The following is a 102238-nucleotide window of genomic DNA, read 5'->3' on the forward strand; positions in this document are numbered from 1 at the left end:
CTGACCCCGCCCTGGGGCCTCAGAGCATCTGGGCCACCCTGTCCGGGAAGAGGTAGGTGGCAGGGTCTCCCCCTCTCTTCCCCTCTGTGGGCACTTTGGCCACAACACCTGCCTAGAAGTGAGGCTCTGGGTGGTGGCAGGGATCCCGGGGTGTGTGTGGGGGGGTGTCAGCTATGGCCCCTTGTTCAGTGGGAGAATGGGCCGGACCCTGGGACTACGTGGGTTTGATCTGACCCAACCTCCTGATTCGGGGAAGAGGGGCTGGGGTGTCACAGGCTGCCACCCAGGGACCCCTTCCCCTAGCTGTGCTGGTCAGAAGTCCAAGTGATGGGGGTGGAGGCTCCGCCTTGGGTAGGCTGGAGAGCTGTGCCATCTTTGCTGAGTAGTGGAAGGGGAGGGGGCGTTGCCTGTCTCCCGCCACCATGCCACGGATGCTCTTGTGGTTGTGGGGGAGCAGTTCACTCAGAGGCCTGAATGCCATTGGTGTGGGGACTGCTCCTTGCGGGGAGGGGCCTGAGGAGCCTCCTTCTAGCCCTTAGCTAGCCAGGCTGGGGTGAGGACCAAATGCAGAATGAGGCTGGGTGGCAGGGCATGGCCACAGGCCTGACCGCGATGCTCTCCTGGTGCCGGCTGTTGAAGTGCTTGCAGGGGCTGGGGGCCGAGCAGACACGCAGGTCTCCAAGGATCAAGGCGCCCCCTTGCTAGCTCTGCCCCTCCCTTGGCCTGGCAGGCCAGGTGCCCTTTCCCGGGCAGGCACACCTGGTGGTTCTTTCCCAGGGCACTGGGTTGCCGAGTTGCGAGTTGCCAGAGGCAGGGGAGCAGGGACAGGTGTAGGAGAAGGCAGGCCGTCTTGCTTTGGGAAGGGGTGGGGCCCGGGAAGCGCCCACGGGATGGGTAAGTGGGCGCTCTGTGCTGGGGACGGGGTGTCAGCACGTGGGGTGGGTGGCTGTGAGCGTGGAGGACCGGAGCCAAGGGGAGGATCGGTGGGTGGCGTGAGTGGGTGTCAAAGGCACCGCGTGTCAGCGTGGGGGGTGCCTCGCTGGGAGAGCGGAGGCGTGCATTCTGCAACCGTGTTTCGGCAGGGGCTGCCTGTGTGGGTGAAGTGCCTATCCCGCGGGGGAGGCTGGCCTCCACGCTGCTGGCCTCGCTACGGCCACATGTCCAACGCCGGGGCCAGCCTGTCCACCTGGGGGTGCAGGTCTGAGGAATTCCTCGTTCAGAGCTCACGCTTGTGTGTAACGACCAGAATAGGGACGCCCCCAGGATTCAGAAAGCTGAATTTGGGAGGCAATCTCCCTTGCATCTCCCCCAGCCCTATCAATCAACTTGTACAGGTGACACCACAACCCACCAACAGGACCAGCTATAAATAGAGACCAGAGCAGGAACAAGCTGAGGACCAAGCAAGCCTGAGGGGCTGGGAGGGGGGACACAGAAAGAGGGCCCTCTTCAGGGGGTGTGTAGAGAGAGGATACAGAAACCCAAGCGAGAGTGCTAAGAGAAACTGTGTGACGAGATGCATATTTGTGGCAGGGCGGGGGGGAAGGAAGGGGGCGCCCGGGCCCGCTCCTGCTGTCATCAGAAGCAAACGGGGAGCAGGGCCTTGAGCAGGTGGGTTCCCAGGCTGGGACCCTGATCTTGGGCCCACCTGCCCCTGCCTGATACTTCACCAGAGTGTGAGAGGGTGCTGTTCAGGGTTGGCATTAGAGGAACCCCAACCCTAGCCCTAGCCGATAGAGCAGGGCTTAAAAATGGGGGTGCGGGAGAAGGATAAAATGAGAGGAGGGGAGTGGGTGCTTCATCAGTCTTAGAAAAGGCGCAGGCACAGGCTTGGCAGGCTTGGTTAAGAGATGTTCTGATGAGCCACCAGCCCGGAGCAGGGCGATATTGGGGGCGACTGTGGGTGCCCCCTCCCCACGCACACACAGACACAGGCCCCACCCTCAGGGTATGCCGGGGGCCTCCCCTGTTGGGCTGGTCTGCTCCCACTCACCCTTCCCCTCTCCACCCTGGTATGCTGTTTTGGGAACTGGTGACCTAGCTGGATCCTGCCTTTATTTCTGGCATTGAGTTGTTGCCACAGTAACTGCGGGGGTGGGGCCGGGAGGGAGAGAGGGTGAAAGGGAAGCAGAGCCAAGGGAAGAAAGATGAAGAAAGGAAAGAAAAAGGGAATGGAAAGCAGAAAGAGCGAGATGGAACCCGGAGGCACAAGGCAGGCAGGCACACTATGAATGAAACTGGTGAAAAAGGAGAGAGGCAGAATGCTTGCCCACCTGACCCCAGCCCACGGGGCCAGCTCAGCCATTTCGCAACTCGTTTACTAGCTGCAAGGCCGCCCTCCAGCCTGGCTTGTCCCTGCCCCAGGGCACAGAGCCCGCGTCCCCCAGCCTCTCTGCTCCTTGTCCACAGGCCAGTCCAACGAAGCAGGATTCTGGTGGCTCCATGGTATAAGGTTAGCACACGGGACCCCAAATCCCAAGTTCAGATTAAAGTGAGATCTTTGGGGACCCATTGAAAAGAGCATTCATTGCCTTTGACCTGAGACAGACCTGGGTAGGAATTCCAGGTTGGCTTCAATGGGCCGAGGCATGGGGGGCATGGGGCGGGGGGGCAGGTCAATCTCTCAACCACATTTTAGTCTCCTAATTGGGAGACATGAGCTTTGGTGAAGCTAGAGAGGATGGGTGAAAGTCCCTGGCCCAGGGCAAGTGATGGTTGGTTTAGAACAGGGGGGGAAGCTGGACTAGAGGATACCAGGCTGCGGTTCTGCCAGTTGAGCCTTCATTTCCACAAGTCCAGGGAGCCAAGGCCGGCTCAGCCCCTACCTGTAGCGGGCGCCCATGGGAATGGGTGGGCGGGCCTTATCATCAGGGCCGAGCGGCTCTAGTTGCCATGGAGACGGGGCGGGCGGTGTGAGGTGGGGCCCGGCTGGGGGCTCAGATAAGGCGCGGCTGCACAGCTGGGGGAGGGTGGGTCCGAGATGGAAGAACTGGGCGCCGCCGGGGCAGCTGAGATGGCCCTTCCGCCACCTGGGCTGGCCTTCCTCCTCAGCTCTTTCCCTTTCCTCCCTTTGCGCCCTCCCTTCCTGCTGCAGTCTGCCCTCTCGGTCTGTCCTCGGGAGGCGGCCCGGGCCTGGGAGCGCACGTGCAGAAACGAGGGGCGTGCATGGGTGCGGACGCGCGAGGAAATTGGCTTTGGGGGAGGGGCTACGAGTGGGTGGAGTAAGCGTTTGCGGGGCGTGATGTGATTTGGCAGAAGGCAAGAACACTCTCTCCCTTTCTTTCCCCTCCCCCCTTTCCCCTCCCCCCTTTCCCCCTCCCCTCCCTCCCTCCCTGTCTCCCTGTCTCCCTCTCCCCCGACCCCACACTCCTACTCCACCCCAAAACATTTTCCCTGCTGGCTTAATATTTAACGAGTAAGACCTTCACTCCTTAAGGTTAGCCCCAAATTAAAATGCCATGTCCCTGGAAGGGTAAGACATTAACAATTTCCGCAGCGTGCTAACACACCAGGCGCTGGTGTGCAGGTTCCTGAAGGAATGTGGCTCAGGACAGAAGGCGAGGAGACCCAGCCCAGGGGATGAGCATGGGGCTGTGGACAGCTGTGGAGAAGAAAGGGCAGGGGACAGAGCAGGGACATCATTATTCTGAATCGTCTTTCCGAGTGGCTGCGTCTGTGGGACAGTGTTCGTGCACAGGCGAGTGGGGGTCTCAGTTCAAGACCTTGTAACCTGTGACCTGGCTCATCTTGGACCCCTCCTCTCCCTCCCTGGGCAGTGACCACTCTGAGAGGCAGTCATTACCCCACTCTGTACCCACCCGCAACTGGTGTTCCAGGGCAGGGTGCCTGGGCCACCTCCAGGTTCAGCCTGAGGCTCCAGGACACGTAGAAGCTCTCCATTCTCCCCCCATCCCCCGCTCCACACTGCCCCCCCGCACCCCTCCCCCGACTGTTCCAGTTCTTTCTCTCTTCAGCCTCTGCCTAACCCACCTGTAGGGTCTGTATATGACCTTATCTCTCACTTTTCCTGGGAAAATAGAAGCCTCCAATCGGCCGCTCCAAAAGCCCCTAGATTGCAGTTACCCAACTTTTCCTTTCCTCTCTTTTCAGGGAAGCTTGGGCTTTCTTTCCAAAAGTAGTCCTTCACATGGGCCTGGACCCAATCCCTCTCCCGTTCCCCTGCTGGGACCTCCCTCCCTCAAGTGCCCCCCTCTCCTGCAGCCACAATTTCTTCTTCTCTACTCCTCACTCTCCACTGCCTACAAATGTGTTCAGGTCTCCCTTTTCCTAAAAAACCTTCAGCCAGGGCTTCCCTGGTGGCGCAGTGGTTGAGAGTCCGCCTGCCGATGCAGGGGACACGGGTTCGTGCCCCGGTCCGGGAAGATCCCACATGCCGCGGAGCGGCTGGGCCCGTGAGCCGTGGCCGCTGAGCCTGCGCGTCCGGAGCCTGTGCTCCGCAACGGGAGAGGCCACAACAGTGAGAGGCCCGCGTACCGCAAAAAAAAAAAAAAAAAAAAAAACACCTTCAGCCAAGCTCACCTCCTGCAAAGTAACTCTCCTAACCCCCTCCTACCCTTCTGTCACACTTCTTGGAAGTGCCCCTCCCCCTGCCTGTACACCCTGGCCACCTCTCCCCACCCCCATCCCTAACAAGGAGGCCTCAGGATTCCTCTGCAGATGCTCTCAGAAGCCACCAGGGCTTGACATCCAAACTGGCGAGCTGTCACTCCTTTCTGCATGTCTTGCCTTCTCTGGGCGATGGACTCCTGGCTTCATGACATTCTTTCTCAACCCCCCTATCCCTCCCCGCAACTCTCTCTCAATGTTTATGGCACACTTACTTACTGTGTATTAGGTCATTTACTGAAAATACAAAGAATCACTGGATACACTCCCAGCCCCTCAGGGACCTGGCCATCTAGTCTTCCCCCTCCCTTTCATGCCATCTCCAGCTCCCTTTTTCTTCTAGTCCCCTAGCGTTTCCCAGGATGCTGGTTTTTGACCTTCTTTCTCCCTCGGCAACTTCATGGGGCAGACTACCACCTCTAGCTCAAATGGCTCCCAAATTTCTGTTGCCAGCTACTGCCCCCACCTCAACCTCAAGTGGCAAGAAGTGAACTCATTGCTTCCCCCTCTCCTGTCATTGCCCACTTTTCCTCCCCAGCGGTGAGGGGGGGCGGGGGGGGCTGTCTCCAGATCAAGTTCTGTTTTGCACATTCTGCCTCTAGGATTCCTCCCACTTGGCCCTTTCCATCTTCGGCCCCAGGCCCAAGTCTAGAGCCTCACAATCCCCTGCCTGAACTACTGCCTAACTTCCTGGCTGGTCTCTCTGTGGACCGCCTCTTCTTGTCTATTCCATCTCCCAGGCTGCAGCCTGATTCATTTTCCCAAAGCACTGCTTGGATCCGTCACTTCTTTGTTTTAAAAAATGTTTCTAAGCATTCCATAGCCCTAGTTGCCCACAGAATACATTCGGAATCCCCTAGTCTAAATGCAAGGCATCTACAAATCTGGCCCCCACCCTCCTGCCCCAAACCAGTCTCAACCTCATGAGCTCCACGGTTCAGTCATATTTGCTGTCCTCAGACAGACCCAGTGCTTCCCCGTGTCTCCAGTTTCCCTCATGCTGCTGTCTCTTTCAAGGATCCCTCTTTTAGTTTTTGCATTATCTCAAACCGGGCATCTTTCAAGGCCTGCCTTAAACACTTCCTCCTCTAAGAAAACCTTTTTATTTTCCCCTCTTGACACCCCAGCAGGAGTGATTCCTCTCTCCTGTGACCTCTCACAGCCCTTTATACTATCTTACCAGGCACACATAATTTTCTGCTTTGCCTGGGCGTTATCTTTACATATGGCCTCATTTCTGGAGGGGCGGCTTAGCTCCTTTGATTCATCTTTCTGTTCTCCATAACACCACAACGCTGTGTGGTCATTGCAGAACAGGTGCTCAGAAAGTAGTGAATGAATGGATAAAACAATACATGACTGGGTGGGCGGGTGGATGTATGTGGGTGGATGAATGAGCGTTTGCCTCTTGGCTAAGCCAGTTGTATAGCTAGTTTGACAATGTCTGTTAACAACGTAAAGACGAAATAGGAGTGAGAGGGAGCTAACAGCTCTTTGAGTATGTGTTAGAGTTTATTCCAGTCCTCACACATCTAGTTAGAAGCATTACAAAGTGAGTGTTAAGAAAGCAAGAGAAGGATGAAGCTCTGGAATGGAGCCCTTCCATGGGCACCTAGTCACCAGTGTGACTCTGATGGCCAGAGCCTTGTCTTGGAGAAGCCCTTGGCTCTAGAATTCCAAAAGAACTTGAGAACAGTGGCAAATGCTAGTCTATCCCCACAGTGAACCTGACACAGTACTACGGAGGCACTACAAAACATGCCAATGCTGAAGACACAGTCACTGTCACCTCCACGACTCTGGACAAGTTTTTAACCTCTCCGAGCCTCGGTTTTCTCATCTGTGAAATAGGTCTACCTTATAGGATTGTTGGGGGGATGAAACAAAATAATCCTTGTAAAGTGCTTATCAAAGTCCCCGGCATGAGCATTCAAAAAATGATAGCTATTCTTATTGTTGTAGAAATGAGCAGTCATTCTAGTTAGCGAGAAAACATGTCAGGCAACATAATCAAGGACTAAGTTTTATGATTCTCTTTTCAAGTCCCACTGGAATTCAGAGAAGAGTTTGTCAATGAGGACTAGAATAATAGGGGAGGCCTCCAAGAGGAGGAGGGTTTAGCATGGCCCTTTAAGGATGGGTGGGATCTGGGAGATGAGAATAGTGCGAGAGCATGCGCAAAAGCAGGGAAGTGGAAGTGAGGGCTGCTGGTGCAGCAAGTAAGTGGTGGAGAGACAGAGAGCAGAAAAACGGCCTGATACAAAGGAACAGGTGATAAAATTGGGAGCACCAATGACCTCAAGCCTTTCATGACCTTCTGTGGCAGAGTGACTACAGAAAGCCATCTAAGTTTATCAGTCCTCAGGGAGATAGAAATAATAATAAACACTCTAGGCGCTTCCCTGGTGGCGCAGTGGTTGAGAGCCTGCCTGCCGATGCAGGGGACACGGGTTCGTGCCCCGGTCCAGGAAGATCCCACATACCGCGGAGCGGCTGGGTCCGTGAGCCATGGCCGCTGGGCCTGCGCGTCCGGAGCCTGTGCTCCGCAACGGGAGAGGCCACGGCGGTGAGAGGCCTGCGTACCGCAAAATAATAATAATAATAATAATAAACACTCTACATAAAATCTATGTTTTAAACACTTCACATGTTGTAACTTACCTAATAATCAGAGCAACCCTATGACACAGATACTATTACCACCTTCCATTTTATGGATGAGAACTTGAGGCACAAAGAGGGTAAGTAACTTGCCCAAGGTCACACAGCTTCTGAGTAGCAGAGTCTCCTCTCCCCAGGCATTCCAGTCCAGAGTCCATGCTCGTAACCACTACATTATTGCTGCCTCTTCCCTGTATGTTCTGTAGTCATCAGCTCTCTTCATTCTATGGCTTACTGCCAGCAGTTAAAAGACAGTTCCACTGCCACCATCACGTCAGAAACTCAGCCAGGCGTTCATTGAATCGTTATTTTTATTTATTTATATAAATTTATTTATTTTATTTATTTATTTTTGGCTGCGTTAGGGCTTCATGGCTGCACATGGGCTTTCTCTAGTTGCGACGAGCGGGGGCTACTCTTTGTTGCAGTGCGCGGGCTTCTGATTGCAGTGGCTTCTTTTCTTGTGGAGCACGGGCTCTAGGGGCGCAGGCTTCAGTAGTTGTGGCTCACGGGCTTAGCTGCTCCGCGGCATGTGAAATCTTCCCGGACCAGGGCTCAAACCCGTGTCCCCTGCATTGGCAGATGGATTCTTAACCACTGCACCACCAGGGAAGTCCCACTGAATGGTTATTATGTGTCTGGTCCAGGGGTGTGTGGGGAGGATGGGAGGATTGCTAAGGATTGCTAAGTTACTGAGGAAGGAGACCTGGGCTGTGGCCCCAGGGAACTCCTACTCTACTGCTGCAGACAGGACTCAACTTCTTAGGAACCAAGAGAGGGCAGTGCCAGCCTGGAGGCCTTCCTGCTGAACTAGGGGCCCTGACTTGCAGCAAAGTAGCACTTCAGAGGGCAGCCTCAGCTCGAGGATTCCAAGATGGTGGGGGGCTGGGACGTGGCCTTGGCCCCAAAGGTGTTTTACCAAATGCCTGCAAGTGGGATTGCCTGCTGTACAGGGACAGGCACTTGGGGATGTGGCTCCCTCCAGCCGCCCCCTCCCTTCTCCACTGGGAGAGCGGCAGCCCCCAGCCAATGACCTGAGTGCTTCCCACCAAATCGCCTTCGCTTTGTCCTCCCCTCCCCCTACTGCCATCTCATAGTATTACTAAGTCCCTCTGTGTTCAACCTTTCTGGGCTATGAGAGAGGGGTGACACCGTGGACATAGATTGAGGGGAAGGAGGTCAAGGGCACCAACACAGCGCCAGGGAAAGGCCACGGCAGAGGCAGAGGCGAGTGAGAACCTGGGCCTGAAACTGACCCGCAGCCCCGGCAGGGCAGGTGTGAGGAAGCAGGGATGTGTAGGCTGCCCCGGGAACGGCTCACCCCTGCCGTCATTTCCTTTCCAGCCAAAGAACAATGGCTCAAAAACTAGTGCAGCCCGTCCACCTTCCCGTCTTGCCGCGGGCCACATGCGACCTCCGGTCCCCGCGGCTGAGCGAACGGAACGCCGGAGCCCCGCTCCCCGGAGACACGCGGGGCCAGAGGGGGCTGCCCTCGCCCCCGCCCTCTGAGATCGCGGGGCCCGACAGCCCCGGCTGGCACGTTCTCCCTCCCCTTCCAGGCCCTGCACTCGGCCAGCAGCCTGGAGAGTCACCGAGGGATGAGGACGCCACAGCCCGGGGGAGCACCCTTTCTGCTCTCGCGGCCCCGAGCGCGCAGCGCCCAGGAGCCGGATAGAGCCTGACGCCCTGTCGTCTCCCCTCGCGCACAGGGCTCTGCGAGTGATCCGGCCGGCCAGCTCCCTGCTGCATGGAACGGCTGCAGAAGGTGCGCGGGGCTATACCCACGCCGGGGCAGTGGGGTGCCGGGGGCACGCGGTGGGGGCCAGGCTCCCCGCGGAGGGTCAGGTCGGGAGTCGAGGATGCCACCTGGTGGTTGCCCGCGGCGCCGCACCCCGGGGCCCCAGAGGCCTAGAGAAACACCCCCCCCCCCGCCCCGCCCCAGCCCCCTCCCTCCGGCCCGGCCCTGGCACCCACGCACATTCCCACCCGCCCGCCTTCTCGCTCTCCCCAGCAACCACTTACCTCCCCTGGGAGCGTCAGCTCCTCCCGAGGCTCCAGTGTTCCCGGCTCTCCCTCCAGCATCGTGGTGAGTACATCTCCGCCACCAGCACCCTCAGGCTGGGAGGAGGGAGGGGCGGGGCGCACGCTGGCTGCGGGGCAGCTTCACACAAATGATGATGGTCCTGCCAGGGCTGGCAGGCAGAGAGAATCCCAGATCCAGAGAAGGTTCTGCACACCCCCTCCTGCTGGTCTGGTACTGTCTCGTTGTACCCAAAGGGCTAGGTGAAGGACTATCATTGTTTTAAGGTGACCCTCTAAACCCTTCAAGTGACAATAATAGAAATATTAACTTACAGGAGCTGACATCTAAAACGGCTGCCCATCTTCTTCCTAATAGATTGCAGGTCTGGCTCGTAAGGCCCGTATTCTAGGGGAGGCTTTTGACACCTCTGTTCCATGTGTACCATTTCCGTTCAGGCCAAGATGGACAATCAGGTGATGGGCTACAAGGACTTGGCTGCCATCCCCAAGGACAAGGCCATCCTGGACATCGAGAGGCCTGACCTCATGATCTACGAGCCCCACTTTACCTATTCTCTGCTGGAACACGTGGAGCTGCCCAGAAGCCGGGAGGTAAAGGGTGGGAGGTTCCTCTTGGACAGGACTTGGGGGAAGGGCTCCCCCAGCCACACTGGGTGGGAGGCAGAATCCCTCTCTCATGCTCTTTCCTGGAGGCCAGACTCCAAAGCAAGAAGGGCACCTGTGCACAGGAATCGCCAGTCAGTTGGTGAACTGGGTATTTGTGCAGAGCAGGCGGAGATGGGCTGGCGGCTGGAGGCTAGCTCCAGGTGGAGAGCAGGGGAGGCCATGTTTGAATGGTAGCAGCACAGAGCGGGGTCATGTAGGAATGGGGTGGGACCGGGCAGAAAGTGAGCAAATGTGTGGAAAGCACTCAGGAACACTGAGCTCGGAGGCCGGAAGTCCTAGCTGAGTGTGACCTGTGTGACGGTGTGGTCTCAGTTTCCCTTCCTATAAAATAGAGGTGATACCTTTACCCGTCCACCTCACCAGGTAGTCAAATGCACGAGATAACACAGGACAGGTACTTTGTACACTGTGTTGGAGAAAGGGGCAGTGTCATGGCTGAGCAGAGAGACGGGGCCAGGCTGTGGGGAGACTTAACTGCCTGACAAGGGGCCTGCACTCCATCCTGGATGCTGTGGGTCCTGTCCCTTCCCCTTGTTGCTCATTGGCTCTGAGGTCAGAGCCACAGCCCCTCCCGCTGGCCCTCAGAGCACACGCACACTGCTCCAAGATCCTCGGCTTCATCTGCTTCTTCGTGGCTCCTAGGGAAAGACTTAGGACCCTGTCTCGGGAGAGAGAGGATGGAGGGCCAGCCCTGGGAGCTGGCAAGGACTAAGAGAGAAGAGGTGGCCCGGAAATTGGCTGGGCAATTGCAGAGTTGAGTGTGGGGGGGTGAAGTGGCCCACCTGGGGTCCTAGGGACAAGGATTTAATCCCACCCTTGTGGCTCTGACCAGCCTCCTCTCCATTCACAGCGCTCGCTGTCACCCAAATCCACATCCCCCCCACCATCCCCAGAGGTGAGTCTGCCCCGCACCTGACACTTGCCCAGCCCTGCTCTGATCGGGCTCAACACCCTTCCCCACACACGTCCAGACTGGGCTTGGCAGAGCCTAGGGCGTGGTGGCATCAGGGGACCTTGTCCTGTCACTGGCCAGCTCTGGGTCCATCTACGTCTGACCCAGGATCTCTTTTCATCCTTCCTCCTGGGTCAGGCACCATCAGCAGGTCGAGTCCTTGGATAGCCTTCCTCTGCCCTGGGGTTGGGGGCGTGTGGGCTGCTAGGGTGGGAGGCTGGAGATGGTGGAGGGGGTGGGCTGGGGGACCTGGGAGCTGCAGTGAGGGTGCTCTGCTCTGCAGGTGTGGGCGGAGAGCCGGTCCCCTGGAACCCTCTCTCAGGCTTCAGCCCCAAGAACCACTGGGACGCCCCGGACCAGCCTGCCCCATTTCCACCATCCTGGTAGGTTTTAGTGTCAGCATGGCTGCATCCTTGCCCTAGGAACTCTTTTTTTCCTTCAGGAACCCAAGCCCCTTACTCTCAGTCCCCCACTCTCTGGAGTATATGCACACCACAGAACTGGCCGGACCCCCAGATGCCGGACCCCAGGCAGAGCTCCCAGAGATGGTGGGCCCTGCTGCATCCTCTCTCCCACCCAAACAGAGAAGTGCAAAAATCCCGACCCCTGAGGGGTAATTTCAGGATCTCCGGTTCTGTCTTGGCTCTAGGCAGGAGCCCCTGAATTTCCTACCTTCTCCCAGTCCATGTCTCCACTCCCTTCTCTGACCCAGCCTCCCCACCATCCTCATAGCCTCCTCTCATCCACTCTCGGTCCCTCTCCACAGAGACCACCCGCCCAGATTCCAACATCTACAAGAAGCCACCCATCTACAAGCAGAGAGGTGAGGGTTCCCCTGACCGACCAGAGCCTCCTTTTCGCCACGTGCCGGGAGGCGGTCCTGAGGGTGGGGGGGTGATGGGAAAACAGATGTTCATAACGGCGTGTAAACTGCCCTGTGCTCTTCCTTGTGCGTTGCTTTTGCACCCAGGAGCTCACAGGTGTGAAGAGGGAGAGATGAGGGAGTGGGGGGCTAAGGTGGGAGGTGGCCTCCGTGGGGGAGGGTGTGCCCAGGCTGACCTTGACCTCCCCCCGCAGAGTCCACAGGAGGCAGCCCTCAGAGCAAGCACCTCATTGAAGACCTCATCATCGAGTCGTCCAAGTTCCCTGCAGCGCAGCCTCCCGACCCCAACCAGCCAGCCAAGATCGAAACGGACTACTGGCCGTGCCCCCCGTCGCTGGCCGTTGTGGGTAGGCAAGACTGCTGGAGAGGGAGAGGGAGGCCCTGCCGAAGCCCCGGGAACCCCCCCCACCTGCATGAACCCTCCAGGCTCCTGCTCCCCCGTCCCCTGCAACCCCATCGCTCTTGGCGTAAGCGGCCCTGCCTGTTAGTCATTTAGCCGCTTTCTGTTCATTTCTTTGGCCGCTCAACAGACATTTGTCGAATTTCTACTGTGTCCCAGGCTCTGTGATGGGAGCTCTGGAAAGAGAAAGAGGAATGAGACGAGGTCTTGGCCCCCAATCGCTTTCAGTCCTGTGAGCATGTGTTGCCCACCCAGCTTCACCGCAAGGCTAGAAAACGTTGCTTTTATTTTATAATAATAATTTGCGGTGTTGCCTTCAAGGTGCAGCCCTGGGACGTGCACAAAGCAGCCCCTGACAGCCGCTCGTTGAGCGCGCGGTTGATTGACCGACGTGCCTGCTTTTGTCCGTATTTCCCAGAGACAGAATGGAGGAAGCGGAAGGCGTCGAGGAGGGGGGCAGAGGAGGAGGAGGAAGAAGAGGACGATGACTCCGGGGAGGAGATGAAGGCTCTCAGGGAGCGTCAGAGGGAGGAACTCAGTAAGGTAGCGTCTCGCTGCCCCACCCGCATCCCTGGGCCACCCTGGGGACAGAAGTTCCATTCTGATCTAAATGGGTACATGTCTGAAGAGCATCCTCTTTCTTTGCCAGGATGTCAGGCTGCTGCTTTTGGAGGGACACTAGGATTGCATGTTGCTTTAGGGGGACACCACTTACTGTGAGGGCCAAAAGCACAGGGAAGGGTGGTCCCACCGGTGCCAGGCGTCAGCAGGCGGAGTAGTTCACGGGACGAGGAGAAAGGAGAGAGTAGGCTGCTGGCCTCCAGGAGAGGAGAGAGGGTGTATGGAGTCACGGAAAGGCCACCGATGGTGGCATGGGCTTGTGCTCTGGGCCTTGTGACCTGGGATGCAGAAGCCCCTGGGGCAGAGTTACACTGAGCGGCTCTGACTCCTTGCTCTCGAGGGTGGCCAGACCCAATGTGGCAGAGCTTCTGACCAGGACAGGCTCCACGGGCTCCAGGCACCACACAGCCCCTCGGGAACTCTGTCCCCACTCCTGCCTGGGGTGCACCCAACCCTGAACCTTTTGGAGATGGGAAACAAGTGTCGACGCCTTGGATCCATCTTCCTTTCTCCTTGCCAGGTTACTTCTAACTTGGGAAAGATGATCTTGAAGGAAGAGATGGAAAAGTCATTGCCTATCCGGCGGAAAACCCGCTCTCTGCCTGACCGGACACCCTTCCATACCTGTGAGTGTCACCAAGGGGGCTCAGAATCACCTGGCCAGACCCTGAGGCCAGAATCAAATAGTCTGCTGAGTTTGTCTGTCACACGCCCAGCGCTGTGCTACTGTGGGTATAAGAGACATAGACGTTTCGGTTGCTGGCTCAAGGCTCTGGCGCTTTCTTTAGGGCAAGAGCACCAGTCATGGAACAAGACGAGATGACAAAAGATGGCATCAGCTAAAGCAGAATTAGCACATTTTGTTTAATTCAACAAACATTTATTGGGTGTCTACCATGTTCTTGGCCCTGAGGATATAAAGAGTAAAACACTATAGTGCTGCCTTCCAGTAGCTTCTGGTCACGGGGAAAGTGACGTGGAAACTGGGGTGTCAGTGCAGCATAGCAGGTGAGAGGTACACTTCAGGTGCTTTGAGAGGACGCTGATAGGGCCTGGGTCCCAGAGTTGGAGTCTTGAAGGACAAGACAAAGTGAGTGGGGGAGAAGGGCAGCACAGACCCCAGGGACAGTGTGGGAGCAAAAGCCAGGAGCAGCAAACATCCGGCCAGCAGAGAGGACCCCCAGGAGCCTGGAATTACAGCGCACAGAGCATGCTCTGCGGTGGCTGGGGCTTTGGTGCCACGCTGCTCATCACCCAGGCTAACCTGGGCTTCCTTCGAGCATGATGCCTGGAGAGGAGGGGGGCAGATCTGAGAAGCCCAAACTGGAAGCTACAAGGCCGCTAAGAGCCTGGCCTCAGAAGCCACAGGGCATCCTTCTACTGCCTTCTGATGGTCAGAGCAGCTCACAGGCCGCCCAGACACAAGGGAGAGGAAAGAGATTCTGCTTCCTGCTGAGAGGAACCACCCAAGGGCACACAGGCTGGGAGATAATGTTGCGGGCCATCTTCGGAGACAGTCTACCACACTTTCCAATCATCTGGGTAAGGGCTAAAAACATACACAGGTCCAGAGAAGAGGGAATGGGTTGGAGAACTATACAGGCACAGTCTGTAAAGACATAGCCCTGGAATTACAATTTTTCAGCTTCACGATGGTGCGAAAGCAATATGCATTCAATAGAAACTGTATGTCCAGTTTTGAATTTTGACCTCTTCCCAGGCTAGTGATGTGTGATACGATGCTCTCTTGGCTTTTTTTTTTTTCTTTCTTTCCCTTCTTTTTGGCCGCACTGTGCGGCATGCAGGATCTTAGTTCCCCGACCAGGGATTGAACACGCGCCCCCTGCAGTGGAAGCGCAGAGTCTTAACCACGGGACAGCCAGGGAAGTCCCACGATGCTCTCTTGAGATGCTGAGCAGTGGCGGCGAGCCTCAGCTCCCCGCCAGCCACACCGTCACGACGGGAAACAGCCCATACGCTCACAACCATTCTGTACCCAGACCCCCATGCTGTTTTCCACTTTCAGTACAGTATGCAATAAATTACATGAGAGGTTCAACACTTCATTGTAAAATAGGCTTTGCCCACCTGTGGGCTCATGTAAGTGTTCCGGGCACGTTTAAGGTAGGCTGGGCTGAGCTCTGATGTTCAGTAGGTTTGGTGTATTAAATGCATTTTTGACTTAACGATGGGTTTATCGGGGCGTGACCCCATCGTAGGTCGAGGAAGATCTGTAGAGGAGATGGAATCAACTGCACTTAGTGGCTGATTGGGTGTGGGTGGTGAAGGAGAGACGAGTTGGGGTTTTTGTCTTGGGTGCTGGATGATGACAGACCTGGGGCTGAGATCATGAAAGAGGCAGGTTTCGGGGGAAAGATGAAGAGACTGCTTTGGGACGTGTTGGGTTTTAAGTGCATGTAGGTGGGAGCTGAGTGTGACTGAGTTGGAAGCTTGAGGCGCAAGTCAGGGCTCGAGCAGAATCTTCAGCTTATACGTGGTAGTAGGACCATGAGAAAAAATCCAATTGTGTAGAAAAAGGGGAGGGAAGGGCAGGGTGCCGAAGGCTGTTCCTTGGAGAGCATTCACACTACAATCCCCTGGGAAGGTTGGCTGGGAGGAGGTCAGAAGTGAGACCCAGCCTCAGGGTGCGGGAGGCTGGCCTTGAAAGGGTCGGGGACTTGGCTTTGGGAGCAGGCCACATCAGAAGCTGAGGTTCGAGACTTCCCTGGCAGCCCAGTGGTTAAGAATCCAAGCTCCATGGGCTTCCCTGGTGGCGCAGTGGCTGGGGGGTCCGCCTGCCGATGCAGGGGACACGGGTTCGTGCCCCGGTCCGGGAGGATCCCGCGTGTCGCGGAGCGGCTGGGCCCGTGAGCCATGACCGCTGAGCCTGCGCGCCCGGGGCCTGTGCTCCGCAAAGGGAGAGGCCCGTGAGCCATGACCGCTGAGCCTGCGCGCCCGGAGCCTGTGCTCCGCAAAGGGAGAGGCCGCGGCAGTGAGAGGCCCGCGTACCGGGGGAAAAAAAAAAAAAAAAGAATCCAAGCTCCAACCTGAACACTCACAGGCATGTCATTCTGACGTAAGGGTAACATTGAAATTAATGGTCACCTTCAAACATAAAAAGGCAATCTCGAAATCATTAGGAGTGAAAATCTTATACACTTTAGGGACTTCCCTGATGGTCCAGTAGTTAAGACTCTGCGCTTCCAAGGCAGAGGGCACGGGTTCGATCCCTGGTCGGGGAGAACTAAGATCCTGCATGCTGCGTGGCTAGGCCAAAAAAAAAAAAAGAGAAGTTGAGGTCGTCTGCTGAGCATGTGGAGGGTGAGGCTTGGTGAGAGTGGTGAAGGTTCGGCACAGCTTCTGCCGGGAAAGGGAACTGATGAGAGGCTTTAGGGTCTGTAGTGATGCTACACGTTGTGGGCTTCATCTCCGTAGCCTGCGGGCAAAAGGGGAGCCCTGGGCTGATGCAGGGTTAGAGTTTGGGTGCTGCTGAGCATGGCTGAAAGTGGTTATGTACCCACCCATGGGTCAAAGATCAGGGGGACGTGGGGGATCAAGACACTGGAGGTTCCCCAAGATATTGACCAGCAGATGTGCCAGGAACGTGGCTGAGGGAAAGCTGCAAACAAAAAAGGGCGCTGTGGCCGCAAAGTGTGATACCCAGGCTTCAGTGTCAAAGCAAAGCGGTTGTGGACGACAAGATCCAGGGGCTGGCCACCGGAAGGGGTTGCATGCCGTGCAGTGGAGGTGACAGCCACTGGGCTGGGGGACTCAAGGAACCGTTAAGGCTCATATATGGCTGGGGCATCCATAGGGTCATCGAAATGATATTTCACCAGGATGATATTTCAGTGTGGGTGGGAAGAGCTTCTAACAGGCCTTTTTAGAAAATGTGGAATAAATAGTTAAGGCCTGAAGAATGAGGCAGAGAGAGAGATGCCCCGGAGGTTGCGTTCAGTCTTCATGCTCCACCAGGATTTGCTAGTTAGGCAAAATTAGCTCTTTAATGTGCATTTGGCCTTGCAGAGTTGAGCAGCGAAATGTCTGCCTCAGTGTCACCGTTGGCATCCTTGAACTTGTATGGGATCCACGGTCATGTGATTCCGTAGGTTACTTTCATAGCTGATCAACCTGAACAATTTCAGAATTACGGACAGGCGTGTCATTCTGACTTAAGGGTAACATTGAAATTAATGGTCACTTTCAAACGTAAATAAGCAGTCTAGAAGTAATTAGGAGTGAAAATCTTATACACTTTAGGGACTTCCCTCGCGGTCCAGTAGTTAAGACTCCGTGCTTCCAATGCAGGGGGCACGGGTTCAATTCCTGGTTGGGGAGGCCGTGCAGCATGGCCAAAAAATTTTCAAAAAAAAAACCTTATCAGTCAGTTGAGGGAGAAGTGTGTACTTGTCACAAAAGAGAAGTGCTTCAATAATGAGGGTTGTGAAAGCAGACAATTTTCTACACAAAAATAAGAAGCATTAAGGAAAAAAAAAACACGAGGGTCCCCAAAACACATTTTGTTTTCACCAAACTTCCAAATAACATATTTTATTAAAATGTTTGAAGAAAACAGTTCTTCCTTATACTTTTGAGTCTGTCCAGGCTAAACCTTCACACAAAAAATGCTGGTCAAAACAATTGCTATACCATGCCAGCAATTTCTAGTCATTGGAGATGAAGGAATTTTGAGATTAGTGCAAACTAAGAATCCTTCTAGGAAAACCTGTTACCGGACACCAGTTTTCTTGAATTATAATCCGCAGTGCTTGAAAGCTTAGTGATATTATTGGACGTCAAGCTGAAAGTGACATCTGGTCATGCGAATGTCAAGTCCAGTGACTGCGGTGCCATCTAGCAGCTGAAAGTGCTGGGAAAACTGCAGCTTCTGTTTTACAACATCAAGCATTTGAAATTTGATTACCAACATTGCTAAACATAAAATTGTAATAATTCGATTGTTTTGACTAAATTTTAGATTTATTTTCATATTCCAGAGGTGCATTTTATGATGGTAAGCCTCATCATCTGACTATCATTGGCTGACTATCAATTTCAACTCTCGGACATTTGGCCCAAATGTCTATCTTGTGCACGTCTGTTAGAGAGAGGGGAGGCATTAGGGATAGTTCGGAGCTGCCAGCACGATGTCACCTGCTGAAGGTTACGGGCAGGAGCTGGAAGCCAACAGAGGCCCACCGGGTTCCCCCAAGTCCCCCCTCCACTGCCCTGCCCCTGGCAGGGGAGGCCAGGGAATGACCCTCTGGAATGACTGTCAGGCCAAAGGGTCTGAGACAGGGCCTCCTGCTCTCTTCCAGCCTTGCACGTGGGAACGTCGAAGTCTTCTTCCCTCCCCGCCTATGGCAGGACCACCCTGAGCCGGGTAAGGTCCCAGGACGGAGGTCACAGGCCTCGTGGGAAGAGTGTGCGTGTGGGGCCCGTGAGGGACTGAGCTACGTGGGCACCCGGGGGGGCGGCCAGACCCTTACAGTGAAGGGGGACGATGTGGAACGCTCCAGCTTCCTCTGATTCCTTCGTGTCCTTTCCAGCTACAGTCCACAGACTTCAGCCCATCCGGGAGTGAGACCGAAAGCCCAGGTGAGAGGCAGGGCCGACCTGATGCTGGGAAAGGGGCTCAAGAGGCCCCTGGGGCAGCCCGTGTCTGCGATGTGGGCAGGGCTCTGTGGCTGGAGGTCGGGGAGGCTGAGCTGGCAGGTTTGGAAGCCTGCTGAGCTCAGAGCTGCCTCTGAACAATGGCTCTTCTCTCCCACAGGCCTGCGGGTGAGTGCCTTCTGGAGGGGAACACGTGGAGCACGGAAGCCACGGATGGCCGGGGGACCGGTGTTGGGGGAGGGGGCGGGGCTACGGAGTCTCCTGGTGAGGACCTAAGAAGCCTAGGGTAAGGCTGGGGAGGCCTCCCTGCCCCACTCTGGCTCACTGCGGCTTTGGTCTCCCCAGAACGGAGAGGGCCAGAGGGGGAGGATGGACCGGGGGAACTCCCTTCCCTGTGTGCTGGAGCAGAAGGTGAGGGGCAGGGGCAGAGGCAGGGGACGGTGGGCAGGGGACAGAACCGTCTCTATCGGGGGCGGGCCAGCCTGGGGAGAAGCCAGGGAAGTGAATGCACTGAGGGCTCCTCCTGGCTGATGATGGGAGGGGCGGCACGGAAGTTGGGGGAGTTGGATGGCAAGATGGCATGAGCCCCCATGGCCCCTGTAGGCTGATAAGGGGGCCTGGGGAATGGAGGGGGTTACGCTGACAGGGACCTCCAAGAGCCTGATACTTACTGCCCGCCTCCCCTCCCCGCCAGATCTATCCTTACGAAATGCTGGTGGTGACCAACAGGGGGCGAACCAAGTTGCCTCCAGGTGTGGATAGGATGAGGCTTGAGGTACGCAGGGATAATGTGCTGGGTGGGTGAGGGGCTACTGACGGGGCAACCTCCCCTGCCCGGTGTGGGGGAAGGTGGCCCGGCCCCACCCTGTGCCTCCTGTCCCTACACTGCCTCTGTGTGTCCCCCTTGCAGAGGCACCTGTCAGCAGAGGACTTCTCAAGGGTCTTTTCCATGTCTCCCGAAGAGTTTGGCAAGCTGGCTCTGTGGAAGCGAAACGAACTCAAGAAAAAGGCCTCTCTCTTCTGATGGCCCCCAACTGCTCTGTGACTGACCCTCACCCTTGCTGCTTCAGGGCTCTGGAGCTGGGGTCACTAGACCCCAAAGCATCATCTCTGGGGGGAGCAGGGGGGTGGGGCAGAGGTGGGATGGCTCCGTTGCCCAGGTCGAAGGAGAGCAAGGCCTCTGCAGTGCTGGGGTTTTGGGACGTGGACCTCCTTCCCCATGATGAGCTGGGGGCGTGGGGGCCCTTCTCTCATCCCTGGTCCTCGCTGCACAGGGCAAACCCAGCGTGCACTCCAGCACACGCAGAGTTAGTGTCTGCACCCTCTCCCTGCCCCCACCCCCATGTGAAGGTCCCCAGAAGAGAGTGATGAGACATGAATATGACACTTAGTGGTCAGGCCTGTCTGCTGTCCTGACCAATGGGTGAGAAGAACCCTCGGGCCTGGTAGGAGGCACGTGAGGGTGGAAAGCAGCCACGCAGGCAGAGAGCGCCCAGGACCCTGTGTGCACCCAAGCACTCCTCCGCAGCTCCCCTGGGACAGGTTCCCCTGCACCTGGGCCTCCCGCCTCTCAGCCTCCAGCAGGGAGGCCACCCAGCCCTCCAGCTCACCCTGTCCTCTCCTTGTGACCCCCAAGCTTCGAAGCCTCTTGCTCCAGCCCTGAGGCTTCCCTAGAAGCCTTGGCTTAGAGTGGAGATGTCGCCTATACAGACCCCCAGCCCAACATCAGCCTTCAGGCTGAGTCGGCTAGAATGCTACCTTCTAGCATCCTGGTCCTGGGCAGAGCCCAGGCCTTTGGGCTCCCCCGGATGGGATGAGGAGCCAGGCTGAGAGTCCTGGCTACCGGGTCCCACCCACACCCCTGCATCCCCCACCGTGCTCTCTAAAGAATGTAATTTATTGGGGCACCCCCCAGCTGCTTTCCTCACCTAACTCTCTGCCCTTAATCACGCTCCCAGCTTTTCTTCTCTCCAAATACACGTGTATATAATTATATATATATATTTTTGCCGGGGTCTGGGTTTTGTTCCTGCCCAGACCCCGACATCCCTTTCCACCGTGTGTGTGTGATAATGCTGGGGGAGGGGGACTCTGCTTGGAATTAAAAGGTTGCATCGGGGCCCCAAATCTATTTGTTCTTTATGAGCCACCAGATCCGAGTGAGAGGGACAGGTGATGCCAGGCTGAGAAAAGCCACGGAGCGAGGATTCCAATGGCGGGGCACACAGAGTTGGAGGAGGGAGAGCGATGGCACACATCTTACCCTCCCCCATCCCTGGGCCAGAAAAGCGGGGGCAGTCTAGCAGGTCCTGTCTGCCTCCTCTCCTTCAGGGGCTGTGCAGTGGTGACATGGATGAGGGGACAGAAACTCACACTCTGGAGCATGAATATAGAGCCAGCTGGGAGAAGAGGCTCTGCCCTTCACTGAGCCCCTAAACGCACCCCCTTGGCTGTCAAGCTCATCAACAGCTGACATGGTTGTACCCCTCCAGGTCTATGATACTCACAGTTCAATGGGGAGGCCAAACACCCAGTAAAGGTCAACTGTGTAGGAGTGGGCAGTGAGCTGATAGTCGAGGGTCAGGCGGGGAAAACTAAGGGGTGGAGAAATGATGGGGGAAATCTAGCAGGAGCAAGGGTCAAGTGGAGGCCGAGGGAGAAGGGGTAACTTGGTCCTGGATGACCTGGCAGGACCGGCCAGGGGAAGTAGACATGGAACGGGCCTGCTGAAGTGGGTGGAGGGGGTAAAGACTGGATTGGAAGATCAGGAGGACTTTGGCTGTGAGGACTGGCGGGGATGGGGCAGGCTCACCCTGGGGGGAACAGAACCTGAGTTTGGGCACCTGAAGAGGTATGCAGTCCAGAGGACCCGGTGAGTTGGAGGGGGCCCTGCGTGTGAACCCAAGACTGGACCTGGCACCTGAATCAACTCTCCTGCCCTTGGACAAGTTTCTAGCCCCTTTGGCTGAAACAAAAGCAAAGTGGGTAAGAACTGCTCAAGTGTGAATGATTAAACTGTAGGAGTTCTGCTACATGCACAACATTGATCGTCTTAACAAACTTGCGAGGTCAACGGCACAGGTTGTTTTCATCCTTCTCGGGAATGAGAAGATTGTGGAATAGAGACATTTCACAAGCCTGAAGCTACAAGCAAGTAATGATTGCAGACTGGAAACACACATCCCAGTTTCTTCACTGCTAACCTGGGTCATTCCCAGTATAGACACAGGAATGGTACCCACACACACGTACCCAGGATTAGGTGTTCAGCAAAAGTTTGGAAGGCTTATCCCGTTCTGGCACGAGGGAAACAGGGGTGACGAGGCCAGCACCCCCCTGTCCACGGAGCTCCCAGGCTCTTGAGCACCAAGGGGTGTGAGGAGTGTTTGATCACAGTGCACTGGAAAATGTTTGTGGTGCGAGCAGACTCTTCTCGAAGTCCTAAAGGATCTGAAGTTCCTGAGAATTTAGAGAGGCTCAAAGTGGAGGTCTGTCCTAAAATAAAACCTTGGTGATTATTTAGTCCATTGGTTTCCAAACCTTTTTAGTAGTCAATCTTTTTAAAAATTAGATCTTACTATTAGTAATTAGAATACATTTATAAGTTGATTTTATTTATTTATTTTTTTGGCCACGCCACGCGGCATGCGGGATCTTAGTTCCCTGACCAGGGATAGAACCTGTGGCCCTTGCAGTGGAGGCACGGAATCCTAACCACTGGACCGCCGGGGAATTCCCTGTAAGTTGAATTTTATAGTTAATTATTAATGAAATCAATCAATGAGAACAAGGAAGCTATTTGATGGATATAAAAATTTTAAGTTAAGGGTTGTACATGACAGCTGCCCTTTCACCAAGCACAGGATCTAATTTATTCTTGTATTTGGTTGCACGGTAGGAGAGAATTCTGATTCACACAGATAAGTAGTTACAAAGTTGCGGTGGTTTAAAAATGCATGCAGATGTGAACGGTCACACTCCTCACATTGCGGCAGCAGCTAAGTCCCACCTCTTTGAATCTGGGCTTAGTGCCTTGCTCTTTCAAACTGTTCATTCTGCAACAGCCTTCTACCTTCATTTATGCTGACAGGAGGGAAGGGTTTATTCAAACATCTTCTTCCCAATGAGCTAAACTGGCAGCAGAATTTAAATACATCGGTGGGCTCTATCATATATACAAGTATGTCCACTGACTTTTATTAGAGCTTTTGAAATAAAATTTTGAAAGTTAAACCAAATAATAGGTTATGAATTTCTTATACACTTCCCCTGCATTCTACAGTTCCTTGAAATATCTTGAAGGAAAACAAGTAGATTTAATCCATCCAGCCTGCTTCCTTTACCTATGAGGAAGAAGACCCAGAGAAGAACAGTGTTGGACTGACTCGACTGCTTTTTTTTTTAATTAAAAAAATTTTTTTTGGCCACGCCGTGCAGCATGCGGGATCTTAGTTCCCCGACCAGGGAAGGGATCGAACCACTGGACCGCAAGGGAAGTCCCCTAGATTGCTTCTTGATACACAAAATAGGCTTGTTTCTTCCCTTTGTTCTTATACTTTTTGGCCTAAAAGCCTCCTCTCATTTCCCATAGGCTCCTCACCTGGGACCAATTGTAGACGAGCTGTTTGAAACATCTATTTTCCCTCAGCAGCTGCCAGAGGACTGAGATCCAAATACTAGCTCAGCCGAACCCTGGCCTCCCCCGTGACTCGGTCTGGACTGCAGGCTCCACCGCACAGCACATGGCCAACTCTGGGCAGGCGTTGCCTCCTGGGCCTTAGTCCCCCTGGTGAAAGGGGCCCCAAAGGCAGGGCCAGTGCAGTGAAGCCCCAGTACCCCACAGCTCCAGGTCCTCAGATCTGTGAGAGGGGCTACCCACCTTCCCTCATGGGACCCCTGGTGCCTCACCCTCTCATCAGATGGTGTCAGGGGTCAGCAGGAACACATTTTGAACAGATGTCAGCCCTATCCTCAGGAAGAATCTCTTTCCATTCCCGGGGGGTAGAGGTGCAAGATGGGAGCAGGGAGATGGGGAATGGGCTTTGAACTGGCAGAGCTGGCTGCTAGAAAGCCCCCTCCCTAAGGTCCCAGCTTTCGACATTCGGGGAAACCCTGCTCTGGTTGAGGGTTCTGCCTGTTGAACTCTTGGGTGTAACCTTCCCAGTGTGTCCCCGACACTGGAGACCCACCTTTTCTGTTTCTCTCCTTGGTGCGTCTAGAAGGGCAAAACGAGGCCAGTGTGACTTCCTCTGCAGGACCTCTGGACCAGCACTGGATCCACTTAAAGTAACAAGCAACAGGTGAAATTAATTTTTATATTTGGTTAACTCAATTTATCTAATAGATTACGTTTCAACTTGTAATCAACACAAAACATCATTAGTGACTATTTTACATTCTTTCCTTTGTCTGACATGTTTTCAGCACATGTCAATTAGGACTAGCCCGTTTCAGCTTCATAGCCATAAATGGCCAGTGGCTACTGTGCTGGACAGGGGCGGGGGAAAGAAGTCACGCTGGCCCCGTGCCTTCTAGACGCATCAAGGAAAGAAACAGGTGTGTCTCGTGTGTGTGTGTGTGTGTGTGTGTGTGTGTGTGTGTGTGTGCGCGCGCGCGCGCTGGAGCGGACACACTGGGAAAATTATGGCCAAGAATTACACAGGCAGAACCCTCAACCAGAGCAGGGTTTTCCGGAATGTCAAAAGCTGGGACCTTGGGGAGGGGGCTTTCTAGCAGCCAGCTCTGCCAGTTCAAAGCCCATTCCCTATCCCCCCGCTCCACGCCCCCATTCCCCCAGGAATGGAAAGAAATTCTTCCTGAGCACATGGCCGTCAGCTGTTCAAAATGTATTTCTGCTGACCCGCGACGTCGTATGATGGGAGGCTAAGGCATTACGGGGTCCCACGAGGAAAGTCTAGAGACTTCCAGAACCCACAAACCTTCTCATCCCTCATGGGAAAAACCTGTCTGGTTCCACTCGCCCTTCTCTAAGGGTAGTTCGCTCGCTGCCTCCTGGTTCCCCAAGAGGCCCCGGCGGACTTGACCCTGCCCCTCCGCTGCCCCGGCTGCCGGCGTCCCCGACCCCGGGGCCCTTCCTCGCTGCCCGGCCCGGCCACATTGGCTGCCGGCCTCCTCTCCGACCCCGGGCTAGGCCGGGCGGGGGCTGCGGGGCGGGGCGGCCGGGGCCCCGCCTCCCTCGCCGCGCCTCCGGGTCGCCGCCTGCGCCCGGGAGCTCCACCGCCGCCGCTGCTGCCGCCGCCGCCGCCGCCGCCGCTGCCCGGGAACCGGGAGCCGGGAGCCTGGCCGCCGTCATGCTGAGCCGGCTCGGGGCGCTGCTGCAGGAGGCCGTGGGGGCGGTGAGGCCGGGGACGCTGGGGCGCGTGGGGCCTGGGCCGGAAGGGCGGGCGCGGGCCCGGGGGAGGAGCCGGCCGGCGCGCGGGCGGAGGTCGCGGGCCGCCTCCAGGAAGGGACCCCCCACCCGGGCCGTGGTGCCCCTTCCCGGGCCTCCTCGCTCCCCCGCCGCGCCCCTCCCGCGCAGCGCTCCCCCCTTCCAGTGGCTTCTTTCCGGATCGCGCGTGTTCCCAGCTCCTCTCCAGGTCGCTCCGGCCCCTAACCCTTCTCCCCGGATTGTTTCCTGTTTATTTCTCCTGCTCCCCGAGTCTCTCCCAATTCCCAAACTCCTCTGTGCCGAGTGATCCCTAGTCACCCAATAGTTTCTTCCCAAAATTCCCCCCAAGGCCCCTCCCTCAGCTTGGGGCCTTCCTCCTCCCCCACGCTCCTCCCTATCTGGTCACCCGGCCTTAAAAAATAGCTGCCTGCCCCTTACCCTGGTTCCGAGCCCTCGGCCGCTTCCAAGACCACACTCAGGCGTAGTCTGCCCTCTCACCTTGGACTTGGGAAGTGCAGGCCCCGGACTGGCCAAGTCCCCAGGAAGGGTACAGATACAGTCCGGGGGTGGCGGGGGGGGGCGGGAGTCGCCTAGCCCAGGAAACAGCCGTCTGCAGGGTACAAGCGCAGTTTCCAGAATGCTGTCTCAACACCAGGCCAGCCCGAGCCCCACTGACCTTGAGTCAGGAGAGGCCAGCTGCGGTGCGGCCTGGGGCAGCCAGCGGGGACGAGGAGTGTGTGTTTCTGCCATTTCCTGTTGGGGTTGAGGCTGGTGAGAGGCGCCCTTGGCGGCTGTTCTCTTCATTGATCGAGATAAAAATGCCGTTTAAAATAGGGTAGGCGGGATGCCCTCCAGTTAAAGCAACCCTGCCAAGATTCTGCCTGTAAAGTTAACAATTCTTTTGTCTCACAGTATAAACCCTCCCCCTAATTGATCAGTTGAGTGTATCACATGTTCTCAGGAGAAACACCCTTGGGTTCCATCCCCTTCCTCCCCAACACACACACCAAATCAGAGCTTGTTAATGAGTGAAAACAGTCTCAGCCTTAAGCAAACTTGTGAAGAAAGTGCAAAGCCTCTGCCTTCTCCTCTCCCACCTGCCCCAGCCCTGCCCTCGCTGATGTTCAGGAGCCCCCAGCCATCGCGCCTCAGGAGGGGGTTCCAAAATGATCTCTCCTCCCTGCCCCCAATCAAAATAGCTGTCATTTTAGAAAGTAATCTGACACTCCTTCATACCTCTCTGGGAAGGCTCCATACACAAGGTGGGTGGACTGGATAGACAGGACCCCAGCCCTGAGAAGTGAATTTCTAATGCTTCCTATGTGGAAATTTCAGTGTCAGTGGCTGCAGGAGTATTGCTGGTCAAGGGGGATATTTTTAGGCAGGTGATCTTAGGCCCCTCAGTATACAACATATAGATGATGCCCTGGAAATTTGGCTGGCCCTGTGCGACCATCAGAAGAGATGGGGACCCCTCTCCCTCCCACCCCCAAGCTTGAGCATAGGTCTTCCCAGGGCTGGGTCACCAGGTTAAAACCCCCAGCAAGTTGCTTGACTCCTAGTTAAGGAAGAAGAGTGCTCCTTCCTGCCCTCTTCTGACAAAATAGAATAGCAATCTTTAGCGTTATTTGTAAATATAATATTATCTTTTAAAATTAATCATTTCGTGCAGCTTCCTTGGGCTGGAGTTACAGTAGCTAATAACAGATTCAGGTAAAGATTACCCCCCTGCTTTCTTAGCTCTAACGGTCTGTTTTGGCTAACCTTTGTTCTCCTGTTTCTCCTTTTCTTGCTGGATTTTATTTATTTATTTTTTTTTTTATTTTTGGCTGCGTTGGGTCTTTGTTGTGGCGAGCGGGGGCTACTCTTCGTTGGCGGTGCACGTGCTTCTCATTGCGGTGTCTTCTCTTGTTGCGGAGCACCAGCTCTAGGTGCGTGGGCTTCAGTAGTTGTGGCACACGGGTTTCAGTAGTTGTGGCTCGCGGGCTCTAGAGCACAGGGTCAGTAGTTGTGGCACACGGGCTTAGTTGCTCTGCGGCACGTGGGATCTTCCACGACCAGGGCTCAAACTCGTGTCCCCTGCATTGGCAGACGGATTCTTAACCACTGTGCCACCAGGGAAGTCCCTGGATTGTGGTTTTTTGATTTAAGTCCAGCTTAAGGCTTTAGGAGACTGTAAATGAATTTTAAGGCTAGACGAGACCCCATCACAGGCTTCTGTGATGACTGTAGCGTGGTCAGAGGGGTTTCCCAGAGACAAGGAACTATGGAAGGGGCTGAAGGAGTTTGCTGAGATATTTAGTAAATATCAATGAGTAATCACTCTATGCAGAGCCCTTTAGGGGCAGGCAGAAACAGAACTCTGGCCCCCAGGGAGCTCACAGTCTCCTGGAGAGATGACTGCTCACCCAACAGTAATAGCATCACGTAGAACGTGATAAGATGCAGTCACTCCATATGGACAGTGTGTTTGGAACGACTGTGCGAGGTGCCACTCCTGTAAGAGTCGTGGTCCCCACAGCGAACTTTGAGAGAAGACAAGACTGCCTGGGCCGCCAAGGCCGGGGGAATACTTCAAGGCCTCTGATTCAGTGTGATTGCTTCCTCCTCTTGTCATAATGGTCTGCTAAGCATTCATCCTGTGTCCGTCTCCTACACACCCGCCAGATGACTCTTCCTCACACAGTTCCGATGTCACTGACCTGCACCCGGCTGCCTGCAAAACAAGAAAAAATTTAAACAATTAAAAATAAAATCGGACTTCTTGGTTTGGCCAAGAAGTTCAAGGCCCCACACATTCATCAATCCATCCTTGGCCTGGACATGCTTTGCAAAGTTCCTTCTGCAGGAAATGTCTCTCCTATTTCTCTAATTGTTGAAATCAGACCCAGTTCTTCAGGTTTTAGTTCCGGCATGACCTCAGTAAAGCCTCTTTGTTCCATTTGTTGGAAGTGACCCCTCTTTGCCCGAAGGTCATTCTCCACCTCTCCTGTGTTCTCACACTACTTCAGTAGTTGAGTTATTCAGCGTGGTTTATATTCTCTTCTCCTCCACGGCATGTTTCTGGAGGACTGGCTCTTAGACAGCCTTGTATGGCTTGTAACATCGGGCGTGGTGTCTTGTACATGGTAGGCACTCAACAGATACCTACTGAGTGAGTTATGGAAGGAGGAGACACCCCGTCCCGTGGTGCAGGAAAGCGTGAATTTAGAGATGCGTCTGGGGACCGCAGAGATGGCTTTGTGGGGGTGGTGGCCCTGAGCTGGACCTCACTGGGGACTGCTAGGACCTAGACAGGTATAGGGGGATACGGGGCCTCCTGGACAGAGGAGTGGCCGGAGCAAAGACCAAGAGGTAGGGATGTAGGTAGGGACTAGATGTTTTTCTCCTGCGAAAATTTACCCTGCAAGAAAAGAGAAGAAATGCGCTTTTTTGGAGAAGTTTTTAGGGGAACTGGTTGTTACCAGTTCAAGTTAGTTCCAGCTGGGGCATGGAAATGGAGAGAGCACTTTGGGAAAGGGGGGAGGTTCGGGGGTTGCTCACAGCAGATCCGAATTCCCCCTGGGGTGATCGAAGGAGTCAGAGGAGATGTGGACGGGAGCAGAGCGGAGTGGAGCTAGGGCTGCACAGCCTGCAGCCGTGGACAAAAGATGCAGCACATTATAAGTAAGGCACTTTCTTAATATTCTGCTAACGTTACCCATCTGGCTGAACTGAGCTGTCGTGGCCTTCAACCCGGATTTTCAGACTCTCAGACCAAGAGGGACCTGAAAGCTTTGTCTTTGCCACATTTTCCATCTGTATCATTTTGATTTTGTTGTTTTGGGGGTGCTCTCCTGTTTCCCTCTATGTACCTCTGTTGTAGCATAACCACGATATATAGAAATGATCTGTTTCTGTGTCTGTTTCCCCTACCATCAGTCTTAGCTGCTCTGGGACAGGGGATATAGAATCATGACATGTGCTCATGTCACAGCATTTCCAGGAGGGAGAGGGGGTCTGAGGAGAAGAACCAGGAGATTGTTGGCAGATATGGAGACAATGTGCAAATGTCCTGGAGAAAATGTGTAACTATTCAATTTGAGAACCCAGGATCACGGTGCCTCCTCCAGGGCCTAGCACCCATCCGACACGTAGCAGATGGTGGAATGTCCTTTCTGGTGAGTGCCGGTGGCGACCACTTAGGTTGTGTCTGCTCTCTCCACAGCGGGAGCCCAGCATTGACCTGCTGGAGGCCTTCGTGGAACACTGGAAGGGCATCACGAACTACTACATTGAAAGCACAGGTGGGGCCTGGTCTCCTCCCGCGCAGGGATCCCTGGAGGGAGCAGGGAGGAAGGTGTGGGTGGAGTCACCCTGCAGCTCAGAGATGCAGGCGTCCTGAGGAAGGTGACACCGCTGCTCACGAGTTCAGAGTGGGGGCTGCCCCACCCTGACCTTCTGGGAGGGGACCTGTGTGAGGTAGGAGTGGGGACAGGGAGGCTGAGGTCTCACTGGCCTGACTCTGCAACCCAGAGGTTGAATGCCACTTGCCCCCAGCTTCCAGTTGGGCAGAATGTCCAGGCCTTCATTCCCCAAGTGCCTGGGCCCTGTGCCTAGGGCTTACTGATTAAAGAAAAGAAATGGAATAAATTCTTCTTTTCCGTGAGCCAACTTACAGGGCATTTCTCTTGTAGAGACCTGGCAAGGCATGTAGCACACCTGGTCCTTCTCCCCAAGCTGACACTCTAAAAAGCCAAAGCCTTGGGTCATCTGGGCCCATCAGGATCACTCACTGAGGGGGCAGCGTCTCATTGGCTGCTTTGTAGTCAGTATGCTGGGATTGGTGGAGATGCAGTGGTTGCCAGGTAACCTTTCCTGCATCCCTAGCCTTCTGCCTCCTGGAGTTCAGACTGGGGTTTGATTCCAGCCTACACCTTTCCTAAAGGCTTTATTTCCAGCCTGAGCCAACCCAAGAAATTAAAAGTGGCCTTTGGACACTCTGAGGGACCCTCTGAGTGTTCTGTTAGACCAGGTTCCTCAGTCTTGGCACTGGTGACACCTGGACTGTATCATTCTTTGTTGTAGGGGGCTGGGGGGGGGGTAGACTGTATGTTTAGCAGCAACTCTGACCTCTACGCACTAAATGCCAGTAGCACCCCTTCCCCATTGTGATAACCATAAATGGCTCTCCAAACATTGCCAAATATCCTGGGGAGCAGGGGCAAAATCACCCCCAGTTAAGAACGATTGCTTTAGACTGAAGATCCCTTTTTTTTTTTTTTTTTAACTGAGATATAATGGACATATTAGGTTGGCCAAAAAAATATCCTGGGGAGCAGGGGCAAAATCACCCCCAGTTAAGAACGATTGCTTTAGACTGAAGATCCCTTTTTTTTTTTTTTTAACTGAGATATAATGGACATATTAGGTTGGCCAAAAAGTTCGTTTGGGTTTTTGTAGCATCTTATGGAAAACCCGAACGAACTTTTTGGCCAACCCAATATAATTGTTATAATCAATTGAATATATTGATTCAGTATATGGAAATACAGAGAAATGATCACCACAATAAGTCTAGTTAACATCTGTCACCACACGTAGCTACAGTTTTTTTCTTGTGATGAGAACTTTTAAGATCTTCTCTGTCAGCAACTTGTAAATATACAGTACAATATTATTAACTATAGTCACCATACTGTACAGTACATCCCCAGGACTTATTTTACATCTGGAAGTTTGCATCTTTTAGACTGAAGATCTCTTGACAGGGAGCCCCAAGCTACCAGAGACTAGGAAAAGCTCTAGAACTGCCTTGGGTCCACCTGGGGCTTCACCTGGGCCCAATCCGTTAATTTCCAGACTGGTCCCTGGACCGAAGATGCAGGGGTGAGCGAGGTGAGCTGCCCTGCTTAAAAGCCTATGCTTTCAAGAAAAGCTAGGGGGTGCTCCAAGGCCAGTCCCAAAGTACCAAAACTTTCTTTATAAAAATACTCTACCCTCTGTGACTGACTAAGAAAACCCCACTAATCAGCTTCTCCATCAGGACCTGGGCACTGTGCAGTGAGTTTGAGTCTGAACCCATGGTCATGCATGGATTTTTTTTTTCTTTGTAAAAAAAAAAAAATAGAGTATTGCCTTCCTTGAGTGTAAAAGAGACATAAACAGGCCTCAGGAGGTTATCTGTTAGGAAGCTGATCGAAGATGGCTTCTAAATAATATAACAGAGACTCCTGAGCCCATAGCTTCTCACTCAGGCCCAGAGCAGACCTGAAGCCCTAGCAGGTGTCCTTCTGTAGGCCCCAGGGTTCAGAGAAAAAATGCTGCTTTCCTCTCATAAAGTGCTGGGGCCTGCACACATGCTCCGTCAGAGGGCTGTATCCTGGGCTTCATCTAGGAGGTCTTTTGTCTTTTTAACTAGAGAGGCATCAACTGTAAACCTCCCTTTCCTCTGGTCTTTGAAGAAAAGTGTTAACCTGGCCTGCTCCAGTTTGGCCTCCACCACCCTCCACCCCCTAGGCCCTGTGGGATTGACCCCATCCAGCCAGAGTACCCCTCTTCACCCCATTCGCCTTGTTTCCTGAATCTTGATTAGATGAAAACACCCCGGCCAAGAAAACAGATATTCCCTGGCGGCTGAAGCAGATGCTGGACATCCTGGTGTACGAGGAGAAGCAGCAGGCTGCGGCCGGTGAGGCGGGGCCGTGTCTGGAGTACCTACTGCAGCACAAGATCCTGGAGACCCTGTGCACGCTGGGCAAGGCTGAGGTGGGCAGGACCCCGCGTGCCTCTGGAACTTTCCACCTGAGCCTGTGTCCGGGGGCGGGGCACTGAGGCTGTCTCAGAACACCCCGAGGCTTCGGGCCGTTGCTTATTTGCTTTGGTGGCGTGTCCTCGCTGTCGTCCGGGTTAAGGACATGTTTTCCTTTCGTTCAGTCCGCGTTCGTTCATCAAAGATGCACTGAGGACCAGCCGTGTGCGTCTGTGTCCTAGGCACTGAGGACCCGGGAGTGATTGAAACAGGCGAAAATTCTAGTGGGGAGAGGCAGGATAATCAAAGGAGCCTACGTACAGTATGTTCAATAAAGACAAGGTTAGGGACGAAAATAAAGCAGGAAGGGGGCGGGGCTTCCCTGGCGGTCCAGTGGTTAAGACTCCGCGCTCCTGATGCAGGGGGCACGGTTGGATCCCTGGTCGCAACTAAGATCCCGCATGTGCGGCCAAAAAGGAAAAAAGCAGGAAGCGGGCTTGGCAGCATAGAGGAGGCCAGTTTCCAAGAGTGAGGGAGGGAGGCTGGCGGAGAAAGCCCTTCTGCGCAGTGACGGGAGGAGCGGTCCGGGCGGGGGCGTGGCCTCGCCGCCTGACTGACAGGCACTCTGTCCCCCGACTCGCAGTACCCGCCAGGCATGCGGCAGCAGGTGCTCCAGTTCTTCAGCAAGGTTCTGGCCCAGGTGCAGCATCCCCTCCTGCATTACCTCAGCGTCCACAGGCCTGTGCAGGTGAGGGGCCCAGAAGCTAAGGGGTGTCTGGGGGTGAGGCCTATGCTTTCAAGAAAAGCTAGGGCGTGTCCTAGGCCAGTCTCAAAGCACCGGAACTTTCTCTACAAAAACACACCACCCTCTGAGACTCTAAGAAAGCCCCCAAATCCAGCTTCTCCATCAGGACCCGTGCCGCAAGTTTGAGTCTGAACCCATGGTCGTGCACAGGTTTTTTTTTCTGCCACCCCATTCTTCCTTCTCTTCCCTGCCACCCCATTCCCCTCTGTCTCTGTCCTGCTCCGCTTCCAGAAACTTCTCCGACTTGGTGGGACAGTTCCTGGATCCCTCACAGAGAAGGAGGAGGTGCAGTTCACCACTGTCCTCTGCTCCAAGATCCAGCAGGATCCAGCCCTGCTCACCTATATTCTAGAAGTGAGCGCCTCTGGGGAACAGGAGTGGGAGGGCCCAGACCCCAGGGCAATCCCCTGTGGCCCTTCTGAAGGAGCAGAAGGATGGAGTGGGTACCGGGAAGGCGCTCAGGCAGCTTCCCCTCCAGCTCCACGCTGAAGCCACCCACCCTGAATTCCCAAGGGGCCATCATGGGGCATGGTCTGCACCACAGCCTGGCCTCACGCAGCCTCCCTTGCAGGGTAAAAAGACCGTCGGTAGGAAGGAGGCATCCAAAGAAGCCACCGCCCTGCCGAGAGAGGCAGCCGGCGTCAAGGACAAGGAGCAGCCCCACAGCAAAGCTCCTGACAGGGGTGCCGGGGGGGCCCGGGCCTTGAGCACCCAGCTGCCTGCTGAGACCAAGGAGACAGAGGGAAGAACTGGGGAGAGCAACCTCATCACCTCGCTGATTGGCTTGTGCAAGAGCAAGGTGCCGGCTGCCGGGACGGACGCAGGGAGCAGGAATGGGGAGGGTGAGTTGCTGGGAGGGCACCTGGGGGATCAGCCGCAGTCACTGAAGTCGTACCCTTATCCCCTAGAAAGGTCGGGTGGCCCTGAAGGCCCAGGAGAACCTGCTGCTCCTGGTAAGCGTGGCTTCCCAGGCAGCTGCCACCTACCTGGTGCAGAGCAGCCCTTGTTGCCCTGCCATCGTCGAGCACCTCTGCCAGCTGTACCAGTCCCTGCCCAGCTTCCTGGACCCCGCAGACATTGCCGCTTTAGAGGGCATCAGCTGGAGGTAGGCGCTTGGCCAGGGAAGGCTGGGCTGCATCTTCAGTGGCTAGAAGCCCTGCCCGACATCTTCCCGGTAGCGGCTCTTCTTGCTTTCCAGGGGGGATGGGGACCCCTGCTGGCCACCCTCTTCCTGAGGTTACAGCCCATGCCCAAGGGCCTTCTCACCTTCCAGGAAAGCATCACTTTGGCTTCTGCCCTCAGAGCCCCCAGTAGAACTGACCTCCAGCAACAGAGGTTCTAGGGCAGAGGGCAAAAGGGCCCAGCTTCCTGGACGTACCTGAAGCAGGCCTCACAAACCTCCCTTGCTCTCCCTCAGGTTACCCAGTGCCCCATCTGATGAGGCTTCCTTCCCTGGCAAGGAGACCTTGGCTGCCTTTTTGGGCTGGTTTGATTACTGCGACCACCTCATCACAGAGGCACACACGGTGAGCCGGGTGGGCGATGGTAGGGCTCTCCTTGGGTGTCCCCCGCTTCATGGTGCTCTGTTCGTGGCTCTCTACCTCAAGGCCCCAGGGGGTCTCTTGGGAGCCGGGTGGGGCCCGGGGTCAGCAGAGACCCTCTACCTGTTGTTAGGCTCTGTGCAAGGACACAGCTGTTTCTCAGTGGAAAATTGTCGATCGGAGGTAAAATGTGTTTAAGACATGCTCTTTGGCGCCCAGGTGGTTTCGGATGCCTTGGCAAAGTCTGTGGCTGAGAAGTTATTTGTGGAGACTCTGCAGCCCCATCTCCTGCATGTGTAAGTTCTGTGCAGTTCCCTTGGGCGTAGCCATAGTCTGGGCAAACCGCCCACCCCACCTAGCCCCTTCCTGCGCCTGAGACCAGGGACCTCCTTGTCCAGAGTCATGGGAGTATGTGGGCTCCGTCCGTTGATGTTTGCCTGTTCCCCTGACACGCTCGTGGCTCAGAGCTACGTGGGCTGACAAAGGCCTCCCACCCTTGGACTCTAGGACCTCAGGAGGGGTGGGGTGTGAGCAGAGAAATACCCGCCGAAGGTGCAAGGGAACCAGGAAAGGGTGCTGCCCCCTACACCCCTTCCCTCCCTGCTCTTACTCTGGTCTCGCCTGCCCCGCCTGGCTCAGCGCGCCCTCCCCATAGGTCTGAACAGAGCGTCCTGACCTCCACCGCCCTGCTCACAGCCATGCTGCGCCAGCTCCGCTCCCCTGCGCTGCTGCGGGAGGCCGTGGCCTTCCTCCTGGGCACGGACCAGCAGCCTGCAGCCCCCGAGGACAGCCCTCACACCCTGGGCGGCCACCTCGTCAGGCACTGCGACCACCTCTCTGATGAGGTGAGGCGGGCGGGCCCTCCTCTCTAACCACTCCCTGGCCCCCAACCCCTGCCCAAGGGACTTCCTGAAGCTTCTTCCCATTTGCATTAGCTTTCCAGGTGGTTCTACCTTTGAGGCCATTGAAATCCAGCTCCCCACCCCCACCCCCAGCCAAACAAAAAAAAAAAAGCAGAAAAAGGCAGTGACCCAGTGACTGGTAGCCAAACTGCTTTTGTCATGCAGTTAATTTTCTGTGATCACATACTTGTGATGGCACTTTTTATCTTACAAAATGCTTTTATATTCATTTGGCTTGTTTGAAGCTGACAGCTCCAGGCCATTTTTTAGACATGGAAACTAAGGCTCCTCGGAACCAGTGGGCTTGCCTGATACCACACCTCAAATTAGTAATGGGACAGGGACCAGCCAGACTTCTGGTTCCTGGGCCAACACCCATCTGCTCCCCTTAAAACCTGCCACCTTAGTCCCCGGCTGGAGGAGGTGACCCCCTCCTAGGGGGACTCCTCTTATCTGGGTGAGCACTTCCCAGGCACCCCTAGAGGCCGGGGTGGGGAAGGGGTGTCCTGCTGACCGCTTCTTGTCCCAGATCAGCATTGCCACGCTGCGGCTGTTTGAGGAGCTGCTCCAGAAGCCCCACGAGCAGATCATCCACAGCCTGATCCTGTGCCACCTCGAGGGCCGCCCTTACGTGGCCCGGGGCTCACCTGAGCCCGAGAGCTACGAGGACACCCTGTAAGTGAAACTCAGCGCCTCGGGGAGGCCTCGGACCGTTCGGGACCCCCCACCCCCACCCCGCCGCCGGCCCCCAGCACCCCACACCAGTTCCTGCGTTCACTGGTGCCTCACTTGTCTACCCTGGCACAGAGATCTGGAGGAAGACCCCTACTTCACAGATGGCTTCCTTGACTCCGGCTTTCAACCCTCCATGAAGCCTCCCCCTGCCCCCGTCACCAACCCTGACGGCAAAACAGCGGTGACGGAGATTGTCAACAGGTAGGAGCAGGTCAGGAAGTCTGAGCCACCTGAGTTTTGTTCGGTCTTTGGCCACAGCCCTGATGGGGTGCAGCCGGGAGAGTGCTTCCTCGGGGATGGAGGTGGAGCGGGGAGAGCAGGGCAGCCCAGGCGGGGGCACCTCCACACCGAGGGTCCTGTCTCTCAGTTTCCTCTGCCTCGTTCCTGAGGAAGCCAAGACCTCAGCTTTCCTGGAGGAGACCGGATATGACACATACGTCCACGATGCTTACGGACTGGTGAGTGTCAAGGCCTCTGCCGGCGCCCCGTTCTCACCGCTCAGAGCGTGGGGTTAATACACTCTGCCTCTGCCTCTGCGATCTCCCGCCTGAGGTGCTCCCAGCTCTGGCCAAGTGCCCGAGCCCCACCTGCCTGCACGGCTCCCTCTGTCTGCTGGTGCCTCCTGACCACTGGGTCCACCTCTTTTAACTCTCCCCTCCTGTTTCAGTTCCAGGAGTGCAGCTCCCGAGTGGCACCCTGGGGATGGCCGCCGGCCCCCACACCCCTGGACCCCCATGAGCCCGAACGGCCTTTCTTTGAGGGTCACTTCCTCCGAATGCTGTTCGACCGCATGTCCCGGATTCTAGAACAGGTGCCCGACAGGGCTGGGCCCCTGCCACAGGGCGAGGGCCTCTGGAGTCCTTCAGGAGAGCAGGGCCCAGCTGTGGGGGTCCAGTCATCTTTTCGGGCTCCATGACCCCCCTCAAGCCCCACCTTTCCCCAGGCGGGAAGCCCGGTCTCGCCTCTGCTCCACACGCCCTGACGTGCCCTGGTCCTCAGCCCCAGGGAACCCATGACACACACATCACATGCATCTCCAACCCCCGCGCGTGTTCACACTGGCCAGGTGCCTTGCTGGGGGCTGGGGGGCACCGAAGTGCTCACCACCTGTGCCAACCCTCGCTTGTCCACCGTGCTCCCCACAGCCGTACAGCCTGAACCTGCAAGTGACCTCAGTCTTGTCCCGGCTCGCCCTCTTCCCCCACCCCCTTATCCACGAGTACCTCCTGGATCCCTACATCAACCTGGCCCCTGGCTGCCGGAGCCTGTTCTCTGTGCTCGTCAGGGTAAGGATGCCCAGGCCGGAGGGAGCATGCCAATGCTGAGGACAGGAAGGGGGGGGGGACAGGACAGGGGTGCTGGGGGCTGCAGGAGTGGGCACCCTTGCCAGTGCCAGGGGAAAGCACTGGTACCACCCCCCTCCTATGGTGCGACAGAGCCAGGGACCCTGCGGCAGTGTCACTGGTCTCCTCCTCAGTCCCCTCTTGTTCCCACCCTAGGTGATTGGGGACTTGATGCAGAGAATTCAGAGGGTGCCCCAGTTCCCAGGCAAACTGCTTCTGGTGCGCAGGCAGCTGATGGGCCAGGTCCCCGGGGAGCAGTAAGTAACAGAGGGAAGTGGGTGCCCAAGGAAGAGCCCTGGGGTGGGAAAGCTAGGGCTTCCGGGTGGGGGAGGCGCCAGGCCGGGGACAGAGGAGGGCCCGTTGCTGAGGCCTGTAGTCCCTCACAGACAGTCAGAGGTGGCTGCTGCCGGGTGATCCCCCACAAACACTGGGTTACCACGCTGGCACGCTCCCCACACCTCCCAGCCGTGACCCCCGCCGTGCTGTCTCCTTCAGGCTGGACCACCAGACCCTCCTCCAGGGCGTGGTAGTCCTTGAGGAATTCTGCAAAGAGCTGGCTGCCATCGCTTTCGTCAAGTTCCCCCCACATGGTCCTCACCTGCGCCTCTCCGAACCCCCGGAAGGGCACGTCTGAACGAGGAACGTGGCACCTCTGCCCAAGAGCTGCCTCCCGCCTGGCACTGCTGCCACCACTGTCCTCCCGGGGTGGGGGCTTGGCTCCGTCTCCTTCACATCCCAGGGACCTCTGCCTGGGTGGAGGTCTGAGCTTCCACTCTCGGGTTAACTCAAGACGACCTTGGCCTGTTGGCTCCACCAGACTGGGTTTCAAGGAGTGGGTCTCCGAGGTATCAGAAGCCAAGAAGCAAAAGAGGTGGCTTTCTGGGCAGCATGGTGTCCTCGGGGCCTTCTCTGGGGAGCTGGGTGACGGAGAGGTGAGCCCCCAGACCCAGAGCTTCATGTGTCCTGTGCCTGTCACCTGTCTCTGTGGGCCATCTGTGGCAAAGGCCAAGACCTGAGACTCATTCCAGGGGCACGAGGGGGAGTGAGCTGATAGCTCTGAGGCTGGTCAGGACCACAGGCCAGAGAGATGCAGGCACGACCCTGTCTCCGCCACACCAAGTACCATAGATGCTGCCTAGACTTGACGTTTTCTCTCCTGCCTTCTTGGCTTAACCCTTGGGGAAGCGGCAGTGGACAGCAGGGGAAGCCCCTCTTCCAGCTCAGCCCTCTTGGAGACTGTTCTACAATTCTCAACAGCCTCATGGCAAATGCCCAAAGCATGCTCCGTGCCCAGGTGGGGGCAGCCGCTTATGAGAAGCTTGATGCAACTGCAGCCAGGGTGGGAGAGGGCCTGGGGAGCCCAGGGGGCTAGATGCCAGGCTCCAGCTCCAGCTGGTTTCTCTCTGGCGCCTTCTGAACCTGTCTTGGCAGGTCCACGACACCTGGGCAGAGGGGCTCAGAGACCGGGGGAGGCCAGGCCTTGCCCTTACATCCTGCCAGGGTTCTCCATGGAATTCAATTCCAGCGGTGCTGGAAGCTCTGGGTCCGGGTGAGGCCAAGATGCCCACCGGACCGTGGGCCCCCCCAAGGCCTGGCCAGGGAGGGGGGCTGGGGCACAGGCAGCCAGCCGGTCACGGTGTGGTTCTCCCTGCATGACCTCCACGGCTGGGGCCGCCACCCCACCCGGCCCGAATCTGTCTCAACCTGCAGGAGCACCCAGGCGGCGCCAGGCATTACCTCACAGCAAACTGCAGTTGCTGGCTTCACTCCTGGGCAAGGAGGAGCAGGCCAGAGCCCCACTCGCTTCATTTTTCTGCCCATGCTGCTTCTAGAAGCCGTCCACAGGTTGCCAAGAGGTGACATGAAAGAGGAGGAAACTCAACAACCTCTACCTCTCCTGCATCCCTCCAAGCTGGGGAAGATTTAACTGCTGCTCCGGAGGACACTGTGCACGTGCCTGCACGCGTGTGTGCGCACGTGGGCGTTGGTGTGGGACGGGAGCAGAGCTCAGCGGGCGAATTGGGTCTGGACTCTTCGATTCAGAAAACGTTTGAGCGTCCGGGAGTCAGACACTCCGCTCCCCAATGCACTTGGGCATTCGCACGGTGTCCCGTGCTAGACAACACAGCAATAAATGGTGTGGTGGTGTGGACACAGCTGCTCTGTTCTTCTGCGTCCTTTTTGTCCTGCCCAGGGTTCCATTGCTGATTCAGGCCCATCTTCCTAAGGAAAGCGAATTAAATTCCTTTTCCAGCACAAGGGCGTAGGGGGGCAGTGTGTGTGTGGTGGGGGCCAGAGGGGGAGTGGTAAACAGAGACAGGCTCTGGCAGTGCAGATCTGATGTTCCCTGGCACCTACCAGGAACCAGCCTCTCTTGGCCAAGCAACACTATTTTTGCGCGGCTTGCCTACAGCTGAGAGCCAGCAGCCCTGGAGACACCACGAGGGAATGGGCCACCTGAGGCATCTGTATGCAAGTCTCCTTTTTAGTGTTTATGTTGTGAGCGGTATGACTGCTTTAGTGGTGAACAGTGGGCCTGATATTTTAAAAAATCTTGTCCCTAAGTGTATGCATGTGGTGACCCTCTGAGGGGGGGTCCCCAAGAGTTCTCCAAGGCAGGGAAGATGAAGATGCAGAGTGAGGCCTGATCCGTGGCTTTCACCTCATTGCTTTTTAAAAGCATCCCCTTGTGGGTTGCCTTTAAAAATATCAGTGCTCCAATCCCGCCATCCACCAGTTAATCACATCTCTGAGGGTGGGCCCACAGTTGTTTTTAAAGCTCTCCTGGGCTTCCCTGGTGGCACGGTGGTTGAGAGTCCGCCTGCCGATGCAGGGGACACAGGTTCGTGCCCCGGTCCGGGAAGATCCCACGTGCCGCGGAGCGGCTGGGCCCGTGAGCCATGGCCGCTGAGTCTGCGTGTCCGGAGCCTGTGCTCCGCAACGGGAGAGGCCACGACAGTGAGAGGCCCGCGTACCACAAAAAGAACACAAAAAAAAACAACAAAAAAAAATAAAGCTCTCCAGGTGATTCTAATGGGCACCCAGGGTTGAAAACTACTATACGCTAAATAATGGAAGATCACTGTCCTTCAATGTGGATATGGACCGGTGGGTCTCTCAGACGCTGAGAGAAGGGAAACCAGAATGAAAGGGTTTGTTTCCCTCATTTGGAAGATGTCCGTCTTTAGAGGGAACAAGAGTATTCCTACCACAGCCCCAGAGGCCAGAAAAACAAGATGGCAGCCCAGAGAGGCAGGGAAGGGGGTCTTTGAGGTTATCCTGGTCCTTCGGTGTCAGAGTGGAGTTACTTCAGAAGGGAAACCCAGTCAAGTATTTCCCTGCTCAGAACAAAACCTGTATGTTAGTGATGAGTGTATAGCAGTAAGTAGCGTGATATATTTTCCTCATTTCCTTTGGTTTTCCCTTAAACTTTAGTAAAATTCTTTGTAAAAATAATTCCTACCATGATTCAGCTGAGCGGAGGGGAAATGAAGAGGGTTTTGGTCTGGCTTTGGGCTGGAGTTGTACCAAGGCAGAGGCAGGAGCCTGGGGGACAGAGCAAGGTCGGGAGGGATATGTCGGAGAAGCTCAGGGAGAAAGAGACTGGGGGAGAGAGGCAGGGGCAGCTCTCACAGCTCCTCGCCCACCTGAAGCTTCTCCTGGCCTTCTCACTGCTCAAACCTTGGAGGGGATGTAGTCACAGCCCACCTGGCAGGCAGATGAAGGAGACCCAGCGGGCCCAAGACAGGCTGTGGTGGACAAAGAAAGCCTGCCAGCCGGTCACCTGCAGTGTCGCCTGCTGTCTGGGAAGGCCCGGGTGGTATCAGTGGGATGAGGGAAGGAGCTTCTCTTGATGGCAGCCCCCCCTTTCCTGCTCACTTCCAACCCACAGAGACATTTAGACAGGAAGGCAAAGTAAGCAACACCTATTTACTCAGCCAGGGACCCACTCCCTTGGAATGACCTCCCCCAGCACCCCTTCCACGTTCTAAGTGCTTGAGAGTCTGGATGAGGCCCTTACTGAGGCGGGCACAGAAAACGATGAGGAGGTGCCACCTCAGGTCCAGAAAGTCCTCACATCCCCTCAGGGAGTCCGGCCCTCATTGTGCCCTCAGGGCAACTGGGTCCTTGAACTCTGGACTCCTTGCTTGGTTGAAGGCACTGTCCCTTCTGATGCAGTGCAGGGACCTGCTCCATGGCAATAAGAGATGGAAGTCCCCCTGGAAACCAGGAGAACTGCCCTGCTCCCCATGCAACAAGATCTCTACCAACCCCCTGTGCCTCTCAGAGGCAAAGCCTCCTCTGAAGCACAGACGCCATCATACAGGGGGGTCAGACGGCCTGAGTGTAAGCACAGGTTGTACAACTACTGCCCATGGGAAGCCAGCTCCTGGCCCACTGACGGCAGCCTCCTATCGGTTGATTGGGACAACAGATGATTCCTGAAGCCTCTGTAAGAGCTGGCTTTGTAGGTCTTCCTCCACCACCTTCCACCAAAAGAAGTTCTCACCCCGAACCTTCGGGGGCTCATTTTGGATACCTGGATTCCGAAAAGCCACCGTCACCAGCACGTTCAGGCAGATGCCATCGGTTTGGTCTTTGCCCAGGTGCTGCAGTCCAAGCAACCCCTTGGTCTCCACTGCCAAGTGGTGCAGGGTCAGACACTCCTGTAGCAGACGCAGGACGGCCATCTTGATGCCACCCCGCTGCTCTACGGGAGCAAAGCCACAGGCGGTGACGGGCAAGTGAGGCATCCCCACTGTGCCCACCAACACCCACACTGTCTGGACACTGGTAAAGGTGGCTACAAGCCGCTGGCAGACGAGACTGCAGGGAAGCTCTTGGGGCAGAAGGAGAGGGTGCCTGGCTTGCTGGCGATACTGGGCGGCTAGCTCTATCAGATGCAGAATGTCGTGGGCTCGCAGCGGGGTGGGCAGCGAGGTTCGTGGGTACCAGCCAGCCTGCAGGGACTCCGCATCTGCCTCCTTGGGAGTCTTGAGAATTCCACCTGGGGGTGATGTAGGTGACAGGGTAGGGGAAAGGTATATGTTGAGGGAAGTGCTGGGCCTGGCAGAGTAAAGGGCCACCCAGGCATCTAGCCCTGACCCAGGGGAGGCCCCGAGTCAAGTCCTCAGGCTGGAATCTGGAGATGCCAGGTTTGTACCAGCCAGAACAGGGGCTCATCTCACCTGAGGACAAGCTGGGGAAACGGTGTCAACTGCCCTCTGCCCACACTGCCAACCACTGGGCCATACCTGTGGGGCGAGCGAGGAACACAAAGCGGATCCAGGAGGGGCCCCGCTCCTCCACAGACAGCAACGTCAAAGGCTCACACTGCAGCCCGGCCTCCTCCTTCACCTCCCGCTGCAGCGCCTCCACAATAGTCTCCCTGGGCTCCATCCTCCCCGCGGGAAGGTACCACGACCCACGGCACTCCTTCTTGGCCTCCTGGATCAGTAGCACCTCATCCTGAGGGGAGAGAAAGGATCCTCACCCACCAAAGCCGGGATGGGAGCTACTGGGGAGCAGCACAGCCAGCAGCCTTTGCTTGCCCTGGGTCCATAACAAACCTCAGATATAGCTGCTCAATACCCACATTCTGGAGGACACCCTGAAATTGCTGTGCTCTCCAGGCGACTGGCCCTTGTGTGTCTGGGGACTGCAGCTGCCTCTGCAATTCATCCCTCTTTGCACTCAAGTTTCCATTTCAGAAAGGGGCTAAGATTCCTGGGAGCTGCTTCAGGGGCTGGAGATTAGGCCTGCCAGCGAGGGCTGCCATGTGTCCTGCACTGATTCATGTCTGCATAAGTCACTGCATATCTCTCACCTCCCCTTGTGGTTTATAAACTGCTTGTGGCCAGTCCTCACACTGGAGTCTAGACTTTGAAACACACCCCAAACCCTCACCCCGTACAACTCCTACCTATGGCTCCGGCCCCTTCCAGCTGTTGTCACAGCAACTTGTACAGGGATCAGCAGCAAAAAGAGCACAGGGGGTCAGAAGGCCTGAGTGTAAGTGCAGGTTGTGCAGTTACTGCCCATGGGACCCACGGAAGGTCTCTGAAGCACTGGACAGGTCTTTAAGAGAGCCCACTCCGCGGCGGGCACTGTGCTAGATTATGGGGAAAGGAAGAGGCGTAAGATAGCCTCAAGGAACTAAGGCCTAGAGGGATGGGACAGGCAGGCTCCTGAGCCTCAGTTTCTTTCTTTGTACATCGGGACAATCGCAGGGTTGGGCTGCACAAGGCTCAGATGTAACTGTGAGAGTGCTTTGCAAAACTGGGAAGAGCCACACACCAGGAAGCGGTGGCTGTTGCCGGTATGTCCTCCGTCCCCACCGGGGTTGCCTGCGAGCCCGGGAGGCCTGGGCGGTGGGCCTGACGGGCGGACGCTCACCTGCTCGTTGAGGAACACGGCCAGCACCACGTAACAGACGTTCTTCCGCAGCCGCACCTGCGCCGGCGTCTCCCCGGCCGGTCCCGAGTCATAGCTCTGCACGCGCAGCCCCCGGCCCCCCAGAACGGCCGCCAGCGCCCCTGACAGGTCTTCCGAGGCCATCGGGTCCCCAGGGAGAAGGCGGGCCCCCCACAGACCGGCCAAGCCGGGTGGGATGAACGTGGGTGACCGTGGAACGCGTCGCCCTCTCACCCTCCCCTGCGAACTCCGGCCGGACGCGCTCGCAATGCGGAAGCGCCCGATGAGCCCTGGCCGCTGATAGGCTGCGCGTCACCGCAGCCGGCCCGGATTGGCTGGCTCGCGTCTGTCACGGTGGGGCGGGGCCAGTCCGTAAGGGGGCAGGGCCAGTCCGTAAGGGGGCTGGGCACCCCGCCCTGGCAGTGCAGACCCCGCCCCGCTTCTGCCTCTCTATTGGTTTCTCCTCTCTTTCCCGGCGCCGCCAACCGCCAGCCAAGCTAATTCCTCCCGCGCGCGCTTGTCTGCACCGGTTCCGACGATGACGTCATCCTGCCCGCAGGCTGCGGAGCGCCGCAGCGGCCAGCGACGGTGACGTTACAAGCCCGAAGACGTCCCAGGGCCCGAGGCTTGGACCCACTGTCCAGCTTTTGTTGTAAACAAACCATGGCCTTGCCCGAAATGACACTTCCCAAATAACCTTCTTTCTTCACTAAAAATGGACTTGGCTGTCACGTGGTAGGGAGGACACGAGCTCCTGCCTTGGAGATTTTGATCTAGTTGGAGACGTGGACATAGACATATAATGGAAAGTCAACTGATTTATAAGCCAAGGACTAAAAGATTGGTTTGGGCATGAGATGCTACAGGCGCTCAGAGGAGTGAGGGAGCAGAGCTGGGATGCTCAAGGTGTGCCTGGCGATGGAAGGCGGGATTTGGGGCAGAGATCAGCCTGCCCAGCCCTCAGTATTCTCCCGGCCCACTGCCTGCCGCACTTCCCACGCAGGGTCAGGGCCCTCTCCCCTGCAGGGGCCGGGTCCTGCTCTTTGTTGTCCCCCGCCCCCGCAGTTAACGGAGCCCTGGAATATTGAGAGATGGTGTGTGGGTTGATTTGGGGAGCTCCTGCTTCCCCCGCAGCCTGATCTTTCCTCCTTAGAGCTTCCTTTAACCTCCTCTCAGGACAGGAAGGCAGGGCCAGCTGGAATGAAGCTGAAATCAGCCAAGTCTGAGCTCTTCAGCCCCAGTGAGGGCTCCCCTTTCCCTCCTGCTGGCTTTGGGCATGTCCCTTTTGGGGGAACAGTAGCTTGGTGGAGCAGACAAAGTGCTGGACTTGGAGCTGGATGCCCAGCCACTGCTCCCTGGCTGGCTCTGTACCCTGAATAAGTTGTGGGCCTGTTTGCTCGTCCTGTATGCTCCTAACAGCTCTTCCTTCCCAGGGCTGTCTGGAAGGTGAGACATCATGAGAGGAGCTCTGTGGGCTGTCTGGCGAGGGTCACCACCACCAGGCAGCCCACCAACCCTCCAGGCTGGGCCCTCCTGGCCACAGCACTTGTTGCTACCACACAAAGGCTCATTTTCATGAAATGTGCCTACAGGGCCACCGTGAACTAGACCTTACTCTCGGGAATTCCAGCCACACCAGATCAGCCTCCTTAGGCCCTTGTCACATACTGAACTTACTGCAAGGTCCCTGGAGGCAGGGTGCTGGATTAGGCTGTGGAGTATCCCCGGGGGACCCGCAATCTTTTGAGGCACTTGGTGAACGCTGCTGCCCCTACCCCTATCCAAGACCTGTCACGTCCCAAACAACTGAACTCACAGGGCTGAAGTCAGGCCCCCAGGACTGCAGAGCAACTTGTCGATGTGTTTGCTGCACATACATGCGTGCGTGCGTGCGTGCGTGCGTGTGCGTGTGTGTGTTTAGACCTTGATTTTCCCATCTGGGAAGTGGGGACAGTTTTAGTCCCAGACTCCTTTCTGCCTCCCAGGGATGATTTGAGAGAGAGTGAGGTCATGTCTGGGCAGGGCTCTGAGAGTCTCAGAGGCAGCCTAAGATAAATACCAGACGTCCTAACTGACCAGAAGAGCAAAGGCTGCAGCAGACTGTGTCTCCACTCTCCCCATTATCACTGGGAAAAGCGCTCCTCTCCTGTTAAGTGGACCTAATCACCCCTGTGATGAAGAGCACATGAGAAACTTGAAAACCAGTTGTAAACTGTGAAGGGCCCCACGGGCAGAGGGCCCTTGAGGGGGTGTACCCAGGGTTTGGAAGATGCTGAGGGGGACAACAGAAAGTAGACTTTCTCAAGGTGTTGGGAGACAGAGCACACACCAGACTGAGTCAGGAGAGACCCCAAGGCAGAACTGGAAAAGCCGAGGGAGGGAGGGGGCTGAGATAGAAACTTCCAGAACCTGAAACAAAGGTAGGTCTCCACCAGGTTTGCTCTGCATCCTCCATTCCCACAGAGGGCAGAGCACTGGCGAGTGTGGGTGGCTGAGCAGCACAGTGGACAGAAGTGGCTGAACTGGTCGGCCCCGCGGTGCAGTGCTCCCAGCACCCACGGGAGCCAGGCCTGAGCCAGCCATTTGAGGGCCTGTGGACACACGTGCGTGTGAACAGGAAGGCAGTACAGACAACCCGGGAAACAGGTCGGGCAGGCAGGGTGGGGCAAGGGTGTCTGTGAGGCTAAAGTCATTTAGGGAGCAGCAGCCCTGGCCCTGGACAAAGCAGGAAGGGTGAGGAGGACAGTAGCCCAGAGTACAGGGAGGAGGAGGTCTGGCTTCAGCCTGTGCCCTGCCACTAGCTTGCTGGGTGACCTTGCGGAAGCCACATCTACCCTCTAGGCCATCTGTAAGGTGGATGGGTGGATCCTAAAACAGAAAACTGGTCTGTTGTTTAGCTAATGGTAGTGTTAATAACAATTTCTTACGTTTCGATCACTGTGCCACAGCTCTGTAAGATGTCACGGATGAAGGGTAACCGGGAACTCTCTGTAGTATCTTTGTGACTCAACTGGAAACCTCAAATCATTTCAAAATTAAAAGTCTAAAAAAAAAAAAATAGGACTTCCCTAGCGATCCAGTGATTAAGACCCGGTGCTCTCACTGGCTAGGGCCCGGATTCAATCCCTGGTCAGGGAACTAAGATCCTGCAAGCCATGTGGCACGGCCAAAAATAAAAAAGTCTAAAAAATGTACTTGATAAGAAAAAAATAAGGCAGTGTTGGATATACACACGCTGAGGTCACTTCCAGCTCTGAGGCCGTGCCTCTGTGATATCTGGGCCGGTGCACGGGGCTGGCCCAGGTGGACGGTGGGATACAGGGCGAAGCAGAGGCCCAAAGTGCAGGGCTGGACTGAGGGGTGGCCTGCAGAACCCCCTTGAGGAAGAGGGCCACCAAGTGCCCCAAGCTGTCTCAGGGTCAGTCCCCACCTGGACTGGTTTCATTCCCAGGTCGAGTTCTGAAACATTTGGTCCACCTGCTGTTTGCTAGGAGCCAGACCCAATATGCCTTCAAGGGTGCTATGACCTGCAATGAAAGGGGAGGCCTCAAAGAGGTCTGGAGGGGAGAGAGGGCCTGTCCCGGGCCATCGCCATCTTCCCACAGGAAGGACCCCGTGTTTGGGGTTCTGGGGTGACCTCAGGACACGGCTATACAATGTGAAGTGTAGGTAAGGATGGGTCACTCCGTGCCACTTGGAACGTGATCAGCTCTGAAGTGCATGTACCGGAAGGAGGAGGACAGAGGGGACAGCAAGCCCATCTGCAAAATCCATTAAACACGAAGACTGTAATGTAAATGAGGCAGCTTAAGTCAGGAAACTTGGTTCAAGTCCCAATTCTGCCACTAAAATTGCTGTGTGACCTTAACCCCGGCCTGCCTGTTTCCTCTTCTGTAAAATGGAAATAAGGAATATCGACCCCAAAGTTGTGATAAGGGATTCAATGAGATCCCTGGCACAGAAAGTGCAGTAGTTCCTTAATTTTTTCTTTTTGCTTTTTTTCCTATCCCGTGGAAAAAATGAAAATAACCTAGCTTTGCAAACAATGAAGAAACCTAACTTTTTAAAAAATGAGAGATGATTATGGAAATCACTGCCAAGCCACTTAAGGGAATATATGCAGCCATTTAAAATAAAGGTTAGATAGCAACCCAGGAAATGATCACAATACATTTTTACAGAAGGAAACCCAGCATGGCTTCCCTGGTGGCGCAGTGGTTAAGAATCCGCCTGCCAGTGCAGGAGACATGGGTTCGAGCCCTGTTCTGGGAAGATCCCACATACCGCGGAGCAACTAAGCCCGTGCTCCACAACTACTGAAGCTCGTGCGCCTAGAGCCCACGCTCCGCAACAAGAGAAGCCACCGCGATGAAAAGCCCGCACACCGCAACAAAGAGTAGCCCCCGCTCTCCGCAACTAGAGAAAGCCCACGTGCAGCAACCAAGACCCAACACAGCCAAAAATAAATAAATAAAATAAAGAAATTTTTTTTAAAAAGGAAACCCAGTACAAAGCACCCCAATCCAACCATGTGTAAAACAGATCCCTGGAGAAAAGACTAAAAGAAATACACCAAAAGACTAATAGGGGTTGGATTGGAGGTGAGTGGAGGTGGGTCTACAGGTTTCTTTTTCTTATTTTCTAAATGTTCTTAAAGTATATTAAATTATAATAAAAATAATTTATTTCATAAAAAAAATTCCCTGAACCACTGCAGGAACAACTGTAACATGAGTTGGAGGATGTTGTGGTGAGATGTACAAGGGCAGGGGAGTGGGTGGAGCCACACCAGAGGGTCCCGGGGGGGAGGGAGGGGCTGTCAGCTGTCTCAGGCAACCGGCCAGTGGGCATGGGGCTGGCCATGGGCACCGAGGGCAGAAGGCTGGGCAGGGGCTCTCCCGGGCCAGACTCCCGGAGCTCCAGGTCAGGTCAGACAGGAGAGATGGGGTAGCCTGGAGTTCGTGGGGAGAGTGAGGGTTCCAGAATCTCTGGTGCCACACAGGGAGATGGCCTTGCTGCTGTGGCCCAGACCTCTGCCTTGCCCGCTGTCGCTGTCAGGAGTATCCTCAAGGGCAGCCCCCTTGGACGGCTCCACCTGCTCCTATGTGGGAGGAAGGGACCCTGCCCCCCACCCTAAGAAGAACAGGCAGGGGTATTTGAGGTCCCCGTCACCACAGCCTCAGCCCCCTCCCACCCTGCTCCATTTCCATGTGGCCCCTCCCTCCCCAGTCCATGTGGCCTGCAGGAGCAGGGCCAACCACACTGCAGCATTCACAAAACAACAGCCTTTAATGGAAATCAAGAAGGAAGGAGGCGAGAGGAGGGTGCAGGGATGGGGCCTCGCCCGTAGCCACCCCTCCAGCCAAGCCTGGGTAGTGGCCTGATGCTGCCCCCTCCCCACACTTCACAGCTCTCTGGCAAGAGGGCAGGATGTCGGTGGCCCTTGTCCAGCACGCCTGCAGTGCAAAAGGCCTCCCGGGAGCCCGGGAGGATGTGGGTGGTAAAAGCAGAGCTCGGGCACAGGTGAGACAGCAGGAGATGAAGCAGCAGCAGCAGGTGTTGCTTAAGCCAGAATGATTTCCGAGGTCCCCCAAGGAAGGGCTCTTCGTCTCCTGGGTTGGCGGGCAGGGGTTGGAGGGAGACGGTCACACCCCCAGTGAGACCATGGTACCCTCTGGTACCATGGAGGGGAGCTCGGGGCGGAGCAAGTGCCAGCCTGCAAAGGGCAGGTGCGAGCTTCAGTGGCACTGTGGTTGTCGGCCTTAGGGCCCAGGTCAGGGGCAGGGAACGGGGTGCCCTGCTTGTGTCCAGAGTGCTGCTTGCGGGATTGAGCGGAAGTCCCCAAGTTCCCCGGTGCCATTCTCTGCTGAAGCTGTGCCTGGGCTGAGCACTGGTCTGCCTGCCCCCAACCCCTACCCCAGACACCCGGGATCCCCCTATTTAGCCTCTTGCAATGTTCCCACAGCCAACTTCACTGCTTGGAACACAGCCCAGTCCATCTAGGAGAAAAGGAGAGGACAAGGAGTTTACAGTCACGCCCCGGGCTCTCCCTGCCGAGAACACCCTCCCTGGGCGCAGCTGTGCTGTGGGGGGAATTGGGCAGCACACCCAGGCCCCCGGCCAGCGTCACACTCACCTGGGCATAAAGCAGGCGGCAGTCAGCGGGCAGGCTGGGCCCCTGGTGGCAGAGCTGAGCAGAGAGGGCAGAGGTCTCGGGGGACAGGAAGTGCTGAGTGACACTCACTGTGCTGACCAGCCCCTGCACCTGTGGCAGGGAGGGGGCGGGCAGGAGGCTCAGTGGGGACCCAGGATGACGCACCCTGCCCCACTGGTTCCTGAAGTCAGCTTCCCCAAATGACCCCCACCCAGCCCTCAGAGAGCAGAGGCCCTGGATCTAGCCCTAGCCACACCCAAAGGGCGTGGCCAAAACCCGGCCAAGGGGATGCCAGACACGGCACAAACAGAGCGGACACCCAAGGACAAAAAGCCCGGTTGGCTTGATGACTTCAAGACCACTAGGCTTCTCCTCTTCCCTGCGGTGGAGGCGTGACTTCCCGCCCTGCCTAGCTCCACAGGGGAACTGATTGGGACGAGGGTAGAACAGGCTGGGGAATGCTTCCGATACTCTGAGCTCTCTGCAGGGCCCCTGCCTGCACGCGCCAGGGAAGCACCTGGTGGGGAGCCCCCGCGGGCACCAGCACAGCCTCTCCGGGGGCCTGCAGCAGAGTCCAGCAGCTCACACCCCACTCCTCCCGCAGGCGCCGCCGCAGCCCTGCGTCCAGGTAGCAGCTGCCGGGGGTGCCGGGCTCCAAGTTTCCCGCCCCGGCCGGGCACACCTCAAAGAAAAGGAGGAATGAGCAAGGCGGGAGGCTAGGGCGGGGCTGCAGGAAGATGGGGCATGGGTTGCCCTAAGGCCAGAGGCACAGGAAAGAGCTGCAGGTGTCAAGTCTTGAAGGGCAGGGGAAGGACATAGGGGTGGGAGAGAAAGGAGCAGGATGGTGAAGGGCTGGGGTCGCTCAGGTTGGCAGAATAGAGGTTTGGCTGGAAGCAGCTGAGAGGAAAGGATTAAGGGCTCTGAGGCTGGGGGTCTAAATCCCCGCTTTTTCCAGGGCTAGATGCCTTGAGTAGCCTCTAGAGTGGCCCTGGCCCTGGGCCCTCTGCTCCCTCCTTCAAAGGTACCCCTTTCTCCAAAACCCAGGAAGACGTCCTGCATAACCTCAACTCATAAACTGTCACCACCAGGAGCTCTTAATTGTGGAGTCCTGTGAAGATCCTGAACTGTGTGCTAAACTGTAGCTGAGCAGGTAGCTGTATGTCCCTGAGGAGACAATCCAAAGCATTCGTCAGATTCTTCTAAGATCCCAGATCCAGAAAAGGCACAGCCACACGGAAGTTCTGACTCCCCAGTGGATGGACCGACCGGCTTGCCTGTCCAGGCTGAGGCCTCTGAAGCAGGCACAGCTTTGGGGGCCTTCACCAGCCCAACCAGAGAGGGGAGCTCCTTGGGTAGATGGGAACACGTGGAGGCCAGGGCCCGAGGAGCACCCGCAGAGGTGAGCCCAGCATCGTGCTTCAGCTGCCCACCAGCTCCAACCAGCCCTTCAGCTAGAACTTCAGCAGTTACTCCTGGGCTTAGGGCTCAGGCCTCCGAGACCAGGCCATGGGAAGAGGGGAGGATGGTGAGTCAGGTTGGACCCTAGGGTAACCCCAAGCAGGTGCCAAGGAAGTCCAACCTGGAACTAGAGCAGTGTTTCCCAGGCCACCCAGTGAGAACATGCCCCTCAGACCTTCCCGGTGAATTATGGGGTCTGGCTATGCGGGACGGCCCACAGCCGGCCACACCCAGATCAGACAAGGCAATCTATGTATGAAGGCGTACTGCTGTCTGCTCCCCTCTGCGTGTTCTAGCACCTGCGTGAGTCCATCCGTGTGTGTGTGCATCTCCGGTGGGCAGGAAGGTGGCAGTGGACGGCCACGTTGACACCTGCACGTCCGTGTGTGTGCACGTGCCTGAGCAGGGGTGACACTTGGTGGGCGTCCTTTCCCCAGGACTGTCAGGGCTCAGCTGGACTTTGGAACCACGGGGCCTCGCCCACCTCCTGCTCACCCCCTCCTCTTCTCCTTCGCTGCCCCCTCTCCTGGCCCCGTGTCTCTCTCCACCTACCACGCTGCCCCCCCCTTAGCCCTTCCTTGCTTAGCACCTCAAAGGGCACCTCCTCATAAGGTGCAGATTTCTGAGAGGGGAGCAGTGGGACGGATTCTCAGGTGAGCTTCCTGTTGCCCCTCGGCCAGCCCCACCTGGAGCCTGCAGCGGGGAGGCTGCCTGCCCCCAGGGGGAGCACAGTGTAGCGACCCGGGCTGGGAACAGCCACTAGCTCGGGTCCCAGCTTTACCACTCAGCCTCAGTGTTCTCACCTGCAAAATGGGAAAGCAGCAGTACCTACCGCACGGGGTGGTCGCGGCAATTAACAGAGATAGTGTACCCAAGGCCCTGAGCACAGGGCCCAGCCTGTGGCAGCTCTTGCTTCATTTCATCACCAGGTCCCCCACTTTCTGTGCGCCCCACCGCACACCTCTCGGGAGGGCCCAGTCTGCCTTCTCTGCACCAGTGGAGTCCAGCTCACCTGAGGCAAGGGAGCGAGCACACAGGGCACACACACAGAGGGGGAGCTTCTGGGGCTGGAAGGGGAAGGGGAGAGCTCCCGGCTCCCTCCTCACCATCTGGAGAAAGCGGCGGATGCGCTGGGCGTCCTGTGCCCGGAACACGTGCCACACGGCGCTGACCTGGCTGCCCGGAGACCAGAGGCCCTCCCCGTCCAGGGCTGAGAGGAAATCTGGGGGAGAAAGACGGCTCAGGAGGGCCCAGGGCCAGCAGAGACAGCACCTCGCATCTGCAGCTTGCGCCGACCCTTGCTTCCGGCCAAGGACGCACCTTTCTGTGTCCGGTGCCAGGCAGGCAGTGGGGCTTCAGCGCGTACCAGGACACTGACCAGGTCGGTCACCTCCACACAGAGGTTCTTGGTCCCCAGGTGCCCACACTGTGGGCTCACACCTGTATGGAGGTAGAGAAAGGACACTTGGGAATGGGCCCCAGGACCTCGGCACCGACGCACGTGTTCTCGGAGATGACAGGAAGTGGGTAGGGACTGGGCAGGAATGGAGGGCACACTCACCATAGGCCGCCCACAGCTGGGGCTCCAGTGGACGCAGGACAGAGCCCCAAGGGAGGTAGGAGGCCAGGTTGAGTTTCCCACGGCGGGCACAGTACTCCGGGAGCGGCAGGCTGGCAGCCAGGCTCTCTACCCTGTGTGTGTGTGGGGGGGGGTGTCAAGCCCAGCAGGCTCAATCCAGGCACCGGACACCCCGTCAAAGCCCCCAAAGCTAGAGTAAGTTCCCGAGGCAGGCACAGAGCACTGAACATCACAGGGCCAAGGAGGAGAGGCAGGGAGGCCCGGCCAGCCAGCCCTATGGCACCACACACCTGCTGGTGTCCTCGTCCCCCAGAGCTCTGTGCAACAGGAAGACCGAGCCCTCATCTGACTTTGGGCGAACTAGGGGAAGAGACAGAAAGGCCATTGGCCCAGGGAGGAACCTCCTTGGCCCAGAGGCCCTGCTCCCATGGCAGCAACAGAGTCCAGTTTCTGCACTGGGCTCTGCTTCCAGCTGCCCCCAGGGTCACTCTGGGACTTCGATGCCCCCCCAGCATCATAGGGGCTCCCAGCTCCTCTACCCCACATCAGGGATACTCACTCTCAGGCTGGGAGAATCCCTCCCAGAACGTTGTGCTGCCAAGGCTTGCGGGCTGGGGAGGTCTGAGGGGGGTCAGTTCCTGCACCTGGCCTCCAAGCGCCCCTAGAGCTTCTGTCCCCCACAGGTGGCCTTGCAATGTCCCCTGAATCCCTGACACCAACACGGGCTGTAGTGGGGAAAGAAAGGGGGACACGGGGAGAATGGATGGGGTACCCAACATGGTCAGGCCAGGGCATGTTGTAGGGGCACCAGAACGGCGTGGGGACAGGCCCTGTTGTCCCCTCCGAGTGACGGACCAGGTCTGCCTGGGCCTCGGAATCAAGGCTCTGAGGGTAGGTGAGGCTGTGAGAGCTGGGAGCCTCACCTGGCCCTGCCTCCAGTGCTCCTGGAAGAGGTGGAAGCCTCGCGGAGGCCTGGGCTCCTGCAGCCACAGCAAAGCCCCAGGGGGAGGCAGCCGGGGCCGCACCGGTGAGAGGGGCAGGCCCAGGCCTTTGCACAGGCCCGGCCCGGCCCGCAGCCCCGGCCCCAGGGCTCTCTCCTGAATCTTCCGTTCCACTACCTGCGCGATGATGCTGTCCAGGATGTTGGTGATGCGGTCGTCCTGCGGGGAGGGAGGGGCGGAGAGGCAGCCGTGCTCAGGACCCGCCTGACCCTGCAGGGAAGGCCAGTCCAGTTTCGGCCCCAGGCTCCCAGCCCTCCCTTCGTGCCCTCGCTCACGCTGGGCAGGGCTGGAGTGACAGGGGCGAAGGCCATGTGTATCCGTTCGTGCCCCAAGCAGAGTTTGACAGCAGTGGAGGCCAGTAGTTCACAGAGAGAGGGACAAGGCAGGGGCCCTTGGCCAGCACGGTCCTCTGCCGGTGTCTCTCTGGAGTCTGGGGTCTCTGTTAGGAAGGAGAGCGGTGAGGGCCTTCACCTTTCTCTAGAGGCTCCATTGCCCATGTGCTCTTCCGTCCTCTCCCGGTGGAGTCTGCTCCGTCCTCACTGGCACTGCCTATCTCAACTCTGGTCTGGATGCACTTGCCTCCCACCAGCTTTCCTGCCAGCGTGTCTAGGACCTCTCCAAAGGAGGGGCTCAGAACAGGGGTCTGGCTGGAGAGGGGTCAGGAGGCTTGTCCTAGATTTTATTTAGATTTATTTTCTTTGGAATGACTTGAGAAGAGAGATGGTGACGGGGGGTCTGGGGGACTGGCCAAAACCATTCCAATCTCTCCTGGGGTTCCAGCCTGGCTCAGCCTCCCCCGCACAGTCTGAGCAAGGCACAGGGGGCTGCTCACCCTCTTTAATGTCCTTGGTCCTGTTGGTATCCCTGTTGCAGGAAGGTTGTGGAGTTGGGGGAGTTTTCTCCGTCGGCTCCTTCTGTTAAACCCAGCCGCCACCGCCCCCCCCCCATCCAACCAGAGATTTAAAAATGGCAAATGCATCTCATTCCAATTCAACCCACAAGTATTAACAGCGGACTCAATGTTAAGTCCTAAAATCGTGTTTACAAGGAGCGAAATGTCATACGATACAACGTCAGGCGGAAAAAAGTTGCCCATGGACTTATGCATACGGCACGATCTAAAGTATACTCAAAAGAGGCTGGAATAAATATATAGGCAAATGACTGGAAAGAAATATGTCAAAATGGTAACGGTGGTATTGTAAGCCACTGCTGTTTTCTTCCTTATTCTTGTCTGTATTTTCCAAATTTTCCACAGTGGGAATGTGTACGGTGCCTGGCACACAAAAGGTATTTGATAAACCCTCTCTTGAATAAATGACTTTTATAATAACAACATGAACTTCATAAAAACTTTGTGAACACACACACCTGCTCTGTGTCAGGTGCGGGGCATACTGAGAAGGTGGGCCGACACTCCGCCTGTAGGAGCCGGAGCCTGGGGAGTGGAAAGACGGGACCCCAGCAGGTCTAGCAAGATGCTGGATCGAGCACAAAGAGGGTGGGACCTCCAGGCAGACAGAGAGTGAGGACTGCTGCTGAGTGGGGCGGGGGGGCAGGGGGAGGTGGGGCAGAGGCTAGAGCTCACTCCATGGATCCTCATCCCCAGGGGAAGAAGAGAAGCAGCCTGATTTCACCCAGCTTCCATGTCCCTCTTCATTCCCCTCAAAAGAAAAGGACCAAACCCTGCCAAAGTCAGGAGTTTGCAGACACACCACCTAATCCTGGGGCGCACCAGCCAGTGCCCTGTCCCGTGCCCTGCTTCTTACCTGCTGGCCCCCATCCCCAGGGGTCCACACCCGGGCATCAGCTTGGCAGGGGCAGTGCCCCCGGATGTCAAACTTGACCCAGACCTGGTGCATTGCAGTGCTCAATTCTGCCAAAGCTGTGAGGGGGAGAGGGGAGATGGAATTTGCCAGTGACTGCAGACAGAGGGCCGCTTCCATGCTGCTTGGCCTCATCAACCAGGAGAGCGTGGGATCGGGCTGAGGGACATCCAAACAGGAAGCTGGTCTCCTCCAGGACCTGCCCTCGGTTCGCCCCACCCCTCCAAGAGGGCTCACCCTGGCTGGAGACAAACTGGGTGAGCATCAGGGAACAGGCACTGTGCCCAGCCTCCTGGGTACACTTCTCCATGGACTGTTCCTGACAGCCTGTTGGGGGTAGGAAAGGAGAAGCTGCAGGTCAGGAAATCAAGATAAACCCAGGTTAAGGTCAGGGAAGAAGAGCAAGAGCATGGTATCTAAATCGGGGGCCTTGAGAATCTACAAAACATGGGCTTTCTGGGAAACCTGAGTTCCCTAGTGACATAGGATCCTTTGCTTGCAGAACGCAGAGCCGTTAATATGCTGAATGCGTTGCAAGATGCAAGACGATCATGTAGAATATGGTGTTCCGAAAGGTTTCTGACCCTGGAACTCTTTTTGGCCGTGTCTACTGGAACACTGGGAAATTTCAAGTGTTGAGGTGGCGGAATTGAGCCAAGGGAGAGAAAGCTGAGAACCATGAAGAGAGCAGTACTTGGAATCAGAAGACCTGCCTTTAAATCCTGGGCCCAACGCTTACGAGCTGTGTGACCTTGCACAAGTCACTTAACCTCTCTGAGTTTTTCTCATCTGGAAAACGGAGGCAATAATACCTACTTCACAGTGTTGTAAGGTTTAAAAAGGTGCAAGCTGAACAAAGTGAGAGATGGAGAGTAGGCGCTCGACTTCCTTTAAGGATATGGGCATGGCCCTCTGATCTGGGGAGAGGAAGAGGTCTGCTCTAAAGGGCATTGAGCAATGGTAGCTGAGGCTGCGGAAGGAGACTTTCTCAGGGAGCCAGAGCCAAGAAATGAACAGTCACTTCTGTGATTACTTGAGCCACAAATCCCCCGTCGGGGGGATTACATTTTTCTTTTTGCCACGTCACGTGGCATGCGGGATCTTAGTTCCCCAACCAGGTATCGAACCCGTGCCCCCTGCAGTGGAAGTGCAGTCTTAACCACTGGACCGCCAGGGAAGACCCTGGCCGTGAACTCTAGAGCAACCCTTCCGAAGCCCCCAGCTCCTTTCCTACCTTCTTTCTCCCTGGTCCTCCAAGCGCCCGCCATGCGACCACAGGCCACGCACAGCCGGTGGCTGCAGGAGGGGCATCGCCAGTGGGTGTTGAAGAGTCCATGGTGGCAGCGGCTACAGCAACGTGGAATGCCTGGGTTGTCCTCTGTCCCGGCTGGTCCCTGGCCTGCTGACCACAGGAGAGAACAGGGTCAGAGGGGCCTCAAGTCAGTGGCCCCTTTGAGGAGCTCATGTGGGAGGCCTCCAGGAAGGGATGGACACACAGGAGCGGCCTCCACTGAGGGGCTGCCCCAGAAGGGAGACGGGCTCCCTTACAGTCACCCTTGGTTACTCAACAGCCCCTGTAAAGAACCTACTCGCCCCACCGTCCGTCTGCAGCCCACCCTCCCAGGCCAGTGCAGGCTGCACCTCCCCGGCGCCTGCCCCAGGGCTCCCTGAGCCACAGGACTCCCAAAACAGTCCTTTATCCCCCCAGCCCACAACACAGTGGTGTTTCCACAGGGGATTCCTCTGTATCTCAGAAGAGGAAAACTTGGGAGGCTGCTCCTTCCCTCACCCAGAGTTTCAGACCAAGCCCTTGTTGGTAGGTGGGAAGTTGCCAGTGGGCACACGTTCATATACTCATTGACACACACTCGTCCGATCCAGGGCTGGGTGCTGGGGGTTCAGGGCTGGTCAGGACCTGGCACTTGCACTCCCAGCACTCCCATCACAAGGGGGGAGATGGGCCCATAAACGTGGTAATGCTCGTGGCATCATGGGGTGGGTGCTAGAGTATGAGTGGGATGGAAGGAGGAGGGTGGGGACAGCTGCACAAACGGCCCTGAGCGATGAGTAACTTTTCATTCTCCAGGTAGCAATGGAAGGGAAGTGCGTTCCAGACAGAGGGAACAAAGGGGGCCGAGGCCCGAGGGGGCAGACAAGCTCAGGTGAGCCAAGAGGGCCCGGCAGACCGTGATGCGGTGTGGAGTGTCTTGTCATTCCCCGTGGAAGGGATGCAGGAGGGAGAGCCTGGAGCCAGAGCGATTAGCTGGTTGCCTCGAGCTCCTCCCATCTCTATCTTCGGCCCCAATCCTACCAGCCTCCCAGGGCCCAACAGCCCGCCATCCCGGAAGCCTTCCTTCCCTTGCAAAGCTGCAGGGAGCTCCGTCCGACCCCCGCCTCCCTCCCGGTGCTCTTGCAGACACTTGGCATTCAGTCTCATTTCCCCAGAAAGCCCAAAGCTCTTAGAGGGTTGGGCCAGACCAGGTTTTACACCTTCCCAACATCCCCCCATCCAGGCCAGAAACTGGAATACAAGTTGACTCAGAGCCTGAGCTGGGAATAAGGGCGCGGTGGGGCAGGAGCTCTCCAGCGTTGGCAGCTGGTTGGTAGGCAGTGCTGGGGGAGGGAGGTCCCAGGCTCCCTGTGAAAGCACTGACCACAGGACCGGGCTGTCCCGGGGTCCTGAATGCCTGGTGGGGCCTGCTCACCTTCCAGCTGGGCCCAGGCCAAGACCTCCCGCTCCCTGCGCAGCACGCGGCACAGTCGGTCTCCCAGAGCACTTAGCAGGTGCTTGGCGAGGCCCATGCTGAGCCCGGCCTCCTCTGGGCCGGACCCTCCTCCCTCGGAGCTGGCTGCCGGGGGGCCAGACCCTCCTCCCTCGGAGCTGGCTGCCGGGTCTTCCTCCTGCCGCCGCTTCCCTCCCAGAGGCAATCTGGAGGTAGGGCAGAGGAAGGTGAGCAGGGAGCCCCACTGGGAGGAGGCTGGGGGCAGCCAGGGGTGACAGGCTCACCTGGGCACTGGCTGGGAGTGGCAGGCCGGCCCTCCCGCCTCACCAGCTGCCTGGGTACAGCTCTGGCACTGAGTCATGCCTGCCGGGGGAGCCGCGCAAGGTGTATCCTGCAGCCCCGGGTCCTGGAGGCTGGCCCTGATGTCTCGGGGTCCTGAGGAGACAATGTTTCTGGTCAGGAGGCTGGGCTTCCTGGGCTTCTGTGAACCCCAGGCCCTGCCTTAGCACCCAGCCCGTCCCCACACAGAGCCAGCGCTGCCCCTAGGCCCGGGCCTATGAGGCCTGATTCGGAACGAGGGAACCAGGCAGCCGGAAACTTCAAAAAGGCTGAGCCCTAACATGGACTGACGGGCCAAGTTTGGGGCAGCTGGGGCGCAGGATCCAGTCGGTGTAGACTTGGGTTAGCTCTGCCTCAGCCTCAGTGATACCGCTGGCTGTGTGACAGTGTGAAGAGACAACGCCGACGTGGACGGAGGGCGATGGAAGGTGAGAAGGCCGGAGAGTTTCAACACAGGCCACAGGTGCAGTAACCCAAGAAGTCGGAGGGGCCTACAGCTTCCCAGCCCAGGCAGAGGCCTGGAAGAGCACAGACAGACCCATGCCAGGTGCAGGGGTGCAAGACCAGCGAAAGAGTCCTGATCCAGGCCCAGCAGTCTGGGAGGCCAAGAAACCGAGATGACCCCGAAGAACCGAGGCTGGGGCCGGCAGTGCCAGAACCCTCCGTGAAGGGCAGAGCTTGACAGAGGGGTCCAAGATGTGCCCAAGTCCTAACACTGGCAGAGTCCAAACTGAGTTTCCATGATCCAGCTGGCCCAGAGAGTAGTTGTTTGTTCCTGAGGCAGGACAAGGGGTCCTTCAGGAGATGTAATCCCCCCGACGGGGGATTTGTGGCACAAGTAATCACAAAAGCGTTCATTGAGTGCTTGCTAAGTGCCGTTTACGTGAATGATATTGTTTAATCTTTGCAGCACTGTTTACGGGGTAGGTGCTGTCTTTATCCCCATTTTATAGATGGAGAAACTGATGCCCAGAGAGGTGAAGTAACCAGCCCAAGGTCACATAGCACCAATCGGCAAAGTCAGGAGCCAGGTATTCTGACTCCGGAGTCCACACTCTGAATCCTGTCATTACACTGTCACCAAAACGCCATGGCTCGGGAGTAGGCACACGAAAATAGGAGCCACATGCTGGACGGGTCTGGCCTGTACATGCTAAGGACTCCCAGAGAGCTACGCCATCCAGGTGGGCAGTTGGACAGCTGGGTGTGACCCACTCATAAAGGACTTCTGATCCCACCTCTCTGCAAAGCCCCAGTGCCGGCTGCACCCTCCCGAGTAGGGCCCCCTGCAGGCCCTCCCCTGTCCCCTTACCTCTGTGGTCATCACGCTGTTCTGCCTCTGCCTTGTTCCCAAACGATGAGTCCAGCAGCTCCTGCCAACCTCTGGCCCCCTGCCCCACACTGCCCGGGAAAGGGCCGGACGGGCGCTTGGCGGCTGGGCTGCTCACTGCTCCCTGGACCTCGGGGCTGCTTGCCCTCTTGAGGGCCCGCAGCTGGGCCGCTGGGCTTTCCTCCTCCCCAGAGCAGCTGTCTGGGCACCCAAACTGTTCGGAGTGTCGCGTGAGCCATGTCTTCTTCAGCTTGGTGTGATGGCTGGGCGCGCAGGCCCTGGGACCAGGGGCCTTGTTTGCTTCCTCGCTGGATTCCCTCGGACCGCTGGTGCCCCCCTCCAGGTCCTCCTGGCACTTCCCACAAGGGCCAAGACCTCCATCTCTAGCTGGTGGGTGAGGGGAGCAACGGCCCACCTGGGTGGTAGGAGGCCCAAGAGACGGGCACCTTGATGTGGCTGACGTCCCCAGCTGGTACCCAAGGCTCCCGCCTCCCGGTACAGCCCAGACATTGCCAAGAGTATGAACCAGGCCTGGGGAACAAGTGGGCCACGGGGTCGGGGGAACAGTGTCTGGATGCCCCAGGGCAAGGGGGCAAAGATTCTGACGCCTGCCTACTCCTGTCTCTCCAACTCTCTGGCGGAGTGAAGGGCGTTCCACCTCCCCAGTTCTCTGGAGACGCCCACCAGGCGCTGAGCCCAACAACCCAGGGTCCACAGTTGCCAGCGGCTCCTTTGCCAGCCTGAGAATGCTTGGATCCTTGCGGTAAAAACCCTAAAGAGAGGAGAAGGGATTAAGCTCGTGCTGACTTTGCTTCCCAGTGTTTAAAAGGATGAGCAGAACCGACAACAAGCAGGTGTGAGCCTGTGTGCCTTTCAGGGTTGTGAAAATACTGAAGAACATACTGGTTAATAGGCACCGGTCCCCTAACTGCCTCCGCCACAGCCCTGGCTACCCCAGATCCTTCCCCAGGATTTCTCAGGCCTCCCCATAATCCAGGAACTAAAGGCTTAATGCCTGGCACAGTCAAAGGTCCTCCAGGATCTATTCAGGTTGTGTGATGCCCTGTACCTCACTGGATCTAAAATATTTTACATCTCATCCCTGAGGTGACCCTGGGGGTCACTTGTGGGGGAGGTGCCAGAGGTGCAGGCCATGGGGCCACCTGCCCATCCCACTCCCAGATACAGGGCCTTGTCTGCCCCTCCCCCCAGGACAAGACCACACATTCTGAGGCCCCAGTTCCCAGGCTCTTGTTCTGGGTGGACAAGGCATGGGTCAGTTCCTGAAATGGCCCAAAGGCAGATGAGGCCTAATGAAATGGGTTTGCTCAGAAGAGGAATTGCTTGGGGTTGACTATGTCTGAGCTGACAGGCTCCTCCTCTGCCTGGGTACCACCTTATCTTTTCATCAAAATGGAAGGGCAGAGTGGTTTGGCCCCAGCAGGGTTGCTCAGGGGCCACTGAGCCCCGCTGCATGAGCCCCAGGTACCCTCTCTGCTCCAACACTCACCTTGCTGCCTAAGCTGAAGGCAGAGGGCACTTTGGGCTGGACTCCGGAGTACTCCCAGGGGTTTGGGGTCGGGGGCCAGTCACATGGACGCTCTGGGGGCAGGCTGGACACTAGGTAGGGAGGCAGGCAGCTGGGCACCCAGAAGGGAGCTTGCTCAAGGATCTTGGTCTCCAGAAGAAAGGGGCAGTGCAAGGGTCGGAAGGCCACAGGGTCACTCTTGGGAGGGCCACCATCATGCTCAGGAATCAGTGGGCCGTAGTAAGGCAGGCACGCTGACCCACAGAATGCCAGCGGATGGGTAAGCATCGCCTCCTTCCAGCGTAGCGCCTCCTTGCTGCCTGACCAGCTAGCCTTCCTCTCCCCATTCCGGGGACCTTTGCCCTCCACCAATGGGAGGGTGTCCTTGGGGCTCTGGGGGAAGCCAGGGGGGAGCCAGGAGCCTGGGGTACTCAGGACACCCCTCCAGAAAGGAGCAGGCTCTCCCAGGCACAGTGCTGCCGGGCTCAGTCCATCCTGTGGTGGGGTATCCGGCTCTGGGCCCACGATGCCATCCTCAGGGGCTGTCTTCTCCCAGGCTGGGCTGTCCTTCAGGAAGCGGGGCGTACTCTCCATCACTCTCCTGCCCTCATGGGGCTCTCCCAGAGGGGGTCCCTGGAGCATAACCACCAAGGCATGAGTTGCTTAGGCACATGCCTCAAGCACCCTACCGCCTGGTACAGAGTGGGCACCGCCCTGGCAGCACCAAGGCACCCCAAACCAGTAAGACAAGTGCCAACCTACAGCTGGGCTCCACGTTGCCTGCCACCTGAGACTCGAAGGACCCGCCTGAGTGGGATGTTCCAGTGTGGGAGGTCATCCCTTCCCCTGAATGCCTGGAACTTGACAGCCCACCTGGGCCAGAGCCCCTCGGTACAGACTGCCGATTCTAGGATGACAAGTCCTGGCCTCGTCGAGCCTGGAACTGGTCATGAGCCATGGGGAAGGACAGAGGGCAAGAACGCAAAAGATGAGCTCCGTGGAAGGCACTGCACTGGGAGACTAGAAGGTTGGATCCTGGCCCTGATCCAGTCACCTGCTGTGTGACCTTGGGCAAGTCACATCACTCCTCTGGTGCCCTTGTGTAAAACAGGGCTGGGAAATGGGCAGTCTCAGAAGCCTCTTCCCTGCGCTGCAGTCTGTGGTTCTGGGGGTGCTGCTTCCCCACCCCCAGCCCTCAGCCCCACCGAGGCTTGTTTGGGTGGGAAGTGCAGACAGGGCAGGCTGGAGTCACCGGGGAGAGCAGGGCTGCTGGCTGGAATCTCTCCCTACACCTGGGCAGCCCCGAGTCTGCCTCTTCCAGGTGCTGTACAGTTTCTTGGCTTCTGAGGCAGAGCCCAGGACAACTGCTGGGGGCTGGGATCTCCAACACTGCCCCCAAGGGAAGGAGTGAGCCGGCACAGGGGAGGGGAGTTAGAGGCCTCAGCCGGGATGGGTCAAGATGCCCCAGTCCAGCCGGCAGTACTAGGGCGGCCGGTGGACGCTGGTAACTGCAGCCTGGCCGAGGGGAGGGAAGGAGGCGGGGAAAGCGGGCTGGGGCCCAGAGAGAGGCAAAGGAGGGAAAATTGAACGTGCGTGCAAAGGACCAGGATGACAGGTGGCACCAGAGCCGCGGCGCTCTCCCAGCAAGGCCACGTCGGCCCACTGGGGGAAGCCCCAGGAAGGAGGGGAGGGAGCCCAGGGAGCCGTGACACAGGGCGCTCGGGTTTTCTGGGGCCACCGCTCCGACGCGATCCAGCCCCGTCGGGCATCCTAACTTTCAGAGGTGTGGCCAAGCCCAGAGGAGCAAGGGGAGCTCATTCCCTGCGTGCGGCGCGGGCTCGGCTCAGAAATGCCCTGCTATGGGCGACCCCAGAAGGCGCGCGCCCGGCGCCCGTCTCGGCCCTTACCTGGGCTTCACGCGCCGGGCGCGGCACGGGCGGCGGCGGTCTTTGTGGCCGACGCCGGGCGCCCTCTCCCCATGGGCTGGCTCCGGGGCCTCCCGGCCGGCGGGCAAAGACTCGTTCGTTCTCCCGCTCTCTGCTCAGCGCGCTGGCTCTCTCTTTCCCCCGGGGCGGCGGGGGCGCTCTAGGGCCGCAGGTTGGAGGGGTCGGGCTCCGGGATCTGCAGGATGCGGCACACGGCGCGGATCGGCCGCACCAGCTTCTGGGCCAAGGCCGTGGGTTGCGCCATGGGACGCCGAGACTCCGTGCTGCGCTGCGGGGAGGGCCGGGCCGGGGCTAGGGAGCGGGTGCCCCCGGAGGGAGAGAGGGAGCCGGGCCGGGGGGAACGCGCGCCCCGGGTCGGAGATGGCGGAGTGGGGGGAAAGGCCGAAGGGCCGGGGGAGGGGGTCGTGCCTGGAAGGGAGGCCGATCCCGTGACCCGGGAGAGAGGCACCAGCTACGGCGCAGCACGGCACGGCGCGGCGCGGCTAATGGAGGGAGTGCCCAGCGGAGAGCCCAGCAGGACCTCTGATCGCCATCGCCAGACGCGCAACTGAGAGTGTGGAAGCTGCTCCGCCGGTTTCCTCCTCCAGCACCCTGCGGGGAAACAGGAGCCCGAGATTCGGCGGCCCCGCCTGGGCCTGCCCCCTCCCGGGCCCCGGGGGCTTCCGCCAACGCCCCGGCGATGCCACCGGCTGCGCACGGGGAGAATGAGCCCTTTGTTCCCCCTCCCCCCTGCGGCACCCGGGCGCCTGCCGAGAGAGGCTCCCCCGGGGCAGCGTGCCAGATTCCCAGCCGCCCCACCCTCCCGTGGGCCCGGCCCCGGAGCCTGGCAGGCGGACAGCACCCCCACTATAGGTGCCAAGCCCGGGAACTGGAGCAAAGGGCGGGAGGGGCCGGACCAGGCGACGATGGGGCGGGGTGCCCCCAGGGGTGCCAGGGCAGGGCTGCTGGGAGGGGTCAGTGCCAGAGCTGGCAGGGGCAGTCGAGTTCTCACGGGTCAGCGATGGGCGCTCTGACCCACGCCAGCCACCCCGTGCTTGCTGGACCACTGGCTCCTGATCCTCTCCAGCTCTGGCACGTGGGCACACTCGCTGGCCCAGGTCTGCCCCGCCCGGTCCTCATCTGGCCAAGCTGCTCTTCACCGTTCCGGACGCAAGCCCCCTCCCAGGGCACAGTGTCCTGCCTTAGCAGTTCTAGAAGGGTCTAGGTTCTAGTCTGTTCCTGGTCTAAGGGCCCCAGTTTCACCAATTGTCCAGAGAGGAAGTGGGACCAGATGCGCTCTGCCACCTGCTCCAGCCCCGTGTTCTGGGGGTCTGCGCCGTCCTGTGCTCCTAGCGTTTCCAGACCCAGCACTGGAGAGGAGCCCATGGGATTGGCTCCTGGGAGGGAGCAGAGAGGAGGAGAGGAAATGGGAAAGCAGGGCACCCTCCACCCGAGGAAGCATCCTGGCCCTTCTGCGAGGGTGGTTCCAGAGCACAGACACAAACAGACAGATTCAAACACACACAGACAGATTCAGACACACACAGAAACCCACACGCCCAACGGGCTCTTCCCTTCCCCTCAGGCACCCATGTCCCACCCCGCGACTTCCCTGCCTCCCTGTGGAAGCCATCCTTGGCCTGCCTTCACCCAGGCTGGGACAGAGAGCACCACCCTCCCACCCCCATTCCATCGAAGGGATGAGTTCTTGGATGCCTCTAGCCTTGTCCCAGGTCACACTACCATCCCTGGAGCAGGAAGCCATGAGGACCTGGAGGGAGCCTTCCTCCCAAGAGACTGGAGGGGAGGCCGGGATCCTTTCACCAGTTGAGGAGAAGAGGAGGGGTCCTGAGGAGAGGAGGCCTGAAGGGGTCGGCACCAGGCAAGACTTAGGTCGTGTTGGCATAGATTCTCCTGGCCCCTTCGCCTTCCCCCAGAGGCCGGTTCTGTGGCAGGGCAGGCTGGTAGGTGTTGTTTACGTGACTGAGTTATTAACACTCCCTTCCTCCCCCAGCTCCCCTGAGGGGTGGCCTGGACCTGAGTGTGCCAGGTGAAGTGATCCTGGAGGGTCTAACCCAGACTGCAGTCCGGCCCCAAGCCCCAAGCCCCAGCCTCCCGCTCCCAGGCTGGCTCCAGGATGTGGATGGAGGGCTGGGGTGTGCCTGTAGTCCCCCATCTGTGTCCTCTGGCAGCCAAAACTTGGGGGAGATTCCAGGGGGAGATTCCTGCGGCTTGAGGCCTAGAAGAGGCTGGGTAGGGCAGGGTGGGAGCCAGGCCCCGAGGGGATGGGGACAGCCCCGGGGAAGTGGGACAGACACCTCCCCCCACCCCCTTTGCCAAGTCTCCTTTGTCAGATCACTGTCTCTGGGCTAGACCAGGACTCTCAGGACAGGCTCCTAAAACGCCCAGGGGGTCGTGGGGGGGATTGGGGTGGCGGGGGAAGGAACCCCTTTCCGCCCTCGCCCAATTCCCCTTCCTGCTCCACAGCCCATGCCACAGGCCCACAGAGCCCTTACAGCCGGCTGTTCTGTGCCTGAGGACAGAGCAGATCTGAGGAGCCACACAAAGACACAAACAGAAGGAAAGCCACGCAACGTGTGGACACAATGCCGGATCCGTGGACAGAGGCGAGCTGACCAGCACCCCCAGACACGCGTGGGTCCGCTCCGGCCCCGTAACGACCCCTCAAGAGCACTGACACACACACACTGATACACATGTTCCCACTGACACGCGCAGCAGCACTCATGAGCCAGCTGCCCTCACGCTGTCCCCAGAGCCCCTTACCTGGGCAAGCACAAGTGCCCTTCGGGCGGAGCAGCCCCCTGCCCAGGGGAGGGCAGCAGGCGGGGGCGGGGAAAGGAGCCCCGGAGAGTCGGGCCAAGCTGCCACTAATCCGGGCAGGGAGAGGGGGGGCACCCACACGTCAGAGCGGGGACTGCCGGGTGGAGGGCATCTGAGGACATCCCCTCCCACACACGCGGCCGTCTGGGCACCTAGCCCTACTTCCCCAGCCCCTCCATCCTTCAGACAGCTGAGGCTGGCCTCCCCCCACCCCACCCCACCCCCACCCTTGTGGCAACGCCTGGGGCGGGGGCATGGGGGAGGGGGGAATACCGGGGAGTATTCTCCCAGGACCTGGGGAGAGGGGCAGAGGCAGGGAAGTGTGGACATGCTTCTGGAGCCAGGAGGAAGCTCTGCGGCAGATGCCCCCTCCCCTCTCACCCACCCACCCACATCTCTGACCTAGTTCCTCTTCTCAGTCTGCACCTCACAAATGCCCCTTCTCCTTCCGCCCAACCTTCCCTCCCCTGCAATCCAGCCACCCTGGTAGAGAAAGCTACCTCGTTCCGCCCCGGGGCTCGGGACCTTCCGCCTGGTAACCCAGCTCTGGCGCCCGGGATTTCCTAAGCAGCGGGTCTCATCCTCCTGCCGGGGCTTCTGCACCTCCCCAGCTATAGGCATCCCAGTCCCTGATGCTGGGCGGGGGCCAAGGGGGCGAGCGCCGGAGTGCTCACCTTCTCAACCCCTTAAAGGGTGGGGCAGTGCCAGCCACGACGCCCCAACTCAGCCTGGGCCAGGGCCGTGTTGAAACAAGAGGCTAACCACGCTGCTGCTGCCGCCCAGAGTGGCAGCGAAAAATGCAGCAGTGGGGCTAGTGCACCTGGAGGCCAGAGGTAGGGAAGGGGGACCGGGACCTGGAGGGGCCGAAGAGGTAGGGAGAGAGAGGAGCCACCAGAAAGGTCCAAGGGACAGCTGGGCTGTGCGGAGGAGGGAGAAGGGAGGGCTGGGAATGAAGGGCCACCTGCCCCTGGGAACTTGGAGGCAATGGGGGCATCCCTCAGAAGCAGGCAAGATGGATGGGGAGGACAGAGTGAGGGCAAATCGGGCAGGGCTGGTACCTGGGCCAAGCAGAGGTGCTTGTGCTTCCAAGGGGACTGGCCTAGGCCCTTCATCTCCCTACCAGTGCCCGGCGTGATGCTGCCTGGGAAGGCAGTGGGCACACTGGTGGGTAATAGAAGGTGGGGGGCCGTGGGTAGGCCAGAACAAGGTCTAACCTTCCCCTAGGGGCCGGGCCAGAGAGGGCATGGGCTGGGCCAGTAACCCCATGCAGAGGGAGATGGTGCTGGGCAGATGTGTCAGTGATTCTCGGAGGCAGAGGGCAGGCTCTGAGGGAAGGCCAGCCCGCACCCAATGCCCCAGTCTCGGGATCACATGTGCTTGTCTAGGACTTGGAATTCTCCTTGCCCCTTCCTTTCTGGCCGCAGGATGTCTTGGAATCCAAACAACTGCAGCAGACATTCGCCAAACGTGTTACAGAGACCTGGGCATTTTCAAGGCTCTGTGGTGGGCACCAAGGAGATGCAGGGTCCAAAGATGAATGTCCAAGGTCGTCCCCGGCCTCGAGGAGCTATTGCTCACTTGGTCCATGTTCTTTTACCAGCTAACATTCCCTGAAGCACCTTAGGTGTCAGGCCCTGGGCTGGGTACTGCAGGTAACGATTGGAGTCGGGCATGTTAACAAATGTTAACAAGGTGCTTCCAGTCCAAGCCTGGAAAAATCAGGGGAGCATCACAGAGGGGGTGATGTTTAGCTCAGAAATGAGAGACTAAGTACTTCACCACATACTACAATATTTCACTTGGTCTAAACCACCATTTGCTCTGGGCCAGGATACAAAAGTAAGACGCAGACCTATTCATTATGAAGTCACAATGTAGCGGGGCGGGGTGGGGGAAGTACGATGTGCTCAAGGCAAAAATAGAAGTCCATGCAAGAACAGAGACAGCGTGGTCTAGATGGGCAATCAACCCCAAGGGGGCAAAGGGAAGGTTACAGAGGGCTTCCTGGAGGAGGTGATGTCTGAGTGGGGTTCAGAGGGCAAATAGGAATAGGACAGAATGTTGGGGGGACAGGAGAAGAGCATGGAGACATGAGAGAGTCCAGACTGACGAGGTGGGGAGCAAGAAGCAATTGGGGTCTCGGGGAGTCTGGTTGGTCAGGGAGCGGAGGGGGCGATGGGCACATGAGCACAGCCCACGGCATCGTACGCCCAGGACAGGGCGAGTGGGCCAGAGGTCAGGAGCCTCAGGATCCTCAGGAGGGGTTGGAGTCAGGGGAGGGTTCTTGGAGAAAGCAGATCAAGAAGGAAGGCCGTGACGGCCTGGATGGAAGAGTACTGGGAGCACAGGGGATGCATACAGTGCAGCAAAGGCCTGGAGGCCAATGTCGGAATGAAAGTGATGCGTTCTGCAGACAGAAATAGGAGCAGCTAGCCAGGCTAGCCAGGCGGCTGGGCCTAAGATAGCCATCAGGGACCATCTCTACTTCAGCCCCGGGGCCCAAGTGACCCTGCCTGTCACTGTAAGGCCCCATCCAAGGAATGAGGGCTGGTGAAGCCCCAGCTCCCAAGAAAACTCCCTCACCAGCCGGCACCTTCAGGCCTCCCCCAGCTGCTCCCCGCTTTGAGTTTTTATTTCATTTTGTCCATTTATCACACACTCCTCTGTTTTTCTCTCTCGGTTCAGGGGTGTGGATCCTGCCATTCCACCCCCAACCTAGGTGACTTCTGGGCAGAATTGCATCAGGAGACGGGGCCCTGACCCACAGGCAGCACAATCATGGACAAGTTACTTCACCTCTCCAAGTCTCAGTTCTTCCATCTGTAACATGGCTATAACCCCGACCTGACAGGCTTGACAAGAGGATTTAAGGAAATCATCTCTTTAAAATGCCCAACACAAGGTCAGACAACCAATGTTTCTTTTTGTTTTTTTTATAAATTTATTTATTTATTTATTTTTGCCTGCGTTGGGTCTTTGTTGCTGCGCGCGGGCTTTCTCTAGTTGCGACGAGCAGGGGCTACTCTTCGTTGCGGTGCGCACGCTTCTCATTGCAGTGGCTTCTCTTGTTGTGGAGCACGGTCTCTAGGTGCGCCGGCTTCAGTAGTTGTGGCACGTGGGCTCAGTAGTTGTGGCACGTGGGCTCAGTAGTTGTGGCTCACGGGCTCTAGAGCGCAGGTTCAGTAGCTGTGACGCATGGGCTTAGTTGCTCCACGGCATGTGGGATCTTCCTGGACCAGGGCGCAAACCTGTGTCCCCTACATTGGCAGGCAGATTCTTAACCACGGCGCCACCAGGGAAGTCCCCACAATCAGTGTTTGATAACTGCTAGTTTCCTTCTCCTTGCCTCCCAGGCAAGAAACTTTCTCATTTACTCTAGTTCTGCACAGTGGTTAAGTACACTGACTCTGGAGCCAGACTGCCTGGTTTCCAAGCCCAACTCTGCCACTTACTAGCTGTGTGACCTCAGGCAAATTACTTGCCCTCTCGGTGCCTGTTTTCCCATTTGTGAAATGGACGTTATAATAGTATGTACCTCATGAGATTGTTGTGAGGATTAAATTAATATATGTCGGGGGTTCAGAGCAGCCCCTGCTGGGCCAGCCACATTCTAGGTGCTAGCTCTCACTTGACTTTGCATCCCCAGTTTCTCGAAACATGCCTGGTACCTGGGAGATGCTCAATAAAGATTTTTGAAGGAATAAATGAAGAGCTAAATCAACCCCATGATGCAAGGGAACACCAGGATAGGAAGTCATTGAACACCAATCCGTGAGGAGCTAAGCCACCCAGCAGATTAAGTACTTCCCCCAAATAAACTCGGATAATCCCCATACCCAGAGCTGATCCACACTCCTCAGGTCACTCCGGGTGACCACCCCATTTCCCCCCTTCCTACGCGACACTCTCACCCATCTCTTGACTTAATCGAAAGCGGGAAAGGAGAGGAGGCATGTGGGAGGGAGAGGGGAGCAGCCCGGGGACAGTACAGTAAGCCCAGCATCCAGGGGCAGGAGAGGCCAGGGCTGGGCACTGGCTGCCCCAGGGATTAGAGTAGGGGATGGAGTGGAGCCAGCAAACAGCCTGGGTCTCAGAACAGAGGAGATTCGTGGATGGGACTGGCTGAGGACCAATGACCACGAGCAGCAGGGAGGGCGTTTGGAGGCCGGGCCAGAGTTCTGCATCATCCCTCCAGCCAGCTAGCTGACAGGCCCCAGCAGGGCAAGGCTCTCCCCAGTCTCCAAGCCCCGCCCTCCTTGACCTGGAAGCTGGGGGCAGCCCAGCCCCTGGAGCTGCTGCCCTCTCACGGCCACTCCGCAGAGGTGCAAAGCTCCTGTCAACCTGAGTGTTTACGAACTCGATGCACCGGGAGCTGCCTAGAGGCCTGGCAGGCCCTCGGAGGAAATCGGCCTCCCCAGCCCTCATCTTCCGCACAGCTTCAGCTAATCCCCATGAGATTATCGTGCTGCCTGAGGTCCCTCCACACCTTCGCTCCCACTGGTTTCTACAAGGCCTGATCCCATCCCCTCCGGATTGCATTCTTAGACTCTGGACTGCCCCCCCGCCCCCCCGCACTCTCCCATCCGTGTTCTCAGAGGTCCCCAAGAGCTTTCCATAATAGTACTTGCTGCATCACAACAATTTGTCGACGGCTATCTGCCCCAGAACACTGGGCCCCTCTGGCAGTCTGTCTGGCCTTTCAGCACTAGGCCCAGACTGGCCTGGGGCAGGCTGTTTAATAACACGTGCTGTGAGGACTGGGGCTACAAACCAGAAGAGACAGAGCACTTTTACGCATTTATTTATCAAAACTTCCACAAACCTGGCCTCATGCACCAACACAAACCATACAACCAGGACACACACATGGCCTTGGAGAAGGCTGTGAAGTACTTTGAAGGACAGGAAGGAACGAACACAGCTGGGTGGGCTTTGGGTTTCGTTTTTCAGGGGTCTGGGGAGGGCTCTGGTTCCATACCTGGGTAGGTAGAGGGGCGAGGAAGACAATAAATAGAACCCTGAGCCCAGCCTGCTTTGGTACATCATGGGTGCAGCCCCACACATGGCCCGTAACCGACAGCAAGAGTCAGGAGGGCAGCACCCAGGCAGCTGGTGTAAGCAGGCCCGATGTGCAGCCAGAGGTCCCCTCCAAACAGTCCCAGTGCCCTGCAGGGCACGAGGTAAGACCGGGCCAGGCTCCGTAGACCCTAGCTGTCCATGTCTGAAGGCGTGGTCTTTTTCCTTGTCCGAACCTTCAGGGAGCGCGAGGTGCCCTGTGGGGAGAGAGAGCAGGCACACCGTGAGAGATCTGGGCTGAGGCGGCCACCAGGGCAGCTCACTTCCCTTGTGCCTTCTTCACCACCGACCTCCCGCACCAGCGGCTTCCTCTTGACCACGCGCAGACTCTGGGTGCGGCCCAGAGGCTTCTCTCGGGGCCGCGCTGATGGCTGGGGGACCACTTCTGTGTCTGACCAACACTCATCCTCGGTGTCACTGTCCTGCAGGCCTCCTGCCCGGTACCCTGTTGTGGAGGTGAAGGAGGCCGGGAGGCAAAGCTGGGCACGGACACAGTCTGAAGGCCTGGGGCCAATACCGGGGAGTATTCTCCCAGGACCTGGGGAGAGGGGCAGAGGCAGGGAAGTGTGGACATGCTTCTGGAGCCAGGAGGAAGCTCTGCGGCAGATGCCCCCTCCCCTCTCACCCACCCACCCACATCTCTGACCTAGTTCCTCTTCTCAGTCTGCACCTCACAAATGCCCCTTCTCCTTCCGCCCAACCTTCCCTCCCCTGCAATCCAGCCACCCTGGTAGAGAAAGCTACCTCGTTCCGCCCCGGGGCTCGGGACCTTCCGCCTGGTAACCCAGCTCTGGCGCCCGGGATTTCCTAAGCAGCGGGTCTCATCCTCCTGCCGGGGCTTCTGCACCTCCCCAGCTATAGGCATCCCAGTCCCTGATGCTGGGCGGGGGCCAAGGGGGCGAGCGCCGGAGTGCTCACCTTCTCAACCCCTTAAAGGGTGGGGCAGTGCCAGCCACGACGCCCCAACTCAGCCTGGGCCAGGGCCGTGTTGAAACAAGAGGCTAACCACGCTGCTGCTGCCGCCCAGAGTGGCAGCGAAAAATGCAGCAGTGGGGCTAGTGCACCTGGAGGCCAGAGGTAGGGAAGGGGGACCGGGACCTGGAGGGGCCGAAGAGGTAGGGAGAGAGAGGAGCCACCAGAAAGGTCCAAGGGACAGCTGGGCTGTGCGGAGGAGGGAGAAGGGAGGGCTGGGAATGAAGGGCCACCTGCCCCTGGGAACTTGGAGGCAATGGGGGCATCCCTCAGAAGCAGGCAAGATGGATGGGGAGGACAGAGTGAGGGCAAATCGGGCAGGGCTGGTACCTGGGCCAAGCAGAGGTGCTTGTGCTTCCAAGGGGACTGGCCTAGGCCCTTCATCTCCCTACCAGTGCCCGGCGTGATGCTGCCTGGGAAGGCAGTGGGCACACTGGTGGGTAATAGAAGGTGGGGGGCCGTGGGTAGGCCAGAACAAGGTCTAACCTTCCCCTAGGGGCCGGGCCAGAGAGGGCATGGGCTGGGCCAGTAACCCCATGCAGAGGGAGATGGTGCTGGGCAGATGTGTCAGTGATTCTCGGAGGCAGAGGGCAGGCTCTGAGGGAAGGCCAGCCCGCACCCAATGCCCCAGTCTCGGGATCACATGTGCTTGTCTAGGACTTGGAATTCTCCTTGCCCCTTCCTTTCTGGCCGCAGGATGTCTTGGAATCCAAACAACTGCAGCAGACATTCGCCAAACGTGTTACAGAGACCTGGGCATTTTCAAGGCTCTGTGGTGGGCACCAAGGAGATGCAGGGTCCAAAGATGAATGTCCAAGGTCGTCCCCGGCCTCGAGGAGCTATTGCTCACTTGGTCCATGTTCTTTTACCAGCTAACATTCCCTGAAGCACCTTAGGTGTCAGGCCCTGGGCTGGGTACTGCAGGTAACGATTGGAGTCGGGCATGTTAACAAATGTTAACAAGGTGCTTCCAGTCCCAGCCTGGAAAAATCAGGGGAGCATCACAGAGGGGGTGATGTTTAGCTCAGAAATGAGAGACTAAGTACTTCACCACATACTACAATATTTCACTTGGTCTAAACCACCATTTGCTCTGGGCCAGGATACAAAAGTAAGACGCAGACCTATTCATTATGAAGTCACAATGTAGCGGGGCGGGGTGGGGGAAGTACGATGTGCTCAAGGCAAAAATAGAAGTCCATGCAAGAACAGAGACAGCGTGGTCTAGATGGGCAATCAACCCCAAGGGGGCAAAGGGAAGGTTACAGAGGGCTTCCTGGAGGAGGTGATGTCTGAGTGGGGTTCAGAGGGCAAATAGGAATAGGACAGAATGTTGGGGGGACAGGAGAAGAGCATGGAGACATGAGAGAGTCCAGACTGACGAGGTGGGGAGCAAGAAGCAATTGGGGTCTCGGGGAGTCTGGTTGGTCAGGGAGCGGAGGGGGCGATGGGCACATGAGCACAGCCCACGGCATCGTACGCCCAGGACAGGGCGAGTGGGCCAGAGGTCAGGAGCCTCAGGATCCTCAGGAGGGGTTGGAGTCAGGGGAGGGTTCTTGGAGAAAGCAGATCAAGAAGGAAGGCCGTGACGGCCTGGATGGAAGAGTACTGGGAGCACAGGGGATGCATACAGTGCAGCAAAGGCCTGGAGGCCAATGTCGGAATGAAAGTGATGCGTTCTGCAGACAGAAATAGGAGCAGCTAGCCAGGCTAGCCAGGCGGCTGGGCCTAAGATAGCCATCAGGGACCATCTCTACTTCAGCCCCGGGGCCCAAGTGACCCTGCCTGTCACTGTAAGGCCCCATCCAAGGAATGAGGGCTGGTGAAGCCCCAGCTCCCAAGAAAACTCCCTCACCAGCCGGCACCTTCAGGCCTCCCCCAGCTGCTCCCCGCTTTGAGTTTTTATTTCATTTTGTCCATTTATCACACACTCCTCTGTTTTTCTCTCTCGGTTCAGGGGTGTGGATCCTGCCATTCCACCCCCAACCTAGGTGACTTCTGGGCAGAATTGCATCAGGAGACGGGGCCCTGACCCACAGGCAGCACAATCATGGACAAGTTACTTCACCTCTCCAAGTCTCAGTTCTTCCATCTGTAACATGGCTATAACCCCGACCTGACAGGCTTGACAAGAGGATTTAAGGAAATCATCTCTTTAAAATGCCCAACACAAGGTCAGACAACCAATGTTTCTTTTTGTTCTTTTTATAAATTTATTTATTTATTTATTTTTGCCTGCGTTGGGTCTTTGTTGCTGCGCACGGGCTTTCTCTAGTTGCGACGAGCAGGGGCTACTCTTCGTTGCGGTGCGCACGCTTCTCATTGCAGTGGCTTCTCTTGTTGTGGAGCACGGTCTCTAGGTGCGCCGGCTTCAGTAGTTGTGGCACGTGGGCTCAGTAGTTGTGGCACGTGGGCTCAGTAGTTGTGGCTCACGGGCTCTAGAGCGCAGGTTCAGTAGCTGTGACGCATGGGCTTAGTTGCTCCACGGCATGTGGGATCTTCCTGGACCAGGGCGCAAACCTGTGTCCCCTACATTGGCAGGCAGATTCTTAACCACGGCGCCACCAGGGAAGTCCCCACAATCAGTGTTTGATAACTGCTAGTTTCCTTCTCCTTGCCTCCCAGGCAAGAAACTTTCTCATTTACTCTAGTTCTGCACAGTGGTTAAGTACACTGACTCTGGAGCCAGACTGCCTGGTTTCCAAGCCCAACTCTGCCACTTACTAGCTGTGTGACCTCAGGCAAATTACTTGCCCTCTCGGTGCCTGTTTTCCCATTTGTGAAATGGACGTTATAATAGTATGTACCTCATGAGATTGTTGTGAGGATTAAATTAATATATGTCGGGGGTTCAGAGCAGCCCCTGCTGGGCCAGCCACATTCTAGGTGCTAGCTCTCACTTGACTTTGCATCCCCAGTTTCTCGAAACATGCCTGGTACCTGGGAGATGCTCAATAAAGATTTTTGAAGGAATAAATGAAGAGCTAAATCAACCCCATGATGCAAGGGAACACCAGGATAGGAAGTCATTGAACACCAATCCGTGAGGAGCTAAGCCACCCAGCAGATTAAGTACTTCCCCCAAATAAACTCGGATAATCCCCATACCCAGAGCTGATCCACACTCCTCAGGTCACTCCGGGTGACCACCCCATTTCCCCCCTTCCTACGCGACACTCTCACCCATCTCTTGACTTAATCGAAAGCGGGAAAGGAGAGGAGGCATGTGGGAGGGAGAGGGGAGCAGCCCGGGGACAGTACAGTAAGCCCAGCATCCAGGGGCAGGAGAGGCCAGGGCTGGGCACTGGCTGCCCCAGGGATTAGAGTAGGGGATGGAGTGGAGCCAGCAAACAGCCTGGGTCTCAGAACAGAGGAGATTCGTGGATGGGACTGGCTGAGGACCAATGACCACGAGCAGCAGGGAGGGCGTTTGGAGGCCGGGCCAGAGTTCTGCATCATCCCTCCAGCCAGCTAGCTGACAGGCCCCAGCAGGGCAAGGCTCTCCCCAGTCTCCAAGCCCCGCCCTCCTTGACCTGGAAGCTGGGGGCAGCCCAGCCCCTGGAGCTGCTGCCCTCTCACGGCCACTCCGCAGAGGTGCAAAGCTCCTGTCAACCTGAGTGTTTACGAACTCGATGCACCGGGAGCTGCCTAGAGGCCTGGCAGGCCCTCGGAGGAAATCGGCCTCCCCAGCCCTCATCTTCCGCACAGCTTCAGCTAATCCCCATGAGATTATCGTGCTGCCTGAGGTCCCTCCACACCTTCGCTCCCACTGGTTTCTACTTCCCGTCAAGGCCTGATCCCATCCCCTCCGGATTGCATTCTTAGACTCTGGACTGCCCCCCCGCCCCCCCGCACTCTCCCATCCGTGTTCTCAGAGGTCCCCAAGAGCTTTCCATAATAGTACTTGCTGCATCACAACAATTTGTCGACGGCTATCTGCCCCAGAACACTGGGCCCCTCTGGCAGTCTGTCTGGCCTTTCAGCACTAGGCCCAGACTGGCCTGGGGCAGGCTGTTTAATAACACGTGCTGTGAGGACTGGGGCTACAAACCAGAAGAGACAGAGCACTTTTACGCATTTATTTATCAAAACTTCCACAAACCTGGCCTCATGCACCAACACAAACCATACAACCAGGACACACACATGGCCTTGGAGAAGGCTGTGAAGTACTTTGAAGGACAGGAAGGAACGAACACGAGGTCCCTCCACACCTTCGCTCCCACTGGTTTCTACAAGGCCTGATCCCATCCCCTCCGGATTGCATTCTTAGACTCTGGACTGCCCCCCCGCCCCCCCGCACTCTCCCATCCGTGTTCTCAGAGGTCCCCAAGAGCTTTCCATAATAGTACTTGCTGCATCACAACAATTTGTCGACGGCTATCTGCCCCAGAACACTGGGCCCCTCTGGCAGTCTGTCTGGCCTTTCAGCACTAGGCCCAGACTGGCCTGGGGCAGGCTGTTTAATAACACGTGCTGTGAGGACTGGGGCTACAAACCAGAAGAGACAGAGCACTTTTACGCATTTATTTATCAAAACTTCCACAAACCTGGCCTCATGCACCAACACAAACCATACAACCAGGACACACACATGGCCTTGGAGAAGGCTGTGAAGTACTTTGAAGGACAGGAAGGAACGAACACAGCTGGGTGGGCTTTGGGTTTCGTTTTTCAGGGGTCTGGGGAGGGCTCTGGTTCCATACCTGGGTAGGTAGAGGGGCGAGGAAGACAATAAATAGAACCCTGAGCCCAGCCTGCTTTGGTACATCATGGGTGCAGCCCCACACATGGCCCGTAACCGACAGCAAGAGTCAGGAGGGCAGCACCCAGGCAGCTGGTGCAGGCAGGCCAGATGTGCAGCCAGAGGTCCCCTCCAAACAGTCCCAGTGCCCTGCAGGGCACGAGGTAAGACCGGGCCAGGCTCCGTAGACCCTAGCTGTCCATGTCTGAAGGCGTGGTCTTTTTCCTTGTCCGAACCTTCAGGGAGCGCGAGGTGCCCTGTGGGGAGAGAGAGCAGGCACACCGTGAGAGATCTGGGCTGAGGCGGCCACCAGGGCAGCTCACTTCCCTTGTGCCTTCTTCACCACCGACCTCCCGCACCAGCGGCTTCCTCTTGACCACGCGCAGACTCTGGGTGCGGCCCAGAGGCTTCTCTCGGGGCCGCGCTGATGGCTGGGGGACCACTTCTGTGTCTGACCAACACTCATCCTCGGTGTCACTGTCCTGCAGGCCTCCTGCCCGGTACCCTGTTGTGGAGGTGAAGGAGGCCGGGAGGCAAAGCTGGGCACGGACACAGTCTGAAGGCCTGGGGCCAGCTGAGCCAGGCTTTCCTCTGGCCCTGGGGGGAGCCACAGCTTGCCTGGAGGAAGCCATCCCTCTCGGGACAGCTCTGGCTTCCTCTGCCCACTCACCGATGGGTGGCCTGCGGTGGGGTACCTGGTCCTCCAGGTAGAGGGGATCCTGGTAGGTGGGGGCGGGGGCATCAGAGATGGTGCGCAGGTCCTGCATGGAGAAGCTCCGCAGCCTTCCGGCCAGTGCGCCCTGACTCTGCAAGAGAGTGGGATCCGCTGCACCACCTGACGGAGGGGGGCAGGGCTCCTGGCAGGAAGGGGCCTCAACCAGGGGAGCTGCCCAGGAAAAGCAAGGCTGACCTGCGCGCAATCCCTGGGGCACAGGCCTCAGAACCGAAAAAAACACGACAACCTCCTAGCCCTGTGCCTCTGTGGCGCCAGCAGGAAGGTAGGGCCCAGGGAGCAAGAGTAGCCACTCATGGTCAGTGTCAGAGCCAGGGAAGTTTGAACTTCCAGCTCTGTGCTCCTGCCAACACCCCACCTGTCACCTCTCACCCCTGTTCCCCCGGCCTGGACAGCTGCGATCTCTCGGCTCCCTGATAGAGAGCTGGACTCACTCAAAAGGCCCTGGGGGTGGGGGTGGGGATGGGGGAGGGCTGGGGCCCAGGGCACCTTGGTGGCTGCCTGCACAGCAGCCGAGGCGGCAATGTTGAGGCCCCGCTTCCCAAAGCTGAGCACTGTCTCGTAGCTGCGCTCCTTGGCCTGCACGATGTAGGTGTCGATCTCCTGCGGACACGGGGTGTGGGGGGGGAGGAAAGCTCAGGCGGACAGCCCTAGTTACTCCTCTGTGGCCCAGAGAAACCACTGGGAGCCACGCCTCCCAGCCCACCCCACCCACAGAGCACAGGGCTCCCCATCCACTCACCGGATCCTACACCTCAATGACTGGCCGTGCTCCAGCCTCCCCCCACCATCCCCAAACCAACTTCCAGCTGGTGTTTCACACCTCCAAAAGGTCATTCACATGTGTCCCCATTTGATTTTCCCAGAAGAAGAGGAAGGCTAGGCTCTGTCAAGGCCCCATGGCTAAACAGCAGCAGGACTGGGATTAGAGCCTAGGTGTCCCCAGTGTCTTGAGCTGCAAGTCCAGGGCTCTTCGCCTCACACCCACTCCTACACTGCCCGCCCTGCCTCCGCCTGGCGTACCTTCTCATGGCGAGACAAGGAGGGGTGGACGAACTTGCGGTAAAGCAGGCTGGCCCCCTTGGTATAGGGCGAAAGCAGCCACAGCACAAATGCCATCTTGATCTCGTAGTAGAAAGGGAACCTGTCAGAGCAGAGGGGGCAAGGTCCACCAGGGAGCCAGGCCAGGGAGGACCAGCCCCTCCCCGCAGCCCACAGAACCCCAGTGCCCATACCAGGAAATAAAGATGTCTGTGAAGGTCTCCACTGCCATGAAGAGTGCAAAGACGATCCAGTACATCATCCACCGAACCTGGACGGGGAGGGGCGGGCAGAGAGGTCAGAGGCCAGCAGCTGAGCCTGCAGTGCCAAATCCCCTGTCCCAGGCTGACCCAGCCCAGAGATTCCAGAAAGCCCGTCCCACTGCATTCCCCTGGCACCTGGCTGGCCTTAGAAAGTTGCCTCTGAGAAACTGCCACTCATTCCTGTACCCACCCCCAACAGGCTGCACCCACAAGATCCTGCAAAGAATCCCAAGAGCCCATCCTCCATCCACACCCACTCTGCTCCAGGGTACGCCACCAGATTATACCCCTGGAGGAAAGGGAGGCCAGCTCGGACTCCCCCACCTCGCCAAATCCTACCACACCCCCAAGGCTGTGGTCCCCCCACCTGAGCTGAGCCCTCCTGCCCACCCCCGCACTCACATATTCGCGAATGTTCTTGGTCTTCACAGCCTTGTAGGAAGCATAAGTTGGGTACAGCATCCCAAACACCAGCCTGAAGAGCAGCCCCCAAAGCAGAGGGAGAGTGAGAGGAGCACCACTCCCCACGCCCCTGCCAGGTGGCGGCCTGCCCGCCACCCCATGTTCGAGGTGGCAGTGCCTGCCCTGTTCTTCCCGCTTGGCTTGCACAACTTGCACCTGAGTCAGTGCCCTGGAGGCCACCTCCCCACCCTGCTGTTTACAAACATCCCAAGCCTGCCCAGGCCTGCACGAGTGGCCCATGGGTGCATGATGCAGCGAGAGCACAGACAGCCACTCCACAAGGTGAGTGGGAGGCAGGCTTCTGAGCCATGAGAGCACCAGGCTGTTCCCTCCCCTGGACGTGCAATCAGGCCCAGGGCCACCAGACCTGGCACTGACAGGTTGCAGGCAAGGATATTCCAGCCAGGTGAGGAGTAGGACAGAGTGGGGAAGCTGGGGCCAGGGTGGTGAGTCACGTGACTGACTGCTCAGATGGGAAGCCGGCACCTGGATTCTCTGCGCACAACGTGCCACATCCTGTGTTTGCCAAGGGGAGGCTGGCCGGCCTGTGGTCCTCCGTCCCACTCACCTGCCTGCAGTGAGTGTGTGACTGCAGGGGGTCGCCATCAGCCAAGTAGGCTTGAGTGCGGGGGGACAAGCACACGAAGCCCAATGCCTTGTGCAGGCCCGCAGGTCCGTTAAACCTTGCGGTGAATGTTGGAGGGAGGGGAAAGGTGTGACATAGCTCAGAAAAGCCCCCTTTTCCACCAGACATTCCCAGCTTCCACCCCAGGGGCGGGCTGACATCCAGGGATAGAGAGGGTATTAGAGCGGCCATACTCACACCACCAGGCGACAGATCATCCAGGACACCATCCTGCAGTCTCGGGAGCGAAGGGAGATCCCTCCAGGAAGACGCCCAGAGGGACGCTCACGCCTGCGCTGGGATGGGATTAACAGTGGAGGTGTGGGAACCACAGGGGCGCTCGGGCTGCCCCTTGGTGGAGGCGGAGCCCACCGCCCACTAACTCCGCAGTGCTAGAAGCCTGAAGAATGGGGAGACCAGCGGGCCGGGGCAGGCAGGAACCGAATTGGGAGCCGGTACCGGCCGGCACGCTCTTCCGCCCCGCCGCTCGGGCAGTTACGGCTCCGACCCGCACTTCCTGCCCCGGAGAACCAGGCGTTCGGCCCTTGCCGGGGGCGCTGTGGGTCCCGGGCCAGGGGTGGCTGGTCGCAGCCAGCGTTCGTGTCGGTACCCACGGCCCCAGTGCGCCAGTACACCTGCACCGGCCTCCGGGCGGAGTTTGCAACTCACTTGAAAGTTGCACGGAACTTGGCTCTGCCCAACCCCAGGTCTCCGGCGCATGGCGCAGGCGCAGTGCGGCCGCGGAGGGGGCGGGACGAGGTCAGGGAGGTGAGAGGCCTGCCCCTTAAAGTGGCGATGCGCCTCCGACTGGTGGATGGGGCCCGTAGGTTGAGTAGCCCTCCGAATGGGAAAGATTTGGGGGTAGGAAGCGGAAACAAAAAGGTGCGGATTTCCCTAGTGGTGCAGTGGTTAAGAATCCGCCTGCCAATGCAGGGAACACGGGTTCAAGCCCTGGTCCGCGAAAATCCCACATGCCGCGAAGCAAGTAAGCCCGTGCACCACAACTACTGAGCCTGCGCTCTAGGGCCCGCGAGCCGCTCCCCCGCTCTCCACAACTGGAGAAAGCCCGCGCGTAGCAACGAAGACCCAATGCAGCCAAAAATACATAAATTAAATAAATTTAAAAAAAAAAAGGTGCGATGGGGGAAGAAAGAAATGAAGGAAATTTGGAGTCCAGAGTTTTCGCGGATCTTCGCTAGCTCCCCTTTTGCCTCGTTTTCCCCCCTCTGTGAAATGGGAATGGGCATGAGATGAGTGGACGTCCCCCGTTAGAGACTCAGGTGAGAACTAGAAGGTTTCGCTGGGCGCCAGCAAATCCAGGTCTTATAGCACTAGGTCGGGAGATCGGTAAGCGCCTCAAAGATGCTGAGGTGACCTAGAAGGAAAGTGGGGAGGAGGTGGAGGAGAGGGAACCTGAGGGACTCATCACCCCCATCCCGCTGACCCTGCTGAAGAGTGGGCTTCAGGAGTTGACTTCTCTCTGGGATACCTTTCCAGAGCCCACATCCCTGGGCAGGCTGATTTGAAAGATTCTGGGTGGAGTCCCCAGCCCCCCATGTCTTCTTCCCCAAAAGTTTGAAATCCCACCTATTTCCGTGAGTCAAGAACACAGATATCCCTGAGAGCTTAACAGTATCAACGACTGCCATTTTGTAGTGCATTTTTGAGCGCAGAGACTTGATCTTTACAAAGATCCTTTTTTTTTTTTTATCATTTAGGAAATAGGCTCAACGGTGGAAAGTAACTTGCCCAACGGCACCTGATGGTGAACGATAAATAAATGCTTAGATTAATCAGTCTTCTGAGGGCAGCCCTGGGAGGGGACAGGGAATGGTAAAGCTCCTCTAGGAGGAAGGTGTGTATCTGGAAGAAGGCGGGAGGCTCAAAAGAAAAGGCTTACAATACTGTAAATCAACTATACTCCAATAAAAAGTAATTTTTTTAAAAAAAGAGAAGGGGGCTTCCCTGGTGGCGCAGTGGTTTGGGAGTCCGCCTGCCGATGCAGGGGACACGGGTTCGTGCCCCGGTCCGGGAGGATCCCGCATGCCGCGGAGCGGCTGGGCCCGTGAGCCATGGCCGCTGGGCCCGCACGTCCCGGGCCTGTGCTCCGCAGCGGGGGAGGCCGCAGCAGTGAGAGGCCCGCGTACCGAAAAAAAAAAAAAAAAAAAAAGAGAAGGCAAACTTTGCTGCTTCTACAACTTTCCACTTGGGGTTGCATTCTTTGTACCTCTTCTGCTCCCGCGCAGAAAAAAAAAAAAAAAAAAAAAGAGAAGGCAAACTTTGCTGCTTCTACAACTTTCCACTTGGGGTTGCATTCTTTGTACCTCTTCTGCTAGGTGCCTCGTTCCTCCCTCTGAAAATGGGGAGCGCATCATCCCCCCACCCCGTACCCCACACAGCTTCCCTTCTGCCTCGCAGGGCTGAGGTGAGGGTGACAGCAGAGCTGCCCAGAGCGTGGGGGAGGAAAACTTGGGCAGTTATTACTTTTTATTAGAGCCACAGTTAACACTCACCATCTATCAAAAGGATGGAATAGCTAATGATGGAGGGAAAGGAGGCTTCTTGGGAATAAATAAACACTCAGTGATTATATAGTCATAATTATCATCATCAGTTTTATTGGTGTTCTGAGTGGGAGAGCTTGCAGTGAAACTGGCCCACAGGAGAAACTCCCCCAAGGCCCTGATGCCTCCCTCCCCACGCCTAATCACCTGCTCACGTTGGCCCTAGCTCCCACCCTAGTTTGGAGGAACCAGAACCACCCAGGGCTAGGATCCCCTCAGGAAGGTCCCGGACACCATCCATCTCTGGACACAGACATTGTAATGAAGGTGAAAAGTATCCTTGTCTCCTTGGAGCAAAAGGATATGACTGACCCTCTGGACAGCTCAGGAGGAGCAGAGGGTACAGAAAAGGAAATGGACAGCCATTCCTCCAGAAGTTAGGGTACCCGGGCTGACTGTGTGCACGTGAGCCTCGGGCCTTTGGTACCTGCTGCAGAACTGCCTCCCCTCCCCCACCTTTGCTGCCTTCCAGAGTCACCTGACCTCAGCATCACAGGCCTCACTTTACCCCCATTCGCTGGAGAGGAGCTCCCCTGTGCCCACTCTAAGCCAACCCAGCTGGGTCCGTCTCTCACATGGAGACTCTTGGTCCCGATGACTGTGCTTGGAAAAATCTAAGGGACAAGATGTCAGAGGTCTGCTACTGAGAGCATGGAGGGGCGTGATGCTGACAGCTGAGGGGGTCACCCTCCTGGGCTTTGGCAGAGTGAGTGGACTCTGCCTCTCACGCCCATTGGTCCTGAGCTGTTGACACAGTCACCCGGTTACACTGGGTTGCTAAGCAGCTCTCTGGACATAGGATGACCCACCTCTGGCAGGTGACCAGGCAGGCATACGGTGGGCTCCATTCCCCATGTGCAGAAAGCCGGGCATTCAGGGGGAGGAGTGTCTCTCAACCCTGGGGGGTGCCCTGGGGGGAGTGACAGTCAAGAGTGATGTTTATCTTTCTACTGGGCAACAGAGTGCCAACATGTCTGGGAGACTCAACCCTCTTTCCCTGGCAACCTCTCCCTGGCACAGCATGAGGGCCCATTCCCCATTTGAAAAAGCAGGACAGGCATTCCCAGGACAGTGTGGCTGGGGGGGTCCCAAGAGATACCTGCTAAGCCAAGAGCACGTGAATGTGGTTTTAGGAGGTGGAAACCCAAACACATCACCTATGAGATTCCCTGTTGTGAGGAGTGGGCATCTGAGGCTAAAGGTAAGATGTAGGGTACAGGGGCTCTGAGACTGAAGATAGGTTAGGAACCCTAATCCACAGACAGCAGGTCTCCCCAAAGATCAACCTTCTCCTCGCCCACAAAGCAGCCTTCTCTGAGCCACCTGGGTATCGCCTAGAGTCCTACAATCAAAAAAATAAATAAAATAAATCTTAGTTCTGTGCCAGACACACGATTCTAAGCCTTACATATATTAACACATCATAAATCTAATGCATTCAAATCTCACGTTAACACTCTCACATAGGTAGCATGATTGTCCACATTTTCCAGATGAGGAAACTGAGATACAAATAGGCGAAGGAATATGTTTGAGACCTCCAAGCTAGTAAGTGGCAGAATCAGGATTGGACAAAGTAGGTTTTATTATTTACTTTACAGAAGGAGAAGGTCAGCTTGGAGAAATCAGTTCACTTGCTTGAAATCTCACACCTAGGGCCGAGGGCGGCAGCGATGACACATATTTGTCCAGCAGAGGGGGGTGGCGAGGAGACGGACTGCTGAGCTTGTCCTTGGCCCTGTTGGTTGGATTTGACCTGACCGAGGGACAGCCTCCAGTCTCAGTGGGCCCCAAGACTGTGATCTCCAAGAAGAAACCCTTGGCCATCAGTCAGCCCCAGGTGATGGAGACTAGCCACACTCACCCGGCACCGGAGCGTCATCACCATGAACTCCTGACCCCAGCACCGGCTGACTTTGGGGTGCCTACTCGCTCCTCAGAGGGAGGGGAGCAGGGAGGAAGGGGGTCTGAAAGCTGATGCTGGCCCCCTGCAAGCAGCAGGGACAGACAACACAACTCTGTTCTTAAGGAAACAGGTGCCGCTGACCATCACCATTGGATACCTGAGAGCCGTCAATGGGGTGGAAACTTTTTATTTGAAGCAAGTGAATCAGAGCATTGTCCCCAAGTGCCCCTGGGCATCCTTCTACCTGGAGGTCCCCACACAGTCTGGGCACAGGAAAGAGACTCCCCGCCCTGTGCCTTCCCTACCAGCCTAACATCTCAGAGCCCTCTATTCCCAGCGTACAGCAGAGGGCAGCAGAAGCTTGGCTGCCAGGTGCCGCTCCCACAGGATCCTCCCTCCCTCCCCCCTGCGGTACTCAGCATGCACTGAAAGGCAGTGCTCCTGGGGTGTGCCTCTGTGGTTTGGAGGGGCACCAGGGCCCCCAGGATGCTCTTCAGCCCAGCTCCACTCCTGGCACCTGCCCAGATGCCTCAGGTGCTTGCAGTGTCCCTGGCTTGGCCAGCCCTTGGACGCACCCAAAGGAGCCAACACAGCGCAGGGTCCATATCCCAATGGTGGGGCTGAACCAGGTGGTGGTCTGAGGCTGGGGCAGCTACAGGAAAGAAAAGCAGAAAGGCTTTCATCTGGGTGGTCTCCCGTTCACCAGTGAGCTGGATTCAGGGTCAGAGAAGGAAACTCCAGTGAGCACTGAGACAGCGCTGGGAAGAAGGCAGGGTCTGCTGGAGCTGTTGTTATTGCTTCGGGCAGAGGGGCTTTGCCCCCAGGAGGTCAAGCTGGTGCCCAGAGGTTGGCATCACCATTCCAATCGTTTTCAGCTGCAGGGTGGGCACACCAGGGGTGAGCAGAGGAGGACAGGTACTCTGTGCCCCTCCAGGAAGAGAGGCAAGGTCACGGAGGGGACCCACTTTAGGCAGCGCTGAATCTGCATGTGTGCACATGGCGATGGGAGTGTAGACAGGTGTGTGTGCGTGTAACTGAGGGAGCCTGTCCGCGTCCACGTGTGCGTGCAGAAGGCGGGTAGCGTGGGTGAGTGCACCCGGCAGTATGAAGGATGTGGCCATGGGCCGCAATGCGGAGCATAAGCAGGTAAACAGACACAAGCACCAACAGGAAAGACAAGAGGGTCAGAAGGATAAGCTGAAGAACAGGAAGGAGCGGTTCAGCCTCCAGCCCTCCCAGGACCCTTCCCTGGGCCAGAGCATGTGGAAGGCAGCAGAGCAAGGGAGGCTGCAGATGTGGTGTGGGGTGAACCGGCGTCCACACGTGGGAGGGCACCAGGGACTGGGTTGTCTGGTGCGTATACAAGACTTCATGCTGATTACAGTGAAAGTTAAGTGGCATCCCTGGGCTAGAGTCCACGGTACGGTCCATGCTCACCGGGGGGATGTGTACGTGAGGGCGCGTCTGCAGGTTTGCTACATGTGTCTCCACACAGGCAAACATGCTGCTCCCCCGGAGGCTCCACCCAGCCTCCAGTGCTGCCCGAGGAACCCAGAGGCCTCGGACCCCCTCTAGGCACTGAGATCCACCACCACGTGTCGGTACAGAAGTGTCTGTCCCTTGAAGCTGGGGGCCAGGAGCAGCTGGGCGTCCCCTGCAGGCATGTAGCAGAAGGCCCGAGGGGCCTGCACCGCCAGCTCCTGGAACCGCACAAAGTTCTGCCGCCCCTCATCCCACTGGTAGATCTGCGTGAAGGAGAAGTCGCTGCCCAGGGCCAGGTAGCGGCGTTCACCCACCAGGAAGGGCTGCAGGGCCAGCGAGCCCCTGGAGGGCAGCGCCTGTACCTCGGAGAAGCGGGTGCCCTCCCAGCGCAGGATCTTGGAGTCACCGATGTAGCGGCTGAGGCACAGGTAGCTGTCGCGACCTGCGCGGAAGTGTTTCACAGCCTGAGCATCAGGCACCTGGGTCACCTCGCCCTGGGCCACAAACTGCTTCTGGGTGCGACTCCACTGATAGATGACGGGGGCCTGGGAGCTGCTGGACACGATCAGGCGTGGCTTGCCCTCGCCGTCTACAAATTCCAGGTCAGTGTCACGGTGCCAGGCATGCAGGGCCTGGTGGGAGTAGAAGCCGTTCTGGTGCCAGCGGTAGAGGCTGGTGGCCCCCGCCTTGGAGCTGTCAGCCACGGCAAAGTACCAGTCGCCATCGATGCGGAAGGCCTCGAGGTCATTGGGCTTGCGCACGCGCTGAGGGTCGATGTCCTGCAGCTTGGTGAAGCGCGTGGTGTTGGGGTCCCAGTGGTAAATGTAAGAGCCACCAAACAACTGGGCCACCACCACATACAGCTGGCTGTCCACCACCATCGGCTTGCAATGCACTGCAGAGGGGGCTGCAGGATGGAGGGAAGCGAGTCAGGCAGCGTCAGGGGGACTGCAAGCCCCTGCCCCACGCCACACCCTCAGAAAAGAGGGTTGGTCCCTTCCAACGGTGGGCGAAGACTAAGTCTCTTTGCTACAGTATTCTCTCCCCGCTGAATATCCACTGGGTGCTCAATGCTTTCTAATTGTCTCACAGCTAATAATCAATCTCAGCATCACCCTCCCTTTGCTCTTGACCCCAAGGTTCAAAGATAAGCTGACACTGAGCACAGAGTAGGTGCTGCTAGATATCGACCGATTGTATAACCGTCATGTCCATTATTGAGCTTTTATTGTGTACAGTCACTGTGCTAAGTGTGAACAGATTGCCTCAATGAATCACGCTGAAATACACCCTATTATCTTGTAATTTCACGCAGAAAGTAACTGAGGCTCGGAGTCTTAGTGACTTGCCCAAAGCTACCCCACTGGTGAAGGGGAGGGAGAAAGAGTTTGAACGCAGCCACAGCTGGTGACAAAGCCTAGGTAAACAGAGCCTTGGAGCCTTGTGTATGAAAACACAACCCCCCAAGAGCTCCCACTTGTGAGAGGGCTTTTATGTACAAGAACATCTGCACCACAACCAGATTTCCCGGACCCCTTCTCAGGCACCGGAGTCATGTGGGGACACACTCTCGCCTCTCCTGGTGTCCCCAGTCCTCGCCTCTCCTCTCCTGCTTGCCAGCGCTGCTTCACCACCCTCCTCCTCCTCGTGACCCCACCTCTTTCCCAAGGGAAGCCTGTGCTGAGCCTCAGGCTCTGGCAGTCAACGCCCTGAGTCCTTTCCACAGCCTTGGTCTGTGCACCCAGATGCTGATGACTCCCCCAGCTCCTGAGCAGCAGCTTAGACCCTCCTTCCCCCCACACCCACAAGCATCTCAAACCCTGGCTGGCCAAGACTGAGCTCTATATCTACCCCCAAACCTGTGTTCTTGATTTCAATTTGTGGCTCCACCCAGTCACCCCATCCTGAATCCTGGGAGCCATCTCCAACACTGCCGCCCTCTCCCTCACCCACTGCTGACCAGTCCCTAAGTCCTGTCAACCCTCCCTCCTGCATTTCTAATACAGTTTGTGTAAGATTGGTATTATTTCTTCCTTAAATGTTTGATGGAATTCACCATCTGGCCCTGGAGTCTTCTTTGGGAGAAGGGTTTTTTATATAACGACTTCAAGTTCTTTCATAGATACAGGGCAATTTAAACGTTCTGTTTCCTTTTGCGTCAGTTCAATCCCCCCTTATTCTACCTCTCCATCCACACTGCTGCTGCCCCAGTCCAGGCTCCAGCTGAACCCCTCCTGGTGTGCCCCACCTGTCTTGCTTCATGACTAGCACTCTCCACACTGCTCACAGAGGGACTTTTCCAAAATACAGATTGGATTGATTCATACACTCTGCTCAGAACCTGTCAATGGCCTGGTCCTCATCTCTCTCGGGTCTCGTCTGCCACTCTCCACCTTGAACATTATGCTGTCATCCTGTGAGCTGCTAATTGTTTACACGTGCATGCTCTCACAGCAGCTAAGCTGCTGCACACCTTCTTGACTTTGCTCATGCTGTTCCCTCTGCCAGAATACCCTTCCCACATTTTTTCTCCTAGCTAAGTCTCCCTCAGCCTTCTAGACTCAGCTTAAACTCAGTGGATCCCAAACTGAGCTCACTGGCCACTCCTGTATCTTCCTTAGTTCTCTGGCACCGTCCAGTTACTTAGGCCAGGATCCTGGACATCACTCCTCCCTCTCCCTCATCCTTCAAGATTCAGCTTAGGCATCCACTCCACCAGGAAGCCTTCCTTGATTGCCCAGGGTAGGCCTCTCCTTTGTGCTCCCAGAGCATTGTGGTCATATCTTCCTCCTAACACCTACGTATTATCTGGATGTTATGTGTGTATGTATCACCCTCCCCGCAAAGACTAGAAAGTTCTTACGTGCAGAGACCATGTTTCATCTATCCTTCTTCCTATAGGAACTCAATGAAGAGGAACAATGGAGCCCACCCCACCATAAGGACCACCGCAACCAGGCCAGGCGCAGATACCTGGGATTCTATCATAGTCTCGAAGCTGCCTTTCAACATAGTCCCACTTGAGGATGGTGCAAGCGCTGGCTCCTGGCTGGGCCAAAGCCAAATAGAGGTCACTGGAGTAAAGGAAGGGCTCGGCCGACACCGCTGGGAAGGACAGGGTCTGGTACAGCACGAAATCTGCAGGGATGGGTCGGGGCGGGGGGTGGGGTGGTTAGGGAGAAGGGTAAGAGCTTTCTGGGTGGTGAGGGTTACTCGACTGGCAAGGCAGGGTGCTGGGAGCTTCCCTGGGGAGGCCCAGCCTGATGCCCGAGGTGGGCCACATTCTTCCCACCTGTGGTGATGCAGTCGAACTCCCGCAGCGGCAGATCCTGCACCTTGTGCTCTTGGAAGCGGGGCGGGCTGGCGCAGTAGATGGGCGCCACCGTGGTGTTGGTGTGTGCCAGCCACTCCACCAGCCACTTCACCTTGCAGTCACAGTTGAGCGAGTTGCCCCGCAGGTCCCTGGATCATGAGGGTAATGGAGGGGACACAGAGAGGGACAGGCTCCCAGATGCTCTGCCCACCCAGGCCATCTAGGTTTTCAGAAGTAGATATTGTCAAGGCTGCTGTTGGTTGCTCATGTGGCATCTTTGTGCCAGTTAGGAAAATGTTCCCCTTGGGGCGGTTGCAGCCCCGTGGACACGTGCTTGGCCAGCAGAGTGCGGGCTGAGTTTCATCCCCTACTTGCCTCCTTGGCCAGGTGCCTTTTGCAGTGTATGACCTGCACAACTATCTGTTGCATCTCAATTCCCCCAAGCCTTCCACAATCCAGGGCTTTTGTTTTCTTGTAGAAATACTGATCAATGACTGTGGCTATGCTATCAGACCTTAACGTAGATTTAAATCAAACATAGATTTTTAAAAGCACGTGTTTTAAAAAACATATATACATAACGGCTCGTGTGCATTTTAAGAGAACCCACAGATGCCTTGAAGAACCCCAACTTGAAAGGCTACCAATCAATATATAACTCAGCCTAGCCTTCTCCCCGCCCCAAACCCAAACCCTCCCAGCCTGTCAAGACCTTATGATCTTCCCAATTCTGGCTCCCACACCCCTCCGTCCAGGGACGTGTCCCTCTGTGCCATTGTCAAAAGAAGTAGGACTCAGGCCTTACAAGTCACTCAGGATGTCCAGGGGCCGAAAGATGTCTCTAGGCAGTGTCTGCAGGTTATTGTTGGCCAGTGAGCTGCAAGAGAGACCCCTGGGTCATCTGAAGATCGTGACCGAAGCCAAAGGCCACAGGAGACAGGGGGCTTTGGTCTGGTGTATGAGTGTGATGTACTCACAGGTGTGTCAAAGACTTGAGTCCTCTGAAGGTAAACTTGGAAAGTGCCCAGATGTCATTGTTCTCAATGAAGCTGGAGAAAATGAGAACTTGTCTCAGCCACCAGTCGGGATCCCAGACCCTCGACCAGCTACTTCCCATGCCCCACCTAGATTCCAGCCCATGACCCTAAGACAGGCTTCCATTCTGAATCTGGCGACATTAAGTCTGTGGTGACAGGGCATCCAGGCGGGATGGTTTAGGCAGAGGCATGGATGAGATGACCTTCTGCTTGGGTCCTGCAGTCAGAGGATTCAAGGGCTCTCACCCCCTCACCTCCCCCCAGCCCTCCTCACTCCCCCTCCCCCTCAGCCCTCCTCCCTTCCACTTCCCAATTCCCCTTTCCTTCCCACGCACAGGTACTGCAGGTGAGACAGTCCAGTGAAGGCATTGTCTCCAATCAGTGTAAACTTGTTGGAATTGAGTAACCTGCAGAGACAAATGTGGATTAGAGCTTCCAACGGCACACCTGCCGCGCCAGCCCCCAGCCGGCTGCCTCACCCCCGGGCCATGCCTCCCACCCACCCTTGGGACCCCAGCAGAGAACCCCAGAGCAGCCTGGGTGGCAGGTCCAGGCAGGAGCCTGCTCTGGTCCCAGAAGCTCCCAGGGTCCCTATTTACTCCCTAGGGTAAGAACAGCCAGGGGCGGATCTCTCCTGTCAAGCTGGGTCCTTCCCCCCTGCTCTGTCTCCCACCCTCACCCCAGCTCTCTCCAGTCCCTCCCAGATGGACGGCAAGTTTGAGGATAACCATATGTATTCTCTCCTGCAACTGGGGCTTCAAACATAAACAGCCCCTTTTAGAATTCCAGACCCTCCTGTCTTCCCTCCCTTTCAGTCCCCAGCTTTTTCTTCAGAACCTGATCCCTGGGGTCACTTGTCTCTAAGATGAGCTCTCTCCCCTGCAGTGTCCACCCTCTGGCACCAGCCTAAGTTATTGCACCCAATTCTTTGGGATCTGCAGAGGAGGAAAGTCCATTCCTAACTGGGCCCCACATATCCCCTTCTTTGTTTTTGTGGGCAACCCCCATCTTCCTTCCCCAAAACTGCTGCCCCCTGCATCCCTCCTGACTCCCCGTTGCTTCACTGTTTGTGGCTCTCCCATTGGAGAGAAAGTAAGGGACACCTGCCTCTTAACCTCCAAAGGCTACTCACAACCTCTCCCCAGTCCAGGATCTGTCCCCTTCCCCTGCCCGCCCCCTCCCCCTCCCCAGCCTCCTTCAGCAAGGCTCTGTCCATACAGGAACTGCAGCAGTGGCAGGTGGGAAAATGCTCCATCCTGGATCTCCGAAAAGGCAGCATTCACCAGCGTCCTGCAGGGGACACCTGAGTCAGTACCGAGGGGAGTATGCAGGGACTCTGCTGGGGTGGCACGAGGTGGACAGGGCAATGGTTTCTGCATACCCTCGCCCTGGGAACTCCCCATGTCACCTGGCTCCTCCCCCAACTTGAGGCTGTCTTCCCTTCTCAGAAGCTCACTGCCTGCCTTCCTCATCATCCTCCCCTACTGCCTCTCTGAGCACTAAGGACCTCAGCCCAAAGAAGGTTCCATTACCCACACCTTCTCCATCATCCAGACACCCGGCCATGTGCTGACTCTGCTGGGGTGGCACGAGGTGGACAGGACAATGGTTTCTGCATACCCGCGCCCTGGGAACTCCCCATGTCACCTGGCTCCTCCCCCAACTTGAGGCTGTCTTTCCCTTCTCAGAAGCTCACTGCCTGCCTTCCTCATCATCCTCCCCTACTGCCTCTCTGAGCACTAAGGACCTCAGCCCAAAGAAGGTTCCATTACCCACACCTTCTCCATCATCCAGACACCCGGCCATGTGCTGGGTGCTGTTGAGGGATGGGGGTGGTGGATTAGCATCTTGCTCTCAAGGACCACACAGCCTGTCTAGTTCCTGAGGCCACTTGCTGCAAGTGACAGGCTGGCTGGCCCCGTGCAGAGTGGCTGGCGAGAACAGTGGCAGGCATCTGCCCATGCCAGGGCACTGTAGGCGTGTATCTCACTTCCACCCCTCCCCCTGCTGCCACCCTTCCCCCACAAGAAGCCTTCTGTCCTTGGTGTGACATCACAGGCAGGGGCCCCCATGCTCATGTAAACAACCCCCCTCCCTCCAAGTCCAGAGCCCTGCACACAGTAGGTCTCATTGATGCTGATGGTGGTGATGATTCATTCTTGGCCATAAACACCAGCTTTCCCAGCCACCGCTGCTGAGCCTGCATGACTGCAGAACTCCCAGCCAGGGCTGATGCCTTGAATCTCCAGTCCTGAGGACCCCCTGGAGCCCTCCTGGTCCCCACACTTTGTAGAGGTGGAGCAGGGGTTCTCCCCTCCCACTCCCAGAGCAGGTTTTTGCCTTCCTCCCCTCTCAAGCTCTCCCACTCCACCCCGCCCTACCCCAGACCAGAGCACTCACAGAGAGATGACCTCGGAGGGCAGGTTCCTGGGCACCGCCTTAGAGTCCACGCAGAAGGCAGTGTCCCTGGTGCAGGAGCAGCTGGGCGGGCACGGGGGCGTCTTGGGGGGCCTCTTGGCGCCGACTTGCAGCATTAGGCAGAGGCCCAGCGTGGACAGCGCCAGCAGCCCGAGCCCCGAGCCCAGCCTGGCCCGCAGCCCCGCCATGCTGCCTGCGAGCTCCCGACCCACCGCTCTCGGCCACCCCGCGCGGGCGCCACAGGCAGCCGCTGCCGCAGCTAGGGCCCCAGCTGCCCGCTGCGGAGAGCGACTCCTCGGGCCCTCGGGCGCCGGCTGCCGTCCCCTCCCCTGCTCGCTCCCGCGAGCCGAGCCCTCGGAGAGATGCAGAAATGCGCGGAGCCCGGGGTGAGCCGCGGGCTGACCGGCTGGGAGTACGCGGACTGCGGCGGGCGGCGGGGGCGCGCTGGGCGGAGCGGGGAGTCCCGGGCGGGGAGTAGCCACTGAAAGGAGTGGTTGCGGCCCTGGCCGCTGCACACCCTGCGGGCGGTCTCTGGGGCCATCTGCTGTGGCTGTGCGTGAGTGTGTGTGTGCGAGGTCTCCTTGCGCATCCTGCGTGCACACCTGTCTCTGCACAGGCACATATTCCTCCGGGCAGGCATTTCTGCGCTAGGTATAGATCCATGAACCTCTGTGTACCTGTGCGTATGTCTTGGCGCTCAGCGGCCTCTGAGCAGAGTTCATGGGCATATCATGTGTCATAAGTGACATGCGTGTATCTGTGTTCACGTCTCCACAGGCTAGTAAACAGAATGTGCCTTTGTGTCTGTGGGAGCTGAAAGGGGAAATATCACTGGAGTTAGAATGGGAATGTGTGGAATTCCAGAACATTCCTCACTAAATAACCACAGCCTATTGGAGCTGGAAACGGCCTTGGACATTTCCAGTCCAGCCAGCCCTTTGTTTAACAAACGAGGAAACTGAAGCCCACATCAAGAGGAAAGCAGCCAAGCTTGATATCTCATCTGCTACGTGTTGTGTACTCTACTTACTTAATCGCCTCAGCCTTCTGAGGTCTTTGATATTAATCCCCTTCTACAGATAAGAAAAGTGAGGCCCGTAGTACCCGAAGAAGAAAGTGAGAGAGCAGGGATTTAAATCCACTCTGCCCAACTCCAAAGTCCACAGCCGTTCTTCTACACCAGGGGTTTTCAAAGTCCGGTCCAGGGAACCCAGAGGCCCTTGAGAACCTTCCAGGGAGTCTTTGAGGTCAAAACAGTTTTCCTAACAATGTTAAGACATTATTTGCCCTTTTCACTTTCATGCTCTTATAGAAGTACCCTGGAATTTTCCAGAGGCATCTTCTATTAAACTGAATTAACAAAATTAAAGAAATTTCCAAAAATGTAAAACAATGACTCTCTGCTCCCTAATATTTTTGCTTTGTAAAATAGTTTCTCTCATTTAAAAATTTTGTTATGTATGTTATAACATAGAATGGGTTTATTATTGCTATTTTAATTAAATTAATTCATATTTTAAAATTCCTCAGTAAATATCAATGTGGTAAATATCAATAGGTATAACCCACATAAACAAAAGCACTTTGGGGTCCTCGCTACCTTTTTAAGAGTGTTAAGGGGTCCTGCAGCCAAAAAGTTTGAGAACTGCTGCTCTGTACTACATTATTTCCCAGGGGTGTGGAGGGGGTGTTTGATCGTCCCAAGAGCTCACAGGTACAGTCAGTTGGCTGGGCTGCCAGTCCAGTGCTCTTTCCATCAGTCCAGGAAACCGAGATCACTAGGTATAAGATGCTTCCTCAGCTGTCCCCAGCCTCTGCTAGCAGGGAATTCTCTGGTCTGAGCTTAAGTCCGTGTTCTCCCAGCCAGGGATGCCCCTGACCTTGGATGCTCACTTGCTACTGCCCATCCAGCTGCCTGTGCTGCCCTCCCCATGCCAGCTTGTGGGAAGACAAGCAGCTGGGCAACCATCCCCCCCCACCGCCGTCCCTGGCACGGCTCTGCCCAGCACACAAAGGGCAAAGTGAATCTTGTTCATCCACTGCGGCTGAGGGGCTGGAAGGAGGAAAAGGGAGGCACAAACAGGAGTGGCTGCCATGGGGTTCTCCATCACCCACATTCTCAGAGAGGTTTAACTCAGAGACAGACAGAAAGGGGGAGTCTGGGTCCTATTCTTTTCTCTCTGTTTTTTTTTAAGATTTATTTATTTATTTTTATTTTTGGCTGCGTTGGGTCTTAGTTGCGGCACACGGGATCGTCGTTGAGGCATGCGGGATCTTTTGTTGCGGCGCACGGGCTTCTCTCTAGTTGTGGCGTGCAGGTTTTCTCTTCTCTAGTGTGGCACACAGGCTCCAGGGCTCGTGGGCTCTGTAGTTGTGGTGTGCCAGTTCCAGAGTGCGTGGGCTCTGTAGTTTGCTGCACATGGGCTCTCTAGCTGAGGCGCACGAGCTCGGTAGTTGTGGCACAGGCTTAGTTGCCCCGTGGCATGTGGGATCTTAGTTCCCTGACCAGGCATCAAACCCGCGTCCCCTGCATTGGAAGGCAGATTCTTTACCACTGGGACCACCAGGGAAGTCCCTGGTCCTATCCTTTTTTTCTTTCTTTTTTTTTTTTAAAGAATAGTATCCAGCCCTAAAGCTCCACAAATTTTGCTTCCAATTTCTGACCATTTAAAAAAATTATTTATTTGGCTGTGTCGGGTCTTAGTTGCAGCATGTGGGATCTTCGTTGTGGCATACGGAATCTTTTGTTGGGAAGGAATCTTTCCTTGTGATGCGCGGGCTCTTCGGTGCAGCGCGAGGGCTTCTCTCTAGTTGTGGCACAAGGGCTCCAGAGTGCATGGGCTCAGTAGTTGCGGCAAGCAGGTCCGGCATGTGGGATCTTAGTTCCCCAACCAGGGATCGAACCTGTGTCCCCTGCATTGGAAGGCGGATTCTTAACCACTGGACCACCAGGGAAGTCTCTGTCTGGGTCCTATTCTTAGCTACTGAGAAGAGGTGCCCTGGCGGTGAAGTAGATGACGATAGTCATGAAGATTGGAGTTTCACATCGTGATGTCATTGGATCCTCACAACAGCTTGGAGAGGGGGACAGGACAGGCTGTATTAGATCCATTTCGCAGTTGAACACACTAAAGCCAAGAAAAGCAGAATGATTTATTCAAAGTCCCAGAGCTGAGCTGGCCAGTGAAGCACTGAGGACATACTGAAGGAATAAACTACTGACCCCTCACCAGGAGGCCCCTCATGTTTGGTGACAGTCTTATTATCATTGAATAGAGTTACATGTTGGCTGCGTGCATGCTCCTTGCCCTGAGGGAAGCCTCAGGAAAGCACGGTCTCAGGGTTGGTCCCAGGGCCGGCAGGCTTTTTGGGAAGAAAGGCAACCAAAACATCCATGTAGCTGATGGGGACAGCAGTGCCTGCTAAGTGGCAGACGAAAGTGCATGAGGAAGGCTGGGCCATCTTGGAGGAGGGAGGGGGCACCGTAGGCTGGGGTGGTGAGCACAGATGGGGTGTCATTGGTTCTTGCCTGGCCTTTTAGGGTGGGTGGTACTCAGAGAAGTAAAGAGGCTTTGAAGGTGCGTTTTTCAGGAAGGAGAAATGGCCTAAGTAAAGGCCAAAAATGTGAAAAGCCTGCAGCAGAGGGCTGGTGTGGGGGATGAGGTGACAGCCATGCATGCCCAGCGAAAGGTCCCGCCCCTGTTCCTGAGAAGGAAGACAAGAATCCCAAAACCTCTACGAGGTCAGTGCCAGCATCTGAACTTCCCTTATGAAACTTGAGATCACCCTTCCTTCCCCAACCTCCACATAGGCAAAAACAAGTTAAAAAAGAAAGAAGAAAGAAAAAAACAAAGTTGTAAGAACCACAGTCTAAGGGCAGCCTGCAGGGGAGACTGAGGACCCAAGAGAGCAGAGGCTTCTTTCCAAGCAAGCAATCCTTTTCCCAACAGCCAGGGATGATAGCAAGCCCTAAGCACAGCACCTGCTCAGAACAAGCCCCACAGCTGGACTATGTGCCCCCTGCCCCAGATGCCCACAGGGACCCCTGAGATGCTTGCCATTCTCCTCGGTTCTCCCGCTGGCCCGCTGCCCACCTGGCTCAGGTCCAGTATTCGTGAGTCAGCCAATCAGTTCCAGTGTTTCCAGGACAACCGGGGGTGGAAGTGGGGGCCCTGGGGCAGGCAGGGGTGGGCCCTGCAGGCAGGCTGTCTCCTGCATCTGGCACCTGCACGCAGCTGAAGCTACACACAGTTGAGAGGAGGATGCTTCTTCCCCCTTTCTCCCTGGAACCCCCTCCCCGTCTTTCACTCCTCCTAGGACACTTGCTGCTAGAGGCTTAGGCAAATATTTAAAGTGGCAGCTGGGGGGTGAGTAGGGTAGGGGGAACAAACACTTCTGTCCCTCTCTCCTTCTCCGAGAGCTTCTCGGGGCTCTCAGCTCAGATGCCATGCCATTGTGCAACCTGGAGGCTGAAGGCTCTCCAGCTGGAGAGGGGGTCCTTGTGGGGACACGAGAGCCTGCCAGGGCTGAAGAGTTGGGGGCCAGCTCATGACTGAAGAGCAGGGCCAAGGTGCGAGGGGGCCCCAGCAAGGGACAGGAATTGGGGTGAAGTGTTGGAGTTCAAGTACAAGGAGGACAGGGGGTGAGGCCAAGAGAGGAATGAGGTGTGGGGCTCTGACTTACACTCACGTGAAAGTTTAGAGGTGGAGGCGCTGTAGGGACCACCTGGCCCAGCAAGTGGAGGGAGGCCAAGAGAAAGGATGCAGCCATTAGTCGATGTGGTTTAGTACAACAAAGCAACAGAGATGGCTTTGGGCAAAGGGGCAGGAAAGAGGTAGAGAGGAGAAGAAGATCCAGAAAGTGGTTCATATCTGGGTGAGTAGCATTCTCAGGGCAAATATAGGATCAGAGAATATAAAAAGAAGAGTGTCGAGAGGGTAGGGTACGAGGCAGCACCAAGCAGGTGGGCTGATTCAGGGACGAGGAGATGGGGACCCATCAGTCACCACCCCCAGCCCTGTGCAAGGCTGTCTGGGACTAAGTGTCAGGCATGGAACTGCTATCATAAGCCTCCAGCTTGATCTCTGAAAATGGTTTGCTATTCACTTGATACAGAAAACCCCGCAGAATCATGCAAATCCAGAAGTTCAAATCTTCGTGTTCATTTTAGGAACATCTGTGAAACTGCTCAGGCTATCGAGGGTATGCATATCCAAAAAGCCACCAAGTATTTGAATGACGTCACTTTGCAGAAGCAATGTGCGCTGTTCCCTTGTTACAATTGTGGAGCTGGTAGGAGTACTCAGGCCAAACACACCTTGTTACAATTTTGGGGCTGGACATAGGGTCGGCGGTCCAAAAAGAGTGCAGAACAATTTTGGGGCTGGACATAGGGTCGGCGGTCCAAAAAGAGTGCAGAATTTTGCTGCACATGCTTAAAAATGCAGAGTGATGCTGAACTGAAGGGTTTAGATGTGGATTCTCTAGTCATCAAGCACATGCAGGTGAACAAGGCCCCACGATGCAGCACAGAACTTCACAGAGCTCACGGTTGGATTAACCCCTGTAGGACTCCCCCCGCCACATGGAGATGATCCTCCCTAAAAAAAAAGAGCAGATTGTTCCTAAACCCGAAGAGGAGGTTGCACAGAAGAGAAAGCTGTCCCAGAAGAAACAAAAACGTACGGTCTGGAAATAAATTCAGCATAAAATAAATGCAAATAAAAGTAAAAGCAGGTTAGAAAAAAAAAAAAGCCTTCAGCTTACGAACAAGCCTATGCCACAGAAAGAAAAACTGTGTGTTAGTAAGCATTTATAACCAGAGGGGACAGCGTTCAGAATCTGAGCAAGAATGACTGGGGGCATGTCTGAAGTGAGGTACGAAATGTGTGGGAGGAGGTGAGGCAGATACTTGAAGTGAAAATCTGATGCTCTCAGAGAATTTATGAACCATTTATGAACGCCCACACTGATGCCAAAGCACCCCGTGCCCTCAGTATTGTCCCTGCGGGCCCACAGGGGCTCCCATTCCTGGAGCTCAGCCCTATGCTTGGGGGAAATTCTGTTGGGAAAGTGGTGGACCCATTGGGTCAGACCCTTGGTTGCCTAAGAGGTTCAGCCTGGCAGAAGAACAGGAAAAGCCAAAGGACTTCAGGGGCAGGTGCCAGCAAGAATGGCGGGCACGCCAGCAAGACACACACGGTGAGAGGTGTAGATTGCCCAAGGGCAGGTTTGCTCACCTTACCCAGCTTTGCTCTTGCTGGGGCCAAGAGGACTCATGTGCCAGTGCCAAGGGCCCTTAGGCACTGTTGCAGCTAGCTTATGGGGCCTCGGGTCTGGAGGACCAGGAACAAACAGGCTTCAAAGCTGAGGGCTTGGCTGGCAGACAGGGGCTGGGTCTTTCACCTCTGTCCCCTCTCTCTCCTGGCGCATATAAGACCCTAGTCACGCTTGGAGATGAGGAGGGGAAGGTGTCTACCGCGAGATGGATGTGAGCAGCAAAGAGGTCTTGATGGAGAGCCCGCCGGTGAGTTTGATCGTGTGTGTGCACATGTATGCGGGAGTGTATCTGTGTACGGTGAGCCCTACCTCCTCCAACCTCTGGGCCTGTTTCCTCATCCAGATTCATTCACTCAACTAACTTAGGACTGTGCTAAATCAAGATAAGGACACCAACCACTAAGACAGAGACCCTTGGAGAGATAGACTCATCAGCCGCTAATTCCCATATGAGGGGCTGTGAGCCACCACAGGGGTCAGTGGAAAGGGCTGTAGAGATCACTGGGTAAGGAGCCACTACTCGGGAGATCACAGGAAGCTTCGTAGAGAAAATAACATCTGAGCTGGCTCCAGAGGAACTAGTTGGAGCTCACCAGGTTGAGAAGAAGGAAGGCATTGCAGGAAGAAGGGATAGTATGCATAAAGGCATGGATGCGGGGCGCGGGACAGGACAGAGAGGGACTGGGCATGGTTGGGATGCCAGAGGTCTGGAGGAAACAGCAGGAAATGAGACTGGTGAAACAGTCTCTCTTGGGTCTCTCCAAGCCAGACCTCACTTCTAAGCATCTATGGGTTTGCTGGAATCCAGGCCCCCTCCTCCAGGAAGCCTTCTCTGATCTCCTCAGCCCTTCTCTGCATGTCCATAGCATTGGTTGTTCAGCCTCGGGAGAGTGTGGGAAGGTGTCCTGGCTGTGCAGGGAGAAGAAAGGGCATCCTCATGACCTCACATCTGTCTCCCTCCCTGCCCCACCACGTCAGGACTACTCAGCAGTCCCTGGGGGCCGGTTCCAAATCCCCTGCTGTCCTGCGAGCATCAAACGCCTTCTCATTGTGGTCGTGGTGGTGGTCCTTGTTGTCGTGTTGATTGTAGGGGCCCTGCTCATGGGTCTTCACATGAGCCAGAAACATACTGAGATGGTGAGCAGGCCTGGGATGGGGTGGGCAGTGGGTACAGGGCAGGCCAGACAAAGGCCCTGGGATGGGGTGGGCAGATAGCAAATTGCCCAAGGGGAATGAGGGGAGGAGGCAAGTGGCACCTCAGGGAAGGACAGAGGTGGGAACAGGGTGGCAAACCTGGCCTGGGCTTTTTCACCAGGCCCCTGCCCCACGGTGGGATGACCTGTTCCCTCCAGCACCTGGTTCCACTCGGCCTCTCTGAGCTCCCAGGGAAGAAAAAATTGCATTTGAGTAAAGAGGACTGAGGGTGGGCATGATGAGTGAGGAAAGAGGAATGCCAGGCAGCACTATGCCCTCCCCTAGGTCCTAGAAATGAGCATCGCGGGGCCGGAAGCCCAGCAACGCCTGGCCCTGAGTGAGCGTGTGGGAACCACTGCCACCTTCTCCGTTGGCTCCACTGGCATCGTGGTGTATGACTACCAGAGGGTGGGTGTGCCTGGACCTCTTGACCCTAGGGCTAGACTGTGCTAGACCTATCCAGCTGTGGACTCGTACATGTCCACCTCTCCCCACCGCCCCCCCCAGCACTTTTGCCTGAGCCCTAGGTTCCAGTATGACTCCCTCCAGTCCCCAACCTAGAGGGAGATGGCCAAGGACCAGAGTTAGGAGCGGGCTAGGCAGCGCCTTCCTGAACCAACTCTGGGGTTCCTGTGCCCAGCTCCTGATTGCCTACAAGCCAGCCCCGGGAACCTGCTGCTACGTCATGAAGATGGCTCCGCAGAGCATTCCAAGTCTTGAGGCTCTCACTAGAAAATTCCAGAACTTCCAGGTGGGTGTGTGGGTAAGAAAGAGTGGGCTGTCTCCCTCCCAGGGCTGCTATGAGGAGCATTGAAGATGATGGTTCTTTGTCACCTGTAAAGCACTGCTCCTCGTGGACTGCCAGGTGAATGCCCTCCCGGGATTCCCCTGCACCAAACCTTTCCTACCCATTTACCATCCCCACCCCACAGCCAAGCTGCTGGCCTCAGCTGAGCCCACACACCCCCTGGGGGCTTCTGACTCCAGCACAGCCCCTTCTTTACTCAGAGAGATTGCCTGACACACCTGAGGTCCCACAATAAGGGCCGCAGGTGAGACAGAAACTCAGTTCCCAGCCTCCAAATCAGGTGCTCTTTCCAGGCCGAGCCCTCAGTACCTACGTCTAAGCTGGGCCAGGAGGAGGGCCGTGACCCCATCTTGGCATCCTCCGGTGACCTGGCCTTCCTGGGCAGCACCGTGAGCACCCTGTGTGGCGAGGTGCCCCTCTACTACATCTAGGACCCATCAGGTGAGCAGGTGTGACCTCCAGGGCACTGGAGCAACAGTGGCCCAGGATGGTCATGTCAGCTGACCAGGCACTGGGGGAACCACGGAGGCGGGGTCACCTACAGAGCTCAGGGGAGGGAAGGGTCACAGACACCACCCCCCCACGTCCCTCTCCCTCACGGAATAAACAGTGTTCCTTTGCTTCGCAGGGCCTCAGCAAGCCCCCAAAGGACAGCAAAGCTCCAGGAGCAAAGGGTCTTGTGCAGACAGGCAGGAAGCCGCTCCTGCCAATACCACTGGGACTGGTCCTGGAGAAATGGGAGCTGTGGGGAGAGGTGGGTAGAGGAGAAGCGGGCAGAGGAGAAGCAGCTCCTAGGGCCCAAGGGGTTCCTACACCAAAGAATAAAGCAGCCTGATTGAAAAACGAAGGGTGTACCTCGTCTATCCTCTCACATGCCTCAGCCCCGCTCTTGGTGGGGGCCAGCCAGGGGAAGGCTAGGGCCTTGGGCGCGCCAAGCGGGCTTTCCCATTCTCCCCCGGTCCCAGGGTGATGAGGCGAGGGGACTGGGGAGCAATCCGCGGGCTTCAGGCGCCCTCCAGTGGCGTCTCCCGAGGGAGGGAGCGAGACGGAGACGGCGAGAGACAGAAGGACAGAACTAGAGGGACAGGGACCGAGATGGGAGAACGCGAGGGTCCGAGAAAGGCGGAGAGCGAGAGCCGCAGGCGGGGAAACACGGCCCAAAATCGGGGGACGGAGCGAGGCGGAGGCGGCACGATTGACCCGACGGCGTGTTCCGCGGCCCGGGAGGGGGCGCTGGGCCGGACACCACGGGGCCCGGCGCCCCCTCCCCGGCCCTGCCGCCCCGCGCCCG

At 57.0% G+C, this 102238-nt stretch overlaps 8 protein-coding genes and 1 long non-coding RNA gene across 24 annotated transcripts; 3 read left to right on the forward strand and 6 right to left on the reverse strand.

Moving 5' to 3' along the window:
- Positions 1 to 19561, forward strand: DMTN (dematin actin binding protein). 3 transcript variants are annotated; one of them, XM_028484246.2, is made up of 16 exons: positions 2399 to 2452; positions 8847 to 9052; positions 9299 to 9373; positions 9766 to 9921; positions 10847 to 10891; positions 11232 to 11331; positions 11715 to 11771; positions 12026 to 12178; positions 12650 to 12774; positions 13373 to 13478; positions 18171 to 18235; positions 18402 to 18450; positions 18626 to 18633; positions 18811 to 18876; positions 19160 to 19240; positions 19376 to 19561. In XM_028484246.2, exons 2-16 carry the CDS (start codon positions 9035 to 9037, stop codon positions 19487 to 19489), a joined length of 1218 nt encoding a protein of 405 aa, XP_028340047.1. In that variant the 5' UTR covers positions 2399 to 2452; positions 8847 to 9034; the 3' UTR covers positions 19490 to 19561. The 3 variants fall into 3 exon arrangements, with proteins under 3 accessions (XP_054938476.1, XP_028340047.1, XP_054938477.1); XM_055082501.1 differs by lacking the exons at positions 2399 to 2452; positions 19376 to 19561 and adding an exon at positions 1 to 52 and having other exon boundaries at positions 18402 to 19357; XM_055082502.1 differs by lacking the exon at positions 19376 to 19561 and having other exon boundaries at positions 2434 to 2452; positions 8997 to 9052; positions 18402 to 19357.
- A 1131-nt stretch (positions 19562 to 20692) lies between these two features.
- LOC112066741 (uncharacterized) lies at positions 20693 to 26516 on the reverse strand. 2 transcript variants are annotated; one of them, XR_008616563.1, is made up of 3 exons: positions 25292 to 26516; positions 23655 to 23745; positions 20693 to 21924 (listed from the first exon to the last, which is right to left on the reverse strand). It is a non-coding gene; the product is annotated as an uncharacterized lncRNA (long non-coding RNA). The 2 variants fall into 2 exon arrangements; XR_003678268.2 differs by lacking the exon at positions 20693 to 21924 and adding an exon at positions 21967 to 22808.
- FHIP2B (FHF complex subunit HOOK interacting protein 2B) lies at positions 24697 to 37669 on the forward strand. Its single transcript, XM_024130852.3, has 17 exons — positions 24697 to 24821; positions 29061 to 29139; positions 31428 to 31600; positions 32227 to 32331; positions 32620 to 32742; positions 32960 to 33187; positions 33297 to 33493; positions 33806 to 33914; positions 34149 to 34225; positions 34585 to 34774; positions 35361 to 35506; positions 35639 to 35767; positions 35934 to 36024; positions 36234 to 36377; positions 36712 to 36852; positions 37066 to 37166; positions 37405 to 37669. The coding sequence occupies exons 1-17, from the start codon at positions 24777 to 24779 to the stop codon at positions 37541 to 37543; spliced, it is 2217 nt and encodes a 738-aa protein (XP_023986620.1). The 5' UTR covers positions 24697 to 24776; the 3' UTR covers positions 37544 to 37669.
- NUDT18 (nudix hydrolase 18) lies at positions 26574 to 44015 on the reverse strand. 3 transcript variants are annotated; one of them, XM_028484254.2, is made up of 5 exons: positions 43306 to 44015; positions 42165 to 42378; positions 41450 to 41917; positions 40373 to 40455; positions 26574 to 27569 (listed from the first exon to the last, which is right to left on the reverse strand). In XM_028484254.2, exons 1-4 carry the CDS (start codon positions 43465 to 43467, stop codon positions 40379 to 40381), a joined length of 921 nt encoding a protein of 306 aa, XP_028340055.1. In that variant the 5' UTR covers positions 43468 to 44015; the 3' UTR covers positions 26574 to 27569; positions 40373 to 40378. The 3 variants fall into 3 exon arrangements, with proteins under 3 accessions (XP_028340055.1, XP_028340056.1, XP_007126352.1); XM_028484255.2 differs by lacking the exon at positions 40373 to 40455 and having other exon boundaries at positions 43306 to 44013; XM_007126290.3 differs by lacking the exons at positions 26574 to 27569; positions 40373 to 40455 and having other exon boundaries at positions 40836 to 41917; positions 43306 to 44012.
- A 3449-nt stretch (positions 44016 to 47464) lies between these two features.
- HR (HR lysine demethylase and nuclear receptor corepressor) lies at positions 47465 to 63289 on the reverse strand. 2 transcript variants are annotated; one of them, XM_055082504.1, is made up of 19 exons: positions 62024 to 62144; positions 61244 to 61894; positions 59716 to 60505; positions 58349 to 58499; positions 58047 to 58270; positions 56576 to 56743; positions 55579 to 55668; positions 55285 to 55400; positions 54348 to 54429; positions 53791 to 53954; positions 53438 to 53674; positions 53074 to 53239; positions 52805 to 52874; positions 52497 to 52627; positions 52256 to 52375; positions 52042 to 52157; positions 49995 to 50159; positions 49460 to 49588; positions 47465 to 49322 (listed from the first exon to the last, which is right to left on the reverse strand). In XM_055082504.1, exons 2-19 carry the CDS (start codon positions 61853 to 61855, stop codon positions 49260 to 49262), a joined length of 3594 nt encoding a protein of 1197 aa, XP_054938479.1. In that variant the 5' UTR covers positions 61856 to 61894; positions 62024 to 62144; the 3' UTR covers positions 47465 to 49259. The 2 variants fall into 2 exon arrangements, with proteins under 2 accessions (XP_054938479.1, XP_007126354.1); XM_007126292.4 differs by lacking the exon at positions 62024 to 62144 and adding an exon at positions 63169 to 63289 and having other exon boundaries at positions 47466 to 49322; positions 56576 to 56740.
- A 57-nt stretch (positions 63290 to 63346) lies between these two features.
- Positions 63347 to 66655, reverse strand: HRURF (HR upstream open reading frame). 2 transcript variants are annotated; one of them, XM_055082505.1, is made up of 2 exons: positions 66531 to 66655; positions 63347 to 63798 (listed from the first exon to the last, which is right to left on the reverse strand). In XM_055082505.1, the coding sequence occupies exon 2, from the start codon at positions 63449 to 63451 to the stop codon at positions 63347 to 63349; it is 105 nt and encodes a 34-aa protein (XP_054938480.1). In that variant the 5' UTR covers positions 63452 to 63798; positions 66531 to 66655. The 2 variants fall into 2 exon arrangements, with proteins under 2 accessions (XP_054938480.1, XP_054938481.1); XM_055082506.1 differs by lacking the exon at positions 66531 to 66655 and adding an exon at positions 65974 to 66061.
- A 9936-nt stretch (positions 66656 to 76591) lies between these two features.
- On the reverse strand, positions 76592 to 80660 carry REEP4 (receptor accessory protein 4). Of its 7 annotated transcripts, none has more exons than XM_007126293.3 (9): positions 80616 to 80652; positions 80145 to 80242; positions 79262 to 79334; positions 78791 to 78867; positions 78579 to 78699; positions 78045 to 78158; positions 77493 to 77628; positions 77173 to 77327; positions 76592 to 77079 (listed from the first exon to the last, which is right to left on the reverse strand). In XM_007126293.3, the coding sequence occupies exons 2-9, from the start codon at positions 80174 to 80176 to the stop codon at positions 77014 to 77016; spliced, it is 774 nt and encodes a 257-aa protein (XP_007126355.2). In that variant the 5' UTR covers positions 80177 to 80242; positions 80616 to 80652; the 3' UTR covers positions 76592 to 77013. The 7 variants fall into 7 exon arrangements, with proteins under 7 accessions (XP_007126355.2, XP_054938487.1, XP_054938484.1 ...); XM_055082512.1 differs by having other exon boundaries at positions 80406 to 80628; XM_055082509.1 differs by having other exon boundaries at positions 77173 to 77628; positions 80616 to 80660.
- A 4250-nt stretch (positions 80661 to 84910) lies between these two features.
- On the reverse strand, positions 84911 to 92869 carry LGI3 (leucine rich repeat LGI family member 3). Its single transcript, XM_007126294.2, has 8 exons — positions 92649 to 92869; positions 91467 to 91538; positions 90584 to 90655; positions 90189 to 90260; positions 90017 to 90088; positions 89191 to 89360; positions 88872 to 89036; positions 84911 to 86805 (listed from the first exon to the last, which is right to left on the reverse strand). Exons 1-8 carry the CDS (start codon positions 92852 to 92854, stop codon positions 85988 to 85990), a joined length of 1647 nt encoding a protein of 548 aa, XP_007126356.1. The 5' UTR covers positions 92855 to 92869; the 3' UTR covers positions 84911 to 85987.
- A 6275-nt stretch (positions 92870 to 99144) lies between these two features.
- SFTPC (surfactant protein C) lies at positions 99145 to 101378 on the forward strand. Of its 3 annotated transcripts, none has more exons than XM_007126297.3 (5): positions 99145 to 99192; positions 99924 to 100082; positions 100425 to 100547; positions 100780 to 100890; positions 101241 to 101378. In XM_007126297.3, exons 1-5 carry the CDS (start codon positions 99151 to 99153, stop codon positions 101376 to 101378), a joined length of 573 nt encoding a protein of 190 aa, XP_007126359.1. In that variant the 5' UTR covers positions 99145 to 99150. The 3 variants fall into 3 exon arrangements, with proteins under 3 accessions (XP_007126359.1, XP_007126358.1, XP_023986630.1); XM_007126296.2 differs by having other exon boundaries at positions 99151 to 99192; positions 100780 to 100898; positions 101228 to 101378; XM_024130862.1 differs by lacking the exon at positions 99924 to 100082 and having other exon boundaries at positions 99151 to 99192; positions 100780 to 100898; positions 101228 to 101378.
- Positions 101379 to 102238: the final 860 nt, after the last annotated feature.

The sequence above is a fragment of the Physeter macrocephalus genome, unplaced genomic scaffold, assembly GCF_002837175.3.
Source record: "Physeter macrocephalus isolate SW-GA unplaced genomic scaffold, ASM283717v5 random_151, whole genome shotgun sequence".
Lineage (NCBI taxonomy): Eukaryota > Metazoa > Chordata > Mammalia > Artiodactyla > Physeteridae > Physeter > Physeter macrocephalus.

Bases quoted from the DNA above. Each gene is read 5' to 3' on its own strand.
- DMTN (XM_028484246.2), top strand. The intron at 11,332-11,714 runs GTAGGTTTTAGT...CCCTCTCCACAG, and splicing joins GCCCCATTTCCACCATCCTG to AGACCACCCGCCCAGATTCC. The intron at 19,241-19,375 runs GTACGCAGGGAT...TCCCCCTTGCAG, and splicing joins TGGATAGGATGAGGCTTGAG to AGGCACCTGTCAGCAGAGGA.
- FHIP2B (XM_024130852.3), top strand. From the start codon at position 24,777: ATGCTGAGCCGGCTCGGGGCGCTGCTGCAGGAGGCCGTGGGGGCG. The intron at 24,822-29,060 runs GTGAGGCCGGGG...CTCTCTCCACAG, and splicing joins TGCAGGAGGCCGTGGGGGCG to CGGGAGCCCAGCATTGACCT. The intron at 33,188-33,296 runs GTGCCGGCTGCC...CTTATCCCCTAG, and splicing joins TTGGCTTGTGCAAGAGCAAG to AAAGGTCGGGTGGCCCTGAA.
- NUDT18 (XM_007126290.3), bottom strand. From the start codon at position 43,467: ATGGCCTCGGAAGACCTGTCAGGGGCGCTGGCGGCCGTTCTGGGGGGC. The intron at 42,379-43,305 runs GTGAGCGTCCGC...CTCTCCCCTCAG, and splicing joins CCGTGTTCCTCAACGAGCAG to GATGAGGTGCTACTGATCCA. The intron at 41,918-42,164 runs GTATGGCCCAGT...CATCACCCCCAG, and splicing joins GTTCCTCGCTCGCCCCACAG to GTGGAATTCTCAAGACTCCC.
- HR (XM_055082504.1), bottom strand. From the start codon at position 61,855: ATGGAGAGTACGCCCCGCTTCCTGAAGGACAGCCCAGCCTGGGAGAAG. The intron at 58,271-58,348 runs GTGAGCCTGTCA...CCCTACCTCCAG, and splicing joins CACTCCCAGCCAGTGCCCAG to ATTGCCTCTGGGAGGGAAGC. The intron at 55,669-56,575 runs GTAGGAAAGGAG...TACCCCCAACAG, and splicing joins GAGGACCAGGGAGAAAGAAG to GCTGTCAGGAACAGTCCATG.
- HRURF (XM_055082505.1), bottom strand. From the start codon at position 63,451: ATGGCGCAACCCACGGCCTTGGCCCAGAAGCTGGTGCGGCCGATCCGC.
- REEP4 (XM_055082509.1), bottom strand. From the start codon at position 80,176: ATGGTGTCCTGGATGATCTGTCGCCTGGTGGT. The intron at 79,335-80,144 runs GTGAGTATGGCC...GCTGCTCTTCAG, and splicing joins ATGATCTGTCGCCTGGTGGT to GCTGGTGTTTGGGATGCTGT. The intron at 78,700-78,790 runs GTATGGGCACTG...CTGCTCTGACAG, and splicing joins ACAGACATCTTTATTTCCTG to GTTCCCTTTCTACTACGAGA.
- LGI3 (XM_007126294.2), bottom strand. From the start codon at position 92,854: ATGGCGGGGCTGCGGGCCAGGCTGGGCTCGGGGCTCGGGCTGCTGGCG. The intron at 91,539-92,648 runs GTGAGTGCTCTG...TGTCCCCTGCAG, and splicing joins CCCTCCGAGGTCATCTCTCT to GACGCTGGTGAATGCTGCCT. The intron at 90,656-91,466 runs GTATGGACAGAG...TTGTCTCTGCAG, and splicing joins CTGCCACTGCTGCAGTTCCT to GTTACTCAATTCCAACAAGT.
- SFTPC (XM_007126296.2), top strand. From the start codon at position 99,151: ATGGATGTGAGCAGCAAAGAGGTCTTGATGGAGAGCCCGCCG. The intron at 100,548-100,779 runs GTGGGTGTGCCT...TCCTGTGCCCAG, and splicing joins TGGTGTATGACTACCAGAGG to CTCCTGATTGCCTACAAGCC. The intron at 100,899-101,227 runs GTGGGTAAGAAA...CCTCCAAATCAG, and splicing joins CAGAACTTCCAGGTGGGTGT to GTGCTCTTTCCAGGCCGAGC.